We start from the raw sequence: 144,179 nt of genomic DNA, 5'->3' as shown, positions 1-144,179 counted from the left end.
TATATTGGGGCTGCATGCATTCTGGTTTATTATCATAGGGTCTTTTTATGAACTGTGGGTCCACTTCTGCTGATTTGTGTATGTAGTGTTGTGTGTGAGTGCAAGGCTGTGATCACACTGGAATATTGCTTGTGAGTGCTTGGGCTGGGGTCACAATGGATTGTTATTGTAGGGTTACTCTTGAATAGGGTGACCATATTTCTCTATGCCGAATACGGGACACCTGGTAAAATTCTTCATATTCAAGCATTTTCAATGGCAATCAATCAATCAGAATTATGCAGTACAAACATTCAAAATAACATTAAGTTGACTGAGGACCTTGTCATAACTATAAAAGGAAGGGTAACAGCTCTCTGTGTACAGTACTAAAATCCCTCCTGGTCAGAGACTCCAAAATCCTTTTACCTGTAAAGGGTTAAGAAGCTCGGGTAACCTGGCTGACACCTGACCCAGAGGACCAATGAGGGGACAAGATACTTTCAAATCTTGGGGGGGGGAAGGCTTTTGTGTGTGTCCTTTGTTTAAGGGGTTGTTCGCTCTTGGGACTGAGAGGGACCAGACATCAATCCAGGTTCTCCCCATCTTTCTAAACAAGTCTCTCTTATTTCAAAATTGTAAGTAAAAGCCAGGCAAGGCGTCTTAGATTTACTTTGTTTTCTCAACTTGTAAATGTACCTTTTACCAGAGTGCTTATCTTGTTTGCTATACTTTGAATCTAAGACAGAGGGGATTCCTCTGAGCTCTTTAAGTTTGATTACCCTGTAAAGTTATTTTCCATACTGATTTTGCAGAGATGATTTTTACCTTTTGCTTTAATTAAAAGCCTTCTTTTTAAGAACCTGATTGATTTCTCCTTGTTTTAAGATCCAAAGGGGGTTTGGATCTGTATTCACCAGGAGTTGGTGAAAGGAAGGAGGGGGGAAGGGTCAATTTCTCCTTGTTTAAGATCCAAGCAGTTTGGATCTGTATTCACCAGGGAATTGGTGAAAGGTTTCTCAAGGCTTCCCAGGGAGGGAATTCTTAAGATGGTGGCAGCGGACCAGAGCTAAGCTGGTAGATAAGCTTAGCAGTTTTCATGCAGGCCCCTACATTTGTACCCTAAAGTTCAAAGTAGGGATACAGCCTTGACATGGTGGCACAGCGGTGGGATCGTTTTAAACCCAAAAGCCAGTAAGAGATTTTTTTTCCTTCTAGCTGCTTGGAGAGCAGAGCTGAAGGTAGATGCATATCTTATCTCTCCTTGCCTGAAGGCAGAGGTGTTAAGTTTTTTTAACAAGGTCCTTTGTTAAGAGAAGGGTTCAATTAATGAGCAAACAACTGGTAAAGATAATTTACAAGCTGAATTGTGTTTTTTTTCTTTTTTACATCCTCGGAAGTAGCTAGTTAGAAACTCTCTGTTAACTCAGCAGCACTCAGCAGGAGCCTGAGCTAAATACATCCCAGTTTCAGTCAACTGCAGAGGGTGAGACCCAGCACAAGAAAACCAGGAAAATGACTACCAGTGAAGCAGCTAGCAAACTAGAACTGGCCAGACTAGAAGCAGAAGAAAATGAGAAAAAACATCAGAGACTACTTCAAATTAAAAAACTCGAGGAAAAAGCCAAACAGGAGGCCCATGAAAGAGAAGAAAAAGCCAAACAGGAGGCCCATGAAAGAGAGGAGAAAGCCAAAGAGGAGGCCCACAAGAGAGAGATGGAGCTGGAAAAAGCCAAAGAGGAGGCGAGAGAAAAAGAAAGGAAGCATGAACTGGAAGCAGCAAGTGCTAAGCAGGATGCATCAGACCATCCTAACAATTCCTCTCCAAGTACCACTTCCCATCCCAGGAAATTCCCCACCTACAAGGCAGGCGATGATACTGAGGCCTTCTTAGAAAATTTTGAAAGGGCCTGCCTTGGATACAACATCCCTCCAACCCAGTACATGGTAGAGCTGAGGCCGCAGCTCAGTGGACCCTTAGCAGAAGTGGCGGCTGAAATGCCTAAGGAACACATGAACAGTTATGAACTTTTTAAAAACAAGGCCAGACTCAGAATGGGGCTAACACCCGAGCATGCCCGTCGGCGGTTCCGAGCCCTAAGGTGGAAACCAGATGTGTCATTTACCCGGCATGCCTATCACATTGACAAAAATTGTGATGCCTGGGTATCAGGAGCAAATGTTAAATCTTTGGAAGATCTGCTTTCCCTAGTAAAAATGGAGCAGTTTTTAGAGGGTGTTCCTGAGGAAATAGAAAGGTACATCCTAGATGGGAAGCCCAAAACTGTAACCGAGGCGGGGGAGATTGGAGCCAAATGGGTGGAGGTGACAGAAAAGAAAAAAGCTAGTAGCAGTTGGAGCGAATATCAGAAGGGGCAAGCCGAAACAAAACCTTATCACCGGGGACAACCCAAGACCCCACCCACATCCCAAGGGAAACCCCAGACGCCTTCTCACCCCACCACACCAGTCTCCAGCAACCAACATCGCCCCGGTGATACCTTAGCAGGGCGATGTTTTAAATGTAATGAACTGGGGCACATAAAGGCTCACTGCCCCAAGAACCCCAACCGATTACAGTTCATTACACCCCAATCACACCAAAGAACCCCAGACCCAGATGCCTCTCTCATACCCTCGGAGCGAAGGGAAACCTTGAGAGTGGGCGGAAAGAAGGTTATCGCTTGGAGGGACACTGGGGCACAAGTGTCAACTATCCACCAATCCCTAGTGGACCCCAAACTCATCAACCCTGAGGCTACAGTGACAATTCAACCCTTCGTGTCACAGTCTGTAACCTTGCCTACAGCCCAGTTGCATGTCCAGTACAAGGGCTGGTCAGGAATGTGGACTTTTGCAGTCTATGACAATTATCCCATTCCCATGCTGCTGGGGGAAGACTTGGCCAACCATGTGAAGCTAGCCAAGAGGGTGGGAATAGTCACCCGCAGCCAGGCTAAGCAAGCTTTCACCCCCATCCCTGTTCCTGAGCCGTTCACCAGGGCCCCGTCTGTGTTACCGGAGACCCAAAACCAGGTGGTGGAACCGGATCCCCTGCCAACGACTGCAACAGCCGTAGTGGATCCAATCCCAGAGACCCAGCCAAAGCCAGTCCCAGAACCGGAACTGGCAACGCAACCAGCACCAGAACCATTGCCAGCACTGAGTCCAGCGCTTGCAACCCCGTCTACAACTCCAATGCCAGAGGGCACCAGCGAGCCTAAACTGGCGGAAGCAGCAGATAACCCTACCCAAGAGGCTCAGCCAGAGCCTGAAATACCACATAGTGCACCAGCGGACAGCGGTTCACAGTCAATGGAAAAAGCCCCAGCACCTGCATCGCTTCCAGAGGGACCAAGCCCCAGTCCACAGTCCAAGGAGGAACTGATGTCTCCAGCATCAAGGGAACAGTTCCAGGCCGAGCAGGAAGCAGATGACAGCCTTCAAAAAGCTTGGGCAGCGGCACGGAGCACCCCACCGCCTCTCAGCTCTTCTAACCGATCCCGGTTTGTTGTAGAAAAAGGACTTTTATACAAGGAGACTCTTTCTGGTGGGCACCAGGAAGACTGGCATCCTCAAAGACAGCTGGTAGTTCCCACTAAGTATCGGGTAAAACTCTTGAGCTTAGCCCATGATCATCCCAGTGGCCATTCTGGGGTGAACAGAACCAAAGACCGGTTGGGGAAGTCCTTCCACTGGGAGGGAATGGGCAAGGACGTTGCTAATTATGTCCGGTCTTGTGAGGTGTGCCAACGAGTGGGAAAGCCCCAAGACCAGGTTAAAGCCCCTCTCCAGCCACTACCCATAATTGAGGTCCCATTTCAGCGAGTAGCTGTGGATATTCTGGGTCCTTTCCCAAAGAAGACACCCAGAGGAAAGCAGTACGTACTGACTTTCATGGATTTTGCTACCCGATGGCCGGAAGCTGTACCCTTAAGCAACACCAAGACTAAAAGTGTGTGCCAGGCATTAGCAGACATTTTTGCCAGGGTAGGGTGGCCCTCCGACATACTTACAGATTCGGGAACTAATTTCCTGGCAGGGAACATGAAAAACCTGTGGAAAGCTCATGGGGTGAATCACTTGTTGCCACCCCTCATCACCATCAAACCAATGGTCTGGTGGAGAGGTTTAATGGAACTTTGGGGGCCATGATACGTAAATTCGTAAATGAACACTCCAATGATTGGGACCTAGTGTTGCAGCAGTTGCTTTTTGCCTACAGGGCTGTACCACATCCCAGTTTAGGGTTTTCACCATTTGAACTTGTGTATGGCCGCGAGGTTAAGGGGCCATTACAGTTGGTGAAGCAGTAATGGGAGGGGTTTACGCCTTCTCCAGGAACTAACATTCTAGACTTTGTAAGCAACCTACAAAACACCCTCCGACACTCTTTAGCCCTTGCTAAAGAAAACCTAAAGGATGCTCAGGAAGAGCAAAAGGCCTGGTATGATAAACATTCCAGAGAACGGTCCTTCAAAGTAGGAGACCAAGTCATGGTCTTAAAGGCGCTCCAGGCCCATAAAATGGAAGCGTCGTGGGAAGGACCATTCACGGTCCAGGAGCGCCTAGGAGCTGTTAACTATCTCATAGCCTCCCCCACCTCCAACATAAAGCCTAAGGTATACCATGTTAATTCTCTTAAGCCCTTTTATTCTAGAGAATTAAACGTTTGCCAGTTTACAGCCCAGGAAACTGATGACGCGGAGTGGCCTGCAGGTGTCTACTATGAAGGAAAAAGGAATGGTGGCGTGGAAGAGGTGAACCTCTCCACGACCCTGGGACGTCTGCAGCGACAGCAGATAAAGGAGCTGTGCACAAGCTTTGCACCGATTTTCTCAGCCACTCCAGGGCGGACCGAACGGGCATACCACTCCATTGACACAGGTAATGCTCACCCAATTAGAACCCCACCCTACCGGGAGTCACCTCATGCCCAAGCGGCTATACAAAGGGAGATCCAGGACATGCTACAGATGGGTATAATCCGCCCCTCTACCAGTGCATGGGCATCTCCAGTGGTTCTAGTTCCCAAACCAGATGGGGAAATACGCTTTTGCGTGGATTACCGTAAGCTAAATGCTGTAACTCGTCCTGACAACTATCCAATGCCACGCACAGATGAGCTATTGGAAAAATTGGGACATGCCCAATTCATCTCTACTTTAGACTTAACCAAAGGGTACTGGCAAGTACCACTAGATGAACCCGCTAAGGAAAGGTCAGCCTTCGTCACCCAGGCAGGGGTGTATGAATTCAATGTACTCCCTTTCGGGTTGCGAAATGCACCCGCCACCTTCCAAAGACTTGTAGATGGTCTCCTAGCAGGATTGGGAGAATCTGCAGTTGCCTACCTCGATGATGTGGCCATTTTTTCTGATTCATGGACAGAACACCTGGAGCACCTGAAAAAAGTCTTCGAGCGCATCCGGCAGGCAGGACTAACTGTTAAGTCTAAAAAGTGTCAAATAGGCCAAAACAGAGTGACGTACCTGGGGCACCAGGTGGGTCAAGGAACTATAAATCCCCTACAGGCCAAAGTGGATGCTATCCAAAAGTGGCCGGTTCCAAAGTCAAAGAAACAGGTCCAATCCTTCTTAGGCTTGGCTGGATATTATAGGCGATTTGTACCACACTACAGCCAAATCGCCGCCCCGCTGACAGACCTAACCAGAAAGAAACAGCCAAATACAGTTCAGTGGACTGATAAGTGTCAAAAGGCCTTTAACCAGCTTAAGGCAACACTCATGTCTGACCCTGTGCTAAGGGCCCCAGACTTTGACAAACCGTTCCTAGTAACCACAGATGCTTCCGAGCGAGGCGTGGGAGCAGTTTTAATGCAGGAAGGACCAGATCAAGAATTCCATCCTGTCGTGTTTCTCAGCAAGAAACTGTCTGAGAGGGAAAGCCACTGGTCAATCAGCGAAAAGGAATGCTACGCCATTGTGTACGCGCTAGAAAAGCTACGCCCATATGTTTGGGGACGGCGTTTCCAACTACAAACAGACCATGCTGCGCTACAGTGGCTTCATACCGCCAAGGGAAATAACAAAAAACTTCTTCGGTGGAGTTTAGCTCTCCAAGATTTTGATTTTGAAATACAACACATTTCGGGAGCTTCTAACAAAGTGGATGATGCACTCTCCCGGGAAAGTTTCCCAGAGTTAACTGGTTAACAATTGTTTTTGGAATGAAACATATTGTTAGTTTTTATATAATCAGTAGTATGTCTAAAGGTACGTGTGTCTTATTAACTCTGTTTTCTCCTAGAGCTCCAGGAAAGAAATCACAGCCAGTGTGGAACCAAACGTCCAACACTATCTGTGATTTGGGGGGCGTGTCATAACTATAAATGGAAGGGTAACAGCTCTCTGTGTACAGTACTAAAATCCCTCCTGGTCAGAGACTCCAAAATCCTTTTACCTGTAAAGGGTTAAGAAGCTCGGGTAACCTGGCTGACACCTGACCCAGAGGACCAATGAGGGGACAAGATACTTTCAAATCTTGGGGGGGGAAAGGCTTTTGTGTGTGTCCTTTGTTTAAGGGGTTGTTCGCTCTTGGGACTGAGAGGGACCAGACATCAATCCAGGTTCTCCCCATCTTTCTAAACAAGTCTCTCTTATTTCAAAATTGTAAGTAAAAGCCAGGCAAGGCGTCTTAGATTTACTTTGTTTTCTCAACTTGTAAATGTACCTTTTACCAGAGTGCTTATCTTGTTTGCTATACTTTGAACCTAAGACAGAGGGGATTCCTCTGAGCTCTTTAAGTTTGATTACCCTGTAAAGTTATTTTCCATACTGATTTTGCAGAGATGATTTTTACCTTTTGCTTTAATTAAAAGCCTTCTTTTTAAGAACCTGATTGATTTCTCCTTGTTTTAAGATCCAAAGGGGGTTTGGATCTGTATTCACCAGGAGTTGGTGAAAGGAAGGAGGGGGGAAGGGTCAATTTCTCCTTGTTTAAGATCCAAGCAGTTTGGATCTGTATTCACCAGGGAATTGGTGAAAGGTTTCTCAAGGCTTCCCAGGGAGGGAATTCTTAAGATGGTGGCAGCGGACCAGAGCTAAGCTGGTAGATAAGCTTAGCAGTTTTCATGCAGGCCCCTACATTTGTACCCTAAAGTTCAAAGTAGGGATACAGCCTTGACAGACCTGTTAAAAAGAAATACTGCATTATTATAACATTAATAATAGGTAAAAATTATAAGTATATCATTGCTGTGGAATTCTATAGTTCATAGAATCGCAGGAGGTCATCTAGTCCAACCCCCTGCTCAAAGCAAGACCAATCCCCAGACAGATTTTTACCCCAGTTCCCTAAATGGCCCCCTCAAGGATTGAACTATCAACCCTGGATTTAGCAGGCCACTGCTCAAACCACTGAGCTATCCCTCCCAATTAAGTGGTTACTGCTCTGACTTTTATTTTTGGGGGGGGGGTAGGGGCTTGCGGGGCTCAAGTCAGCTCCACATGGCAGGATCTGGGGAGGCAGTGCCACCTCCACCCCCTGATTCACCTCAGCAGGCCACCCAGCTGGTCTTGGTTGCAGGGGGGAGGCACAACCAAAAAATATAACTCAAAGGTGGAGGGGTCAGCTGAAAAAGTTAGAAAATAGCTCAGGGTGCAGGGAGGGGGCAGCTAGGTGCTGTGCGTGGGCAGGTGGGTAGCTCAGGTTGCAGGCAGATGGTACCTAGGGGCTGTGCATGGGCAGGGGCGAGCTCAGGTTACAAGCAGGTGGTACCTAGGGGCTGTGTGCAGGCAGGGGGTAGGTCAGGGTTTAGGAAGGGAGTATCTAGGGGCTGTGTGTGGGCAGGTGGGTTGCTCAGGTTGCAGGCAGGTGGTACCTAGGGGCTGTGTGCGGGAAGGGGGTAGCTCAGGGTGCAGGGAGGGGATAGCTAGGGGCTGTGTGCAGGCAGGGGGTAGCTCAGGGTGCAGGAAGGGAGTAGCTTGGGGCTGTGCGTGGGCAGGCAGTGGCTCAGGGTGCAGGCAGGTGGTAGGGGCTGTGCGTAGGCAGAGGGTAGCTCAGGGTGCAGGGAGAGGGTAGCTAGAGGCTGTGTGCCTGGAGGACGCCCCCGTCATCCCTGTTCCCTCAGGGCTTTGCCAGCCATGGAGTGGGTCCCCCACCCCTGCAGCTCTTACCAGCTGTGTAAGCAAAGTGGGCTGGGAGTTGAGGAGCAGCTTCAACCCCCCGCCCCAGCAGGCGAGGAGAGAACACCACGGCTGCCTGCCCCATGGCACCAGCCAGAGGAGCAGCTGCCCCGCATGCACAGCCTGGATCCAGCTTCCTGCCTCCAACTTGGCGTGGGGGAGAGAAGGAGCTGTGGGGGGTGTGGAGCTGCCCCCTGGACTGCCCTGCACCTGCACTGCCATTTGGGGGGACAACACCCCCGGTACCCACCCAACTCTGCCCATGGGCTCAGGAGGCTTCTCCCACAAGGGGAGCACCGGGGATCCAGGATTCAGCCCTGGCTCTCGGCTTCAGTCCCACCACTCATGGCTTGGGAGGTGGGGGGCAGGGATCGGGGTTTCAGCCCCGCGGCTCCTGCCTTCAGCTCCAGGATCCAGGCTTCAGTGAGGGGGAGGGGATGCCGGGGCTTCAGTGGGGGTTGGCGCTGAGGATGGGGATTCAGCCCAGGTGAGGAGAAGGGGCACCAGGTCTTCAGCCCCATGGCGGGAGCCAGGGATGGAGGCTTCAGCCTGGGGAGGGGGGTGCCGGGGTTTCAGAAACCCTTCTTTCGGGTTCACATTGGGAGGGGTGATACACACCCGTACCAACTTGCACACACACACATCCGTATCCCTCTATCACACAGGGATGCCTCTCCTACATGGGGTCTTGTGTGTTGTAGGAGCAGCAGTGATCTGTATGCTCTATATGACTATGCTCTGTATAACCTGTATGCGCAAAAGGTCTGTTATACTCCCCTCCCCCTTTTTGTCTCCGCTCCCTCTTTGAACACCTGTGAAGTGGCTTTCCCCCTCCCACTCCCTCCTGGAATGCTTGTGGGATGAATGGGCTGGTTGAACAGCTGGAAGATCAGAAGAGCTCCCAGGTAGACAAGGTGTCTGGGACTCTAATTAGGCAGCACTCACACACCCAATGCATGGATGCTGCATGGACACTGCCATCCAGACGTGGCCAAGTCATCTCTAGTCGCAGGCCATGAGGAGCAGGTCTGTAAAAGGGGAAGGGGCCATGTGCTCAGGGGTGCACTCACAAGCTTGTACCTCCCATGGACCGCCTGGCCAGTGGTTCGCCGCGTTGCATTGCATCCTGCCTCAGGGAGACTTACCTTCATTGAACCATCCATCACTGCGCTGTGGGACACTTACCTTGAAGGATCCTGACATCTCCAGTGCCATGCCTGTCCTAGGAGCGTGAGTATGCGAGTGTGAGTGCAACCCCCCTCCTCCTTCTTTTGAGCTTAGCTATCAATATAATAAACGTGCTTCTTTCTGCCAAACTCTGGTGGGTCATTAGTCCTCCCTAAGCTTACTAGCTGGCCCACTTTTGGGTAACAGTGTCTTCCCACCTCTGCACCCGGCCTGAAGACACCACATGCTCACCGCATGCCCGCACTCACCCGCCAGCCAACTGCAAACAGGAAGTGGCTGGGGCTGTGTGGTCTGCTGACTAATCAGCAGGGGGAGCAGAAAATACGGGACAATTTGCCTGTTTTTGAAAAAAGGTGGGACACTTGCAAAAGGGCTTAAATAAGGGACTGTCCTGTTAAAAATGGGACATATGGTCACCCTACTCTTGAATGCTGGGTGTGTTGTTAATAACAACAGTGAAGAGGAAAGAGAATCCCCAGTTGTTTCCATGTGTAAATTGCTGCCTTCCTCAGAGTGAAATCCCCACGTGGGATGAGGCTATCCTATGGGGCAGGGGAGATGATTTCATTGTTGGGGGGAGACCTCCCTGTATTTCTCTGCTTTGTTTCCCCAACTCTGCCCCAGAACAGAAACTCCTTGTCTCCCCTAAAATCATCGCTCAGGGGGTTGTTGTTTTTTTATAAATCCCACTCCTTGGATAAGGGCAGGTCGGTGGGTTTGGGCCTTGCCCCCTAAGGGGCCTCCTTGTTTCTCCTAGACAAGAGAGAGTGAGAAGCTGAAGCCACCTATAGTTGCGGGGAGCAATCCCATTGGGTGCCGCCTCATGCTAGGACCCCCACTCTGTGACATGTGACTGAGGGAAGCGGGGGCAGTCACAGCCGTGGACACCCCCTGAATGTGCTGCTGGAGGAAAGGAGGCCACATCCCATCCCAGAGTCTGTGCCCTGAGCAGAAGCCTGGGCCCTTGAACCCGAGATGTCAGGGAATGTCGGGGAGCAGCAGCCCAGACCCTCAAGGATGCAGCGAGCAGGAGCAGAGGCAGTGAGGTGAGCGCACTGGATTTTTAAATAATTTTTCTATTGGTTTTTACCCCATGTGTGTTTGGCAATGTCAGCACTGGGTTACAATTTTTTTCCCCCAATAATGTTGCGTCTTCTACACAGGGGCTTGTTTATATTGTGGATGTCTTTCTGATGCTGGGGCTGCACATACTGCTTTGTTATTGTAGGGTCTAGGGTGACCAGATGTCCCAATTTTATAAGGATAGTCCCGATTTTTGGGTCTTTTTCTTATATAGGCTCCTATTACCCTGCACCCCCCGTCCCGATTTTTCACACTTGCTGTCTGTAGGGTCAGACACTGGTTCTGCTCACACAATAGTTTGTTTTCATTTCCATGTCTGCTTTCAGATTTGCTCTGGTTATTAACACCTGTATGAAGCACTCAGATGTAATTTGCCCTGGCTTTAGATGTGCAAATTTAGGCACCCAGACAGGAGGGGAACTCATCAAAGCTCACAAGATGAGTCAGTGCCATAGCTGGGAATGGAACCCAGGAATGCACCAAGCCCTGAGCTTTAGCCCCAAGATCCTTCCTCCCACCCTCTGCAATGGAAAGTCTCATGTCTTGTCAGTGCATGGAAGTGACACCTTTGGGCATGGAAGCAAAATATAACTGGGGGCTGGAATCTGGAGCTAGGGTTGCTTTAAAGACATTTGTGTTTTGACAATGGAAAGGAATATACTTTGGTTTTGAGTGAGTTTTAATAAAACAAAACTTGGTTTATAATCTTTAGCCAGTGATGGACTTTTTGGGGTATTGATTGTACAGTTTGTGTCTGATTGCACACCCCAGTGGGTCAGCCAGTTCCCCCAATTTGGGACTGGTTTAGAGCCTGAGTCCCCTGTATTGGAAAGGCTCCATATCCCATTTCATTTCTGGCTGATATTGGAGGGTTGAAACCATGGATGTCTGATCTCTGTTTTTAGCTGAGCCTGTCATGAGATTCCCCGCTGGGTGGGGAGTGTCAGACAGGGGTTAGAACTGAAGGAACAGAACCAGGCAGCGGGAGAGAGAAATTTTCCAGTTGAGAAACCAGCCCTTTCCTAAGGTTGAATTTCAGGAGAAGCCAATGTGGGGGTGGTCACAGAGATGTTACCTGGGTGCTAATCGCAGGGGAGGTGTCTGCTAGACAGTCTGTCTGTCACAGTCAGCTCCATAGGACGGAGAAGTTCATGGAACTCTGATGTAGAGACAAAAACCATGACAAATGTGCACAGTTGCAATTATAGCTTTGGTCAGTAGATGGCATGATTAATGTGTGATTAGAAAAAATATAGAGACAAGGTGGGAGAGGTAATATATTTTATTGAACCCGCACAGGTAAGATGGAGTTTTCCATTGGGATTGGTGTAAAGTGCTATCTAGTGGGTGGGAAGGTGCCTTCACCGGGACAAGCCAGCAGGGGTCAGAGATGAAATATTCCCAGGGCTTTTTTCTTATCTCTGTTCCCCTACTTTAAGAACTGCACGTTGTCTAATAACTCCACAGTGGGACCCTGGCAGCACCACTGACAATCCCAGGTGTGAAATGCAGCCAAGTGCGTATCGCTGAAGACCCTGTATCCAAGGAGACATGTACCCTTCCAGTGGTGGCAAACGGCCCCACACCCACCCACAGATTAGCCCCAGTCACTGTTCTCTGGCCACTCATCCTGTGACTCCCCTGATGGGAACTTTACACTGATCAGAAAATAAACACCAATGAAACTAACAAGAGAAACACAAATAATTAACAGGAGACGGGACCTTTCACTCAGACACTCTGCACTCTCTGATTTAACATTTCTATTGTGGTAGCACCTAGAGACCAACTGGGTCAGAGACCTGTTGTGCTGGGTGCTGTACAAACAGAGCAAATGATAGCCCCTGCCCCAAAGAGCTCATAGTTCAATATCTGAATCCCAAGCATCCACTGGAGACAGAAGAATATCCCAGTACGGTACTGTTGACCAATATATGCTGGCTAGCATCTGTATCTCTCATATTAACAATATGTATGATCCTCACTATATCTATATCTATATAGATATATAGATACAGATATATAGATATATATACATTAGCATGCATTAAGCATAAATAATATTATTAAGCACAAATATTAGAGCAATTGTACAGCTTAAGTTTGCCTACACCTTTATTATAGTCCTGTTCACTTGTGCTAAGTATGCTATCACATCTTGCATTTGCTGAAGTAAGCTTTGGCTTATAAATAGGAAAACTGTCAGGACCAGCACATGTGAATGTTTTATCATAGCAACAGATAGGGAGTTACTTTTACAGGTCTGTATTTGAATGTCAAAGGAAGAGGGCAAGACTTATGATTATTCCAGCCTAGTACAGACCTAGGAGATGCTGTTATGCCCTTTGGTAACGTGTTCAGAACAAAGAAATAAAGGATACATCATAGTACCAGAAAAACAAGGTAGAAAGTTGATTGGTTAAATCTAGTGTCAGATGACATACACAGTATCTTGTACCTCTAAACAGGTAGGGTATAAAGAGGGCTTTAGGGGTGTAGCTTGGGGAGCACACCTTTTGTGTAAGGGGAATGTAACAATGCTGCACAAGATGCTTCCCAGAGACTGGTATCATATTGAACCTTCTCCCCAAACTATATTACTGTTGTCTTAGAGCAATAAACCTGACTAATATTGGTTATTTGGGCACCTGAAAGCATTTCATAACAAACCAGTGTGGTCAAGCCATTGATTTTACAATTTATCCACAGGACAGAATATCAAATCAGAAACAGAGACCTCGTTCCTTAGCTCCTGTCCACCGAGCCTCCGACTGCAATTTCCTGTGACTATAGACGTTACAGCAGCCCCTGGAGACCCCAGCCAAGGTCCGGGCCCCTTTGTGCTGGGTGCTGCACAGACACTAATGGCTTCTGCATGGGAAAATTGACCAGCAGAACTATGCTGGCCTAGCTAAACCACTACAGCTATCCTGGGATAACTCCCCATGGGGACACTCATGCTCCAGTGTATGAGGGGCTTTTTCCAGTTTACCTCAAGGTGAAAATAGTGTAAATTAACCCTGACCAAGGCTCTCTAATTCCAGAATAAGGGTGTCTCCACAGGTGTTTATCCCGAGATAACTGCAGAGATTATTTACAGTATAGTTCTGCTGGTCGATTTTCTTGTGCAGACAAACCCTTAGTGAGAGACAGCCTCCGGATGGAAGAGTTCACAGTCTAAGGGAGAATTTTCAAAAGTACCTGAGGGACTTAGGATAACAAATAGTGGGCACAGATGGGGGAAGGGAGGGGGACTAAAGGAGACTGGATTTGTTACCTGCGCAAAAACTGTTACCGCAGGGGCCTATTCTGCAGCACTGAACAATGGTGTCTCCCCAACACTTGTTCAGAGCTGGTCACTGGCTCTGGTCAGTGGTCACTGGTATCACCCCAGCCCCCTCCTCACACTTCCTCATGCTCACAGTTGGTCAATGGGGATCCCCCATTACTCCCTTCCCCCCCCTGCAGAATGCTGACGCTCCCCCCATGAGTCTTCTCCAGTCCTGCAGGCTGGGGTCCCAGGTCCCATTTTTCCAGCATGAAGGTGATGACAGGTGCAGACATCAGGAGGAGCAAAACCAGGGTGCAGCGAGTGACCCAGATGGTGACGGACAACATGTCTGGCCCTGCAACATGGAAAGGGACATGGTGGTGGCCATGTGCAAAGCAGCGTGTGGGACTGCAGTGCCAGCACTAGACACAGAGCAGCAGCTCTGTAATGGGGACCCCATGTGAGCTCCCAGAGGCCTACATATAATGGGGGAGATCATGCTGCAGGGGGGCATGTTCCCCTGATGCGAGGTTGTTGGGGAGGCTCCTCCTTTCCCCCAGCACAGGGTCACTCTTGCCCCAGTTTGCTCAGGCTGCACCAGGATTCTGTGCAAAGGCCTCACAAGAGCCAGTGACAGACACAGCAGCCCAGGCCCTATCGTCCCTCTCCAGCTGTGTCCTCAGGAGAGAGTGGGTTAGTTTGCTGATACAAATGCTTTGTGGGAAGCTGAGGCAACTAGCCAGGTTGGGGTTATGCTAACGTCGGTTCCTGGGACACGTTTGCAACCTGGGAACCGGGCACCGATGCTGGGCTGAGATTCCTGAACGAGGGGTTTGCCTGCATACTGTTTGTGACACCTCTGTTCCAGGACTGGAGCACAGAGCGTAAATAACTAATTACACTGAGAGACAGACCTTGTGAGCCCAGGTGTGATGTTGCCTCTGGTGCCTCCTGCCAGAGCAACACTAAATACAGTGAGTGAAGAGGAAAGCAATAATTCACTGACTGCTGGTTTAGCAGAGGGGGTCAGTGAACTCCAGATGAAACTCTTTCCCATCAAAAGGGTTTGGGATTCCCCCTTGAAAGACCCATTTTCCTGTCTTGCAAAGATGTTGCCCAGCTCAGCAATGCTGGTTAATGCCTAGGAGAGCTGCAGGGAGAACGCGCTGCATTGGATGAGCTTGTCATCCTGTTGTGTGGTTGTGTGTTTCCTCTACATCCATCGTCATGGCGATCACACCCAGACTGGAGGTTGCCAAACCCATGATCCACCTCTCCCTAAGTAGCGTCCCCAGAATAAAGAAACGCTTCAGAAGCATTTACCTTGTAGGGAGAACCCCCTGCCACCGCTGCTGCTGGAGTCATCACCTAGGCAATAAATACACAAGAGATCAGAGCAGAGCATGGCCCCACTCCAGGCCCATACGCTGCCCTAGCACAACTACACCAGGGGCAATAACTGGCTGGTGGCCGTGCTGCTGAAATGAGCCTGGGGTTAGAGTGGGTCACACACTGAATCTGAGTCAGCAGTGCGAGGTAGTTGTGAAAAGGGCTAATGTTGTATGTAAGACACGGAAGGTCATTGTTCCGCTCTGCTTGGTGCTGGTGAGGCCTCAGCTCTAGTACAGGGTCCAGTTCTGGGTGTGACACTTTAGGAAAGTTGTGGACAAATTGGAGAGAGTCCAGAGGAAAGCAACAAAAGTGATCAAAGGTTTAGAAAACCTGACCTATCAGGAAAGGTTAAAAACACTGGGCATGTTTAGGCTGGAGAAAAGAAGCCTGAGGGAGAACCTGATAACAGTCTTTAAATATGCTCATTTCAGTTATAAACAGGATGGGGATCAATTGTTCTCAGTCCCACTGAAGGTAGGACAAGCAGTAATGGGCTTAAACTGCAGCAAGTGAGGATTAGGTTAGACAGTAGGAAAAGCTTTCTAACTATAGGTCTAGTGAAGCTCTGGAATAGGCTTTCAAGGGAGGTTGTGGAATCCCTGTTATTGGAGGTTTTGAAAACAGATTGGACAAACTCCTATCAGGGATGGTCCAGGATTACTTGGTCCTGCCTCAGTGCAGGGGGCTGGACTTGATGGAATCTTGAGGTCCCTTCCAGCCCGACATTTCTATGATGTCCCTGTCCCCCACCTGCCAGGGCTGAGCCGTCTGAGCTGAGCTGAGTGAAAATCCGGGGGGTTCCCTGTGTCAAATTTTGAACGAAGATGTTTTGTTAGGAATTTTTCATTTCGGATGTTGATGAATTTCAATATTTGGATTTTCAGAGGGTTGTTATTTAACTGTGGTTCTCGCTCTGCCATTCATCCCTCCCCCCTTTGTGTGATGCTGAGTTGCTGGGCAGGGCTGAGCTGGGATATACACACACACATAGACACACATCCCTTACCAGTGAGGCTGAGGTGCTGGGCAGGGCTGAGCTGGGATCTGTTCACCTGGTTGTCACTGTCCTTGATCTCGTACCCACAGGTGTAATTCCTGGAGCTGCCGCCGGACACCACATGGTTATAGTCATAAGTGGTCTTCTCCTCTGAACCCCGCTGGGATGAAACCTCCTCTCCCTGCTTGCAGAAGACGACGCGGGTGGGCAGGTGCTGGGAGAACATGGAGCACTTGAGCAACACGGAGTCCCCTGGCCGGGCAGACGTCTGGTTCAGGAGGAGGGCAGGGGCAGGGAGATCACCTGGGAAGGGAAATGGGTCAGAGCTGTCAGTGGGGCATTGGTGGTGCCCGGCACTGTCAATGGGGCAGGAGGTAAATGGTGGGTGGGTCTGTGCCAGGTCTCAGATGGAGGCTCTGATTCCAGCCCAGCTGGGCAGACTGGGGGACGAGCTCTCTCTGGTGACTGGAAGCTTTAGTCCCTGGGATCATTTGGGTTATGGAAGAGCCTGGAGGCTCCCAGCTTGGTTCCCATTGTCTGGTGCTGTGAACTCTCTTAGAATAAGGGGCCCTAGTGCAGGCACCCCGCTGACCCAGCTGAGGCAGTATGGCCAGGAGAGAGGCGACCCCTCAGCGTGGCCAGCCCATGGCCATTGAGGGCTGTGTAGGCAGGGAACGGCCAACACCTCAGCCTGCCCCAGCAGCCTATGCAGTGAAGGTCACTTGCTGCCGCAGGGAGCTCACCAGCTGACAGCCAAGGAGCTATATCAAGTCCATAACCCCTCTGGCGTCGGCTATAACATCCTCCCTGTCCCTGTACCCCGCCTGTCCCCAGTCCGCAGCTGGCACAGGAGGCACCGGGAGCAATTCCAGGCCCAGGCTAAGGGAAGGCCCTGGAGCAATGGCAGGGAGAGGATCCCCCTTTCCCGGGAATCGCCAGGGCGATGGGACCCAGCTCTGAACTCACAGGAGAATTGCTGCTGTTGCTGGGTAGGTCAATATCTGCCCACCACATTCCCCACCCCAATGGTGCCCTCGGCTGCTGCCTTCCCCACGCAGCCAGCAAAGAAACGGCTCCACCAGCCCCTGCTGGGCTGGGCACAGGGTTGCTGGGCATGGCTTCCTGGCCTGGGTCATACATAGGGTGACCAGACAGCAAGTGTGAAAAACCGGGACAGGGGATGGGGGGTAATAGGAGCCTATATAAGAAAAAGACCCAAAAAGTGGGAAAATCGGGACAGCTGGTCACCCTAGTCATACACGAACTCAGTCTGGGTTATATAATGGTCCCTTTTGTCCATACCCTCTCAAGCGCCACCTGCCCGCCCAGGGCTGACTATTAATGGTGCTGCTAACATTTAAGGATGAGGTGCAGGCTGAGTCCATGTGGGGCATGAGCTCCAGGGGAGAGACCTGCACCCACAAAGGGATGGGAGCGGGTGCCATGGGAAGCTAAATCCCTTGAGGTCAGAGCTGTAGCGTTCTCTGCTTCCCAGGGCCAGTGCCCCGGGGGTGGGACGGGCTGTGGATGTGACTCTCTGACCCGCATCTCACACTGGCCCGGGTCAGAGCAGAGCTGAGAGGTAGCAGGACCTCTCAGCTCTGGGAGAGGTCCTGCTACCTCTCAGCTCTGCTCTGAGGGTCGACCAGGAGATCTGCTCAGCCTGGTCAGATCCCACACAGCCCCGTCTGCCTACCCGTGCCATTTCCGCTGACACCACAGTGAGCAGGGAGCGGCCCAAGGGGTGGTGGCTGGATGCTGTGGAGGGGGAGGGGTAAATGCCATGGGCAGATTTGGCACAGACAGACAGACGGATGGACTCACCGGGAACTGAGCAGATCTCCTGGCTGCTTGGACTCAGCGCTGGGAACAGAAAGGTGCCGTGTGGTTAGTGCTGGAGATAAAATCTCCCCCTTTTCTGAGGTCCCTCTTCAGGGACAAAAACTGCCTTTAATAGGAGAAAATTCCTGATTTGTGTGTTGCTGAAGAAGCAAACCAGGCAGGACGTTAGATCTGGGGCATGGCAGGTTCCTCACACACACAGACCTTGGCTGAGCTGGGACCGCCTTTCCCTTCAGCTCTCTAGAGGGCCAGATCCCCAGCTGGCATAAACCGACATTGATTCCTCTGGAACTACACTGATTTACACCAGTTGGGGATCTGGCCCAATAGCTCTCATACTCAGTGTTGACACTGGTTCCCATTTCTCTCCCACTGAAGAGGATTTGCTGACAGCCTGGGCCAAGGGCTGCTCTTGGTTCTGTTTCCTCCCAACCTGCTACGAATTAGAACTGGATTCCTGCATACTCACCAGGCAGCAAGAGGCACAGACACAGGATCATCAGGGTGGTGGTGGGAACTGATCTGGATGGAAACAGTCCAGCAGCTTCTGTTTCTGATAGAGTCCGGAGGGGACAATCCACAGTCGCTCCCTGCTCCCACCTCCCTCCTCTGCCCTGTCTGACTTCAGCAGAAGGGAAGCTCCTGTCTCTCTCTCTGCTCCGATCTGCCCCCCTCTGCTCCCCCACGTTGGATACTCCAGCCAGCCCCTCTCCCTGCTTACAGGACCCCTGGGGTCTGCAGGGCTCAGGCAGCAGAGATGCTGCAGCCTCTCTCTGACGTGCTCTGTGCTCTGTCTCCTCCTTGGGTCTGATAATCATCATCGTTCCCCATTTCCTGCCTTGTGCCGCCCCCTTTCCGTGCTCCGGCCACAGCGTCTCTATTTAGGGCTGCAAGATTGAAAACCGAAGGGGTCTGGTTTGCTTAGTTGAGTCTAAACATATCACAGAGGAAACAACTCCCATCCCATCTCACTGCCTGGGGACCAAAACAGACTCCAGGCTAAAGACACAGTTTGGCCGGGGTGAAAGGTCACTGGGGGGCCTGGGATGTTGGATGAGGCTGAATCTTTTGCTTCCAGTCACTGGTGAGAAGAACCCAGTTCCCCCAGGGGGTAATTGACCATCTGGGCTTAATAGGAACATAAATGGGGTCTGGCCTCATGCTGGACCCTCTGTACAGGGGTGAATTTCACCCCCAGAGAACACCTACCATGGGTCTGCACTGGTCTCATCCTCCATGTGAGGTCAGAGAGGGGCAGAGCTAAGGAGAGAGCAGGAGCCCGAGCTGAGCTGGGAGCAGAGCCGCACCAACTGGAGCCAGAGAGAACCAGAGAAGCAGCCCAGGGAGCAGATCCATGCTGGGAGGACAGGGCAGCAACCAGGGCCAGAGAGGCCAGAGGAGGTAGCAGCAGAAGTGCTGGGGCTGGAGTTGGGGCTGCAGCTGTCCAGTGGCGGGTGCAGTGAGCAGCTAGGGAGAGCAAGGGGGACCCTTGGGGAGAGGGCCCAGCGCAGGGAGATGCCACCTGTCAAGCGGCCTTGCAGGCCAGACTTGGGAGGGGAATCACAACTCTGATGCGGGGGCTGACACTGGTAAGAAGGATCCTGCCACTTAGAGTCTCAGGGCATGTGGCCACAGCCAGAGCAAGTGTCCAAACCGCAGCATCCCTGCATCACAGCTTGCCCCTGGGCAGGAGCCCCCCAGGAATCCTTGGCCCAGCCTTGTCAAGGTTACGAGGACTCTGCCACACAGGAGAGTGGAAAGGGAGCCCTCGAGGGCAGGGAGGCCTCTGGGTAAAGGGAGTGGGAGCGAGGACTCAGATCCTTTCGCTAGCCAATTCCACCGGGGTAGTGTATACTCCAGGAAAGTTCCCCACAATAGCGGGACCATTCCACCACTTACAGAAAGAAAGTCTTGTGAACAGATGTTAACACCCCTGTGGGATGCCAAACAGCCCAGGACCTCAAGGGAAATCTGTCAGGAGCACAAGGCAGTGCAGTTTTGCTGAGCAACTTTTCATAGTAATTGATGCAGAAGTGGATTGTCCTGGGATGGTGGCTGGGCACATTTCACCACTGGGATGGAGTCAGCTCTGCAGAGCAACTGGACAGGGCTATATGGGGGAGCTCAGATGCTCAGGTGGGGGTCGGAGGAGCAGAGTTTGACGCAACCTGTCATAAGCAGTGCCTAGAAAACACCAGTGTGGAAAAGGGTAAATATTTGTGGCAAGTTTTTTAAAATGATTGTTTCGAAACCTGCAGTGAAAAATATTTCTTTCCATCTCTTGGTGCTAAAATGATAAAAATGGAGGGAGGGGAAACCAAAACCTGAAAACTTTTTAAAAATTCTCTGAAAAAGTGTGTTATTTAAATGTAATTTTTTCTTTTTTCTTTTTAATTTTCTAGTTTTGTTTTTACAACCCCCCCCAAAACAGTTTTAACTTTTCATTTGTAAAAATGGAAACATTTGAAATAATGAAAATGTTTGATAAAATCTCTCACTTAAAAATCTGTCATTTTCAGATGAGAACATTGTGGTGGCTCCGCCCAGAGTGATCCCTGGGCTGTGGGTCAGGCTGAGCTGCTGGCACCCTTGGATGGCAGCCGGGCCCTGCTTGGAGCTCAGACAATGCTGCCCAGAAAGGGCCTGATCCAAAGCCCCTTAGTGTCAATGGAAAGACTCCACTGACTTCACTGGCCTGGGGATCAGGCCGCTGTGTAAGAGGGTCGGTTCTCTTGTGACAGAGAAATGCCTCTGGAGCTTTCACTTGGAGAGACCCCAACCCAGACTGGCCAGAGGAACAAGGAAAGTCTCCACCATGGGCGGGTGAAGGGGAGGTTGATGACGGGATTATAAACAGTTCAAAATGGGATGTGACCCTAGGGTGACCAGACAGCAAGTGTGAAAAATCGTGACAGGGTGTGGGGGGTAATAGGAGCCCATATTAAAAAAAGCCCCAAATATCGGGACTGTCCCTATAAAATCGGGACATCTGGTCACCCTATGTGACTCCCCGACACCACACAGAGCTGCAAATGCAGCTGATAAATGAAACAACAGCATCCGCAGAGTCAGGGCCGGCTCTGGCATTTTTGCTGCCCCAGGCAAAAAAGCCTCCGGGGGGAGGGTGGCGAGCCCTGGCGGGGGCTCCGCTCTCCCCCCCGGTGGCCAGGGGGAGGGCGCCGGGGGAGAGGGCGGCCGGAGCCCTGGGGGGGAGGGCGCCGGGGGGCAGGGCGGCCAGAGCGCCGGGGGGAGGGCGGTGAGCCCGGCCGTGGCCCCGCTCTCCCCGGGGGCCGGAGCGCCGCACCGCCCCCCTCCAGGTGCCGCCCCAAGCACAAGCTTGGTGGGCTGGTGCCTGGAGCCGGCCCTGCGCAGAGTGAGTTCCTCCTGCTGCACAGACCCTGCAGCTGCCTCACTGCACAGACCCTGAAAGGAGCAGAGAGACGGCTCCACACAGGGAAGAAATGACCAGGGCTCCTCTCTATGCTAGTGCTTCAACAGAGACTTGAAAGTACTCAGCTGCACAGAGCCTGCGATAGAGAGAGAGACTGATAGATAGATGGATGGATAGAGAGACAGACAGATAGTCAGTGGATGTATATGGGAGTAGATAGATACAATATTATTTTTAAATACCGTGCTTGGTTTATCTCATCGTTAAGCACAGGGACCAAGACTTTCAAAAATGATTAGTGATTTTGAGGGCCCCATTTAATACACCTTAAAGGAGCTGATTTCCAGTGGGTGGGGATTCAGAACAGTCTGTCTATCACCCCATAAGTTGTCTCACGCTGGGCTCCCAAAATCACTGGCCATTTTGGAAGGTTTGGCCAGAAGTGCTTGTGCTAATTATGCATGTGCCAAATCTGTGTGTGAGACCAGCTGTAGGGGTGCGAGGGGCTGCATCCCCATGGCCCATTCTATCCTTGGCCCTCAGGGGAGACTGCAATCAAGGGTGATCAGTGCCAGTTGTGATGGGGATTTTGTGATAAAACTCCTCTGGCACAACCACACTGCGTGGACGCTGAGCGGCCAGTCCAGTTATCAGCTGCCCCGACAGTCCCTGCGGGGTGAACATTGATCATTTCCTGCTGAGGCAACAGAGGCAGCTGTGTGAAAGCTGTGGGGACCCTGACATGTTCCCAAAGCAGCTGGATTAGACCCAGCACCCACCCATGAAACACACCACCTCTGCTGCTACAGTATTTCATGGGAAGTTATCTGGTATCAGTTAAGGGGTGAATTTATGCCGCTCCAGTTACACCAGTGTAAGTCCCTGTGCACACCCGGGTTCTGATCTGAGAGCCTTTTTCTGGTTTACAATAACTTGTTTTGAAAACAATATTAATTATAACTGCACATTTTTAACAGTGAGGATAATTAACCATGGGAAAAACATACCATAGGCTGTGATGGATTCTCCATTACTGGCAATTTTTAAATCAAGGGTGGATGTTATTCTAAACCAGAAGCTCTAGTTCAAACAGGAATTATTTGGGGACAGTTCTCTGGCCTTTGTTATACAGGGGGTCAGACCAGAAGATCACAGTGGTCCCTTCTGGCTTTAGAATCTATGAATAAACCTGACAAAGGCTCTGATTCCACAATAAGAGTGTCCCCATGGGAGTTACACCAGCAAAGGGATAGCGGTTTCATTATATTGATAAATTTCCCTGTGTATGGAGTAGCCCTGGGATAAACAGCTCTTCCCATCAATGCTCTCTCTCCTTCTACATCCCCTGTCACTGGAGTATCTGAGACTGTCACAGTCACTAATGGGTTTGTCCTTAGACACTCCTGCAGTTCATCCTCCTTTCACAGATGGGGAGACTGAGGCACAGAGAGAGACTAAGTGACTGAGCCCAAGGCACACAGGAGTCTGTAGCTGTGTCAGGGGTTGAACCCAGGGCTCTTGAGCACCAGTCCACTGCCATAGGCACAAGATTGTTCTTCCTCCCCACAGCCCCTGGCCGTCCCAAAAGCCTGGGTGACAATGACCAACTGGGTACCTGCCTAGAAGGCCAATGACCCTGGGCTATTTCATCCAAAGAGGGGAAGAGCCTGGATGAGATGGGACTGGGAAACAGGGAAAACGTCAGAGACACAAGGTGGGAAATCTGCCCCAGGGGATTTAATTGATCTCACAGATAGTCCCACCCCCTGTTGTTTCTGGGCTGGATTTTCCCTCTCTCCCGCCAGCCCAAACCCCAGGGCAGGCAGGGCAGAGTTAGACCCAGCTCCCCAACACTGCAGGGGTTATTAATGGAGCCAGAAGCTGCGGGACTAGAGAGCGATCAGCTGCTGCTCAGAAGAGGGAAGGGAGAGGACAGTTGGTGTCATGAGTAGCGGCTCCTGCTCAGTGACTCTGCACACACAGTCCAGCTGCTCCATGCAGCCGTGTAGGGCGGGAACCGCAGGCTGAGCCGACAGCATCCTGAGCATCTGCAGATCTCCTGTGCAGACTCTCCTTCCCCTGTCCAGCAGTGAGCTCTCCCCAGGCTTGACCCTGAGCTAGCAGCCCAGCGGGATGGGGTTGTATCACATGCTGTGATGTGGGATTGAAGAACCCGCTCACACAATGTTATTTTTGTCCCCACACTTTAACCTGCCTCATTCTCTCTATTTAGTTTGTTCTCATGTGGTTTCCAGGGCAGTTTATTTTCAAAGTCGTACATTTAAAGGCCGGAAAGGACCAATGGGACCATCTAGTCAGAGCGTCTGCACAGCCCAGGTCAGAGAGCCTCCCGCAGAGATCCCTGCATTGAGCTGCTAACTTCTGGCTGAGCTAGAGCCTGTCTTGTAGAAAGAGACGTCCCCTCTCGGTTCAAAGACCCCAAACTGGCTCACATTTCTAAACACTAAGATGGTTGTGGCTGATCAGTACAAGAAGAGACCGGGGGAAGGGAGATGCTGGACTGGGGCAGAGCAACTGGAGATGGGCTCTGAGGTTTAGCTCCAGCTGTGGGTCTTAATCTGATCTCCCCCAGAGTTTGGGGGTGTGAACCTGGGCTTCTGGTTTGAGTTTATTATAGAGACAGCCCCAAAGTCTGGATGTGGGAACTCTCCCTCTGAGCAAAAGTTCAATAGGTGCCAGAGAAAGGGAACAAGATGCTCAATCTGGGATGGCTGAACCACCTAACAATAAATGGGGAAGAGGGACCGTATGGAGCTGTTGGTCTTGACACAGATTTCAGGAAGCTCACTGGAGTGTGCAGATCTGACTGGGAAGCTAGGCCAGGCCACAGACATACCCAGGATAGACTGTAACAAAGGACACTGGGAAGTTTAACACTCCAGAATACAACCCAAGGCAGGGCCCATGTTATATGATAGCTAACTGTACAGCACTGTGGCAGGGCAACAACTCACTATGCAGCAGAGGCTGAGCTACACAGGCACACATGGGCGCAGATGCCCCCTGCCTTGGACTTTACCTCTCCCCCAGCTGCGTTTGGCTGGTGGGGTCACTTTCCTGCTGTCTCCCCGGCCTCCCTGTGTTAGCCTCCCCCCCCCCCGGCAGCCTGCCCCGCCCACCACTTGCTTTGACCCTCTGGAGTTTCCCTTTCTGTTAGTTTGCCTCCCCTGTCCCAGCCTTGCAGTGTTTGCTATTTGCCCTGCCCCAAACTTTGAGTTTTGGTTCGGTTGCCTACCCCACCCTTACCTTTTATAGTTCCCTCCTGTGGTTTGCCTGGCCCCTTTTTCCCCCTGCCCTCCCTCTCTCCCCCCTGTTTAATCCCTCTTACTTGTGCGCCCATGCCCCCTCCATAAACACTTGTGCCCCCACCACTGTTCACAGCCCTCCCAATGAAATCATAGTCCCTCCCCTTCCCAGTGCAGCCGGAGGAGCCGGTACCCCTACCCAGTACCTGTGCCCCCTCCTTTTGCCCCTGCATACCCCACCGCTGGTGCCCTCCTCTCCTGCCTGCAGCCTAGCGGGGAGGAGTGGTTGCTTCTTCCTACTCCCCCCCCCACCCCACAGGTGCCCTCCTTCCCTAAACACAGCCTAACAGGGAGGAGTGATTAGCCCCATTCCCTCTCTCTATATCCCCTGCCCCTTCTGCTGGACCCTCCTCCCCTGCCTGCAGAGCGGGGAGGAGCAGTTGCTTCTTCCCTTTCCCTCGCTCCCCCCTTTAGTTCCCCGCCCACTGGTACCCTCCTTCCCTGAACACAGCTTGACAGGGAGGAGAGGTTAGCCCTGTTCCCTCTCCCCCATCCCTCCTGCTGGTGCCCTCCTCCCCTGCCTGCAGCCTAGCGGGGAGGAGCGGTTGCTTCTTCCCTTTCCCTCGCTCCCCCCTGTAGTTCCCCACCCACTGGTACCCTCCTTCCCTAAACACAGCCTAACAGGGAGGAGTGATTAGCCCCATTCCCTCTCTCTATCTTCCCTGCCCCTTCTGCTGGACCCTCCTCCCCTGCTCCTGCCAGTCCCAACCCCTGCTTTAACCCCCACCCCTACCCCTGCCCCTGATGACCCTGTGGTGTCCCCTTTCTTACCGCCCCTGCCCGCCACAGTGGCTGGCCTCTCTGTCACCCCTAGCCCCGACTCCGCCGCTGCCATGGCCGCCCCATCTACTGGCAAAAAGGGCCAGGGGAATAAAAAGGGAAAAGGCCCCGCCCAGAAAATAAAATCTCCTGCCGGCGAGACTACCCTCCCTGCCGTGGCCCGACACATGCTGCAGCCCCTCCTTCTCCTGCCGTTCCTTCCACCAGCTCTGGGGGCGTTCCATCTCAAGCCCCCAGAGCGTACGCCCAGGTGGCCTGTTAGGGGGCTTATTCCTTCACCCTCTCACTTCCCTGGTCCTTCTCGCATGAACAGAGAGCAACAATACCCGAAGTCCAAAGGCGCAAACAATTCGATGTTTATCGGGGTGAACTTCCAGCAAGCATGAGTCCAGTTTCCTTCCTCAGTGTCCCCCTTCCCAGCTCTGACCCCACAGAGCCGTCCCTGTTCCCATTCCCTGTTCCCATTCCCCCTCACGTTCTGATTGACTGCAAACTATATAGTAAAACTTGAGTTCTGCTTAGCTATACCTTAACCAATCATTTTACTGAAATTTAACTAACCAATCCTAACATATTGTAACATGATTATTTAACCAATTATATCTCACCACCTTAATGGGTTTACACCCAACAAAATTAATTATACAGCAGACAGAAACAATCACAGAATCAGACAGAGATTATACAGACAAACAATAGGGAAGTGAAGACTACAGTGATAGAACAATATAGAAATGAGGATTTTGCATCCCAGCTATTGATAAGTGAGTTCTTGCCAGACTGGATGCTATCCAACTAAGGCCTTGGCTACACTTGCAAGTTACAGCGCTGTAAAGCCTCCCCCAGCGCTGTAACTCACTCCCCGTCCACACTGGCACACCGCTGCAGCTACTCCACATCTCCGAGAGGAATAACAGCTGCAGCGGAGTGGCTACGACTCTCAGGTGTGAGTGTAAACGGCTTGCAGTGCTGTACTAATCACCTTGTCAAGTGGCCAATCCTCTCCATTGTTGTGACCGGCTGCAGGAATGCGGAAGTGCCGGTTTCAAAGCTCGTACCACAGAGAAAAACAAACAGTTTGCAGCTTGCTTTGAGTGAGTGAATGAATGAGCAGGGGGCCGGGAGTTCGGAACTTGCAAAATAGAGAGCTGACATGCTCCAAAAAGCACTCTCTCCCCCCCCCCACCTCCCTGTCACAATCCACCCCACCCCCCCGTTTTGAAAAGCACGTTGCAGCCACATGAATGCTGGGATAGCTGCCCATAATGCACCGCTCCCAACACAGCTGCAAATGTTGCAAGTGTGGCCACACCACTGCGCTGGCAGCTGTCAGTGTGGACAGACTGCAGCGCTTTTCCCTACTCAGCTGTACGAAGACAGGTTTACCTTACAGCGCTGTACAGCTGCAAGTGTAGCCAAGGCCTAAGTTTCCTTTTACATCTTCTAGGGTCTTCCCTTTCTCTGGAGGTGATAGATCGAATCACCTTCCTAACAGCCCAAGTAGCACCTTATTTCAATGTGACTAGTTTGGAATGTGAGGATGTGACCATACACTTCCCATCTTATGGCTGGCCTCTGCTGCTTAGCCGAAGGCCTTAGCCTAAGAACCAGGCCTCAGACTGTCACAGTAAGAGAAAGCCCTTACACCAGCAGACAGTGATTTTGATTCTTTCTTCTATACCTCTATAACTAGTTTAGTGATAAGTGTAAGCAGAGTCAGGATGAGCTCTACCCTGACATCTGGTGGTAAATTGTGGTGAGTTGTGCAAAAGAACTTCAGGGGCTGATCTTGTTTGCATAGGCACACCCACCCGCCTAGCATGAGCCCACAGCAGCCCAAAATGGTCACTTTGGCTGCTGTGGGATTCCCAGTTTATCTGTTATTGGGGCAGGAAGAATAAAGTGTTGTTACCTGGATTATGTGAATCAAGGCCAGTGGAACTGTTGTATGACAGAGGGAATCACCATTAAATAGGAAGCACTCGCTAGACAAGGGGCATGGGCAGAGGTGAAAGTAAGCTGGTATGGTCTAGTATGGTGTACTAGTAAGAGCTGCTATCAACTTGGCCTGGCAGAAGGTCTCCATAAGAATATACCTAAATTCTTAAAGTATAGGCCTTTGCAGCTAGGCCTGAATATCTGTATCCTAACACAGCTACTGCCCCTCCGTATACCATTGTGCTATCCGCCCTGACCGCTGTCTCTAGTACTATCCTTGGCAGCCGGGGCCCCTTCCCCTCGCTGACCAGGAGGTATGGCATCTGCTGCTTCCTGGTGCCTGCCTTGCCCCACATCAAAACATATGTGCTGCTGAGGGTGGTGAGGCTCACGGCCTTCATGACAGCCTCCAAAATGTATGGGAAGGTCATATTCTTCCTGGTGTCAGAGGCTGCCACGCAGGAGGTGGTGGAGAAGGGCCTGGCGGTGGGGGGCGTGTTTGTTCCCTTATAGACTAACAGAGGTATAGGAGCATGAGCTTTCGTGGGTGAATACCCACTTCTTTGGCATGCATCCGAAGAAGTGGGTATTCACCCATGAAAGTTCATGCTCCTATACGTCTGTTAGTCTATAAGGTGCCACAGGACTCTTTGCTGCTTTTACAGATCCAGACTAACACGGCTACCCCTCTGATACTTTGTTCCCTTGGAACTCCTGGAGGACCTGGACGTACGGGTGGTGTTAACCTCCGTCCCGCCCTTCCTTCCCAATGCTGCCCTGTTGCCTGCTCGTGGTGGGCTTCGTGGTGTCCTTCCGGGAGTTCTGGCTGGCCTGGCGGGAGCAGCGGCGCGCCTTTCCCTCGGCAAGGCAGTGGTGGGATGTGGGGAAGGTGCGTGCATGGCTCTTCTGCCACAACTACTCCTGGGACACCAGCCGGTGGAGAGATGCGGTGATAGGGCAGTTGGAGCGGAAGGTCTTACAGCTAGAGAGGCGTCTGGCCTCCGGCCCCGAGGATCCACCCCTCTGCACAGCGTACCGGGAGAAGCAGGAAGCGCTTTGGGCCCTGGAGGACCATCGGGCCCGGGGCGCCTTCGTTCGATCCCGCATCCACCTCCTCCGGGAGATGGATCATGGCTCCTGCTTCTTCTACGCCCAGGAGAAAGAGGGTGGCTAAAAAGCACGTCACCTGCCTCTTGGTGGAGGACGGTGCCCTCCTCACAGTACCGGAGGAGATGCGTGGAAGGGCCAGGGCCTTCTATGCCAGCCTTTTCTCCCCGGATCTGACTGATGCCGAAGCCTGCAGGGTGCCCTGGACCAGACTCCCTACAGTCAGCACGGGTGACAGAGACCTGCTGGAGCTGCCTCTCTCTCTGGCCGAGCTCATGCCCACCAACAAATCCCCAGGTATGGACGGGCTGACCGTGGAGTTCTACCACATGTTCTGGGACGTCCTTGGCCCGGACCTCGTCACTCTCTGGGCCGAGTCCTTGCAAAGCGGGTTCCTCCCTCTCTCGTGCAGGCGAGCCGTGCTTGCCTTATTGCTGAAGAAGGGGGACCTCCATGACTTACAGAATTGGCGTCCTGTCTCGCTCCTCAGCATGGACTATAAGGTTGTAGCAAAGGCCATCTTGCTGTGGCTGGGTTCCGTGCTGGCGGACGTGGTCCATCCTGACCAGACCTACATCGTCCTGGGCCGGACCATATTCCATAACTTGTATTTGGTCCAGGACCTCTTAGAGCTGGGGTGTTGGGATGGTCTGTCGTTTGCCCTCCTGTCCCTACATTCATGGGCTTTCTCCAGGTGCTGTACGCTGACATGGAGTATCTGGTCAGGCTCAACTGGACCCTGACCGAGCCCATCAGCTTCAGGCGGGGAGGACAGCAGGGGTGCCCCCTCTTGGGCAGCTGTATGCTCTGGCGATTGAGCCCTTCCTCTGTCTTCTCCGCCGGAGGATGACAGGGTTGGTGCTTCGGGAGCTGGAGCTGCGGCTGGTCCTGTCGGCATACGCCGACGACATGTTCCTCACGGTACAGGACCCGGGCGACCTGGTGTGGGTGGAGGCCTGCCAGGCCGTTTACTTGGTGGCCTCCTCTGCCCGGGTCAACTGGGTCAAGAGCTCTGGCCTGGTGGTAGGGGACGGGTGGCAGGTGAGCTCCCTCCCACCCGCACTTCAAGCCATCCGGTGGAGCGTGGGTCCGCTGCTCTATCTCGGTGTTTATCTATCCACCATGCATCCTTCTCCACCGGAGAACTGGCAGGATTTGGAGACCAGGGTGAGTGAGTGGCTGCAGAGATGGACAGGACTGCTCCGGTGACTCTCCCTGCGAGGGAGGGCGCTGGTGCTGAACCAGCTAGTCCTGTCCGTGCTCTGGCACTGGCTCAACACCCTGAGCCCGGCCCCGGGGACCCGGGCCAGGCTCCAGAGGATGGCCCTGGAATTCTTCTGGCCAGGACTGCACTGGGTCCCTGCAGGGGTTTTGAGTCTTCCCCTGGAGGAGGGAGGGCAGGGCCTGGTCTGCCTGCGCAGCCAGGTCCATGTCTTCCGTCTCCAGGCCCTGAAGAGACTCCTTTCTGGTGCAGGTAGTCTGGCGTGGAGGACGTTGGCGCACGCCTTCCTCCACCGCCTCTGAGGACTCCGATATGACTGGCAGCTCTTTTTTCTCCACCTGAGGGGTCTTCCAAGAGACCTCTCAGAGCTGCCTGTCTTCTACCAGGACCTCCTCCAGACCTGGAAGCTCTTTTCAGTGACCAGGTTCTTTGTGGCCACCGAGGGGGCGGACCTCCTCGCAGAGCCCCTGCTACACAACCCCGATCTGCGTGTGCAGGTGGCGGAGTCTCCCTCGGTGCGCAGGAGGTTGGTCCTGGCAGAAACCACTAGGGTAGGAGACCTCCTGGACTACGACAGGGGGGACTGGGTGGATCCCCATGTGCTTGGTCGGCGCATGGGGCTCTCCACCCTTCCGACCCCCCTGCACGTACTCCAGGAGGTGGAGGCCACCTTGTCACCCGTTTCTCTCATCTTCCTGCAGCAGGCCCTGCGAGAGGGCGCTCCCTGCCCACCCCTCACCCCGGACCCTCCAGACATTTTTATTTGGCCCCTGTTCCGTGAGCCCCCCCGGCCTCCCTGCTCCCACACCCCGAGCCGTCTGCACATCCTGCAGCTGGTCCAGTTCCAAACTGCACCTAGAGACCAACTGTACACGCTCGTGCTCCACACACTGCATTTCCTCACCCTCGCGTTCCGCCGCGACACCAAATGGCAGGACTATCTTCCACCTAAAGAGGGTGAGGAGCCCCAGTGGGCCAGCCTTTATTCCACCTTGGTCCCACGGTCCACCGGGGACATCGGTTGGCGGCTCCTTCACGGAGCCGTGAGCACATGCGTGTACCTGGTGCGGTTCACACCTGTACCTGAAGCCTGCCCCTTCTGCGGCGTGAGAGAGAACCTAGCGCACAGCTATCTTGAATTTGCCAGGTTGCAGCTCCTCTTCCAGCTCCTCCAGAACGTGCTGTTGAGGTTCTGGCTGCACTTTTCCCCGCACTTGTTCCTTTTTGCACACCCCATCTTTGGCCCCACGAAGTCGCGAGACCTCCTCATCAACCTCCTCCTGGCCCTGGCCAAACTCTCCATCTACACTACTAGGAGGAGGATGTTGGACAAGGGGGTGCTCTGCGACTGTGGGGCCTATTTCCGTTCCTCCCTAGTTTCACGCATCCGGGCAGAGTTCCACTGGGCAGCGTCCACTGGCTCCCTGGACAGCTTTGAGGAGCAGTGGGCATTGTCCGGGGTTCTCTGCTTGGTGTCCCCATCCGGTACCCTCATTTTGAACCTATGACCTTCACCTCAGTTCCTGTTTTTCTCATTAGTTGTCCCACACATTCATTTGGTCCCTGGGTCCAGTGATTTTGTTTATTAACTTTATAGAGATTTCTGAAAAGTACTGTAAAATGTCTTTTTTTTTCTCTGGTGTGCAGAAATTTTTACTTCTTCACTTGCACACTTCTTCACTTCTGCTGGACTGTGAAATTACTAGTTATCTAATTAATAAAGTAATTAATTAGTATTAAGTACTGTATGTCTATGAAAAACCCTGTTACAAACAAATACAAAAACTGACAATACCAAAATATAGATGAACTTTTTCTTTATTATTACATTTAAATAAGAAGTGAATTGGTGAACCAGACTGGTTAAGACAATTTGACTAAAATTAAATAACATTTAAGGTATAGAATTAAAAGGAAAGAAGTTAGTTTTCCCTCCCCCCCCCTTTTTTTTTATAACCGGGCTTTGTGCTTCTCTGTTGGAAGGTTAACAATAGCATTAACCTTCTGCAAAATTCAGAGTTGGAAGAAAACAGCTTGCTTTTTGCTCCTGGAGGTCACAGTCCAGGCAGGTCACATATTTTTTTGTAAAGCAGCTGCCCTGACTACTGGTTTTCAATGGAGTTTTTGAGTACAGCTACAGGGAGCCTATTGAGCATGCCCAAAACTGCTACACCCAGTTTCAAAATTTCTGGGTGTGCAATGCTAACTGCGCATCTGCCTAGCAATAATGCCCCAGACACAACTTATTCCTCTCCTCACTTCGCTCTAGATCTTCTACAGCGATATCTCCCTATTTGGCACTTGGGTTACACTCACAGTCTGATAGCTGAATCCCAAGGCTCCACTGGAGACAAAAGAATACCCAGCTTGGGTACGGAATAGCGAAGCAGGGACTGGGGTTGCCGGGTGTCCTGGTTTTGACTGGAATGTCGGGTCGAAAAGGGGACCTGGCAATGTCCGGTCAGCACTAAAAGCCCGGTTACCAGAGTAACCATGATCAGCCTCCCTGCTGAGAGGGTGGGAAGACCAGCAGCTGCTCAGCTGTTGATGGAGAGCCTCAGCTGCATGGATGGCCAGTGACTCGACTTTTGGGGAAGGCTAGCCCCCGGTTCTTCACCTTGTGCCCGAAGCTTCGCCCCTCCCTCTCCCATTTTGCTCCCCCTCCCTGTCTCTCTCCTCCCCCCACAGGAGACCAGAGCACCCCCACCATGGCCCCCAGCGCCAGGCAGCCCGGGGGAGATGCCCCAGCCCCGGTGTGTCAGGTGGCCAGCCCTGGAGCACCAGGCAGCAGTGCTCCCAGTCCCAGTGCTCTGGGTGGCGCAGTTCAAGCACCAGTTGGGCACTACGGCCCCAGCATCAGCTGACACGAGTCCCTGCAGAAGGCAGGCAGGCCAGTGCCAGCTGGCCTGGACCAGCCAGAGCAGAGCGCTGGGAACTGTAGGAGGGGCCTGGCTCTGGTGCGGAGCATGGGCAGGGCATGCCAGGCAGTTTGGGGAGGCACAGCCGCCCCCTGTCTACGATAACAGCTGCCCATGCTCAGTGGCAGCTACAGGGGGCATCTTGCAACCTGGGGTGGCAGCTCTGCTTAAGTAGGGGGTTGGCCCAGGCCTGGGGAAGGGGAGCACCCACAGGTTTGAACTGGTCCTGCGAGCAGTGTGGGCGAGAGGAGGGCAAGCTCTGAACACACCAAAGAGGCTGCAGAAGGAAGGGAGCAACCCGCTACCTGCGGGCCGTGGATGTCGGGAGAGGGGCTGTTCGAAGAGCAGCTCCTGGTCCCGCTCCATTCGCCCCCCGTCAGCTACAGAGAGGCCTGGGCTTGGTGCACCATGCAGGGCTGCTTCCCCTGAAGGGCCGGGCTGGGCCAGGCTGCCAATCCCGGCTCCACACATGGCATGGGGTGTATGTTTCTAGCCCTCCTGGTTGTGAAGAACACCTGGAAAACCTGACTTCCAAAAGGTCAAACACAAGAAGTCAAATAAAAGCAAACAAAATGCATAATTTAACTCAAGAATTTTTTTTTATATATATCTTGGGATTTTGGGGGTCTCGTGATTTTTGTACACTTTGGGTTGGCAATGGAATCTCTAAACAGAGCTGAGAGGACTTCGGAGCTGAGCTGTCGATATAAAGAGTCAGGGGTAGGAATACAGAGTTTGGGTATTTTTCCCAATTTTATTCAGAAGAAACTTTTTTTCTAAAATGGAAAACAAGTAGCATTTGCCTTAAGAATATTCCAGTGTCCTATATCATTTCGGGTCACTGTGCATTGTCCTGCTGTGACCCTAGAGAAGGTCTCCCACTTTCTTACTGCATGGTCCCTACTGATTGCATGGTTGCTTCTGATTGTTGGAGGGTCTTTGCTGTGGCTGGGCTGTGACGAGTCCTGCATTTCAGCAACTGGAGCATTAATGACATCTGCCCTGCTGTACAGTGATTGCTGCATATGTCGGTGTCTCTTCTCCCTGGGGCGGTGGATGCTTTAAGATAAAACACAGTAATGTTACTTTTCTGCTAAGCCAGCTTAAAACCAGAGAAATGAAGCCAGAAGATGTCCATCTGACAGCACTGCATCAGGAGCAGTTCTAATGGGCATCTGGGCTGGGAAACACCATCGGCTTCACTTCCTACATTAACCTATCTGAGGCATGCAGCTCAGATTCCCTGTCTCCAGCCTTGGTCTGGTCCCTTTTTGCCCCCCAGTTATAAAGAGAGAGCTTTTGGGCAGAGTGCTGGCTGGAAAGAGGCTTGGAGCTGGGATCAAAGAAAGTGCCTCCTGTTGTTTGGTTCCTATTGCGTTCAGGGAAACACGACTTTGTAGATGTTATGTAAATAAATGGGGTTACATCTATGAACATACCTGTCTCTCTCATCACTTTCACCTCTCAATCTACTATGCACAAGACCTAGATTATTGGCTAACTGCTTGGGTCAAAGGAGAACCAATATGTATAATATTGACAGGGTTAAACCAGCTTCGGAATTCACATGAGTCTGTAAGTAGTACCCTGTCCTAGAGTTAATTACTAAAAGTTCTAAGGGATAAATCAGCATTTGTTAGTATAGAATCATAGAAGACTAGGGTTGGAAGAGACCTCAGGAGGTTATCCAGTCCAACCCCCTGCTCAAAGTAGGATCAACCCCAACTAAATCATCCCATCCAGGGCTTTGTCAAGCTGGGCCTTAAAAACCTCTAAGAATGGAGATTCCACCCTCCCTAGGTAAGTCATTCCAGTGCTTCACCACCCTCCTAGTGGAATAGTATTTCCTAATATCCAACCTAGACCTCCCTGATTGCAACTTGAGACCACTGCTTCTTGTTCTGTCATCTGCCACCACTGAGAACATCCGAGCTCCATCCTCTTTGGAACCCCCCTTGAAACCCCCCTCACTCTTCTCTTCTACAGACTAAATAACCCCAATTCCCTCAGCCTCTCCTCATAAGTCATGGGCCCTAGCCCCCTAATCATTTTTGTTTCCCTTTGCTGTACTCTCTCCAATTTGTCCCCATCCCTTCTGTAAAGCGGGGGGGGGGGGGGGGGGGGGGGGGGCTGAAAACTGGACGCAATACTCCAGATGTGGCCTCACCAGTGCTGAATAGAGGGGAATAATCACTTCCCTCGATCTGCTGGCAATGCTACTACTAATGCAGCCCAATATGCTGTTAGCCTTCTTGACAACAAAAACACACTACTGACTTATATCCAGCTTCTCGACCTTTTCTGCAGAACTGCCACTTAGCCAGCTGGTCCCCAGCCTGTAGCAGTGTATGGGATTCTTCCATCCTAAGTGCACTTGTCCTCGTTGAACCTCGTCAGATTTCTTTTGGCCCAATCCTCCAATTTGTCTTGGTCCCTCTGGACCCGATCCCTACCCTCCAGCATATCTCTCCCGCCAGCTTAGTGTCATGCGCGAACTTGCTGAGGGTGCAATCCATCCCATCATCCAGATCATTAGTGCATAAGAACAGCCAAAGTAATTTTAGGAAAATCTCTGGAAAGTGAATGAAACTCCCTCTCTCTGAGATCACTTGAGTTCTTTGCCCCAAACTTTTAGGACACGATCTACATAGTGATGAGACATGGTAATCAAATTTCATACTCTCTGGAATGGGTTTGTGGAGATGTGTGTGAAAATTAGAGCGATGACAGAATGCTAACTTCAACCTTAACTCCGAGGAGACCAGCTATGCCTCCATGATAGCAGCGCACAGCTCTTCCCTTTGTGACAGTGCTTTAAACACTCAATAAAATGTTACATATTAAAAAAAAATAATAATACTAGGACAGAACTTCAGTGACCCAAACTCCTCCCATGGAACTTTAGAGGAGGAGAAATAAAAATCCAGGGTTATTGTTCATTGCCAATATTAGTTGGAGTGTGACCAAATAATTATCATAAGGAAGCAACTGTGGGATAGAAACTCTGTGTTAGCAGCTTTCCCTGCCAGTAACATAGTACCCTGGGTGTGTGCACCACTGCACAGCCGCTGCTAGCAGTGTGAGACTGGGCACGCCCCTCTGACACTTGCATCACATGCAAATCCACTGGGGGAAATCGTGCCCCCATTGAAGTTAATGGGAAACTCCCAGGATTTCACCCCTTTTCTGTCTTCCTTCCCCTTTGGGCGGGAGGCCCGTGGTGGGGGGTTACCAGCAAGTGGTGCTGAGGCTTCACTAATAGGATCCATCTCACTGGAGACAATTCCCACTTGGGTAACATTTCGGAGGTTTTCAAACCTGCCTGGGGATTTAACCGTCCAGTTTTCAGGAGTTTTAATGGGAACTTTGAAACCTTGAACATCTCTGCCTGGGTTGTTTGTTTGATTGCAGAGGCTGGTGGGGAAAAGCCCCTCTATAGCCAGATAGATTTTCAGGACGTCGGCGATTCTCCTATGTCGCTGTGGTGTGGAGTTTGGGAAGGATGCTTTCCTCTTGCCTCGATGCTTGTCTGTGTGTCCGTGGGGGGCAGGACCTGACTTAGGGTGACCAGATGTCCTGATTTTATAGGGACAGTCCCGATTTTTGGGTCTTTTTCTTATATAGGCTCCTATTACCCCCCACCCCGTCCCGATTTTTCACATTTGCTGTCTGGTCACCCTAGCGCCCTGACTGGCCAGGCCAACAGCAGTTATGGGAGGCATCTACCTGCTCCTGTGTGGAGATCGGGGGCAGCAGCAGTGAGACCAGGGTAACAGACACAACCTGAAGACTGGGAATCCTGAGTAAATCCATATTCCAAGCCCAAGGGTCCCTGCCGAGCTGGAACAGGCAAACAGATCGCTCTTTTCTATCACTTCACCTTGTCGTGAATAAAAGTTGAGACTCACCGTGGCGCTTTCCACCCAATTCACGGAGGCATCTGGGGAGAGAATGACAGTTACACAAGGTCACTTGGGTGTAAATACCCTTAAGGGAAGGCACCTCGCTGAGCACGAATTATAACCCCCCAGCTCCCACCTCTCCCCCAGCCAGGGAAGGGCTCCCCCGTGGGCAGCACTGAGCACAATGGAGCCTGATCCTGAGCAGGTTTGCTGGGGGATACCAGAACAGAAGGATTTAATGCGGCTGTTGAAGATGTTCAGTGGAAACTGTCTATCTGGGTTTCCACAGAGCTATTTTGTCACAAACAGAGGTGGCTTTTGGCAGAAAATTTCAACATTTTGTTCAAAAAATGAGTGTCCCCAAATTGAAATATTTTGGTGAAAAGCAGAAATATTCTGATTCAAATACTACCTGGGTGCTGCATGGGACTTGTAGTTCAGTTGCCTCATGCTGATATTCTCTTCTATAGGTTGAACTGGCTGGCTGGACTTCATTTCCCATGATTCACTGCAACCAGGGACTCCCATGATGTACTACTTCCCATCACCAAGAGGGGAGAAAGTGGTGTATCATGGGGGAGTCAGAGAGCCCGGCTCAAAGAGACCAGGAGCATGTGGCATCTGAACTACAGCTCCCATGAGGCACTCTTGCACCCAGCTCCCAGGGAAGGGGTGGAACACTTTCCAATGGGAGCTTTCCCTGGAATGTGTCCTTTCCATGAAGGAAGGTAAGTGGTAGCACTTTGGCTCAGTCCCCTCAGTCATGGCAATACAGGACTGGGGTTTACAGGCAAAGGGTGGGACAAAAGAACCTCAGGGACTCAGGTGCATGAACCCTGGGGCCCCAAGAACTCTTCGTCCTCAATCCACAGGCAGTTTGTTATTGTAACTCTTGGCCAGACAGTCTGATCTGGGATCTGTCCAGTCCCCCCCCACAATTAACACATTTACCCCCCAACCCCTGCCTTTCTCCCTCATGTGCATGTAACCCCGGTAACCCCAATACTCTACAAAAGCTCTTACATTCAATATGATCTTCAGGAGTGTTGCTGGTGTCATGCTGGACTCGTTCCCTGTGGGGAGTAATAAGGACAGGGGGTATTAGTGACACCGCGTGCTCTCTCTCTCACCTTGGTGACACAGTCTGTTTTCAGAGGTCCAGCTGTGAGGAGATTTCTTCCCATGGCTGGTTCTCCGGCTAGAACCTTACATCTCCATTTAGCTCACACTCAGGGGAAAAGCAGCAAGCCCTACGTCTGGGTAATCAGAGAACATGGTGGCTTCACTATTTGTGCAGGGAAAGTCTAATAAAGATGAGACTTGAACATCCTGTTCTACTTCAGCAAAATGGCCAAGAAACTAACTAACCAAAACCCCACTATGTCAGCATGGAGTTAAGATTTGGGGGGAACCGAAAATCCCTGACATCTCAGGACGGAAGTTGAAGAGAACTCGGTCGTTTTCACAAAGTTAGAACTCGGTGACATTTTTCAACCGAATTTTTTTTCATGAATAATAGTTAAACCAAAATCAAATGTTTGGCCAAAACCGTCTTATTTAAGGATATTTTCAATGAAAAAGGCTTAAACAAAATGCTCATTTTGGTTTCTTTTGAATGGACATTTTTGTTTCGTTTTGTTTCACTTTCAATTATTTTGTCAGAAAAAACAGCAATGTTTTTGGTGAAAATTTTTGAACAAAATTGTTTATTTGAAATTTTTTCATTCAAATAAAACTGGAATTTTGGCCCAGGGCTGCTCACAATGTAGAAAGACGGAATGTTCATCATTAAGGCTCAACTCTGCACAGTGTGAAAATGCAGCTTCAGACCCCACTTCTGGCCCAGTCGGCTAACCAGCTCCCACGTCCCAGGGGAGCAGGGTGGGGGTATTTGGGGGCAGAGACTGGTCATATGGAAGGAGGAGGGAGGGAGGGAATATTTGCGGAGAGGCAGCTAAGGAGCCCTATAGGTAGGGGCACAGGATGCAGGCAGGGAACATACACTGCTGAGAGTCGGGGTGAGGGCTCCCAGTACCGTGGGTCTGTGTGTCATGTCCCCTGTATCCCCACCAGTTTTATTGGAAGAGTCAGTGCACTGGGACCCCAGGCTGGACTGGACGCTGGCAGAGTCTGGAAAACACCTCTAGTCTCCCCATGCACCTTTCCCTTTCTGTGTCCAGCTGGTCACCCCATGGACTCTCTGGTCTCCCACCTGGCTCTCTCTGCCCCACCCCCAAGGCTGGCTTCTCCCCCTACCATATTTGGCTGGGCCAGGACCAAGTAATTTCCTGGAGTCCCTGTTGGGGCAATGTGCTGCTGATGAATCAGCTCTGAGCTCTGGGGCTGTGAGGCCGGCATGGGCCAGGCAGGGTTTAGAACAAGTGTATGGCTGCCGTGGCCCTCAGAAGGGCAGCAGCAAGTCCCGGCAGGTTGCAGAAGGTGACTGGGAAGTCGGGGGGAGGGGAGCAGGAGTTTGGGGGAGCCCTGAGTGGCAGATTCTGGCTGCTGAGCAATCGGGGGTGACCCTTAGACACTCTCTGCGGGGCCCCTGCAGAGTCTGTGTGTGTGGATGGTGGGGGAGGGGTCCCTCAGAACCCCCTGACTGGGTGATGGGCAGACAGAGAGCCAGCGGTACTTAGCAGCTCCAAGGAAACTGGGGGCAGCCTGGGGCCCAATGAGCTGGTCCCCCTGAGCCGTGCTGCAGAGGCGACTGGCTCAGAGCCCCCTTGGCACAATGTGTTGTTCACATGGACAGTACGCTCTGAATCCCCATGGGTGTCCCTGCTGCCTGGCTCTCCCCAGCAGGCGGGGGAGTGCTACAGCCGCCCCATGCACAGACCTTCACCGAAATCAGGGCCGCTGTGTGGGAACCCATTGTGGCTGTTTTGGGGGGAATCCGTGTGTGGACACACTGAGCCTGGCACTAAACCAGATGCAGCCGATGGATCTAACGTTGGGTGTTACCCACTGCAGCTGGATGGACTGGAGACCCTTGGTTCCCAGCCAAACCTGGCTACTCCCACACTTGCCCTAGAAAAACAGACCTGGTTCAAGGGAAATGGCTGGATCGGTCCGTGTTACTTTGTGGCTGACCAGCCCCAATACCCCCTGAGTGTGAAGCAGGGTCACTTTCATTCTTTCAAACATCTTGGGGTGATTTTCAAACACACTCACTCTGCTGTCAATAAATGTGATGGGAACACGTCACTTTGGCAAACCCCTTCCTTAAAGTGTCTTCTCCTAACCCCCAGATCCCACCCCAGTCAGGGAGTTCATCCTTCCCTAGCCTTTTCCAAAAATCCTCCAGAACAGACCGAGACCCCCCTGCGTCAGGAGAGCTGAGCTATTCAGCTCCCGGCCCTTCTGTGAGGCAGAGAGAAAGGACCCAGACAGAAAACAAGATGGGAGAGGAAATAATCTCCTCCTACCTTTGTTCCCTTGGTAGAGACGCAACTGGAAGCAGTGAGGCAATGTGATCAGAGATGAGGACACGTTTTCTCGTTGGCAGAGAGAGAGAGAGAGATGGAAACTGAGCGTCACGGCCCAAATTCATCATCATATTGATGCAGAGCCCCATCCCCATGGCCCAGCCCAGCTCTCCCCTCCACCAGTCCCACTGACTGCCCCTGGGAGTGGTGTGGCCAAGTCTGATAATTTTAGTGGCAATGTCATGGCATTTCATGTTCTACGTAAAGCCGCAGGTCTGAGAGTCAGGGGCTTCAGTGAGAATCTCGGCTTTCATTAAAAAAAAAATGTAAATTTATAACCCTCGTATTTTGGGAGAAAACCCTGAAAATGGGACCCCTCAAAGATCAAATCCCCCAGGCAAATACAAAGACCCCACACTGATGACTTGTTGGAAATCCCATGAGTTTTAAGCCAATCTCGAGATTGTTGGGGTGATTCGAGTGCTGTGAAAGCTTGGGGCTGGGGACACTGTGTGAGGAAAGGTTGGCAGGGTAGAGCTGTGTCCAGAGCTCTATTTTTAGAGTTGTTAGATCCTGATTCAGGAAACCACTTACACACGGGCACAGATGTAAGGGCCCTTCCTGACTAGGGGATGCCTTCCTGAACTGCAGCGTTAGTGATCTGCGTGTCGATATTCCATCCAAACACACGCCGCTGTCTGAGTCCTAGATTGTGACGATCTATGGGGCAGGGCCTGTCCCCTTCATTACTGATCTGTGCAGAGCCTGGCACAGTGGAGGCCTGATTCCTTATTGGGGCTCCAGGGCACTACAGTAATATACCTAATAAATAATGTACAGCGCCTAGCACAGTGGGGCTCTGATTCCTGGGGCTCCAGGGTGCTACTTGACTAACAAGAATTTTAGTTATAAGTTAGGGACGCATAGGTTGGAAGTGACGGAGGAGGAGAAGGACCTCGGAGTCCTGGTTGATCGCAGGATGACTATGAGTCGGCAATGCGACGTGGCTGTGAAAAAAGCTAATGCGATCTTGGGATGCGTTAGGCGAGGTATTTCTAGTAGGGACTGGGAGGTGCTGCTTCCGTTATACAAGGCGCTGGTGAGACCTCATTTGGAGTACTGTGTGCAGTTCTGGTCTCCTATGTTTAAAAAGGACGAACTCAAACTGGAACGGGTACAGAGAAGGGCAACTAGGATGATCCGAGGAATGGAAAACCTTTCCTATGAAAGGAGACTCGAGGAGCTCGGTTTGTTTAGCCTAACCAAAAGAAGGCTGAGGGGGGATATGATTGCTCTCTTTAAATATATCAAAGGGATTAATACCAAGGAGGGAGAGGAATTATTTCAGCTCAGTAGTAATGTGGACACGAGAACAAATGGATATAAACTGGCCGTGGGGAAGTTTAGGCTTGAAATTAGACGAAGGTTTCTAACCGTCAGAGGGGTGAAATTTTGGAACAGCCTTCCGAGGGAAACGGTGGGGGCGAAAGACCTCTCTGGCTTCAAGATTAGGCTTGATAAGTTTATGGAGGGAATGGTTTGATGGGATAACGTGATTTTAGTCAATTAGGCATTAACGTGCCATCGCGGGTAAAATGAGGGTCCGGCTGTAGAATCTTGCCTGTATGCTCGGGGTTCTACTGATCGCCATATTTGGGGTCGGGAAGGAATTTTCCTCCAGGGTAGATTGGCAGAGGCCCTGGAGGTTTTTCGCCTTCCTCCGCAGCATAGGGCAGGGGTCGCAGGCTGGAGGATTCTGTTGTGGGTGGGTCAGCTTTTGTGGCCTGCATCATGCGGGAGGTCAGACTAGATGACCATATTGGTCCCTTCTGACCTTAAAGTCTATGAGTCTATGAGTCTATGAGTCTACTGCAATACAAATAATTAATCACAATGATAATCCCTTTCATCATCTCTTTGATCTTTCTCTCCAGCCAACCTCACAAAAACACAATTTCACTGAGTCTTTGATCATCTCTCTTCCCCCATCCCAGCAGACACACTGGGTACAGGGGATCTAAGGGGTTGTCTCTGCAACATCTGTCTGTACATTTGCTGACATTGCTTAGCCTCACTCTCATACCCACCTTTCTTTCCCAGCAGATAAAGCACCACAGCCAGAACCACGATGGCAGGGATTGTAATTCCCAATAGCAGGTTTAGATCCAGCCCTAGGAAAGAATCTCACTGTGAATGGCCTCTCCAAGCAGCCATTGGCTGGCTCAGTCCTGTGGTAACTGAACCCTAATGTCCTCACAGGGCCGCTCCAGGGTTTTTGCCGCCCCAAGCAGCGGGAAAAAAAAAAAGCCGCGATCGCGGTCGGCGGCATCTCCACCGCGCTGCTTTCTTCTTCGGTGGCAATTCGGCAGCGGGTCCTTCCCTCCGAGAGGGACCGAGGGACCCGCCGCCGAATTGCCACCGAAGATCCCGACGTGCCGCCCCTTCCCCTTGGCCGCTCCAAGCACCTGCTTGCTGAGCTGGTGCCTGGAGCCGGCCCTGTGTCCTCATGAAAAAACCCGGGGAGCTCACCCCACAGTTATCTGCAGGGCGACGTTATTCGCTGTTCTTTGTGAGTAAAGCTCATTGAAGTTTTTCCACATTTTGTTTGCCAAACTTTTTTTTTAATCCAAACACAGTTTAACTGAAATCAAAATCTTTCTCCCAAACAGTTCACGTGCATGGGCCTTCTTAGTCTTTCCACAAAAATAATATTGAAATGAAAGAAAAAAATTTGTTTTGTTTTGAATTGACAGTTTTGTTTCATATTGGTTTTCAAAATTTAGAATTGGAAGGAAAATTTCCATTATCTTTGAAACTGAACAAAGCAAAGCTATTTGTGTTTCTGACATTTTTGTCCTGAAAACCCAAAACAAATGAAAATGTCTAGTTCAAAAGAGGCCAATTGAAATTTTTTTGTTGAGTTTCATGAATATTTTTTCATGAAAACATTGACATTTTCCATAACAAGTTTTGAATGAAATAGTTTTGTTCACAATTGTTTGTGGCAATAACTCTGGCTTTCCCGCCAGCTCTAAGGGTGAGCTCCTCAAGGCAGGAAACATCCCTGTGGGAACTGCCCTGCTTCAGGGAAGCATCACTTTTCAGGACAGGGCCCAGGTACAAACTTAACTTCAAACAACAACTTTAGTTCCAGCAATTGGACTGTAGCAGGTGCTTAAAGTTAAGCACCTACATAGGTGCTGTCCTGAAAAGGGATGGTCTTGAGCACACGCTTTCCTGAGTCAAGGCCACAGATCTGTATGGTATGCAGAGATCTCTGCAGAGTTGGTCTACAAATACCCAGTGGAAAAGTTTTTCATCAGAAAATGATGTTTCTTTAAAATCAAAAATTTTGACACGGCTCTTCGGTGTTTCGGAATCTAAATGTTGCTACATTTCTCTTCTTTGCAATATCTGAAATTTTGACTTTTCATCCTGATTCAGGATGGCACATATCTAATTAGTGTCGCTCTGGCAGGAGTCAGTAGGTGGCACTATTACACAAAGTTGGATACGATCTTTTCCTACCCATGGGAGTGCTGCACACAGCCATTGCCAGCATATTGTTAGGTGTTGGTTTGCTGATGCAGACGTTTTGAGGGGAGCTGGGGAAACAACCAGGTTTGAGTTCTGCTATGGTCAGTTCCTGGGGATAGATTGCTGCCTGGGAACTGGGCGCTGGTGCTGGGCTGAAATAAATTCTTTAAACGGGTTTGCCCAAATGCTGTTTGTGACACCTCTGTTCCAGGACTGGAGCACACAGTGTAAATAACTAATTAAATGGAGAGAAAGAAATTGTAAGCCCAGTTGTGATGATGTATCTGGTGCTTCCTTCCAGAACAACAACAAATACAGTGAGTGCAGAGGGAGGAAATAATTCACTGACTGCCGGTTTAGCAGAGGGGGTCAGTGAACTCCAGATGAAACTCTTGCCCATCAGATCCGTTTGGGATTCCCCCTTTGAAAGAGTCATTTTTCTGCCCTGCAAAGATGTTTCCAGACTCAGTAATGCTGGTTAAAGCCTGGGAGAGCTGCAGGGAGAATGCACCGCTTTGGACAAGCCTGTCACCCTGTTGTGTTGCTGTGTTTCCTCTACATCCATTGTCATGGTGATCACATTCAGACTGGGGATTCCCCAGCCCAGGACCCAACTTTCTCTAAATACAGTCCCCAGAATAAAGAAGTGCTTCAGAAGCATTTACCTTTTGGAGCTGAACCCCTATCACTGCCACTGCTGGAGTCATCACATAGGCAATACATACACAAGAGATCAGAGCAGAGCATGGCCCCACTCCAGGCCCATAGGCTGCCCTAGCACAACTACACCATGGGCAATAACTGGCTGGTGGCCGTGCTGCTAGAAGGGGCCTGGGGTTAGATGGATCATATACTGAATCTGAGTCAGCAGTGTGACGTAGTTGTGAAAAGGGCTAACATTGTATGTAAGACATGGAAGGTCATTGTTCTGCTCTATTCGGCACTGGTGAGGCCTCAGCTGGAGTACAGGGTCCAGTTCTGGGTGTGACACTTTAGGAGAGTTGTGGAGAAATTGGAGAGTCCAGAGGAGAGCAACAAAAATGATGAAAGGTTTAGAAAACCTGACCTATCAGGAAAGGCTAAAAACACTGGGTATGTTTTGTCTTGAGAAAAGAAGCCGGAGGGGGGAAACCTGATAACAGTCTCCGAATATGCTCAGGGCTGTTATAAAGAGGATGGGGATCAATTGTTCTCAGTGCCCAGTGAAGGTAGGACAAGAAGCAATGGGCTTAATCTGCAGCAAGGGAGGATTAGGTTAGATAGTAGGAAAAACTTTCTAACTATAGGTTCTGGAATTTCCATCACTGGAGATTTTTAAGAGCAGGTTGGACAAACACCTGTCAGGGATGGTCTAGATTATACTTAGTCCTGCCTTGAGTGCAGGGCACTGGACTAGATGACCTCTTGAGGTCCCTTCCAGTCCTACGATTCTATGGTTCTATAGGGCCAGTGAAGCTCTGGAATAGGCTTCCAAGGGACGTGCGGAATCCATGTCATTGGAGGTTTTTCCTGTCAGGGATGGTCAGGGTTTACTTGGTCCTGCCTCAGTGCAGGGGGTGGACTTCATGACATCTTGAGATCCCTTCCAGCCTGACATTTCTATGATGTTCCCGTGCCCCAGCTGTCTGGGTTAGGTCGTCTGATCTGAGATGAGTGAAAATTGGAGGGCTGGGTTCCTTGTGAAAAATTAGAAATTTTTCATTTCAGATTTTGATGAATTGCAGCATTTGGATTTTCAGGTGTTTATTATTTAATTGTTCTCGGTCTGCCATTCATACTACTGTTTGGTGTGATGCTGAGTTACTGGGCAGGGCTGAACTGGGACACAGACACAGACACACACACACTTACCGGTGACACTTAGGCCCTGGGCAGGGCTGAGCTGGGATCTGGTCACCTGGTTGTTACTGTCCTTGATCTCATACCCACAGGTGTACTTCCCAGAGCTGCCCCCGGACACCACATGGTCATAGTCGTAGATGGCCTTCTCCTTCAAGCCCCTCTGGGACAAAACCTCCTCCCCATCCTTGCAGAAGATGACGCCAGTGACCAGGAACTGGGACAACACAGAGCACTGGAGCTGCACGGAGTCCCCTGGCCGGGCCGACGTCTGGCTCAGGTAGAGGGTGGGGGCAGGGAGAGTGCCTGGGAAGGGGAATGGGTCAGAGCTGTCAGTGGGGCATTGGTGGCGACCAGCCCATTGACTGGGCAGGAGATAAATGGTGGGTGGGTCTGTGCCAGTGCAGAGGCTCTGATTCCAGGGCAGCTGGGCAGACAGGGGGAAGAGGTCTGTCTGGTGACCAGAAGCTTTATTCCCTGGGATCATTTGGGTTATGGAAGAGCCTGGAGGCTCAGCTGGGCTGGGTGCCCATTTTCTACAGCTGTGCAGCTGTGCACCTAGAATAAGGGCAGTATGGCCAGGAGAGAGGCGACCCCTCAGAGAGGCCGGCCCTGGCCATTGGGGGCTTCTAGGGCATGGCCAAAATCTTGGCCTGTCCCCTCAGCCAGGGCGATGGGACCCAGCTTTGAACTCACAGGGGAATTGTTGCTGCCGCTGGGCAGGACATTATCTGCCCAACACCTTCCCTACCCCAGCAGTGCCCCCTGCTGCTCTCTTGCCCACGCAGCCAGCAAAGAAATGGCTCTGCCAGCCCCTGCTGGGTGTGGCTCCCTTCCCTGGGTCATAGGGGAGCTCAGCCTGGGTTATATAATGGTCCCTTCTGGCCGTACCCTCTTGAATGCTGCCTGCCCGCCCAGGGCTGACTATTAACGGTGCTGCTGACATTTAAGAATGAGGTGCAGGCTGAGTCTATATGGGGGATGAGCTATAGGGGAGAGACCTGCGCCCGCAAGGGGAGCCCGTGCGTGGGAAGGTAAATCTCATGAGGTAAGAGCTGTGGTGTTCTCTGCTTCTCAGAGACAGTGCCCCGGGGGTGGGACAGGCTGTGAATGTGACTCTCTTACCCAGATGTCACACTGGCCCCGGGTCAGAGCAGAGCTGAGAGGTAGCAGGACAGGGTGTGGCTGACCAGGAGATCTGGTCAGATCCCACAAAGCCCCATCTGCCTTCCCGTGCCATTTCTGCTGACATCACAGTGACCAGGGAGCAGCCCAATGGGTGGTGGCTGGACGCCTGGACAGGGAGGGGTAAATGCCATGGGCAGATTGGGGACAGACAGACAGACGGACTCACCGGGAACTGAGCAGATCTCCTGGCTGCTGGGACTCAGCGCTGGGAACAGAAAGGTGCCGTGTGGTTAGTGCTGGAGATAAAATCTTCCTCTTTTCTGAGGTCCCTCTTCAGGGACAAAAACTGCATTTAATAGAATAAAAATGCTGATTTCTCTTTTGGTGAAGAAGCAAACCAAGCAGGACATTAGATCTGGGGCATGGCAGGTTCCTCGCACACACAGACCTTGCCTGAGCTGGGAACCGCCTTTCCCTTCAGCTCTCTAGAGGGCCAGATCCTCAGCTGGCGTAAACCAGCATTGACTCCAGCAGAACTATACTGATTTACACCAACTGCAGATCTGGCCCAGCAGCTCTCACACTCAGTGTTTACACTGGTTCCCATTTGTCTCCCACTAAAGAGGATTTGCCGACAGTCTGGGCCAGGGGCTGCTCTCGGTTCTGTTTCCCACCAACCTGCTAGGAATTAGAACCGGATTCCCGCATACTCACCAGTAAGCAAGAGGCACAGAGACAGAGACAGGATCATCAGGGCAGTGGTGGAAACAGATCAGGATGGAAACAGCCCAGCGGCTTCTGCTTCTGATGGGGTTGAGAGGGGACAAACCATAGTCGCTCCCTGCTCCCACCTGCCCCCTCTGCCCTATCTCACTTCAGCAGAAGGGAAGCTCCAGTCTCTCTGCGCCGATCTGCCCCCGTCTGCTTACCAGGGTTGGATGCTCCAGTCAGCCCCTCTCCCTGCTCCCAGGCCCCCTGGGCTCTGCAGGGCTCAGGCAGCAGAGACACTGCAGCTTCTCTGACCTACTCTTTCTCCTTCTTGGGTCTGATATTCATCATCGCTCCCCGTTTTCTGACCCATGGCCACAGCGTCTCTATTTAGGGCTGCAAAACTGAGAACCGAAGGGGCCTGGTTTGCTTATTTGAGACTAAACATATCACTGAGGAAACGCCTCCCATCCCATCTCACTCCCTGGGGACAGGGACAGCCCCCTGGCTAAAGGCACAGCTGGGCCAGGGTGAAAGGTCACTGGGTGATTGGTGGGTGGGGAGCTGGGGTATTGGATAAGCCTGAATCTTTTGCTTCAACCTCCAGTCCCTGGTGAGAAGGACCCAGCTCCCTAGGGGCAAATTCATCCTCTGGGTTTAAGGGACCATAAATGGGGTCTTGGTCTTGTGCTGGACCCTCTGCACAGGGTGAATTTCATCCCCAGAGAACACTGACCATGGGATTGCACTGGCTTCCCCACCTGCTTAGTCTCCACCTACCTCGTCCTACCAGCTCCAGCCACTTCTGCACGACCTGCCCTGACTGCCCCGGCTCCCCATTCTGGGCTGCTGAGGAGTCTGCTGTCCCTGCTGAGAGACCGGCACTAGGTCCCTTCCCCCTATCCTGATTCCCTCTCGAGTCACACCACACTGCTGAGGGGGGAGGGGGACGAGAACACAAGGCAGTTGAGAAAGAGCATCCAGAAGTGAGCTGTGAGGAGCTGGAGTCAGTGTCACTAAGCAAGTGGGGAATCAGGGGAAAAAGCCAAAGAAACATGTGGGATAGAAATGTAAGGGACTGTTGGCCCCTTACTAAATGTTAGTGTGGGTTTTTGGTTGGGTAGCTCCCAGTACCAAGGGGAAGGGTCGATGGAAAATGAGGCCTCTGAGATTGACAGTTCCCAGGAGCAATGGGGAGAGGCCAATGCTCCAGGTCAGCCTGATTGACAGGGCAGGCAGGCTAATGAGGGAGTCAGGAGGCAAGGAGGGATCCTGTCCTCCCTGTAAGCTGGAACTGCCCTGGGTCAGAGTGGGGCAGAGCTAAGGAGAGAGCAGAAGTCCAAGCTGAGCTGGGAGCAGAGCTGCACCAACCGGAACCAGAGAAAAGTAGCTGAGGGGCAGATCCATGCTGAGACGACAACTGCAGCAACCAGAGCCAGAAAGGCCAGAGGAGGTAGAGGAGCACCAGCACTGGGGCTGGGGCTGGGGCTGGGGCAGTCCGGAGCCGGGTGCAGTGAGCAGCTGGAGAGTGTGAGGGGGGACACGTGGGCAGAGGGCCCAGTGCAGGGAGATGCCACCAGTCAAGAGGCCTTGCAGGCTAGACTTGGGGGGAAATCATATAACCCTGATGGGGGTGCTGACGCTGGGGAGAAGGGTCCTGCCACCTAGAGCCTGAGGGCGTGAGGCCACCTCCAGAGCAAGTGTCCGATCCGTGCCATTCCTCCAGCACAGCCAGGGCCTGGGCAGGAGCCCCCCAGGAATCCCAGGCCTAGCCTTGTCGGGCGTTACAAGGACTCTGCCACACAGGAGAGTGGAAGGGGAGTCCTCAAGATCAGGCAGATCTCTGGGTAAAGGAAGTGGGAGCAAGGACTCAGATCCTTTCACTAGCCAATTCCACTGGGGTAGTGAATAACTCAGGAAATTTCCCCACAATAGTGGGACCATTCCTCCACCTACAGAAAGAAAGTCTTGTGAACAGACATTAACACCTCTGCGGGAAGCCAAGTAGCAGAGGGCCCTCAAGGAAAATCTGTCAGGAGCACAAGGCAGAGCAGATTTGCAGAGCAACTTTTCACAGTAATTGATGCAGGAGTGGATTGTCCTGGGATGGTGGCTGGGCCCATTTCACCCCTGGGATGGAGTCAGCTCTGCAGAGCAGCTGGACAGGGGTACGAGGGGGGAGTTCAGATGCTCAGGGGATGGGCAGCATTACTGAGGTGAGGGTCAGAGGAGCAGAGTTTGACGCTACCTGTCATAAGCAGTGCCCAGAAAATGCCAGTGTGGAAAAGGGTAAATATTTGTGGCAAGTATTTTAAAATGTATTTCAAAACCATTTGTGAAAAATATTTTTTTCCATCTGTTGGTGGCAAAATGGTAAAAATGAAGGGAGGAGAAATCAAAACCTGAAAACTTTTTAAAAGTTCCCTGAAAAAGTAGGTTAATTAAATGTAAATTTTTCTTTTTTCTTTTAATTTTCCAGTTTTGTTTTTACACCCCCCCCCCCCAACAGTTTTAACTTTAGAAAAAATGAAAATGTTTGACAAAAACTCTCATTTTCAAAAATCTGTCATTTTTAGATCACAGCATTCTGGTAGCTCTAGCCCAGAGTGATCCCTGGGGCTGTGGTTCAGTCTGAGCTGCTGGATGGCAGCTGGGCCCTGCTTGTAGCTCAGACAATACTGCCCAGAAAGGGCCTGACCCAAAGCCCCTTGGTGTCAATGGAAAGACTCCACTGATTTTACTGGTCTGGGGATCAGGCCCCTGTGGAAGAAGGTCGGTTCTATTGTGACAGAGTGTGATGAAGTGGGAATGTTCATTATGTTTTCTCTGAAAACTGTGTGGCTGCCTCAGTTTCCCCTATGCAGTTCTTAAGTATCTAGGTGGTGGAAGAAGGGGGTGTGATTGTTGCAGAGCCCTAGAGGGCAGATGTGATGCTGTCTGGACAGAGAATGGCCAACACCCTGTCTCCTGGCAACTAATGGCCTGGGCCCCTCCTCTACAAAGGTACCAGCTGAAGGTGTTGTAGAACAAAGAGATCAGGTGACCTCCTGGCCCAGGAAAGGGACAAAGTGAGAGGAGGGGCTGGAGAGTTTCAGTTTGGAGCTGGCTGGGGATGTGGGGGGAGGCGCAGAGATAGTTTGGCCTCCCTGCCCCCCAAGATGGACCTAACTGACGGGGTCCTGTTGTCTGTACCTGCAAGACGTGTCTTGGACTGTGTTCCTGTCATCTAAATAAACCTTCTGTTTTACTGCATGGTGAACCGCAGGAAGCCAGGGGTGCAGGGCCTTGTCTCCCCCAAACTCCATGACACAGAGAAATGGTTCTTCTTGAGCTTTCACTTGGAGTGACCCCAGCCCAGAGCATTTGCAGGAAGAAGAACAGGGGAAGTCTCCACCTTGGGAGGGTGAAGGGGGGGTTGATGACGGGATCATGAACAGTGCAAAATAGGATGTGAAGAGGGGGAACTCACCCCTCGCACCCAGACAGAGCTGCAAACGCAGTTAATAAATAAAGCAAGAGCATCCGCAGAGTGAGTTCCTCCTGCTGCATAGACCCTGCAGCTGCCTCACTGCACAGACCCTGAAAGGAGAAGAGAGACGGGTTCTCCTCTCTATGCTTGTGCTTTAACAGACACTTGAAAGGAATCAGCTGCACAGAGCCTGCAATAGAGAGAGAGCTCGATAGATAGATCGATAGAGAGATTGATGGATAGAGAGACAGACAGGGGATGTATATGGGGATAGATAGATACAATATTATTGTTAAATACCGTGATTGGTTTATCTCATCGTTAAGCACAGGGACCAAGAGTTTCAAAAATGATTAGTGAATTTGGGGGCCCCATTTAAGATACCTTAAAGGGGCTGATTTCCAGCAGGTGGGGGCTCAGTGCTGTCTGTCACCCCATAAGCTATCGCACTTTGGACTCCCAAAACCACTGGCCATTTTGGAAGGTTTGGCCAGAAGTGCTTGTGCCAATTATGCATGTGCCAAATCTGTGTGTGAGACTGTAGGGGTGTGAGGGGCTGCATCCCCACGGCCCATTCTATCCTTGGCCCTCGGGTGAGACTGCAATCAGGGGTGATCAGTGCCAGCTGTGATGGGGATTTTGTGATAAAGCTCCTCTAGCACAACCACACTGCGTGGACGCTGAGTGGTCAGTCCAGTTCTCAGCTGCCCCAACCTTCCCGGCAGGGTGAACATTGATCATTTCCTGCTGAGGCAACAGAGGCAGCTGTGTGAAAGCTGTGGACACCCTGACATGTTCACAAAGCAGTTGGACTTGACCCAGCATCTGCCAATGAAACACAACCCCTGCCGCTATAGCAGGGGTTCTCAAACTGGGGGTCGGGACCCCTCAGGGGGTCACAGGGTTATTACATGGAGGGTTACGAGCTGTCAGCCTCCACCCAAAACTCCGCTTTGCATCCAGCATTTATAATGATGTTAAATACATTTAAAAGTGTTTTTAATTTATAAGGGGGGGTCACACTGACAGGCTTCTGAAAGGGGTCACCAGTACAAAGTTTGAGAACCACTGCGCTATAGTACTTCATGGGAAGTTATCTGGTATCAGCTAAGGGGTGAATTTATACTGCTCCAGTCCCTGTGCACACCTGGGTTCTGGTCTAAGAGAGCCTTTTTCTGATTTATCTTATCTTGTTTTGAAAGCAATATTAACCATAAGCCATACATTTTTAAGTACCAGAGATGGTGATCCAGTGTCTGACCGAGAAAGGGAAGAAGATGCGCAATCTGGGATGGCTGAACTAGCTAACGGTGAATGGGGAAGACGGACCAGATGGATCTGTTGGTCTTGGCAGAGATCATAGAATCATAGAATCATAGAATATCAGGGTTGGAAGGGACCTCAGGAGGTCATCTAGTCCAACCCCCTGCTCAAAGAAGGACCAATTCCCAACTAAATCATCCCAGACAGGGCTTTATCAAGCCGGGCCTTAAAAACCTCCAAGGAAGGAGATTCCACCACCTCCCTAGGTAAAGCATTCCAGTGCTTCACCACCCTCCTAGTGAAATAGTGTTTCCTAATATCCAACCTAGACCTCCCCCACTGCAACTTGAGACCATTGCTCCTTGTTCTGTCATCTGCCACCACTGAGAACAGCCAAGCTCCATCCTCTTTGGAACCCCCCCTCAGGTAGTTGAAAGCAGCTATCAAATCCCCCCTCATTCTTCTCTTCTGGAGACTAAACAATCCCAGTTCCCTCAGCCTCTCCTCATAAGTCATGTGCTCCAGACCCCTAATCATTTTTGTTGCCCTCCACTGGACTCTTTCCAATATTTCCACATCCTTCTTGTAGTGTGGGGCCCAAAACTGAACACAGTACTCCAGATGAGGCCTCACCAATGTCGCATAATGGGGAACGATCATGTCCCTCGATCTGCTGGCAATGCCCCTACTTATACAGCCCAAAATGCCATTAGCCTTCTTGGCAACAAGAGCACACTGTTGACTCATATCCAGCTTCTTGTCCACTGTGACCCCTAGGTCCTTTTCTGCAGTACTGCTACCTAGCCATTCGGTCCCTAGTCTGTAGCAGTGCATAGGATTCTTCCGTCCTAAGTGCAGGACTCTGCACTTGTCCTTGTTGAACCTCATCAGGTTTCTTTTGGCCCAATTCTCCAATTTGTCTAGGTCCCTCTGTATCTGATCCCTACCCTCCAGCGTATCTACCACGCCTCCCAGTTTAGTGTCATCTGCAAACTTGCTGAGAGTGCAGTCCACACCATCCTCCAGATCATTAATAAAGATATTAAACAAAACCGGCACCAGGACCGACCCTTGGGGCACTCCGCTTGAAACCGGCTGCCAACTAGACATGGAGCCATTAATCACTACCTATTGAGCCCAACGATCTAGCCAGCTTTCTATCCACCTTACAGTCCATTCATCCAGCCCATACTTCTTTAACTTGGCGGCAAGAATACTGTGGGAAACTCAGTTCCTGAGTTTTCAGGAAACTCAGTGGAGCGTGCAGATTTGGTGTGTACCGAAGGCCCGACACTGACCGACTGACTGGGAAGCTAGGCCAGGCCACAGACATGCCCAGGATAGACTGTAACAAAGGATATTAGGAAGTTTAACACTGCAGAGTACAACCCATGGCACATTTTCAGGGCAGGGGCCGTGCAATATGATACCTGAATGTACAGCACCAGCACACCAATGGCACTGAGGAAAGACAACATTCAATGACGACTGCACCAGGCCCAGCTGAGAATTTTACCTCAAGATATTTTTTTTTTGGATAGAAAATTAGATTTTGACTAAATGATTTGTTTTATTTTACTTTTTTATTTGTGGAAGTCTCTCCTCTCTTTGAACATTTTTGATTTTTTGTTGGAAAACCAAAAGCTCAACATATTTTGGAAGTGGCCAAAACCTAATATTTCCTGCCCTTGACAGAATAGTAACACACTAGGTATTGGCTAACTAAGTAAGCTCATTCCTGACCTGAGAGGATGGTACAGAGACACACAAATTTTAAAGTAACTCCGTAAATACAGGCTTAAGCGGTGGTAGAGGAACACACCAACCGTTCCTAAAGATAAAGAGGGGATGACAAGATAATGGATAAGGATGTTTGCACTAGCAGGAACAGGGATAAGGGTGGCGATAAGGGTAGTAACTGACAGGATCTAAAGTGGAATACGTGACTTCTTTATATCAGTGTATAAAAGGAGAAGTCATAGGAGAGGCATCTTTGTACTAGTCTAGACACAGCACTCTGGTGTGCTGATTGAACTGGTACCTTGTCGCAGGCATACATGTGTCAGTGGATCTGTAGTTCTTGTACAGCCATTATGACTGTGCTTTGTCAACAATCAACCTGGCCAAGTGCCTTCGCCACTGAACCGAGCCTGTGCTTGTTCTTACAAGTAACATTGAAGTCTGATGAATCAACACACTGCACCATCTGCCAGTGCAGCTGACGTTGGAGCTCTGAAAACAGCAACACTAGCAGCATTAGCAATGCTGCAGCACCAGCAGCACTTAGCTACATGAACAATAGTTGGTAATCGTACAATCATAGACATGTCAGGCTGGAAAGGACCTCAAGATGTCATCAAATCGATCCCTCTGCATGGAGGCAGGATCAAGTAAACCTAGACCATCCCTGACAGGGGGTTTGTCCAACCTGTTCTTAATAACCTCTGACAATGAGGATTCCACAATCTGCCTTGGAAGCCTATTCCAGAAATTAACTATCCTTATCATTAGAAAGTTTTTCGTACTATCAAACCTAAACCTCCATTGCAGCAGATTTAGCCAATTACTTCTTGTACTATCTGCAGTGGGCACTGAGAGCAATTGAGCACTGTCCTCTTTATAACAGCACTACACTGGTATCATGGCTCCCCTCAGTCTTCCTTTCTCAAGACTAAACATGCCCAGTGTTTTTAGCCTTTCCTCCTAGGTCAGGTTTTCTTAACCTTTTTTGTTTCTCTCCTCTGGATTTTCTCTAATTTCTCCACATCTTTCCTAAAGTGTGATACCCAGAATTGTATATAGTCCTCTAGCTCACACCTCACCAGTTCCCAGAAGAATGGGACAATGACCTCCCATATCTCACATATGTGGAAGTTGGGAAAAGCGCAGACATCTTAGTCTTCCAGGAAGAGCAAGAGTCAGGCTAACCCTAACAGCTAATAATGTGAGACTTCCAAGCAGGGCTTGAGTGAGTGGAAAAGAACTGTAAGAGATGCTGTTTTCCCACCTTGTGTTAGATAAGAATGGAACACAGACTGTAGCAGAAATTGCTGAGGAAAGTAAGATATCAGGAAGGAATATGTATAAACAAAATGTTGATCATTACTGTATGTAACAAAAGGTATAAATGCTTGCCCTAATTGTTTATCTTGTGGGAGACCTGCCATTGTGCATTCTCCCCCTTGCAATATTGCTTGAGAATAAACTGTCTCTGACATGTTGCAACCAGCCTCAGAGTGAGGACTCGTTTTTCTCCCACACATATGACACTCCTGTTAATACTTCCCAGAATGACATTAGCCTTTTTTGTAACCGCATCAGATTGTTGACTCACATTCAGTTTGTGATCCACTGTGATGCTCTTGGTACCCCTTGAACCCAGGAATGCAGAGAACAAGAGATTGGCAATCCAGCACCTTAACCAGTCATTTTATCAGCCAAATGGCCCCTTTACTACCAGCTGTCCCTTGGTTAGCCAAGGCCAGGCACCCAAGCCAGGGTAGAGCAGACATAGCATGGGAGGCCTGCAAGCAGACCAGTGATGTAGAGGCTTCATGCTTGATTCTCATTATTGTAAGCAAGGTTTGAGTCCTACCTAGTGTCACAAGTGCTGCAGCACCCAATTTGTGGGGAGCTTTTAGTGTTCTTTTGGTGACTGTACGGCTTCGCTGGGTGAAGAGGTACAGAAGACCAACCCAGCGGCTGCCTCCACAAAATGAAGAAGTGATGGCCCACAACCAACAGGAACAGTAGGGCACAACAGATTAGTAGTCTAGGGGCCTTAACCACTCAGCCATCCTGCATGATATGGCTATGGGCTTGGTATGCCTGCAGGCCAGCTTATATTTCCTTGTCTGCATTCACTTGGGTGCATGATCCTATTTGATGAAATAACAGCTCATGTGAAAGAGGCCCCATCGGGTGAAGCAGTGGCTGAGGAGTTAAGGCTGATCCTTTGTATTTGTCATCGGTGGGTTTGAATCCCACCTATGGTGATAGCCAGCCTTTCCTTTGGCAGTGGTGGACACTGGCTCTTGCTTCTTGAGGACATCGCTACCCCAGCATGTCTTACCATAAAAATAAAAATGGTTGTAGCCGTGTAGGTCCCAGAATAGCAGAGCTGTGTAACTCAAAAGCATCTTTCTCACCAGCAGAAGTTGGTCCAATAGAAGGTTTGACCTCACTCGCCTTGTCTGGCTAATAAAAACCAGACACACCCAACAAACCAGGGGCCCCAGCAGTCCCTGGGCCCGCTGGACTCCAGGCCGGCTCACAAAGGTGGGAATTTTTCCTGGTGCCTCTCCAGCGCTGGCGCCTCAGCAGGCAGAGCCTGTCTGTTCCCCGCGCTTGCTCGGGCGTCTGGCCGCGGCTGAGCAATACCAGCGTAACCCCCGTGTTTGCATTTCAGGGCGCGGTGACGTCACTAGGGGAGCAAACAGTCAGAGGCTACTTGGGCCCTTTGCTCTGTGGGCTGGAGACTTGCTGTAGCCTGGCGGGGCCCTGCTGGGATGGGCCAAACCCTCCAGCCCTGGGTGCGGCGAGCTCGGGGGATGGGCCGGAGCCGCCTGCAGCTACTTGGGAAACTCCTGTGGGGGGAGGGGCCTGGTGAGCAGAGTCAGCGACGGGACCATCTGGGGGGGGGGGGGAGCCAACTATCACTTGGGGCGGATGGGGGGAGCCCAACTGTCACCTGAGGAGGGCGATGGGAGCAGGAGGGGAGATCAAAATATCAGCTATGGGAAGACCTCAATAGGCTGGAGGTGGGGTCAGGAAAAGCCCTCAGATAAGAGGGGGCCAGTGGGATGGATGGAGGAGACGGGGTTGGGCAGGGGGAGGGGAGGGTAGAAATGGGGATGGGGAGGAGAAGGGAAGGGGGTGCAGATGGGGGAGGAGGACAGGGGATAGAAACAGGATGGGGGAGGGGAGGAGAAGGGAAGGGGAGGAGAACAGGGGATGGAAAGAGGATCTGGGATGGGAGAGGAGCAGGATAGAAATGGGGCTGGGGAGGTGAGGGCCCAGGGGAGCTGCCCTTTTTGTCTCTGGGCACCCAGGGGTCTCCCTCACATGCAAGACATAATTAATGACCCCAACTTTCTGATCTGCCCCCATCGTGGGGCAGGGATCCACTGACAGGGAGGGGCGGTTGTTGCAGGAGATCCCTTATGTCACATGGAATATGCTGGGACCCCAAGTGACAGAGGCCAGGGGAAGCCGTACAGCAGAGACACCCCCCACACACACCCCACGTTGCCTTCAGCGGAGGTGACCCCGCTCCCCCCCTCCCTGAGGCTAAAGGGCGAGTCTCGGAGCCAAGGGGTTGCTCCGGGATCAGTGTCTGGGGGTTTCATCCATTTCCAATGGGTGTATTTTGAAGGTGTCAGTGGTGGGTTTATAGACATTTGTGATGCCGCTGTGACTGTGTGTTATTGGAGGGTCACTTGTGGGTGGAGCTGGGCGATGAATTGATGTTTCAGGCCGGCAGCAACCTGAAAACTCAGAGCAGGTATTTGGGTCGGTTCCAAACATGTTTGGAATTTACCAGTAAATCAGGAAAGTCTGCTTTGGGTCGTAGAAAATGTTTCATTCAGGGCAGCTTCCTAAAAGTGCCTCCCCATCCCAACCTTTGCCCCGGGGTTGATACACTTGTCTGGGATGTGGGAGATCCACATTTGCAACCCTGCTTTGGAGCAGGGTCTTGAACTCAGCGTGAGCATCATAACGCCCATGTCACAGGCCACTCTGGGCTGGGCTGCTCTCAGGTGGAGGCTGTTCCACTTTGCATAACTACTTAAATATGAATTGGGGCATACAGCCAGTGAGTGAGAACGACTCTCCAGGCTGGGGATTGAGGGACTCAGATGGGCGGTAGGAGCTATGGATTCAAATCTCTGAATGAGAAGAGAGTAGATTTTAGTCAGCATCTTCTTCCTCCTGAGTGCCTTAATGACTAGGCTGGAGAGTCGTTCTCCTGCTCTTTGGCCCAAGAAATAGCAAATTTTTAGCTGCTATTTAGGGATTATACACACACTTTTGAAGCTGGCCTGAACAACGTATTAAAAACCTTTGTCCAGAAAATCATGTCCAATTTTTGTGAATAGTCTTGGGTTGCCCAAAACAGCATTTTTCGGCAAGTAAACTATTCGTCCAGAAATTTTTGCCTAGCTCTGCTTGTGAGAACACAAACTGGTTTGTTTGGGGTCATTGCTGAGTGCCAGGACTGCACACAAAGTTGTTTGAAAGTTTGACTGCTGGAGTTGCATTTTGATTTATTTTTGTAGGTACATCCATGAGCACTGGGACACGCTCCATATGGGATTGTTATTGCAGGGTTCTCCATAAGTATGAGGTTACTTGTGTTGTGGCTGCTGGCTTACTGGTTTGTTATCTAAAGGTCTTTTTGAGAGCTGTGGGGTCACTCCTGCTGGTTTGTTTTTGCAGTGTTGCTTGTGAGTGCAGGGGCTGCGATCACGCTGGTTTGTTGTTGTAGGGTTGATTGTAAATTCTCAGGCTGCAGTCACACTTGATTGTTATTGTAGGGCTGCTCATGAATGCTGGGTTTGTGGTTAGCAATAACAGTGAAGTGGAATGAGAATTCCTAGTTATTTCCATGTGTAATTTGCCACGCTGGTCAGAGAGAAACCCCTATGTGTGGTGAGGCTGTCGATGGGGCAGGGGAGGTGACTTCACTGTTTGGGGGAGATCTCCCCATATTTCTCTGCTTTGTTTCCTCAACTCTGCCCTGGAGCAAAAACTCCTTATCTCCCCCAAAGTCATCCCTAAAGGGGGTTGGTTTCTTTTAGAAACCCTACTGCTGGGATAAGGGCAGGTCTGTGGGTTTAGGCCAGGGGTGGGCAAACTTTTTGGCCCTAGGGCCACATTGGCATTGTGAAACAGTACGGAGGGCCGGGTAGGGAAGGCTGTGCCTCCCCAAACAGCCTGGCCCCTGCCCCCTCCCACTTCCTGCCCCTGACTGCCTCATGGCGGGCCATGAACACTCACAAAATTAACAATTCAGAGATATTCAAATAAACTCTATTTAATAAAGATACATTTTAGTGGAAATAAACATAAAACCTTACTTATTATTATAAATATACCATCATAACAACGTATTGCAATAATTAAACCAAACTTAACCCCTTTCCACAGCCTATTTGATTAATGTGAATAATGCAGCTGGTCACCCTTTTTTTACAATGGCATCAAAGTCCGGTGTCATTCTTGTGGTGGAAATCCGCAATAACGAGCTGAGATGCTGATCAGTTAACTGGGATCTGTAGCGAGATTTGTTGTAATTCAGCAGGAAAATGTATGTTTGCACACATAAGTGGAGGCAAACAAAACAAGGATTTTCTGTGTCACCTTGTGAATATTTGGGAACTTTGTTTCACTCAAGGAGGCATAAAGCCCCCGGCCCCACTCTCCCAGTTGGAGTGCAGCTAACCCTTGGCCTCGCTCCCCCGGCCGGAGCGCTGGGCAGAGCGCAGCAAGCCCCTGACCCGCTATCCTGTCCAGAGTGCGGCTAGCCCGCGGCCCCATTCCCCCGGCCAGAGCGCGGAAAGCCCCCAGCCCCGCTACCCTGTTCGGAGCGTGGCAAGCCCGTGGACCCACTCCCCCGGCCAGAGCGCGGAAAGCCCCCAGCCCCGCTATCCTGTCCGGAGTGCAGCAAGCCCGTGGCCCCGCTCCCCCGGCTGGAGCACGGAAAGCCAGTGGCTGCACTCCCCTGGCAGAAACGCGGCAAGACCGCGGTCCCGGTCTCCCGCCCAGAGCGCAGCATGCCCGGTGGCCTGGCTCCCCCGGCTGGAAGGCGGCAAATCCCGCGGCCCCCGCTCCCCCTGGTTTAGGCCCTGCCACCTTAGGCATTCCCCTTTTTCCTCTACAGCAGAGCGACTGAGAAGCTGAAGCCAGGCATAGCTGGGATGAGGAATCCTAGTGAGTGCCCCTCATGTCAGGACCCCCCAACATTGTAACATGTGACTGAAGGGAGTGGGGTCGGTGGCAGTCACAGCAATAGACACACACACACTGCTGGAGGAAAGCAGGCCATGTCCCATCCCTGTGTCTGCCCTGGAGGAGAAGCAGAAGCCCTTGAACATGAAATGTCAGGGGATGCCTGGGATCTGCGGCCCAGACCCCTGACAATGCAGCGAGCAGGAGCAGAGGCAGCGAGATGAGCGCACTGGATTATTAAATCATTTTTCTATTGGTTTTTACCCAGTGTGTGTTTGGCAATTAGGGTGACCACCTTTGAAATGCAAAAAATCTGGCACCCATCACCCCAGAAAGCAAAGCTGCTACAATCCCAACCTCCAATCCCAAGGCAACTCCGCAAGTCACCCACTTCAACAGCCACTTACAGTATTTAGGGAGAGAACACATATTCCTGGGCCGCCAGCTGCCCTGAGTTGGCCTGACCCCTGGGCCGCCAGTTGGTCCATACACCGGCACAACTCCCGGGTCTCCGAACAGTCCCAGACACCCCTGGCCACCGGCCGGCTTGAGCCGCTGGCCGATCGAGCCCTGAGCTCTTGGCTGCTGGCCCGAGCTGAGCCCCCGTCGGCTTCAGAGGAGAGGGGGTGTGGGCCTGGGGCATTGGGGCAGAGCGTGGGTGGAGCCATGGCCTGGGTTAGGGGATGCTTAGCCTCCCCTGGCCTATTATACCCACCACCCATGCTTTAGACCCACATAAAAGAAACCCGACAGAATAAATTATTTTTCTGTCAACTGGCAAATCCATAAAAAAAAAAAAATGGCCAGGCCAGTCAAATCCCAGCCAGGTGGTAACCCTATTGGCAACGGCAGCACTATTTTAAATTTATTTTTCAATAATGTTGCTTCTTCTGTACACTGATTGTTTAATGTGTGGTTTTCTTTTGGGTGCTGCACATGTTGCTTTGTTATTGTAGGGTCAGACACTAGGTCTGTGCACACACTGGCTTGTTGTCATTTCCATGTTTGCACTGGTTTTTAACACCCTTGTGAAGCACACAGATATTACTTGCCCTGGATTTAGAGGGGGAAACTGAGGCACACAGACAGGTGGGGACTTACCAAAGCTCACACAGTGAGTCAGCAACACAGCTATGAATAGAACCCAGGAATCCACCAAGCCCTGAGCACTAGCTCCAAGCACTTTCTTCCCACCCTCTGCAATGGGAAGTCTCATGTCTTGTCAGTGCATGGAACTGACACCATTGGCCATGGAAGCAAAACATAACCAGAGGCTGGACTTTTTTTAGAGTGGTAGCCGTGTTAGGCTGTATCAGCAAAAAGAACGAGGAGTACTTGTGGCACCTTAGAGACTAACACATTTATTTGAGCATATACCTTCACTCTCCATTTCCAACAGTTGACAAGAAGGTGTGAGTAACTGTAGGGGGAAAAAAATTAGCATGGGTATAACGATGCTGGTCTCAGTGGGACCCAGCTGAGAGTGCCAATTCTGGACAAATTGCTTAAAGCAGGGCAGTTACAGCCCAAGGCTGAGGTTTTTCCACCTCTAAGGCAAACCAAACCATCCATCCAGACAGAGAGGACTTTGGTTTTACCCCACTGGCTAACCACAAGTCACACAAGCACTTCCCTTAGACACTCCAGTTTCCCAGTATCACCACCAGTGCCACACGTTATGGGGAGAAATGGTTATGAAAACCAATGCCGCAGTAAAAGAAAAAGGGATCTCTCGATCCCAAAGGACCAAGCCCCAGACCCAGGGCAATATACAAATCAGATCTTACCCACAAATCACGCTGTTGCCAAGCCTACAGAATCTAAAATGGAGTCTGGAGTCACATGGGAAAGTCCCTGCATACTTTGCTGAGTTACAAGGCGTATTTGCCTTCTCTCAATGGGTCAATTGTATAGCCGATGGTCCTTAATGGGCAATCAAGTGGGCTATGCAGAGCTGACACCAACATGTCTGGGGTGTCACCTGGAAGCACAGCATATTTTTGAAATACAGACAGTATAGAGCCAATACTTCTAACCTAAATACAAAAATGATATATCCATAAAGATAGCATAATCATAACCAGCAAACCATAACCTTGTCTTAGACACCTTATTTGACCTCCTTTATACCAGATTTGGTGCCACTACAGGACCTTGATAGCAACAATGATCTATATGGTCCCAGATTATATCAATAACATCACAATGGGAAAACAGTTTTACTTTGTGTAATGACCCATCCACTCCCAGTCTTTATTCAAGCCTAATTTAATGGTGTCTAGTTTGCAAATTAATTCCAATTCTGCAGTTTCTCATTGGAGTGTGTTTTTGAAGTTTTTTTGTTGGAGTACTGCGACTTTGAGATCTGTAATTGAGTGACCAGCGAGGCTGAAGTGTTCTCTGACTGGTTTTTGAATGTTATAATTCTTGACGTCTGGTTTGTGTCCATTTATTCTTTTGCGTAGTGCATCTGATGAAGTGGGCTGTAGCCCACGAAAGCTTATGCTCAAATACATTTGTTAGTCTCTAAGGTGCCACAAATACTCCTGTTCTTTTTGCAGATACAGACTAACACGGCTGCTACTCTGAAACCTGTCATTGGTAGATGTGCAGGTGAACGAGCCCCTGATAGTGTGACTGATGTGATTAGGTCCTGTGATGGTGTCCCCATATCTATCTGTCCATATATCTATTCAGGGGACACCATCATAGAACCTAATCACATCAGCCATACCATCAGAGGCTCGTTCACCTGCACATCTACTAATGTGATATATGCCATCATGTGCCAGCAATGCCCCTCTGCCATGTACATTGGCCAAACCGGACAGTCAAGAATAAATGGACACAAATCAGACGTCAAGAATTATAACATTCAAAAACCAGTCGAAGAACACTTCAACCTCGCTGGTCACTCAATTACAGATCTCAAAGTCGCAATTTGAGCAGGGGGTTGGACTAGATGACCTCCTGAGGTCCCTTCCAACCCTGATATTCTATGATTCTATGAATACTCCAACAAAAAAACTTCAAAAACACACTCCAATGAGAAACTGCCGAATTGGAATTAATTTGCAAACTAGACACCATTACATTAGGCTTGAATAAAGACTGGGAGTGGATGGGTCATTACATGCTAACTTTTCCCCCCTACAGTTACTCACACTTTCTTGTCAACTGTTGGAAATGGGCCATCCTGATTATCACTATAGACGTTTTTTTTTTCTTCTGCTGATAATAGCTCACCAAACAGCTCACCTTAATTAATTACCCTTGTTACAGTTGGTATGGCAACACCCATTTTTTTATGTTCTCTGTGTATATATGTTTTCCTACTGTATATTCCATTGCAGGAATCCGATGAAGTGGGTTTTAGCCCACGAAAGCTTATGCCCAAATAAATTTGTTAGTCTCTAAGGTGCCGTAAGAGACTTTGTTTATTAACTTTATAGAGCTTTCTGAAAAGCACTGTAAAATATCTTTTTTTCCTCTTGTGTGCAGAATTTTTTACTTGGACTTCATGCACACTTCTTCACCTCTGCTGGACTGTGAAATTACTTAGTTACCTAATTAATAAAGTAATTAATTAGTATTAAGTACTGTATATCTATGAAAAACCCTGTTACAAACAAATACAAAAATTGACAATACCAAAATATAGATGAACTTTTTCTTTATTATTACATTTAAATAAGAAGTGACTTGGTGAACCAGACTGGTTAAGACAATTTGACTAAAATTAAATAACATTTAAGGTATAGAATTAAAAGGAAAGACGTTAGTTTTCCCTCCCTTTTTTATAACAGGGTGTCCTAACTATAAAGGGAAGGGTAATAACCCTCCTGTGTACGGTACTATAAAATCCCTCCTAGCCAGAGACTCCAAAATCCTTTTACCTGTAAAGGGTTAAGAAGCTCAGGTAACCTGGCTGACACCTGACCCAAAGGACCAATAAGGGGACAAGATACTTTCAAATCTTGGGGAGGGGGAAGGCTTTTGTTTGTGCTCTTTGTTTTGGTGGGTGTTCGCTCTTGGGACTAAGAGGGTCCGGACATCAGTCCATGCTCTCCAAATCTTTCTGAACAAGTCTGTCATATTTCAGATTTGTAAGTAACAGCCAGGCAAGGCGTGTTAGTTTTATCTTTGTTTTCTCAACTTGTAAATGTTCCTTTGCTAGAGGGAGGTTTATCCCTTTTTGCTGTAACTTTGAACCTAAGGCTAGAGGAGGTTCCTCTGGGCTCTTTGAATCTGATTACCCTGTAAAGTTATTTTCCATCCTGATTTTACAGAGATGATTTTTTACCTTTTTCTTTAATTAAAATTATTCTTTTAAGATTGATTTTTCCTTGTTTTAAGATCCAAGGGAATTGGATCTGGACTCACCAGGAATTGGTGGGGGAAAAGAGGGGGGATAGTTAAATTCTCCTTGTTTTAAGATCCAAGGATTTGGATCGGTGTTCACCAGGGAATTGATGGAGGAGTCCCTCAAGGCTACCCAGGGAAGGATTATAGTACTTGGAATGGAAAGATTTTTGGGGGGGAGACTGAGTTTCCCAAATGACTCAAACTATTTGGGTGATGGCAGCATATTGATCTAAGCTGGTAAATAAGCTTAGGGGGCTTTTATGCGGGTCCCCACATCTGTACCCTTGAGTTCAGAGTGGGGAAGGAACCCTGAAACAGGGCTTTGTGCTTCCCTGCTGGAAAGTTAACAATAGCACTAACCTTCTGCAAAATTCAGAGTTACAAGAAAGCAGCTTGATTTTTGCTCCTGGAACTGAGCTTCTCCCAGCCCATGCAGGTCACATGTGTTTCTGTAAAGCAGCTGCCCTGACTACTGGCTTCAATGGAGTTTATGAGTCCAGTTACAGGGAGCCTATTGAGCATGCTCAAAACTGCTACACCCAGTTTCAAAACTTGGGGGTGTGCAATGCTAATTGTGCATCTGCCTAGCAATAGTGCCCCAGACAAAACGTATTCCTCTCACCCTTTGCTCTAGATCTTTTACAGAGTTATCTCCCTATTTGGCACGTGGGTTACACTCATAGTCTGACAGCTGAATCCCAAGGCTCCACTGGAGACAGAAGAATACCCAGCTAGGGTATGGAATATCGAAGCAGGGACTGGGGTTCAGGGCCGGCTCAGACTTTTTTGCCACCCCAAGCGGTGAAGGAGGGAGGGGAAAAAAGCTGCGATCGGTGGCACTTAGGCGGCAGCTCAACCGCGCCGCTTCATTCCTCGGTGGCAATTCAGTCGCAGGTTCTTCAGTCCAAGAGGGACTGAGGGACCCGCCGCCAAATTGCCGCCGAAAACCCAGACATGCCGCCCCTTCCCATTGGCCGCCCCAAGTACCTGCTTCGTTCACTGGTGCCTGGAGCCGGCCCTGCTGGGGTTGCCGGGTGTCCTGTTTTTGACTGGAATGTCCGGTCAGCACTAAAAGTCTGGTTACCAGAGTAACCGTGATCAGCCTCCCTGCCGAGAGAGCAGGAAGACCAGCAGCTGCTCAGCTGTTGATGGAAAGCCTCAGCTGCGTGGGTGGCCAGTGACCCAGCTTTTGGGGAGGCTAGCCCCCGGTTCCCCCCACCTTGTGCCTAAAGCCTCGCCCCTCCTCCTCCTCTTCTCCCCCCTCTCCCACAGGAGTCCAGAGCACCCCCACCATGGCCCCTCTCCCCAGCACCATAAGGCCAGGGGGCGATGCCCCAGCCCCGGTCTGCTGGGTGGCCGGCCGGCATGGCTGCATCACCACCAGCCCTGGTGTGCTGGGTAGCCAGCCCGGAGCGCCAGGTGGCAGCACCCCCAGTCCCAGTGCACTGGGCGGTGCAGTCCAAGCTCCCGATGGGCACCACGGCCCCAGCACCAGCTGCCCCAAGTCCCTGCAGAAGGCAAGCAGGCCAGCCCCAGCTGGCCTGGGCCAGCCAGGGCAGAGCGCTGGGAACTGTAGGAGGGGCCTGGCCCTGGGGCGGAGCATGGGTGGGGCATGCTAGGCTGTTTGGGGAGGCACAGCCTCCCCCTGCTTATGATAACTGCTGCCCATGCTCAGTGGTGGCTACAGGGGGCATTTCGCAGCCCGGGGCGGCAGCTCCGCTTAACTAGTGGGTCGGCCCAGGGCTGGGGAAGGGGAGTGCCCACAGGTTTGCACTGATCCTGCAAGCAGAGCGGGTGAGAGAAGGGAAAGCTCCGAGCACACCAAAGAGGCTGCGGAAGGAAGGGGGCAAAATGCTACCTGCGGGGCATGGATGTCGGAAGATGGCTGTTCGAAGAGCAGCTCCTGGCGCCGCTCCATTCGCCCCCTGTTGGCTGCAGAGCGGTCTGGGCTCGGTGCGCCACGCAGGGCCTGTTCCCCTGAAGGGCCGGGCTAGGCCAAGCTGCCAGTCTTGGCTCCCCACATGGCATTATCACTGCCCAGGAATGAGCCTGGTTGCTCCCTGGCGCCGCTCCCTGGGAACTAGAGCGCCCGCTCACTCTGGGTGGCAGAAGTTGGCAGGCTCCAGCGCTTTGCAGCCAGCCGTCCCAGCTGCAGCCTAGGTAGCCCAGAAGCTGGGGCCCCAGGAGCCCTTCACTGTGGGGTGCAGAGGAACCAAGCGCAGAGGCTCAGTAAACCTCTCTGGAGAAGTGGGGAAACCCCGGAACCAATATTTCTGTGTAAATTTTCTGGAGCCAGCCCAGGTGAGCGAGTCACAGCTGCCGTGTGTGTGTGTATGTGTGGCTATAAACAATGGGGCAAGTTCCCCAGATGGAAGTGAGCAGCCCCCTGCCCTCACTTCCACAGACCCAGACTGGCAGAGGACTAACTGGGCGTGTTTGGGACCGTCCCTTGCCTTGGTGTTGGGGGCCTGGAGGAACTGGAGTCAGGACTCCTGGGCTCTCTCCCTGGCTCTGGAAGAAGTGTTGGGGGGTAGTGGTTAGAGCAGGGGGGGCTGGGAGCCAGGACACCTGGGTTCCATCCTCTGCTCTGGGTGGGGAGTATAGGCTCATGCGTTAGAGCATGGGGGTCTGGAGGTCAGGACTCCTGGGCTCTAGTCCCAGCTTGTCCACAGATTTTTCTGTGACTTGAATGAGTGGCTTATGGAGAGAGAATCTCCTGTCCCCTCCAGGTAACTGGTAGGGTGGGGGGAATGTGGCGGTCCCTGGCCGGGCAGGCAGGAAAAGAAGAGTAGGGGAGGAGGCAGAGCAGGGGTGTCCAGTTTTCAGAAATTGGAAAGTTGGCAACCCTAGCAGGGACAAGTATCAGGGGGTAGCCGTGTTAGACTGTATCCACAAAAACAACAAGGAATCCGGTGGCACCTTAAAGACTAACAGATTTATGTGGGCATAAGCTTTTGTGGGTAAAATGCATCTGAAGAAGTGAGGTTTTTTACCCATGAAAGCTTATGCCCAAATAAATCTGTTAGTCTTTAAGATGCCACTGGACTCCTTGTTGTTTTTCTAATAGGGACAGAAACCTTGTTCCTTGGCTCTTTGTCCAGCGCTTGTTGCCTGAGCCCAGACTGCATTTTGCTGTTATTATTTATATAAAAGCATCCACTAGAGACCGCAGCGAAGGTCAGGGCCCCTTTGCGCTGGGTGCTGCAGACAGTAAGGGCTGGTCTGCATGGGGAATTTGACCAGCAGAACTATAGTCATCTAACTAACCCACTACAGCTAACCAGGGATAACTCCCCGTGGGGACACTCTTATTCCAGTGTACGAGGGGTTTTGTCCAGTTTAGCTTATGTCACTTTGAAAATGGTGTAAACTAACCCTGCCCAAGGCTCTCTCATTCCGCAATAAGAGTGTCCCCAAGGGGAGTTAGCCCAGGATAACTGCAGTGATTCAATTACACTATTGTAGTTCTGCTGGTCCATTTCCCTGTGCAGATGAACCCTTAGTGAGAGACAGCCCCTGCCAGGAAGAGTTCCCAATCTAAGCGAGGATTTTCAAAAGCACCTTGGGGATTTAGGAGCACAAGGCATTCGGCACAGAGCACAATCACGCACTTCTGCTCCTAAATCCCAGAGGGACTTTGAAAATTGTCCCCTTAGACAAGACAGAATTATTGTCCCCATTTCACAGATGGGGAGCTGTGGTCCAGGGAGAGGAAGTGACAGGCCCAAGGATTCTGCAGCAGAGCTGGGACTTGAATCTCAGTCTCCCAGGAGTTCCACCCTGGTGCCTTAAGCATGAGCCCAGCCTTTCCCCCTAATCATACAGTGTCTCTGGAAGGAGGGATTATTTGTAGTGAAGGAAGGAGCTGGGCTGGGCTGTCTGGCTGGGACAGTTCATGGCAGGGCTAAGAACTGACAGAGCTCAGTGTGTCCCTGGCCTGGCTGGGAGTGAATAGAGGTCTGTAGGCTCAGGGCAAAGTGACTGACAGTGTCCCTAACGAGCTGGAGGAGTTATCTAGGCTTATTGTGCAGCTCAATGGTATCTCCCCAGGCCCCCTCCACTCTCCCACTCACAGTTTAGTTCATGTTGGAAGTGAGTTTAGCACCAGTTGAATTAAGGCTTTAATTCTGAGTAAGAGTGTCCACACAGGACTTTAATGCAGTTTAATTAACCCACTTTAAATTCATACTTTTAGTTAATTCAGATTAATTTTCCTGAGCAGCCCTATAAGTTTTTATCTTTAAGGCTCCAACACCAGGAGGCAAATACAAAGAATCCAATACTGATCATTTCTAAAAGCCTCTTGTTTTTTAAGCCAATCTCATGATTTGGGTGGCCTGACTTGTGATTTTTGAGCGCTAGGGGTGGCAAAGCTAAAGAAAAGCCAGCTGAGAGGGAGGAAGGAGGTGGGTTATCGTCTGCATAAACCTGAAGCAGAAGAGCAAAAAGAAGATGATGCTTCCCCCCCCTACAATTCAATTAATTAATTACCTGAAAGTTGAAAGCTGCCCTGAGTCGCTATGGAAAGGTGTCAGGAAGCTCAAAGCCCTGCAGAAAAGTGCTTCTCTGGATAGTTAAACACACTCACAATGGTTCAAAGAGCTTGAACTAGCAACACAAAACAAAGGTACAAGAGGGAAAGAATGATTCCCAAATCCACCAGTGTCTGCAGCATGATCCAGAGACATCACTCAGGTGTGATTGTACAAGCAGCAGGGTCTCTGTCGCTCATTTGAAAGCTCACAACATGGCCAGATTTTCCAGAGTTCGTCTCTCAATTAGGCACCTAAATGCAGTGGCTAGATTTTCCAAAGCACCCAGGACCCAGTAGCTGTCAATCATTGTTCTCAAATGAGAGTTTTTATCAGCTGCTGGGTGCTGGCACTTACAGAAACCTGGCTGTCAGTCTACAATTCCTGCCAAACATCAGCTCAAACCCAGACACCAAAGTGATGTAATTGCTTCATGCAGTAACTGCTTTCCAGGGAGCCAAATACTGGCATGATGTTCTCTTGCAACCACATGGCTGCACTCTCTGGATGAGGCCAACAAACAGTTTCACCAAGCCATAGCTTGTGACTAATACTTTTTGCTTGACATCTATATTTCATCACATCCCTACAAACCCGCATGACATTAAACAGACCTGCAAATTCAAAGTTGACCCTGATGCTGTTGTCAGTTCTCATGATTTCACAGCACATCTCATAATATTTGCCATTTTTCTTAAAGCCCCACTCCTGAGGTGCTGGGATTATGTGAGAATCTTGGGTTTTGTTGAAATGTGTACATTTCTAGCCCTCCTGGTTGTGAAGAACACCTGGAAAACCTGACCTCCAAAAGGTCAAACACCAGAAGTCCAATAAAAGCAAACAAAATGTATAATTAAAAAAAAAAAACCACCTTATGAATTCTTGAGTTAATCTTGGGATTTGGGGGGGGGGGGGGGGGTCATGATTTTTGGATACTTTGGGTTGGCAATGGAATCACTAAACAGAGCTGAGAGGACTCGGGAGCTGAGTTGTCCATATAAAGAGTCCGGGGGTAGAAATATAGGGTTTGGGTATTTTTCCCAATGTTATTCATAAGAAACTTTTTTTTCTAATAGGAAAACAAGTAGCATTTGCCCTAAGAATATTCTAGTGTCCTACAGCACTTCGGGTCACTGTGCATTGTCTAGCTGTGGCCCCAGAGAAGGTCTCTCACTTTCTTACTGCACGCCCCCTACAGTTGCTTCTGATTTCGGGAGGGTCTTTGATGTGGCTGGGCTGTGACGAGTCCTGCATTTCAGCAACTGGAGCATTAATGACATCTGCCCCGCTGCAGAGTGATCGCTGCATATGTCGGCGTCTCTTCAATCTGGGGCTGTGGATGCTTTAAGATAAACACAGTAATGTTATTTTTTTGCTAAGCCAGTTTAAAACCAGAGAAATGAAGCCAGAAAATGTCCATCTGACAACACTGCTTTATGTACCTCAAGAGCAGTTCTAATGGGCATCTAGACTGGGAAACACCATCAACCTCACTTCCTACATTAACCTCTCTGAGGCATGCAGCTCAGATTTCCCCCTCCCCAGCCTCAGTCTGACCCTTTATTGCCCCCAGTTAGAAAGAGAGAGCTTTTGGGCAGAGTGCTGGCTGGAAAGCGACTTGGAGATGGGATCAAAGAAAGTGTCTCCTGTTGTTTGGTTCCTGTTGCATTCAAGGAAACACTATTTTGTAGATATTATGTAAATAAATGGGGTTGCATCTATGAACATACCTGTGTCTGTCATCACTTTCACCTCTCAATCTTACACAAGACCTAGATCAGGGGTCGGCAACCTTTCAGAAATGGTGTGCCAAGTCTTCATTTATTCACTCTAATTTAAGGTTTCGCGTGCCAGTAATACATTTTAACGTTTTTAGAAGGTCTCTTTCTATAAATCTATAATATATAACTAAACTATTGTTGTATGTAAAGTAAATAAGGTTTTAAAAATGTTTAAGAAGCTTAATTTAAAATTAAATTAAAATGCAGAGCACTCTGGACCGGTGGCCAGGACCCCAGCAGTGTGAGTGCCACTGAAAATCAGCTTGCGTGCCGCGTTCGGCACGCGGGCCATAGGTTGCCTACCCCTGACCTAGATTATTGGCTACATATTGGGTCAAAGGAGTAAATCCATGTTCCAAGCCCACGGGTCACTGCCGAGCTGGAACAGACAAATGAATCACTCTTTTCTATCACTTCACTTTGTCATTAATAAAAGCTGAGACTCACCCTGGCGCTTCCCACCCAATTCACGGAGGCATCTGGGGAGAGAATGACAGTTACACATTGTCACTTGGGTGTAAATGCCCTTAAGGGAAGGCTCCTTGCTAAGCACAAATTATAACCCACCCGGCTACCACCTCTCCCCCAGCCAGGGCAGGGCTCCCCCGTGGGCAGCACCGAGCACAATTGAGCCTGTTCCTGATCAGGGTCGCTAGGGGATACCGGAGCAGAAGGATTTAATGCGGCTGTTGAAGTGTTCAGTGGAAACTGTCTGTTTGGGTTTCCGCAGACCTATTTTGTCACAAACAGAGGTGGGTTTTGGCAGAAAATTTCAACATTTTGTTCAAAAAATGAGTGCCCCAAACCTGAAATATTTTGGCCAAAAGCTGAAATATTCTGATTCAAATACCACCTGGGTGCCACGTGGGACTTTTAGTTCAGTTGCCTCATGCTGATATTCTCCTCTATAGGTTGAGCTGGTTGGCTGGACTTCATCTCCCATGATACACTACAACCAGGGTCCCTTCTCCAAGAGAGGAGAAAGTGGTGCATCATGGGAGAGCATGAGACACCTGAACTACAGCTCCCATGAGGCACACTTGCACCCAGGTCCCAGGGAAGGGGCTGGAACACTTTCCACTGGGAGCTTTCCCTGGGTTGTGTCCTTTCCATGAAGGACGGTAAGTGGTAGCACTTTGGCTCAGTCCCCTAAGCCATGGCAATACAGGACTGGGGTTTACAGACAAAGGGTGTTACAAAGGAACCTCAGGGACTCAGATGCATGAACCCTGGGGCCCCAAGAACTCTCTGTCCTCATCCACTTTGATCACAGGCAGTTTGTTCTTGTAACTCTTGGCCAAACAGTCTGATCTGGGATCTGTCCAGCCCCCACCGATTAACACATTTATCCCCAACCCTCACCTTTCTCCCTCATGTGCATGTGACCCCGGTAACCCCAATACTCTACAAAAGCTCTTACATTCAATATGATCTTCAGGAGTGTTGCTGGTGTCACGCTGGACTCGTTCCCTGTGGGGAGTAATAAGGACAGGGGGTATCAGTGATGCCATGTGCTCTCTATGTGTCACCTTGGTGACACTGAGTCTGTTTTCAGAGATCCAGCTGTGAGGAGATTTCTTCCCATGGCTGGTTCTCTGGCTAGGACCTTACATCTCCATTCAGCTCACACTCAGGGGAAAGGCAGCAGGCCCTACGTCTGGGTAATCAGGGAACATTGCGGCTTCACTATTTATGCAGGGAAAGTCTAATAAAGATGAGACTTGAACATCCTGTTCTACTTCAGCAAAATGGCCAGGAAACCAACTAACTAAAACCCCACTAGGTCAGCACGGAATTAAGCTTGGGAGGGAAACCGAAAATCCCTGACATCTCAGGACAGAAGTTGAAGAGAACTCGGTCGTTTTCACAAAGTTAGAACTGGGTGACATTTTTCAACAGAATTTTTTTTCATGAATAATAGTTTAACCAAAATCAAATGTTTGCTCATTTTGTTTTCTTTTGAATGGACATTTTTATTTTGTTTTGTTTCACTTTAAATTATTTTGTCAGAAAAAAAACTTTTTTTTTTTGGTGAAAATTTTTGAACAAAATTGTTTATTTGATTTTTTTTCATTCAAATAAAACTGGAATTTTGGCCCAGGGCTGCTCACAATGTAGAAATACTGAATGTTCATGGTTGAAGCTCAACTCTGCACACTGTGAAAATGCAGCTTCAGAGCCCCACTTCTGGCCTAGTCTGCTATCCAGCTCCCACCTCCCAGGAGGGCAGGGTGGGGGTGTTTTGGGACAGAGACTGGTCATATGGCAGGAGGAGGGAGGGAGGGAATATTTGGGCCCCAGGCTGCCCCAAGTTTCATTTGAGCTGCTAAGTACCGCTGGCTCGCTGTCTGCCCACCACCCAGTCGGGGGGGTTGAGGGACCCCCCTGACTGGGTAGTGGCAGCTAAGGAGCCCTATAGGTGGGGGCGAAGAATGCAGGCAGGGAACATACACTGCTGAGCGTCGGGGTGAGGGCTCCCAGTACCAAAGGTCATGTGCCCCCCACCAGTTTTATTGGCAGAGTCGCTGCACTGGGAATCCAGGCTGGGCTGGGCACTGGCAGAGCCTGGAAACTGCTCTTAGTCTCCCCATGTGCCTTTCCCTCTCTGTGTCCAGCTGGTCACTCCATGGACTCCCTGGACTCCCACCTGGCTCTCTCTGTCCCACCCTCAGGGCTGGCTTCTCTCACTATCATATCCAGCTGGGCCAGGACCATGTAGATTTCCTGGAGTCCCTCTCAGGGCAATGTGCAGCTGATGAATCAGCTCTGAGCTCTGGTGCTGTGAGGCTGGCATGGGCCAGGCAGGGTTTAGAACAAGCGTATGGGCCCTGTGGCCCTCAGAAGGGCAGCAGCAGGCCTGGCGGGCTGCAGAAGGTCTGGGAAGTCAGAGGGGGAGGGGAGCAGGAGTCTGGGAGAGCCCTGAGTGGCAAATGCTGGCTGCAGAGCAATGGGGAGCGACACTTAGACACTCTCTGCAGGGCCCCTGGAGAGTCTCTGTATGTTGCGGGTTGGGGAGGGTTCCCTCAAAACCCCCTGACTGGGTGATGGGCAGACAGAGAGCCAGCTGCACTTAACAGCTCCAATGAAACTGAGGGCACCGTAGGGCCCAATGAGCTGGTCCTCCTGGGGCGTGCTGCAGAGGCGACTGGCTCAGAGCCCCTTCTGCACAACATGTTGTTCACATGGACAGCACGCTCTGAATCCTCATGGGCGTCCCTGCTGCCCGGCTCTCCCCAGCAGGTGGAGGAGCGCTACAGCCGTCCCGTGAACAGACCTGCACTGAAATCACAGCTGCTGTGAGGGCACCCACTGTGGCACTAAACCAGCTGCATCCGATGGAGCTAACATTGGGTGTTACCCACTGCAGCTGGATGGACTGGAGACCCTTGGTTCCCAGCCAGGCCTGGCCACTCCCAGCCCTGTCCCAGAAGAACAGACCCCGTTCTAGGGAACTGGCTGGGTCGGTCGGTGTCGCTTTGTGGCCGACCAGCCCCAACACCCCCTGAGTGTGAAGCAGGGTCATTTTCATTCTTTCACACACCCAAGGGTGATTTTCAAACACACTCACTCTGCTGCCAGTGAATTTGATGGGAACACGTCACTTTGGCAAACCCCTTCCTTAAAGTGTCTTCTCCTAACCCCCAGATCCCATCCTGACCAGGGAGTTCATCCTTCCCTGGCCTTTTCAGAAATTCCTCCAGAACAGACTGAGACCCCCCTGCATCAGGAGAGCTGAGCTACTCAGCTGCCATCCCTTCCGTGAGGCAGAGAGGAGGGACCCAGAAAGAAAATGAGATGGGAGAGGGAATTATCTCCTCCTACCTTTGATCCCTTGGTAGAGACGCAACTGGAAGCAGTGAGACAATGTGATCAGAGACGAGGACATGTTTTCTCATGGGCAGAGAGAGAGAGACAGAGAGAGAGAGAGAGAGAGAGGGAAACTGAGTGACAGGGCCCAAATTTATCATCATATTGACTCGGAGCCCCATCCCATGGCCCAGCCCAGCGCTCTCCTCCACCAGCCCCACTAACTGCCCCTGGGAGCAGTGTGGCCAAGTCTGATGATTTTAGTTGCAATCTCATGGCAATTCATGTTCTACGTAAAGCCCCAGGTCTGAGAGTCAGGGCCTTCAGTGAGAATCTCAGCTTTCATAAAAAATAAAAAGTGTAAATTTATAATCTGTGTGTTTGGGGAGAAAAGCCTGAAAATGTGACCTGAGAGACCCCTCAAAGATCAAATCCCCCAGGCAAACACAAAGACCTCACACTGGTGACTTGTTGGAAATCCCATGAGTTTAAGCCAATCTCGAGATTGTTGGGGTGACTCGAGTGCTGTGAAACCTTGGGGCTGGGGACACTGTGTGAGGAAAGGTTGGCAGGGCAGAGCTGTGTCCAGAGCTCTATTTTCAGAGTTGTTAGATCCTGATTCACAAAAGCACTTACACATGGGCACAGGTGTAAGGGCCCTTCTGACTAGTGGATGCCTTCCTGAACTGCAGCGTTAGCTACCTGCATGTCGATATTCCATCCAGACACACGCCGCTGTCTGAGTCCTAGATTGTGACGATCTATGGGGCAGGGCCTGTCCCCTTCATTACTGATCTGTGCAGTCCTGGCACAGTGGAGTCCTGATTCCTGATTGGAGCTCCAGGACACTACAGTAACATATCTAATAAATAATGGACAGCACCTAGCACAGTGGGGCTCTGATCCCTGGGGCTCCAGGGTGCTACTGCAATAGAAATAATATAATCACAATGATAATCCCTTTCATCATCTCTTTGATTTTTCTCTCCAGCCAGCCTCCCAAAAACACAATTTCACTGTGTCTTTGATGATCTCTCTCAGGGGATCGTCTCTGCCACATCTGTCTGTACATTTGCTGACACTGCTTGGCCTCACTGTCATACCCACCTTTCTTTCCCAGAAGATAAAGCACCACAGCCAGAACCATGACAGCAGGGATTGTAATTCCCAACAGGAGCTTTATATCCAGCCCTAGGAAAGAACCTCGATGTGAATGGCCTCTCCAAGCAGCCACCAGCAAGTCCCCACTAGCTGGACCTGGCTGAGTCCTGTGGTAACTGACCCCTAATGTCCTCATGAGCATACCTGGAAGCTCATCCCGTTATAACTCAGCAACGTTATTCTTTGTGAGTAAAGCTCACTGAAGTTTTTCCACATTTGGTTTGCCAAACTTTTTTTTAATCCAAACATGGTTTAACTGAAACCAAAATCTTTCTCCCAAAGTATTCACTAGCAAGGGTCTTCTTAATCTTTCCACAAAAATAATTTTGAAATGAAAGAAAACATTTTGTTTTGTTTTGAATTGACAGTTTTGTTTCATATTGGTTTTCAAACTCCAGAAATGGAAGGAAAATGTCTGTTAGCTTTGAAACTGAACGAAGCAAAGCTATTAGTGTTTCTGATATTTTTGTCGCATTTTCGTTCTGAAAACCCAAAACAAATGAAAATGTCTAGTTCAAATGAGGCCAAATGAAATTTTTTTGTTGAGTGTCATGAATATTTTTTCATTAAAACTTTGAAATTTTCCATAACAAGTTCTGAATAAAATAGTTTTGTTCACAATTGTTTGTGGAAATAAACCTGGATTTCCCCCCAGCTCTAAGGGTGAGCTCCTCAAGGCAGGAAACATGCCTGTGGGATCTGCCCTGTTTCAGGGAAGCATCACTATTCAGGACAGCGCCCACGTACAAACTTAACTTCAAACAACCATTTTAGTTCCAGCAATGGGACTGTAGCAGGTGCTTAATGTTAAGCACATACATAGGAGCTGTCCTGAATAGGGATGGTCTTGAGCACATGCTTGAGAGCTTTCCTGAATCAAGACCACAGATCCGTATGGCATGCGCAGAGATCTGTGCAGAGCCAGTCTACAAATACCCAGTGGAAGAGTTTTCCATCAGAAAATGCTATTTCTTTAAAATCAAAACCTTTTAACACGGCTCTTCGGTGTTTCAGAATCGAAATGTCGCTAGATTTCTGTTCCTTGCAATATCTGAAATTTTGACTATTCATCCTGATTTAGGATGAAAATAAAATGTGAAAAGTCAGAATTTCTCGCAGGATACAAATGCCATTTCCCCTCAAGTTATGGAGGCAATATATAATTAGTGTCTCTCTGGAAGGGGTCAGTAGGTGGCGATGTTACACAAAGTCTGACACCATCTTTTCCTAGCCCTGGGAGGGGTGCACACAGCCATTGCCGGCATATTGTTAGGTGTTGGTTTGCTGATTAAGAGGCTTTGGGGGCAACTGGGGAAACAGCCAGGTTTGAGCTCTGCTATGGTCAGTTTCTGTGGCTCAGTTGCTGCCTGGGAACTGGGCACTGGTGTTGGGCTGAAATAAATTCCTGAAACGGGTTTGCCCACATGCTGTGTGTGACACCTTTGTTCCAGGACTGGAGCACAGAGCATAAATAACTAATTACATGGACAGAATTACAGTACTTGTGAGACCACGTGTGATGATGCATCTGGTGCCTCCTTCCAGAACAACAACAAACACAGCGAGTGGAAAGGGAGGAAATAGTTCACTGACTGCCGGTTTAGCAGAGGGGGACAGTGAACTCCAGAGGAAACTTTTGTCCATCAGAAGGGTTTGGGATTCCCCCTTTGAAAGAGCCATTTTCCTGCCCTGTAAAGATGTTTCCAGGCTCAGTAATGCTGGATAAAGCCTGGGAGAGCTGCAGGGAGAATGCACTGCATTGGACTAGCCTGTCACCCTCTTCTGTTGTTGTGTTTCCTCTACAGACATTGTCATGGCAATCACACTCAGACCGGAGGTTGCCCAGCCCAGGACCCACCTTTCCCTAAATAGAGTCCCCAGAATAAAGAAACACTTCAGGAGCATTTACCTTGGGAGGAGGAACCCCCGGCACTGCTGCTGTCGGAGTCATCACCTAGGCAATAAATACACAAGAGCCATCATCACGGCGATCACACTCAGACTGGGGGTTGCCCAGCCCAGGACCCACTTTTCCTTAAATACAGTCTCCAGAATAAAGAAACACTTCAGAAGCATTTACCTTGTGGGGGGGAACCCCCGACACCACCGCTGCTGGAGTCATCACCTAGGCAATAAATACACAAGAGATCAGAGCAGAGCATGGCCCCACTCCAGGCCCATACGCTGCCCTAGCACAACTACACCATGGGCAATAACTGGCTGGTGGCCGTGCTGCTGAAAGGGGCCTGGGGTTAGAGTGGATCAGAAACTGAATATGAGTCAGCAGTGCAAGGTAGTTGTAAAAAGGGCTAACGTTGTATGTAAGACATGGGAGGTCATTGTTCCGCTCTGCTCAGCACTGGTGAGGCCTCAGCTGGAGTACAGAGTCCAGTTCTGGGAGTGACACTTTAGGAAAGTTGTGTAGAAATTGGAGAGTCCAGAGAAGAGCAACAAAAATGATGAAAGATTTAGAAAACCTGACCTAGGAGGAAAGGTTAAAAACACTGGGCATGTTTTGTCTTGAGAAAAGAAGCCTGAGGGGGGAACCTGATAACAGTCTCTAAATATGATCAGGGTTAGGGTTAGGATGGTGATCAATTGTTCTCAGTCCCACTGAAGATAGAAAAAGAAGTAACAGGCTTAATCTGCAGCAAGGGAGGATTAGGTTAGATGGTAGGAAAAGCTTTCTAACTACAGGTTGTGGAATCTCCATCACTGGAGATTTTTAAGAGCAGGTTAGACAAACACCTGTCAGGAATGATCTAGATAATACTTAGTCCTGCCATGAGCGCAGGGCACAGCACTAGATGATCTCTCGAGGTCCCTTCCAGTCCTACGGTTCTATGATTCTATCGGGCTAGTGAAACTCTGGAATAGCCTTCCAGGGGCGGTTGTGGAATCCCTGTCATTGGAGGTTTTTGAAAACAGATTGGACAAACTCCTATCAGGGATGGTCCAGCTTTACTTGGTCCTGCCTCAGTGCAGGGGTTGGACTTGATGGAATCTTGAGGTCCCTTCAAGCCCAACATTTCTATAATGTCCCTGACCCCACGTGCCAGCACTCTGAGCTGAGATGAGTGAAAATCAGGGGGGTTCCCTCTGTCAAATTTTGAACAAAGATGTTTTGTTAGAAATTTTTTGTTTCAGTTGTTGATGAATGTGGATTTTCAGAGGTTTATTATTTAATTTTGTTTCTCACTCTGCCATTCATCCTTCTCCCCACTCCGCCATTTGTGTGATGCTGAGTTGCTGGGCAGGGCTGAGCTGGGACACAGACACAGACACACACACACACATAGACACACATCCCTTACCAGTGAGGCTGAGGTGCTGGGCAGGGCTGAGCTGGGATCTGTTCACCTGGTTGTCACTGTCCTTGATCTCGTACCCACAGGTGTAATTCCTGGAGCTGCCGCCGGACACCACATGGTTATAGTCGTAAGTGGTCTTCTCCTCTGAACCCCGCTGGGATGAAACCTCCTCTCCCTGCTTGCAGAAGACGACGCGGGTGGGCAGGTGCTGGGAGAACATGGAGCACTTGAGCCACACGGAGTCCCCTGGCTGGGCAGACGTCTGGCTCAGGTAGAGGGTGGGGGCAGGGAGAGCACCTGGGAAGGGGAATGGGTCAGAGCTGTCAGTGGGGCGTTGGTGGTGCCCAGCGCTGTCAGTGGGGCAGGAGGTAAATCACAGGTGGGTCTGTACCATGTCTCAGATGGAGGCTCTGATTCCAGCCCAGCTGTGGAGGCAGGGTCACGAGCTCTCTCTTGTGACCGGAAGCTTTATTAAGTGGGATTATTTGGGTTGCTGAAGAGTCGGAGGTTCAGCTGGACTGAGCTCCCATTGTCGGGTGCTGCTCATTCAGCTGTAACAAGGGGCCCCAGCTGGGGCAGTATGGCTGGGAGAGAGGCGACAACTCAGCGTGGCAGGCCCCTGGCCATTGAGGGCTGTCTAGGGCCTGGCCAACATCTTGGTCTGCCCCCACAGCCCATGTAGTGAAGGCCAGTCTCTGCCCCAAGGAGCTCAGCAGCCGACAGCCAAGGAGCTGTGTACAGAGCCTAACCCCTCTGGCGTCTGCTCTAACATCCTCCCTGTCCTTGTGACCCTCCCACCCCCCAGGCCCCAGCTGGCAGCGGAAGGCACAGGAGGCAATTCCAGGCCCAGGCAAAGGGAAGGTCCTGCAGCAGCGGCAGGGACCAGATCACTCTTTCCCGGGAATTGCCAAGGCGATGGGGCTCAACTCTGAATTCGCAGGGGAATTGTTGCTGCCGCTGGGTAGGTCAATATCTACCCACCACCTTCCCCACCCCAGCAGTGCCCCCTGATGCTGCCTTGGCCACCCAGCCAGCAAAGAAACGGCTCCACCATCCCCTGCTGGGCTGGGCACAGAGTTGCTGGGTGCAGCTCCCTTGCTTGGGTCATACGGGAGCTCAGCCTGGGTTATATAATGGTCCTTCTGGCCGTACCCTCTCGAATGCTGCCTGCCCACCCACGGCTGGCATTTAAGAACGAGGTGCAGGCTGAGTCTACATGAGGGCTGAGCTCCAGGGGAGAGACCTGTCACTGGGAGGGGCTGAGAGCCGGTGCAGTGAGAAACTAAATCATTTGAGGTCAGACTGGCGTCCTCTGCTTCCCAGGGCCAGTGTCCCGGGGTGGGATGGGCTGTGGACGTGGCGCTCTCACCTACCTGTCACACTGGCCCTGGGTCAGAGCAGAGCTGAGAGGCAGCAGGACTGGGAGGGGTCGGTCGGATCCCTGCTCAGATCCCACACAGCCCATCTGCCCCCGTGCCATTGTCGCTGGCACTGCAGTGAAGTGGGAGCATCCCAAGAAGTGATGGCTGGACAACTGGAGATGGAGGGGTAAATGCCATGGGCAGATTGGGGACAGACAAACAGACGGACTCACTGGGAGCTGAGCAGATCTCCTGGCTGCTGGGACTCAGCGCTGGGAACAGAAAGGTGCCGTGTGGTTAGTGCTGGAGATAAAATCTCCCCCTTTTCTAAGGTCCCTCTTGAGGGACAAAAACTGCCTTAATAGATATGGAAATACATTCCTGATTTCTGTGTTGGTGAAGAAGCAACCCAGGCAGGATGTTAGATCTGGGGCATGGCAGATTCCTCGCGCACACAGACCTTGGCTGAGCTGGGACCGCCTTTCCCGTCAGCTCTCTAGAGGGTCAGATCCTCACACTCAGTGTTTACACTGGTTCCCATTTCTGTCCCACTAAAGAGGATTTCCTGACAATCTGAAATCAGTTCTGTTTCCTCCCAGCCTGCAACCAAATTAGCACAAGATTCCCACATACTCACCAGGCAGCAAGAGGCACAGAGACAGGATCATCACGGTGGTGGCGGGAACAGATCAGGATGGAAACAGCCCAGCGGCTTCTGCTTTTGATGGGGTCAGGTGGGGACAAACCACAGTCACTCCCTGCTCCCACCTTTCCCCTCTGCCCTGTCTGACTTCAGCAGAAGGGAAGCTCCGGTCTCTCTCTCTGCTCCAATCTACCTCGTCTGCTCCCCAGGGTTGGATTCTCCAGACAGCCCCTCTCCCTGCTCCCAGGACCCCTGGGGTCTGTAGGGCTCAGGCAGCAGAAACGCCACAGCCTCTGTCTGACCTGCTCTGTCCCCTCCTCAGGTCTGATATTCATCACCTCTTCCCATTTCCTGCCCCACACCGCCACCCTTCCCCATCCTGGCCACAGCGTCTCTATTTAGGGCTGCAAGATTGAGAACCGAAGGGGCCTGGTTTGCTTGTTTGAGTCTAAACATATCACTGAGGAAACACCTCCCGTCCCATCTCACTGCCTGGGGACCAAGACAGCCCCCCGGCTAAAGGCACAGCTGGGCCAGGGTGAAAGGTCACTGGGTGATTGGGGGGCCTGGGATGTTGGATGAGACTGAACCTTTTGCTTTCACCCTGGTCTCCAGTCCCTGGTGAGAAGGACCCAGCACCTCTAGGGAGAAATTAATTCCCTGGGCTTAAGAGGGACATAAATGACACCTGGGTCTTGTCCTGGTGCACAGGGGTGATTTCCCCCCCCCCCCCCCCCAGAGAACAGCAACCAATGGACTGCACTGGCTTCCCCACCTTCTTAGTCTCCACCTGCCCCATCCTCCACACCCAGCTCCAGCCACTTCTTCCCATCCTGCCCTGACTGCCCCCGCTCCCCATTCTGAGTTCCTGAGGAATCTGCTGTCCCTGCTGAGAGATTGATACAGGACACTGCCAGGTGGGGAAGAATACAAGACAGTTGAGAAAGAGCATCCAGAAATGACTTCTGAGCAAGTAGGGAACCCGAATCAGTGTGACTAAGGAAGTGGAGGAACCCGGGCAAAAGGTCAAAGAAACATGTGGGAAGGAAAGTCTTGTGAATAGACGTTAACACCTGTGTGGGAAGACAAACAGCAGAATTCCCCAAGGGAAATGTGTCAGGAGCACAAGGCAGAGCAGTTTTGCAGAGCAACTTTGCAGAGTAATTGATGCAGAAGTGGATTGTCCTGGGTTGGTGGCTGGGCCCATTTCACCACTGGGATGGAGTCAGCTCTGCAGAGCAACTGGACAGGGGATGTTCAGGTGAACTCAAATGCTCAGGTGAGGGTCAGAGGAGCACAGTTTAAGACTCCCTGTTACAAGCAGTGCCCAGAAGACGACAGAGTGAAAAATGGTAAATATTTGTTGCAATTTATAAAAAAAATTATTGTTAAAAAACCTTATGTGAAAAAAATTGTTTCCCCATTTCCCCCACTCTCTTAGTGGAAAAATAGTAAAAAAAAAACCTGAAAACTTGTTAAAAATTATCTGAAAAAGTGTTTTTTTAATGTACATTTTCATTTTATCTTTTAATTTTCCAGTTTTGTTTTTACAACCCCCCCCAAAAAAAACAGTTTTAATTTTTTTCTTTGTAAAAATAGAAACTTTGACAAAAACTCTCACTTTGAAAACTCTGTCCCTTTTAGATCAGAACATTTTGGCGGCTCTACCCAGAGTGATCCCCGGGGCTGTGGGTCAGGCTGAGCTGCTGGCACCCTTGGATGGCAGCCGGGCCCTGCTTGTAGCTCAGACAATGCTGCCCAGAAAGGGCCTGATCCAAAGCCCTTGGTGTCAATGGAAAGACTCCACTGACTTCACTGGCCTTGGTCAAACATGAATTAGTTGGGTGCAGTTCTCTGACCTACATTATATAGGAGGTCTGACTATGTGATCACAGTGGTCCCTTCTGGCCTTAGAATCTATGAATAAACCTGACAAAGGGTCTTATTCCACAATAAGAGTGTCTCCCTGGGAGTTACACCAGCAAAGCTAGAGTGGTTTAATTATAGTGGTCAAATTTCCTGTCTATAGAGAAGTCCTGGGATAAATAGCTCTTCCCATCAATGCTCTGCCTCTCCTTCTACATCCCCTGTCACTGGAGTATCTGAGCCCCTCACAGTCATTAATGAGGTTTATCCTCATAGACTCCTGAGAGGTAGGGAAGTTCATTGTCATTTCACAGGTAGAGAGACTGAGGCACAGAGAGAGACTAAATGACTGAGCCCAGGGCACACGGGAGTCTACAGTTGGGTTAGGGGTTGAAACCTGGGATGTTGAGCACCAGTCCACTGCCCTTGTCACAAGATTGTCCTTCCTCCCCACAGCCCACAGCCCTCCCAAAAGCCTGGGTGACAATGACCAACCTGGTACTTGCCTAGAAGGCCAATGACCCTGGGCTATTTCACCCAAAGAGGGGAAGAGCCTGGATGTGATGGGACTGGGAAGGAGGCAAAAGATAGAGACACAAGCTGGGAAATCTGCCGGAGGAGATTTAATTGATCTCACAGAGTTTCCCACCCCCTATGCCTACTGAGCTAGATTCTGCCTCCCTCCACTGGCCCAAACCCCAGGGCAGCCTGGGCAGAATTAGATCCATCTCCCCAGCCCTGCAGGGGATATTGATGTAGCCAGATACTGCAGGACTAGAGAGCGACCGGCTGCTGCTCAGAAGAGAAAAGGGAGAGGAGAGTTGGTTCCGTGAGCAACAGCTCCTGCTCAGTGACTCCCTGCAAACCCAGTCCAGCTGCTCCATGCAGCAGCGCTGGGAGGGAACCAGAGGATGAGCTGACAGTGTCCTGAGCATCTGCAGAGTCTCCTGTACAGACACCTCTTCCCCTGCCGAGCAGTGAGCTCTCCCCAGCCTGACCCTGAGCTAGCAGCTCAGTGAGGCGGCGGTGTATCACACGCTGTGATGTGGGATTGAATAACCCGCTCACGCAATGTTATTTTTGTCCTCACACATTAACCTGCCTCATTCACGCTCTCTCTGTTCTCATGTGGTTTCCAGGGCAGTTTATTTTCATAGTCGTACATTTAAAGGCCGGAAAGGACCAATGGAACCATCTAGTCTGAGCAGCTGCACAGCCCAGGCCAGAGATCCTCCCCCAGGGATCCCTACATTGAGCTGCTAACTTCTGGCTGAGCTAGAGCCTGTCGTGTAGAAAATGACATCCCATCTCAGTTTAAAGACTCCAAACCGGCTCCCATTTCTAAACACTAAGGTGACTGTGGCTGATCAGTGAAAGAAGAGACCAGGGATAAGGGAGATGCTGGACTTGGACAGAGCAATTGGAGATGGGCCCTGAAGTTCAGCAGCAGCTGTGAGTCCTAATCTGACCTTCTCCAGAGTTTGGGGGTGTGGACTTGGGGTTTCGGTTTGGGCCTATGATAGAGACAGTCCCAGGCCACATAGCTAGGATCTAAACTCCCCCAAAGCCTGAATGTGGGGACTCTCCCTCTGAGACCAAAAGTGCAGTAGGTACCAGAGATGATGATTCAGAGTCAGACTGAAGAGGGGAAGAAGATTCTTTTTCTGGGGTGACTGAGCCACCTAACGGTGAATGGTCAAGAGGGACGAGGTGGAGCTGTTGGTCTTGACATAGCTCAGTGGAGCGTCCAGATCTGGTGCGCACCCAAGGCCTGATACTGACAGACTGACTGAGCAGGTAGGCCCAGGCCACAGACATACCCAGGATCTTTAGCAAGGATGCTGGGAGGTTTTAACACTCCAGTTCAGAGAATAAACCATGGCAGATTGTCAGGGAAGGGCCCGTGCTGTATGATACCTGACAGTACAGCAACATGAAACTAATGGCACTGAGGAAACAACATTATCACAATGATGATTGCGCCAGGGCCGGCTGAGAATTTGACATGAATACATTTTCAATAGAAAGCTAGATTTGTGACTAATTTTTTTTTGATTTTGCTTATTTATTTATTTCTTGAGTCTCTGCTTTCTTTGAAAATTTAGATTTCTCGTTGGAGTACCAAGAGCCCCAAAATATTTGTTTTCAGCTGAAAATGTCCAATTTTCTGTTGCCAAAACTGATATTTCCCCTCATTTTTCAGGTTTTCAATTTTGATGGTGAAAAATTTAATTTTATTGCTTAAAATTTCAAGGGAAATTCATCTGAATTTTCCACAGCGAACAAAATTCCAATTTACGTCCCGCCCCCGTGTGCACCATGTTTAAGCCTTCACTGGTTGCAGGTGGAATCTGGTAATGCTCTGTTCTTACCTATGACTTCCCTATGATCGCCCTAGAGGTTAGTGGATATTAGCCTGAAGGACTGTATGAACAATGTGGGAATGTTGGGAATCATGGAATCATGGAAATATTGGATTGGAAGGGACCTCAAGAAGTCATCAAGTCCAGCCCCCTGCAGCGAGGCAGGACAGAGTAAACCTAGACCATTCTTGACAGGGGGCTTGTCCAACCTGTTCTTAATAACCTTCGACAATGGGGATTCCACAACCTCCCTTGGAAACTATTCCAGAGCTTAACTTCCCTTATTGTTAGAAAATGTTTCCTGCGATCTAACCTAAACCTCCTTTACTGCAGATTAAACCCATTAGTTCTTGTCCTACCATCAGTGGGCACTGAGAACATCTGATCACCATTCTCTTCATAACAGTCCTTAACATATTTGAAGACGGTTCCCCCTCAGTCTTCTTTTCTCAAGACTAAAAATGCCCAGGATTTAATCTTTCCTCCTAGGTCAGTTTTTTTCACCCTTGATCATTTTTGTTGCTCTCCTCTGGACTTTCTCCAATTAGTCCACATCGTTCCTAAAATGTGACACCCAGAATTGGACACAGTCCTCCAGCTCAGACCTCACCAGTTCCCAGGAGAGCAGGACAATGACCTTCCATGTTTTACATATGACACTCCTGTTAATAAACCATAAAGTGACATTAGCCTTTTTCGCAACTGCATCAAATTGTTGACTCATAGTCAATTTGTGATCCACCCCCGTGACCCCCAGATCCTTTCCAGCAGTACTGCCACCTATCTAGTTATTCCCCATTTTGTAGTTGTGCATTATATTTTTCTTTTCTAAGTGATGTATTTTGCACTTTTGTTCATGGACTTTATTCTCATTTCATTTCATTTCATTCTCCAATTTGTCAAGGCATTTTCAATTCTAATCCTGTCCTCCAGAGTGCTTGTAACCCCTCCCTGCTTGGTGTCATCTGCAACTTTTGTAAACATACTTTCCACTCCATTATTCAAGTCATTGATGGTAACATTGAATAGTATTACACCCAGGACAGACCTCTGCGGGACCTCACTAGATATACCCTCCCCGCTTGACAGACAATCACCGATAACTACTCTTTGAGTACTGTCTTTCAACCAGCTGTGAACCCACCTTAAAATATTTTCATCTATGTCACATTTCCCTAGTCTGTTCATCAGAATGCCATGTGGAATTGTGTCAAAAGTCTTACTAAAATCCAGATGTATCACATCTACTGTTTCCCTGTTATCCACTAGGCCAGTAATTCTGTCAGAGAAGGAAAATTAGGTTGGTTTGGCAAGATTGCTTCTTGACAAATCCATGTTGGCTATTCCTTATAACCCTGTTAGCCTCCAGATACGTATCAACTGATAGTTTAATAATTTGTTCCAGTATCTTTCCAGCTTTCTAAGTTAGGTTGACTGGTCTATAATTCCCTGGGTCGTGTGGGGAGAGCCCAACTGTCACCTGTGAGGGAGGATGTCACTAGGCTGGGGGGTGAGGGGTGTCAGAAAAAGCCCTCGGATAAGAGGGGGCCAGTGGGATGGATGGAGGGGACGGCGGTTGGGCAGAGGGAAGGGAGGGTAGAAATGGGGATGGGGAGGAGAAGGGAAGGGGGTTCAGATGGGGGAGGAGGACAGGGGATAGAAACAGGATGGAGGTGGGGAGAGGAGCAGGATAGAAACAGGGCGGTGGGAGCCCAGACAGGGCCCAGGGGAATTGCCCTTTTTGTCCCTGGGTGACTGCGGGTCTTCCCCCCCCCCACACACACATAATTAATGCCCCCGTCTTTCCCAGCTGTCCCTGTCGTGGGGCAGGGATCCACTGACATGGAAAGGGGCAGCTCTTGTCAGGTGATCCCTCATGTCACATGGGATATGCTGGGACCTCAAGGGACCCTAAGAGGCCAGGGGAAGCCACTGGGAGCTGTACGGCAGAGACCCCTCCTCACCCACACCCCACTCTCCCTTCAGAGGAGGTGACCCACACCCGAAGGCTGTAGGGCACATCCTGGAGCTGAGCAGCTGCGCCGGGGTCAGTGTCTGGGGGTTTCATCCATTTCTGATGGGTGTATTTTGCAGACGTTGGTGCTGGGTTTACAGGCTTCTGCGAAGTCGCTCCATCTGTGTGTTATTGCAGGTCACTTGTGGGTGGAGCTGGGTGAATAACTAATATTTGGTCTTGTAGCAAACTGAAAACTCTGAGCAGGTATTTGGGTCAGTTCTGAACAGTTTTGGAATTTGTCAATAAATTAGGAAAGTCTGTTTCAGGTAGTAGAAAACTTTTTACTCAGGGCAGCTTCCTAACAATGTCTGCCCATCCCAACCTTTCTCCTGGGGTGAGGGAACTTGCCTGGGATGTGGGAGACCCATATTTGAAACCCCATTTTGGAGCAGAGTCTTGAACTTAGCATGAACATCCTCACCCCCAGGGCTGAGGCCATTCTGGGCTGGGCTGCTCTCCTGTGGAGGCTGTTCCACTTTGCATAACTACTTAAATATTAATAGGACCAAAGAGCAAGCAGGAATGATTTTATAGACTGGGGATTGAGGAGCTCACCTGGGCAGTAGGAGCTATGGATTCAAATCCCTCCTCTGAATGAGGAAGAGAGAAGATTTGAGTCAGCGTCTCCTACCTCCTGAGTGCCTTAATCCCCAGGCTGGAGAGTCATTCTCATGCTCTTTGACCCAAGGAAGAGCAAATTGTTAGCTGCTGTGATGGGTTGGATCACAGAAACCCCCTTGGGAACTGCCAACTGATGTGCTGGGACTACCTCTAAGCCCGTTTTCCCTGCCAGCTTGACACTTCAGAACCCTGCCTGGTTGTGCCAGACACGCTAACCTGCTACAAACACAGATCCAGGCCTGAACCACGTCCCACACAAGCTGCAGGCTTGACTGAAAACAGCTTAAGAAGTGTTCCTGTCTCCAACACTCGGATGCCTAGCTCCCAATGGGGTCCAAACCCCAAATAAATCTGTTTTAAGCTTTATACAGGGTAAACTCAGAAATTGTTCATCCTCTATAACATTGATGGAGAGATATGCACAGCTGTTTGCCTCCCCCCCCCCCCCCCATCCCCGGTATCAATACATGCTCTGGGTTAATTAATAAGTAAAAATGATTTTATTAAATACAAAAAGTAGGATTTAAGTGGTTCCAAGTAATAACAAACAGAACAAAGTGAATTACCAAGCAAAATAAAATAAAACACACAAGTCTAAACCTAATACAGTACAGTAAGAAAACTGAATACAGATAGAACCTCACCCTCAGATGTTTCAATAAGCTTCTATCACAGACTGGATGGCTTCCTAGGCTGGGCACAATCCTTTCCCTTGGTACAGCCCTTGTTCCAGCTCAGATGGTAGCAAGGAGATTTCTCATGATTGCAGCCCCCTTTGTTCTGTTCCACCCCTTTATATATCTTTTGCACAAGGCGGGAATCCTTTATCCCTCTCTGGGTTCCCACCCCTCCTTCTCAATGGAAAAGCACCAGGTTAAAGATGGATTCCAGTTCAGGTGACATGGTCACATGTCACTGTAAGACTCCAAGCCTTCATTCCTCTCAGCCTGACTCACAGGAAGGCCTGCAAGCAAACAGAGCCATTCACAGTCAATTGTCCTGGTTGATGGGAGCCATCAGGATTGCAAACCAACATCAATGGCCCACACTTTGCATAACTACAATAGGACCTCAGGGTTATATTTCATATTTCTAGTTTCAGATACAAGAGTGATACATTTAGACAAATAGGATGACCACACTGAGTAGATTATAAGCTTTGTAATGATACCTTACAAGAGACCTTTTGCATGAAGCATATTCCAGTTACATTAGATTCACACTCATTAGCATATTTTCATAAAATCATATAGAGTACAACGTCACAGCTGCTATTTAGGGGTCAAACACAGACTTCTGAAGCGGCCTGAACAACATATTAAAAACCTTTGTCCAGCGAAAACTAATCAGATCAAATTCATGAATAGTTTTGCATTGGCCAAAATTGCATTGTTCGGTGAGTAAAGTATTTGTCCAGAAATTTTTGCCCAGCTCTACTTGTGAGAACACAAACAGTTTGTTGCTGTAGGGTTGTTTGCAAGGGTCAGGACTGCCCACAAAGTGTTTTTTTTCCAAGGTTTGTGACTACTGGGGTTCCATTTTAATGTATTTTTGCAGGTTCAGCCATGAGCACTCCTGGGATACTTTCTACGTGAGATTGTTATTGTAGGGTTGTCAATAAGTACTGAGGCTACTCATATGTTGGGACTGCAGGCACACTGGTTTGTTAACATTGGGTCTTTTTGTGAGCTCTGGGAACCACTTCTGCTGCTTAGTTATTGTAGGGTTGCTTGTGAGGGCTGGGGTCGCACTGTATTGTTATTGTAGGGTTGCTCATGAATGTTTGGATTGTTGTTAATAATAACAGTGAAGTGAAATGAGAATCCCCAGTTGTTTCCATGTGTAAATTGCTGCCTTGTTCAGGATGGAACTCCCAAGTGGGGTGAGGCTGTTCAAAGGGGCAGAGTAGGTGACTTCACTGTTGGGGGGAGACGTCCCTTTATTTCCAGAACAGAAACTCCTTGTCTCCCTCAAATTCATCCCTCAGGGGGTTGACTTTATATATATATATATATATATATATATATATATATATATATAAACCCCACAGTTGGGATAAGGTGCAGTCTGTGGGTTTGGGCCCTGCCCCCCTGAAGGCCCCCCCCCCGTTTCTCCTAGAGCAGAGTGAGTGAGAAGCTGAAGCCACCTATGGTGGGGGAGGGAGCAATCCCATTGGTTGTCCCCTCACGTCAGGATTCCCACACTGTGACATGTGACCGAGCGGAGCAGGGGCAGTGGCCGTCACATCATTGGACACACCCTGAATGTGCTGTTGGAGAAAAGGAGGCCGCACCCCATCCCAGAGTCTGTGCCCTGAGCAGAAGCCTGGGCCCTTGAACTAGAGATGTCAGGGAATTCTTGGGAGTGGCGATCTAGACCCATGAGCGGGAGCAGAGGCAGCGAGCTGAGCAGACTGGATTTTTAAATAATTTTTCTATTGGTTTTACACTTGGTGTGTTTGGCAATGTCAGTGCTGGTTTATGAGATACTTTATTTTATTTTTTGCAATAATGTTGCTTCTTTTGTACACTGGCTTGTTTATATTGTGGTGTCTTTTGGATGCTGGGGTTGTACATGCTGCTTTGTTATTGTAGGGTCAGACACTGGGTCTGTGCACACACTGGTGTGGTGTCATTTTCATGTCTGCTTTCAGATTTGCCCTGGTTGCTAACACCCATATGGTATTTGTCCTGGCTTTAGAAGGGCAAACTGAGGCACCCAGACAGGAGGGAACTTACCAAAGCTCACACGGTGAGTTAGTGCCACAGCTGGGAATGGGACCCAGGAATCCACCAAGCACTGGTTGTTAGTCCCAAGATCTTTCTTCCTAACATCTGCAATGGGAAGTCTCATGACTTGTCAGTGCACAGAACTGACACTGTTGGCCATGGAAGAAAAACATAGCCAGGGTCTGGAATCGGTCTGGATTATGGTGCAGTGGTAGTTACACCATAGCTAGGGTTGTTTTAAAGACATTTGTGTTTTGACAATGGAAGGGATGATGCATATACTGTGGTTTTGAGTGAGATTTAATTAAACAAAACCTGGGTTACAATCTTTAGTCAGTGATGGACTGTTTGGTGTACTGATTGTACAATTTGTGTCTTGTTCCATATCCCATTGGGCCATCCAGTTCCCCCAACCTGGGACTGATTCAGAGCCTGAATCCCCTCTACTAGAAAGGCTCCATATCCCATTTCATTTTTGGCTGACACTGGAGAGTTGAAGCCCTGGCTCCCTGATCTCTGTTTTTAGCTGAAGCTGGCATGAGATTACCCCCTGGGTGTGGGGTGTCAGGATGGGGTCAGAACTGAGGGGAACAGAATCAGAGAGAGGGAGAGAGAAATTTTTCTGTTGAGAAATGAGCCTTTTCCTAATGCTGAATTTCAGGAGAAGCTGTTGTGGGGGTGGCCACAGGGATGTTATGCGGGTGTTAATGGCAGGGGAGGTGTCTGCTAGACAGTCTGTCTGCTACTGTCAGCTCCTCATGATGGAGAAGTTCATGAAACCCTGGTATAGAGACAAAAACCATGACAAATTTTCACAGTTGCAATTATAGCTTTGGTCAGTAGATGGCGGCATTAATGGGTGACCAAAAAAACTAGTGAACCAAAGTGGGGAGAGGTAATATATTTTATTGGACCAACATAGCTAAGATGGAGTTTTCCATTGGGACTGCTGCAAAATGCCATCTAGTGGATGGGAAGGTGCCTTCACCGGGACAAAGTTGCAGGGGTCAGAGATGAAATATTTCCAGGGGTTTCTTGTTATCTCTGCTTCCCTACTTTAAGAACTGCACGTTGTCTATAAACCCCACAGTGGAGACCTGGCAGCACCATTGACACTCCCAGGTGTGAAATGCAGCCAAGTGCGTATCGCTGAAGACCCTATATAGACGTGAGACATCCAAGGAGACATGAGCTATTCCAGTGGTGGGAAACGCCCCCACAACCACCCACAGATTAGCCCCCGTCACTGTTCTCTGGCCTGTCATCCTGTGACTCCCCTGATGGGAATTTTACACTGATCTGAAAATAGAAACCAAGGAAACTAACAAGAGAAACCCAAATAATTAACAGGAGATGGGACCTTTCACTCAGACACTCTGCACTCTCTGCTTTAACATTTCCATTGTGGTAGCACCTAGAGACCAGCTGGGCGCTGTACAAAGAGAGCAAATGACAGCCCCTGCCCCCAAAAGCTCACAGTCTAATATCTGAATCCCAAGCATCCACTGGAGACAGAAGAATACCCCAGTAGGGTACTGTTGACCAATATATGCTGGCTAGCATCTGTATCTCTCATATTAATAACATGTATTATCCTCACCATATTGTGATGAAGTGGGACTGTTCTTAAAGTTTCCTCTGAATACTGTGTGTGTGCCTTAGTTTTCCCTATGCATTTTTTAAGTCTTTAGGTGGTGGGGAAAGGCCAGTGTGCATAAATTACTGACACTTTGTTTTCCTGGCAACAAATGGCCAGGGCCCCTTTTCCCCCTGCAAGTAAATAGCTAAAGGTGAACAAAGAGATCAGGTGACCTCCTGGCCCAGGAAAGAGACAAAGCCGAGAGAAGGAGGGGCTGGAGGGGGTTGGAGTTTGGAGCTAGTTGGGGACTGGAAGGGAGGGCAGACAGGGGTTTGCCTCGCTGGGCCCCAGAATGGACGCAGCGGAGGGGTCCCGTTCGCTGGACCTACAAGCTCTGTTTTAGACCGTGTTCCTGTCGTCTAATAAACCTCTGTTTTACTGGCTGGCTGAGAGTCACGTCTGACTGCGAAGTGGGGGGTGCAGAACCCTTTGGCTTCCCCAGGACCCCTCCTGGGCGGACTCGCTGTAAGAAGCGCACGGAGGGGCATATGCTGAATGCTCCCAGGAGAGACCCAGGAGGTAAAGCCGTGTGAGCTTCTTGCCCTGAAGACAGTCTGCTCCGAGGGAGAGGAGGCTCCCCAAAGTCCTGACTGGCTTTGTGGGGAGCAGTTCCAGAGCATCGTCCGGGGACTCCGTGACACATATATATATGCATTAAGCACAAATAGTATTAAGCACAAATATTAGAGCAATTATATAGCCTAAGTTGACCTACACCTTTATTATAGTCCTGTTCACTTGTGCTAAGTATCCGATCACATCTTGCATTTGCTGAAGGAAGCTTTGGCTTATAAATAGGAAAACTGTCAGGACCAGGACATGTGAGTGTTTTATCATAGCAACAGGTAGGGAGTTACTCTTACAGGTCTGTATTCAAATGTCAAAGGAAGAGAACAAGACATATGATTATTCCAGCCTAGTACAGACCTAGGTGTTGCCGTCACGCCCTTAAAGAAATAAGGGGTACACCATGGTACCAGAAAAACTTGGGGAGCACACCTTTTGTGTAAGGGGAATGTAACAACGCTGCACAAGAGGGCTTCCCAGAGACTGGTATCGTATTGAACCTTTTCCCTATGTTTTATTATTGTTGTCTTAGAGCAATAAACCTGACCGATATTGGTTATTTGGGCTCCTGAATACATTTCATAATGAACCGAAGTGTGGTCAAGCCACTGACTTTACAATTTATCCACAGGACAGAATATCAAATCAGAAACAGAGACCTCATTCCTTAGCTCCTGTCCACCGAGCCCCTTTCTGCAGTTTCCTGTGACTATATATGTTACAGCAGCACCTGGAGACACCAGCCAAGGTCAGGCCCCTTTGCACTGGGTGCTGCACAGACACTAACACTTCTGCATGGGAAATTGACCAGCAGAACTATGCTGCCTAGCTAAACCACTACAGCTATCCCAGGATAACTCCCGGTGGAGACACTCTGACTCCAGTGTATGAGGGTTTTTTTCCAGTTTACCTCATGGTGAAAATGGTGTAAATTAACCCTGACCAAGGCACTCTAATTCCAGAATAAGGATGTCCCCACAGGGGCTTATCCCGAGATAACTGCAGTGATTATTTAGAGTATAGTTCTGCTGGTCAATTTCCTTGTGCAGACAAACCCTTAGTGAGAGACAGGCCCCCGCCAGAAGAGTTCACAGTCTAAGGGAGAATTTTCAAAAGCACCAGAGGGACGTAGGAGCACAAGGCAATGGGCACAGAGCATGATCATGCATTTTTGCCCCTAAATCCCTTAGGGGTTTTGAAAATTCTCCCCTGAGACAAGGCAGAATTATTGTCCCCATTTCACAGATGGGGAGCTGAGGCCCAGGGCGAGGAAGTGACAGGCCCAAGGATTCTGTAGCAGAGCTGGGAATTGAACCTTAAACTTCTAGAAGTGCTACCTTGCTGCCTTAACCATTAGCTCATCCTCCTCCTCTAAATTTCCAGCCCCTCTGCAGGAGGGATTATTTGTACAGAAGGAAGGAACTGGTCTGGGCTGTCTGGCTGGGATAGTTCATGGCAGGACTAAGATCTAACAGAGCTTGGCATGGCCCTGGCCTGGCTGGGAGTGAGCCGAGGTCTGCAGGCTGCAGGGCAGACGGTTGCCAATGCCAGGTGCCCAGTTATTCTCTGGAATGTCTGGTCTAAAAGGGGACCTAGCAGTGTCCAGTCAGGTGTACTGACCGACCCTGAAGGTCCAGTTACTGGGAGAGGGGGCGAAGTGCCAGGTCATCAACCCACACCAGTCCCTGCTTAGCCGGGGCTGCCTACGACCTGCAGGCAGGCCCTGCATCAAGCTGCTGCAGCTCCCAGCCCAGTCCCGGAGCAGAGGGAGCCCAGCGGGGCAGGGGACAGGAGACGATCCAGAGATGAGGAATGGGGGGGAGAACAGAGAGTCATTCGGAGAAGAAGGAGAGGAGCAAGGCGGGAGCAGGGCCTGGGAAGAGGCAGAGAAGGGGCAGGGCCTTGGGGGAAGAAGCAGGCAGGGGCAAGGCTTCGGGGGTCCGGTTTTCAGCCAATAGAAAGTTGGCAACCCTAATCAGTGACTGCGAAGGAAACTCCTCTAGCCTCCTTCAGTCCCCCTCCCTTCCCCCATCAGTCTGTTACCACCGGGGCCTATTGTGCACCACTGACCAATGGTGTCTCCCCAACACTCCGCTCAGAGCTGGTCACTAGTATCTCCCCAGTCCCCTCCTCACCCTCCCTCCTGCTCACAGCTGGTCAATGGGGATCCCCCATTGCCTCCCCCCACAAAACGCTGACGCTCCCCCCACAAGTCTCGCCCAGCCCTGCAGGCTGGGGTAGGGCCCATTTCTCCAGCATGAAGGTGATGACGGGCGCTGACACCAGGAGGAGCAGGACCAGGACACAGCGGGCGGCCCAGACGGCAGGGGACATGGCCGGCCCTGGAAATGGAAAGGGATCCGGTGACGTCTGAAAAGCAGCGTGTGGGACTGCAGTGCCAGTACTGGACACGGAGCAACTGCGGTGTAACAGGGACTCCATGTGAGGTCCCGGAGGCCTAGACCTAAGGGGGGATCAGGCTGCAGAGGGGCACGTTCCCCCGACAGGAGGCCTAAGTGATGGAGGCTGTTGCGGCGGCTCCTCCCTTTGCCCAGAACAGCGCTGAGGGGTTGGAGGAGCAGGGAACAGCTCAAGTTTGCTCAGGCTGCACCGGGACTCAGTGCAAAGGCCTCACAAGAGCCAGCGACAGACGCAACATCCCAGACCCTATCGCCCCTCTCCAGTGTGGCTGGCAGTTCACCATGGGGACAACCCCGCCCTGGGCAGAGGGGCAGCAGGAGGCCTTGGCACCAGCTGCAGCAAGGGAAATTTAGGTTAGATGTTGGGAAAAACCTTCTAGTGATAAGTATCGTTAATCACTGGAACAGCTTCCAAGGCAGGTTGTGGACTCCCCGTCTTCAAAGGTTTTTAAAAACAGGTTGGACAAACCCCTGTCAGGGATGGTCTAGGTTTAGTTGGCCCTGCCTCAGCGAAGGGGGTTGGGCTTCATGACTTCTTGAGGTCCCTTCCAGTGAGACCTTCCTATGATGTCCCCATCCCCCACCTGCCTGGGCTGGGCCGTCTGAGCTGAGAGGGGTGAAAATGGGGGGTGGAAGGTTCCCTGTGTCAAATTTAGAACAAAGATGTCATGTGAGAAATTTTTCATTTCAGATTTTGAAATCTGATGAATTTTAGTGTTTGGATTTTCAGGGGCTTGTTATTTAATTGTCTGTTCACCCCCCTTTCCCATGATGCTGAGTTGCTGGGCAGCACTGAGACGGGATACGGACACACACACACACACCCATATATGCGCCTTACCGGTGACACTGAGGCACTGGGCAGGGCTGAGCTGGGATCTGGTCACCTGGTTCTTGCTGTCCTTGATCTCGTACCTGCAGGAGTAATTCCCAGAGCTGCCCCCAGACACGACATGGTCAAAGTTGTAGGTGAGGTTCCCCAATGAATTCCTCTGGGATGAAACCTCCTCCCCGTCCTTAAAGAAGATGATGCGGGTGGCTCGTGCCCAGGAGAACACGGAGCACTGGACTCGCACAGAGTCCCCCGGCCGGGCGGACGTCTGGCTCAGGTAGAGGGTGGGGGCAGGGAGAGCACCTGGCAAGGGGAATGGGTCAGAGCAGTCAGTGGGGCGTTGGTGCTGCCCAGCGTTGTTGGTGGGGCAGGAGGTGAACAGCGGGTGGGTCTGTGCCACGTCTGGATTGGAGGCTCTGATTCCGGCCCAGCTGGGCAGACGGGGGAACGGGCTCTCTCCAGTGCCCAGGAGCTTTATTTCCCGGGATCATTGGGGTTGCGTAAGAGCCTAAGGGCTCTGCCGGGCTGGGCTCCTATTGGCTGGCGCTGTGCACTGTCTGAGAATAGGGGGCCGTGAGTGGGCACCCCACTGACCCAGCTGGGGCAGTATGGCCAGAGAGAGGCGACCCCTCAGCGAGGGTGGACACTGGCCATTCAGAGCCGTCTAGGGCCTGGCCAACACCTTGGCCTGCCGGCGCAGCCCATGCAGTGATGGCCAGTCGCTGCGCCAGGGAGCTCACCAGGCAACAGCCACGGAACTGTATCCAGAGCCTAACCCCTCCGGTGTCTGCTCTACCATCCTCCTTGTCCCTCTGTCCCTCCCACCCCCCAGGCCCCAAGCTGGCACAGGGGGCACCAGGTGTAATTCCAGGCCCAGGCTAAGGGAAGGCCCTGGAGCAGTGGCAGGGAGCGGATCCCCCTTTTCTGGGAATCGCCAGGGCAATGGGACCCAGCTCTGAACTTGCAGGGCAATTGCTGCTGCCACTGGGTAGGTCAATATCTGCCCACCACCTTCCCCATCCCAACAATGCCCCCTACTGCTGCCTTGGCTGGCAGCATCCTCTTCCCCTGCTGCTCAGACAGCCAGCAAAGAACTGTGGCCATGACCAAAAGCCACATCCCGGCTCCACCAACCCCTGCTGGAGTGGACACAGGGTCGCTGGGCGCGGATCCCTGGCCCGGGTCATATGGGAGCTCAGCCTGGGTGATCTAATGGTCCCTTTTGGCCATTCCCTCTCGAAAGCACTCATCCTTGCTCTGCCATTCACACCCCCACTCACCTTCCTGGGGTGCTGAGTTGCTGGGCAGGGCTGAGCTGGGATATGGTCACACACACACAAACACACACACTGGCCTTACCGGTGCCGATGAGGTGCTGGGGAGGGCTGAGCTGGGACCTGATCACCTGGTTGTCACTGTCCTTGATCTCGTACCCGCAGGAGTAATTCCCGGAGCTGCCCCCGGATACGGTCATAGTCGTAGGTGAGTTTTCCCAATAAGCCCCTCTGGGACCAAACCTCCTCCAGCTCCCTGAGAAGCTGGTGTTAATCAGTCCAGGCTCCTGGGGTTGCTCGAGAGGTACATAAGAGGCTCCTCCTCTTCTCTCTTCCTGCAGCTCCTGCTGCTTTCTGTTATTCCCTCTCCCCTTTTCTCCTGCCTACCTCTTATGTCTCTTGTGCCCTCCTTCCTGCAGCACAGCGCTCCACCATCTCTGTGCATCTAGAGCAGCGACAATACATATGCACCAGCAGCAGACACAATTTTCTACGCTCTGGGTCCTTGTGGTGCCCCCCCACAGTCTGGCACCTGAGGCAGCCGCCTCAGTTCACCTCATGGTAAGGCCAGCCCTGCCCAGGAAGTAACCCTGAGAGGACAGGTAGGGGGCAGGGTGCTTCCTTTGCTGCCTGGGGAAAGTGAAAGTGTTTTTGGAGTCAGCAGCAGGAGGGGAGCTGCCTCTGTCCCCTCGCCCAGCAAGAAAAACCTGTGCTGCTCTTACTGAGCTTGTGCCTGCATCATCGTTCCAGGCCCTCTGCCTGCTTTGGCCACCCCACCAAGCAGGAGACCCACAGTCCTGCCACACTGGGGAGAGCGCTGGGATCAGCCGCTAGCAGGGAAGGAAAATGGCAGATGACAGCAGGGAAGAGGGAGACATGCAGCAGGGAGCCCCAGGAGTGTGTTGCCGGCACAGAAGCCCGAGGACAGCAACAGCGGGGTTCGTTGCCCGGCGTGCTTCGCGTCAATAAACATACCGGGGTGGAGAAACAATCAAAGTTTATTTGAGATTTCAAAGTAGTGCAAGGAGATAGGCAAGTCTCAAATCAAGCACACTAGCAAAAAACAGTTTCTCTCTTCTTATACTTTTCACAACTAAGCCCCCCCTCTCTCCCCCTCTACCACCCCCCCTCTATCACCCCCCCTCTACTCCCTCTCCCCTCTCTACCGAAGGCATGTTTATACATTTAAGCCGTTAAATCATTCTGGGGCTATAAATCTAGCTTGTTAGTAACATTCCTCTAAACAGTTATTTGGTTCTGTTTACCCTTAGTTTATTACCCCTTCTCCAGCTAAAAACATGCAAACCGCATCATTATCGCTTGGTACCTGGTATGAGGGGGGGGTTGTAATTGGTAACTGGCTATTTACACATTCCAATTCCTGTCGTTGGCTCTTGAGGCCGATTAGTGTTAAACATGGAAGGACAGAGTTTAAACATGGAAGAACTTTGGTTCATATATATAGGCTTAATGACGTCAACAAGTGGGAGGACCAAAATGTCCAATTTTTGTGCCTGAACCATTTCCAGGAGCTGAGGGTGATTGGAGCGCCTAGATAGAGCTAAATCAAATTAAATCCACTTTAATTCTGATTAAGAGCATCCACATAGGGGTTTAACTAGTCCACTTAAACCCCCAGAGCTTCTCAGCTTCTGATCAGGGTCAGCTGAAAATTTTACATCAACATTTTTTTTATAGAATATTAGGTTTTTGACTAAAGAAGTGTGTGTGTGTGTATAAAGTGTCTGATTTCCTTGGACATTTTCAAATGTTCGTCGAAAATCCTTCCCCCCCCGCAATATTTTTTGGAAGTTTTCAGCTGAAAATCCCCCCCACACACACACACACTTTTCAGGTTTTCAGTTTTTTAATTAAAAGTTACAATTTTTGTGTTGAAAGTGTAAATGGAAATTCATCTCGGGGGGGGAGGGGGGGGGAAATCATCTACCTGCCCCAGAGTCTTCACTGGTGAAATCTGCCATCCTCCCTCCTGCTCTTTGTTCTACATGAGGCCCCTGTGACCTCCTAGGGGTTAATGGGCATTGGCCTGATGGGCTGGGAGAGCTGTTCCCCTCTGGCTGGGAGGATGCTGTGATCCCCAGTGACACTTTGGAGGAGCCTTGAACTTCTGTTCTGGATCACACACGCCCAGAACAGCACAGCCAGCCAGTATAAACCAGGCTGTGACACTAGAGGAGCTGGATTAGTTTCCATGTGTAACCCCTGCCCCACTAGCCCAGCATGACTGTCTGGGCTCCTGTAGTGAGGAGAACAGGAAATAGGTTTCTGAGGTAGTTATGTTACCCAGGTTTCTTTCAACCCAAAGCTCTTGGTAACTTTTACTCTGTGCGAGGTGGTGTCAGAAAATAAATCAGGGGAGACACGGCCATCTGACCGATAGATGGCTGGCACAAACAGGACAACACAAGAGTGCTTTCACTTAAAGCTAAACTTTACCAGTCTCAAGCACTTACACACATCCACAACAAGATTAGTAAAACACCCCCAACCCTTGATAATTACTGAAGCTGAGTGTGGCTCTCGAGTGGCACAGTGGCAGCACGTCTGCCGGTGGGGAACACAAGATGCATCCAGAGGGAGAGACTGGTCCTGAAGAGTCCCCCCATCTCAAGCTTTTCCCCCTTATTTATACATTAGTAATACAATGACATGTCCCTTAAAGAAAACTTGTCAAGCAAACAGTTACAATGGGAAGCAAGAGGCTCCTTCTGATTATTGATTAACCAGGTGTGGGTCTTTCCAGAGTTTGCAGCTTTGAGACCCCAATAGACATTCCTGAGGGTACATCCTGCTCTTTTAAAATGCATGTATCAACAACTTTAACACAATTCTTATCAAGAAGGACGCGGGGTCAAGCTGCCCTTTCTGAGGCACCCAAAATTCCCCCTCCCCTCCTGACTTGGTCAAGCTGAGATTGCTGAATGGCCAATTTACAGCTTGCTGACTAGGTTGCTTTTTAACAATAAGCCATAGTGGTTTGAGGCACTTTACTGGTTTGCCAAAGTCTCCCCGTACAGTTACAGACAAAAAGCTAGCAGCTCTCTGTCTTTAGCCAGGTGGTAGTGACCCCTGCATTTTGCTCTATAGGGCCTAGGTCCAATCCCAGCATCCCACCCAACCAGGGTTACCCAAATGATAAGCAAATAAGAAGTGTTAACAGAGCTTATTCCATAGCTCGAGTAGCAGAGGTCTGTGCTGTCTGGAGCATTGAAGATGCTGGGTTCAAACCTATTGATGATCCCAGTAGGAGCACAGATACACTTGGTCACAATCACAACACTGCCTCCTTAAACGTCATTGGTGCCGTTCTACCCTGCGCCTCCTGTCCCACATTCAAGCCCCTTGCATTACTTTGCACTGAATCTTAGACCCCTGAACTGCTGTTTTCTGTGCATGGGACAGGGGGCAGCTTGGGCTAGGGTGACGGGATGGGAGTGTGGAGCAGCTCCATGGGCAGGGGAGTATCAGCATTCAGGGCTGACCTGCAAAGGGCCTCCCAAGCGATGCACAGGAGGCCCATCGCTGTATGAGCTCCTCACTGCTCACCGTGTCTCCGCAGGTAACCGAACACCTGCCCTGGGTCCTGGCCAGATCACACCTCTGCTGCACTACACAGGTTAATATGTGACAGGCGCCCTGGTGCTTTCACTTTCCAATTCCCTTTCACTTTCCAATTCACAGACTGTTCATCAGAGTTCACAAACAGCTCTGTGACCCATTTCCCCGTCTGCCCCAGAACATTCATTCAGTTCCTTGGGCACTCTGTGTGATGCCGGGACCCAAGGCTAACTGCATGGCATCACCTGGAACACGCTGAATTGTTAAGGTAGGTCCCTCCCCGTTATTACCCCCTTTCCTTCACTCTCAGGGGTGCTCACACTCTTGCCCCCTGGAGCATGTCCGCCCTGCCATGGCCTGTTCCTGTAAATGGAAGATGTCTCCCTGGTTGTTATTATTACATGTATTACAGTAGCACCTAGAGGCCCCAGCTGAAATCTGGGCCCCCATTGTGCCAGATGCTGCACAGACCCTGACTGAGATGAGGGTCCCATTGTGCCAGGTGCTGCACATACAAACTTTGAGAGACCGTCCCTGCCCCAAAGAGCTCTGTCTGGCAAGAGCTTTGTCAGTGTGCTGGGCTCAGACCCTTTCAAGTTTTGTCTTCATGGGACATTACGTAGTGTTAGAACATGTGTTAACCCAGCACAGGACTCTGAATGCACAGGGCTGGTCTGTGCTGGAGGGATGTGTGGTGTTAGATAACGTATTAACTGTCAGACCTAGTAGTTCATCAAGCCCTCAGCTCACACTCTGCCAAGAATGGCAACCTTGAATATCGACCTGTCGTCGCGAGCATCTCCACGCTTTCTCCCACTCTGCCACCACGCATGGGAACAGCTCCCCATTAATGTTCACAAAGCCACCACCTTCCCCTCCTCAAAATCCCTCCTTGTAGCCTACATCTGCCATGGGGTCTATTGAGAGCTGCCCTCTGGCACTGGCTAGGCTAGCAGCCAGCTGGGACTCTGTTTCCCTGCTGCGCTCCCTCTTCTGTCTTGTTATCTCGTCCTCCCAACCCATCACCACTGAGGGGTTTGTCTGTTTCACCCCCTGGCTGCGTCCTGACATTTAGAATCAGACGGTGAGTACTCTGGGGCAGGGACTCTCATTGTTCCATGTCTATACAGCACTGGTACAGCAGGGCCCTGACCCAATTGGGATTCCTTGTCAATACCATAATGCAAATCATAGACAACAGCAATAACTAGCCTGGTGTGACAGCACTGTGCTGAACATGGTTTTTCTCCTGGTGTGGAAAAGGACGGCTGTGGTCAGCATTGTGTCAGCTGGCCACGGTGACCCCTGGGAGTCACTCTAGTGTTGTTATTGTGGGGGCACCTGGGGCCCAGACCTGGAGCAAGGGGCCCAGTGTGCTGGGCGCTGCACAGACACAGAACAGAGACAGTCTCTGCCCCAAAGAGCTCACAGCCCAAGGGTAAGACTCTAGGGTTATCCACGACCAGCTGACACCATGTTACAAATGACATGTCATGTCTACACTGAGGCTGAAGTCTTGTCTCTGTAGAGACCAATGGAACACTCCCATTGATTTCAGTAAGGCCAGGATTTCACCCTGAGTGGTTAGTTGCCCTGCGCACAGAGGCCACAAGGGCCCTGGCTGGGCTACACTCATCTGGGGAGAGCTGGATTTGCTGATCAGAAGCCGGGAAGCTCTGGGGGTTGCTGTGTGTTGGTTTCTATTTGGGTCTGGAGCTCACAGACTGTTCATCTGCAGGGGACTCCAACTGTGCTGGCTGGTGGGTAACATCTTCATAACCACTCAAGTGATTTAGGAGCTTTGGGCTGGAGTCATAGCTTTGCAGAGCCTGACTCCCAGGTGCCCTGTCACCTAGTGGACTTCACAGCCCCGAGTTGGCATGCAGGCTCCTCATACAATGTCTAGGCAGAGCTGGTCACCTACAAAAGGGCCCCTCAGAAGCCAGCACACTGAGCAGGCAGCTGCCTAAGCCAGCCAATGAAATGCAGAGGAAATGGGGCAGGGCTTAGATTCCAGATACACAAAGGGATTTAGGCACCTCAATCCCATTGATCTGGGCCTTAGGTGCCTGACTGACTGGCTGGAGGGAGGTGCCTCCCTCCACTTGGGATTCACAGCAGTAAAACCTCACCTGGAGTTAGGCATCTAGACCCAGTCAGCCCTTCCTTGTACAGAGCCAGAGAGAAACCTCATCCCCTGCATGACAGCCAATAGCCCAGGGCTCAGGGCACGCATAGTCAAATTCCTGCTCCAATCACTATTTATTCAATTTGGACCAACTCCAGTAGGAGAGACTCACCCCACAGACGGTTACTAGAGGACTCACCTGGAAGGTGCAAGACCTGGGGTCAAATCCCTGCCCCAAATCAGACAGGAAATCAGACTTCATTCTCCCACAGCCCAGGTGAGTGCTCCAGCCAAAGACTCTTGGGTATTCTGGCCACATGCCCACATCCCTCAACTGCCCCCAGCTGTCTTTAGTGCAGGGTCTGAACTGGTAGGCACTGTCAGAGCAGTTAACCCTGAATCTATCTATGTCCCTTTGTGGATCTGACCCTTAACTCCTGTTGAAAGCCAATGGGACTTAGGTACTTTTTCAGTATTTTACCCTGTGTTATTAGGCTGAACAAGAGCCCTGTAAACAAGCTGGAAACTAGCGTTTCCATGAAATGTTTCATGAAAAACGTTTTTAATGAAAAATGGTTTTCAAAAGTATAGGAACATTTACACAGAAAAACTTCATTTCATTTGAAAATTTTCATTAAAATGATTCACAACAAAAAAAATGTTCATTTTGATTCCAGTCTAGTGGAATCTAAATGAAGAATGTTAGGCTTTTAAGGAGGAAAAAACGAAGAAGTTAACTTTTAAAAAATTCATTTTGATTCCAGGTTTCAGAGTAGTAGCCGTGTTAGTCTGTATCCGCAAAAAGAACAGGAGTACTTGTGGCACCTTAGAGACTAACAAATTTATTAGAGCATAAGCTTTCGTGGGCTACAACCCACTTCTTCGGATGCATATAGAGTGGAACATATATAGAGGAGATTATATATACACACATACAGAGAGCATGAACAGGTGGGAGGTGTCTTACCAACTCTGAGAGGCCAATTAGGTAAGGGAAAAAAACTTTTGAAGTGATTTGTGTCCAATCATCATAGGACCTAATCACATCAGCCATACCATCAGGGGCTCGTTCACCTGCACATCTACCAATGTGATATATGCCATCATGTGCCAGCAATGCCCCTCTGCCATGTACATTGGCCAAACCGAACAGTCTCTACGCAAAAGAATTAATGGACACAAATCTGACATCAGGAATCATAATACTCAAAAACCAGTGGGAGAACACTTTAACCTGTCTGGCCATTCAATGACAGACCTGCGGGTGGCTATCTTACAACAGAAAAACTTCAAAAACAGACTCCAACGAGAGACTGCTGAGCTGGAATTGATATGCAAACTAGACACAATCAACTCAGGATTGAACAAGGACTGGGAATGGCTGAGCCATTACAAACATTGAATCTCTCCCCCCTTGTAAGTATTCTCACACTTCTTATCAACTGTCTGTACTGGACTATCTTGATTATCACTTCAAAAGTTTTTTTCTCTTACCTAATTGGCCTCTCAGAGTTGGTAAGACACCTCCCACCTGTTCATGCTCTCTGTATGTGTGTATATATATCTCCTCTATATATGTTCCACTCTATATGCATCCGAAGAAGTGGGTTGTAGCCCACGAAAGCTTATGCTCTAATAAATTTGTTAGTCTCTAAGGTGCCACAAGTACTCCTGTTCTTATTTTGATTCCATTTGATTTTAATTGAATTTCCAATCTATTTGAAACCATTATTGCTTTGTTTGCAGTCATTTTGTCAGAATATTGGAAGATTTCAGGCAAATTTTTGAATGAAAAGAAAATTTTCCTCAAATAAAAAAAAATCTTCATTTTCACCAGCCTCCCAGAATGCTCAGCCCTGCCTGGCCTTGGCTCACCCCGCCTCCCCCCCTCCGCCCCCGCCCCCGCCCCCAGCTCACCTCCTCTCCCTGAAGCTGAAGAACATCCAGGTCACCAACAAAGGGAAATATGCCTGACAGGTTGATGTCTCAGTCTGGCCTGGAGAAGCCTACATTGAACTGGACGTGACAGGTCAGTGAAACAGCTTCTTGGTTTACACCAAGGTAATCATGCATCTTCTACTGTCTCAAAATGGGAGACTGGGAGAGGCCAAAGCCATCCCAGGGCCAACTACAGTGAAGTCAGTAGGATTGTAACAGGGGTGATCTGGGAGCTGGGTGTCCCAGTGATTTAAGCAGCAGGGTTATTTACTGAGTCAAATCCCCACGGGAAATGACTCAGTAAATGAGGCCAGACCTGCCACAGAACATGAATAAATGTGTCACTCATTCCTGAGGGTCTGTTCTACAGCTGGGGCCTGAATCAAGTGAAATCTGGCAGGTGATTTCACCTCTCTCTTAAATTATTCCATCTCTGAAAGAAACCCCCCACAGAGCCGCCCACTGGGGCAGGGGGTGGAGGGGTGAGTTTGTCCCAGCCCCCTGTTTGAGTGGGCCGCCAAAGCATGTGGTGTTGCGCACTTGTGCACAGGGTCGCAATGCCTCTCCCATTTGGCCCGGCCTCCCCTCCCTCATTATAGGGCGGGCGACTAGGTCCAGTCATGTTGTGACCTCACCTGTGGGGTTGCTGCGCTGCTCACTCAGGTTTGGCCCAGCTGTCCCTCCATCATGAGTGATGGCTGCACCAAACCAGACTGACACTGCTAGCCTGCACACCACTTCACACAGCCTGGAGTCAGGATCCAGGCTCAGCCCCATGGGACAAGAACCAGCAGTAATGTGGGGTGGGCTCACTCTCCAAACCCCACCACCACTGGGGCCTCCCCTCAGGGTGTCTTTGCCCCCTGGGTAATTTCTTTGGAATGGGGAGTGGCTCAAATTCAGATTTAGTTCCAGGCCCCAAAAAATCTCTGTGCAGCCCTGCCCCCTCCTTACGCCATCTACTTGAAGGCTGCTATCAAATCCCCCCTCACTCTTTTCTTCTCCAGACTAACTAACCCCAGTTTCCTCAGCCTCTCCTTGTAAGTCATGTGCCTCAGCACCCTAATTGTTTTTGTTGCTTTCCACTGGACTCTCTCCAATTTGTCCACATCCTTTCTGTAGTGGGGGGACCAAAACTGCACACAATACTTGAGGTGTGGCCTCACCAAGCTGAATAGAGAGGGAATAATCACTTCCCTCAATCTGCTGCCAATGCTCCTACTAATACAGCCCAATATGTCATTAGCCTTCTTGGCAACAAGGGCACACTGCTGACTCATATCCAGCTTCTCGTCCACTGTAACCCCTAGATCCTTTTCTGCAGAACTGCTGCTTAGCCAGTCAGTCTGCAGCCTGTAGCAGTGCACGGGGTTCTTCCTTCCTAAGTGCAGAACTCTGCACTTGTCCTTGTTGAACCTCATCAGATTTATTTTGGCCCAAACCTCCAATTTGTCTAGGCCCAAACTGGCTCTTGGTGTTTCTCTTCACAGTGTTCAACACACTAAGGGATGGAGGCAGTGGTGACAGGTCCAGGGGCCAAGTTACATGTCTGAGGTTGGGTCTAACTGGTTCTGAGTGGGTCAAAGGGCATCTAGCTGGTGTCACTGCCGTGGCTAGGGTGGGGAGGAGTGGTAAAAATTTCCCATCAGAACTTCTGTTTCTGACAAACAATATCTGTGTAATAACAAGATTTTGTTAGAAAACAAAAATGTTTCATTTTTCAGGTGAAATGTTCAGGTTTTGTTTTTCAGAAAAAAAAGGGAGGAGATTGGGGTTTTTCATTTTTTTTTCAATTAAACTTGAAATTTTCTGCTGAAAAAGCCTCCAAACCAGAACTATTTTCCAATCAGCTGTATGGATGGACCCTGAATGAGGATGTAAGTTACAGAGGGATCATTTAAAGGTTCATTGTGCTATTAGACCTATTGTTGTTATTTTTATTACCATAGCGCTTACATGGGGATCACTGCAGGAGCTGGACGTATCTCCTGACCCTGAATTAACTTTGTAGCTGTACCCAGGCTGTGTTCACCTAAACTCCCTGGGGCGTGTGGTTCAAGTGCTTGTCTCTGACATGGCCAGTTTCTTAGGCTTTTGGAACCTACATTCAACCTTTCTGACCAAGGACAAGGAGGATTTTAAAGACATTTTTCTGACTTTGTGTTATTGAATTGGTGCAAAGAACTGCACATCAGTAGTTCCGAGGAGGAAACTGCCTTTTGTTTGTCACACTGGCAGGTGGTCCGTTTATTTCATTCTTCCCCATTCCAGAGATGATGGCCCTGATTCTGTGCAAGCTGAATTTTCCAAGCTGAAAGCCAGTTGTGTCTCCTTCTGGCACACAAAGACCTTCCCAGGGTGGTTCTCTCCTGTGTTTGATGGAGTCCTTCTATTGGGTTTTGGTCTGGGGTTAATTTCCCCACTGAAGATCCAGTTTTGCATCTGCTACAGATTTGGGGCCAGATTTTAAAGGTATTTAGGTGCCGTGTGGGGTGTTCAAAAGCACCGGGGTGCCTAAAACCCACTGAAATCGGCCTTTGGTCTAAGGCTGGGCTCAGTCATTATGGCCCAGATCCCGCCCTGTTGAGCTCCAGGCCAGCAGCACAGAGCACCTCTAAAGCCAGCAGATCTGGCCACTGGAGGGTTCCATCTCTCTAGTGGAAACTGCATGATGCAGAGCCACCTTAGCAGCCCTTGTGCCACCACTTCCCAATAGTTGGTGCAAGGGCTGTGACCGGAGAAGGGGAGAGGCTGGGGCTACTTTATGCCCTGGGGATCCCCAGTTACTGAAATGTCCCCTTTGAGCTAATAGCAGCCAGCACAACTTACAGCAGCCCCCACGCTGCTCTAAATTGTATCAAGATGGCCCCAGGATTGGGGGATCACATAGGTGGCTTAACACCCCCTTGGCAAGTCGCCTTCCTGAATCACACACATCACTCTTGCCCCCAGCTCATGATCTGGGCCTATCGCTCTAAAAATTATAGATCTGAGTCTGCTCTGACTTCCATGGGTGTAAATCAGGAAAAACAAAATGAAAGTGAAGGATTTATGGCTGTTTTGCCTCACCACAGCAGCTGGGACATACTGGCCCGTTGCTTTTATAGGCAAATGAGTTCAAACTGATTGTTATATTTCACTCTGCAGAGGAAACAGTTAAAGGGTTATAGGCTAATCGGCATCTTGTTAGCACATCAGTGCTGTCTAATTAGGAATCTAATTAACCTAATCTCTTAACATAGAAAAAAGGTTAAAAAATAACTAAAGAATTCATATGTTCAAAATAAGTGGGAAAACATGTTTATAACTTTTTTTTCTCTTGGGAACCTTTTTTCATAGTGGAAGGATCAGTTGCATGATTAAAAAATAATAATTTCAAAAATAAAATGCATGTGCCAGACTCTACTATGAATAACCCATGACCTGAGCGTGAATTCATTGGCTCACGGTCAGGGATTTTCCAACAAAATATTTTTTTTCCCATCAGAAAATTCTGATTAATCAGACCCAAAACTTTTTATGGGAAAGGGCTGATTCTGGAGGAAAAATAATTGGAATTTTTTTTCAGGGTACATGTGTCCCAGAGTAACCACCTGGTCATGGCACTTGTATGGGAGGGGACCCAGATCCAAAGCAGTCAGAGCAAGGTCTTGAACCCCACCTTGAGGGTATTAGCTATTGTGCGGTGCATCTGTCTCATTTTTCATGGAACATTTTGAAAGGGCTCAGTTTCACCCCATTGTGGAACAAATTACAAAATCCCACATTTTTTTTGGTGCACTGCTTGGGTATTTGTAGGCAATAGCATGCAATGTTCATTTTCAGATCATATTCAGGTCATACACTAATAGGCCAATGGATGCATATATCATGTTTGTGGGAATGATTCCAATCTTTCCTTTATTTTCCCCCCCATTCATGTGTGGAATGAATTTTGTTATGTGCACCAATATCGAGGTAATGTGCAGATGTGAGCCACCAGTAGAAACAAAAAACCTAGATATAGTTTATATTATAAAAAGTTAACATAGGCATAACACACTCACCTGTGCCAGCCAGGACAGATTAGGCCTTTTAGAACTCACTACTCAAATAATTAAATTTAAGCGTAAGAGAGAAATAAAATTATGAAATGCACAGACCAGTCAAAAAACTAAAATAACAGCACTTTGCTGTTTGAAATAATAAAATTACAGAGAATATATGTGCATTGCAGGAAGTACCAAGAAGTAACAACAACACCACAAGTATGTGTTGGGAGGTGAGTGTAAAAGAGACAGTGTGAGTGTGAAAAAGACAGAGTGAGAGACGGATTGTATGTGTGTGTGTGTGTGTGAGAGAGAGACAGACAGACAGACAGTGTGTGTGTATGAATGTGAGAGAGACTGTGTATATGTGTGTGTGTGTGTGTGTGTGTGTGTGTGTGTGTGTGAGAGAGAGAGAGAGAGAGAGACAGACAGACAGACAGACAGACAGAGACACACAGAGGCAGTGTGTGAGACACAAAGACAGAGTGTGTGTGTGCTGGCTACTGGGGAACTGCATGAGAGACCATGAGCTGTCCCTACGCATAGTGGCACTCACCAGTCTGAAGGCTCCTTCAGACCACAGCAGCTGCCAGCAGCTCCATCTAACTACAGAGCCCTGTCCCCCTCCCCTGCTCTGCGGAGATGGTGGGAGAGAGGCGGGGGGAGTGGACACCCTGACATCAGTGCCCGCCCCGCTCTGCACAGCCAGCAGGAGGGTCCCGGGAGCAGCTGGCCAGGGGCTCCAAGGCAGAGGGCAGGAGCAGTGCAGCAGCAGACCAGCAGGGCGAGGGGCAACTAAACACAAATTTCCGGATATGCACGGCTCTGCTAATCAAAGTGCGCGGGACTTGATTGACTCTTGTGCAGCCATGCAGACGTGTGGCTTAGAGGGAACACTGATTATAACTCTCTGAAAACGAATAATAAAAACAGAGGCCGAGAGGAGTTAATGCAACACTGACCTTGACTTGTTTGTAGAAATCATCAAATATCTTTAGGACAACATCCTCCCACTGTTTGAACAAAGGTTAGACACGAGGAAGCAGAGGCAGAGCGGTGCTGGGATGGAGGATTCCACCCAGCAGAGACAGGTGCTGCAATTCTGTGACATCTTTTGTGAAAGTGATGAAGAGTTTAGGGATGAGGAAGATCATAATTAGTTCCAAGGCTGCAGCTGCTAAATCTGCCTTTCCGAGGAAAAAATACACCCTGTGAATCTGGGAGCCAGCCCCATGTAGATGGGATTAAGGCTAGAAAAAATAGGATAATCTGGAAACAAATGCATAGAAAACCCCAGGAGTCTCTGATCAAATAATGGGGGAAAGTGAAGACATCCCTAGTCCTGCTTTGAATTGGGCCAGAATTCTTAGTACACTCAGGCTGCTTCACAGTGCACCAGTGTCCCAAAGCAGCTGTAATCAACTGGCCAGCTAAACTGGGTGCACAGCTGTTCGTCATCACAGAATGGTGCAAAGCAACCAAACAGTACTGGTGAATCTGCCCGTGGTACTGTAGAAAAACATGGCATGATGGTGGCTTTTCCCTAGATTTGGGAGGTGTTTTATGGGAGCCCTTTACATTGTTGAGCTGAGTTTGGGCTCTTTTAAGAAGTTAGTTTCTTTGTACTTTGCTTGTGAAAAGAAACACACTACCTTAGACCAGCTTTTTTCAACTGTGTAACCCCATTAAACCCAATGGGTTTGTACAAGAGGCACTAAGGGCTGGTCTACACTGGGGATTTACATTGGCAAAGCTGTGTCTCTCAAGGGGTGTGAAAATCCACACCCCCTGGGAGCTGTGGCTATACTGACCTAACCACCCTCAGTGTAGACAGTGCTACGTCAATGGAAGAATTCTTCCGTCAACCTAGTGACCGCCTTTTGGGGAGGTGCATTATCTGCTATGCCAATGGGAGAACCCCTCCTGCCAGCAAGGTAGAGTCTACACTGTAGCACCACAGTGGCACCACTCCAGCCCTGCAGCTTCACTGTTCCAAAATGTAGACATTCCCTAAAGATGTGAATTAAAAGTGGATTAGCTAAACTGCATTAAACCCGTGTGGACACTCTTGTTAAGGGTAGGTCTACATTTAAAACACTGACAGGTTGGAGCTATGTCACCGGGAGAAGCTCTCCCATCGACGTAGCACTGTCTAAAAAGGGATGTTAAGGTCATTATAACTACCTGGCTCAAGGGTATGGAATTTTCACACCTGTGTGACATAGTTGGACAGACATAGGTCTGTTGTGTAGACCAGACCTCAGAATTAAATCAGTTTAGCTTAATTCACTTTGAGTGAATTCCCAGAAGAATTCTATCTTGGTGGGAAGCGTCAGGAAGATTGGACAACTTTATGGGGGAGGTGGGTGTGTAAAAATTGTGTCTATAGTGGAAATCTATCTTCAGTCTAAATTTTGTTCCAGCCACTGCAACTTCATAATACAGCATAATATCATCCCAAAATATGGTTATTAGTGAGATATCCATGTTATCTATCTTTTATTATAGAGGAAAATGCTGAAATTAGCAATGAGATTCTTGTTATTTTGCCTCCGAGGTGAAGCTGCCAATAAGGAAAGTGTTAGAGAGGATGGATGGTGTTCTCTTGTTTTTAACATCTGCATCAAATTCCCCAGAAACACTGTGCTAGTCTCATAGACTCATAGACTCATAGACTTTAAGGTCAGAAGGGACCAATATGGTCATCTAGTCTGACCTCCCGCATGATGCAGGCCACAAAAGCTGACCCACCCACAACAGAATCTTCCAGCCTGCGACCCCTGCCCTATGCTGCGGAGGAAGGCGAAAAACCTCCAGGGCCTCTGCCAATCTACCCTGGAGGAAAATTCCTTCCCGACCCCAAATATGGCGATCAGCAGAACCCCGAGCATACAGGCAAGATTCTACAGCCGGACCCTCATTTTACCCGCGATGGCGCGTTAATGCCTAATTGACTAAAATCACGTTATCCCTTCAAACCATTCCCTCCATAAACTTATCAAGCCTAATCTTGAAGCCAGAAAGGTCTTTCGCCCCCACCGTTTCCCTCGGAAGGCTGTTCCAAAATTTCACCCCTCTGACGGTTAGAAACCTTCTTCTAATTTCAAGCCTAAACTTCCCCACGGCCAGTTTATATCCATTTGTTCTCGTGTCCACATTACTACTGAGCTGAAATAATTCCTCTCCCTCCTTGGTATTAATCCCTTTGATATATTTAAAGAGAGCAATCATATCCCCCCTCAGCCTTCTTTTGGTTAGGCTAAACAAACCGAGCTCCTCGAGTCTCCTTTCATAGGAAAGGTTTTCCATTCCTCGGATCATCCTAGTGGCCCTTCTCTGTACCCGTTCCAGTTTGAGTTCATCCTTTTTAAACATAGGAGACCAGAACTGCACACAGTACTCCAAATGAGGTCTCACCAGCGCCTTGTATAACGGAAGCAGCACCTCCCTGTCCCTACTAGAAATACCTCGCCTAACGCATCCCAAAATCGCATTAGCTTTTTTCACAGCCACGTCACATTGCCGACTCATAGTCATCCTGCGATCAACCAGGACTCCGAGGTCCTTCTCCTCCTCCGTCACTTCCAACCTATGCGTCCCTAACTTATAACTAAAATTTTTATTAGTCATCCCTAAATGCATCACCTTACACTTCTCACTATTAAATCTCATCCTATTATTGTTACTCCAATTTACAAGGTCATCCAAGTCTCCCTGCAGAATATCCCGATCCTTCTCCGAATTGGCAATACCTCCCAACTTTGTGTCATCCGCAAACTTTATCAGCCCACTCCTACATTCGGTTCCGAGGTCAGTAACGAATAGATTGAATAAAATCGGACCCAAAACCGAACCTTGAGGAACCCCACTGGTGACCTCCGTCCAACCCGACAGTTCACCTTTCAGTACTACCCGCTGCAGTCTCCCCTTTAACCAGTTCTTTATCCACCTCTGGAATTTCATATCGATCCCCATCTTTTCCAATTTAACCAATAATTCCTCGTGCGGCACAGTATCAAACGCTTTACTAAAATCGAGGTAAATTAGATCCACCGCATTTCCTTTATCTAGAAGGTCTGTTACTTTCTCAAAGAAGGAGATCAAGTTGGTTTGGCACGATCTGCCTTTCGTAAACCCATGTTGTAATTTGTCCCAATTGCCATTCACCTCAAGGTCCTTAATTACTTTTTCCTTCAAAATTTTTTCCAAGACCTTGCATAGTACAGAAGTTAAACTAACAGGCCTGTAGTTACCCGGGTCACTTTTTTTCCCCTTCTTAAAAATAGGAACCACATTAGCTATTTTCCAGTCCATCGGTACCACCCCCGAGTTTACAGATTTATTAAAAATTATCGCCAAGGGGCTTGCAATTTCTCGCGCCAGCTCCTTCAATATTCTAGGATGGTGATCATCCGGTCCGCCCGATTTAGTCCCATTTAGCTGGTCAAGTTTGGCTTCCACCTCTGACACTGTAATTGCAATCGCCCCTCCTTTATTCCCCTCTGTCTCGCTCCCTCTATTCCTAAGCCCTTCATTAGCCTTATTAAACACCGACGCAAAATATTCATTTAGATATTGTGCCATGCCTAGATTATCCTTAATCTCCACTCCATTTACATGCTTCAGCGGTCCCACTTCCTCTTTCTTTGTTTTCTTCCTATTTATATGGCTATAAAACCTCTTACTATTGGATTTAATTCCCCTCGCGAGGTCCAACTCTACACGGCTTTTGGCCTTTCTCACCGCATCCCTACATGCTCTGACCTCAATAAGGTAGGTTTCCTTGCCGATCTGTCCCCTCTTCCATTCTTTGTACGCTTTCTGTTTTTTCTTAATCGCCCCTTTGAGACGCCCGCTCATCCAGCTAGGTCTAATTCTCCTGCCTACTAATCGTTTCCCCTTTCTCGGGATCCAGGCCTCGGACAGCTCGTGCAACTTCAGCTTGAAATAATCCCAGGCCTCATCTGCCTTTAGCTCTCTAAGTATGTTAGCCCAATCCACTTCCCTAAGTAGTTGCCTTAATTTATTAAAGTTGGCCTTTTTGAAATCGTAAACCTTAGTCACAGTTTTATTTCTGTTAATCCTTCCATTTAGTTTAAACCGAATTAGCTCATGGTCACTCGAGCCAAGGTTGTCCCCTACTACCATTTCCTCAACTAGGTCCTCACTACTCACCAGCACCAAATCTAGTCAAATCTTGTATTGGACAAAAGTCACAAGCAAAAAACACATAAGAAATTAAAACATTTTATTGCAAAACATGTAATGAAGACAGCATGACAATGTACATTTAAAAAACACACAGCTTTTTTCATCAAAATACATTCATGAAAACCTTGATTTCAGTTACATCAGTATAAAATCAGCATCAGTGTCATGTTGTATTTATTCCTCTTTAGTTGAACAAATTCTCATTGTTGTTTCTTTGTGTGAATTTTTAAAGAATGGATAAACCTCTCCTGAGAATGAACAATCATGAAATGTGAACAACACAGACATGTCAGTTACATTGAAAAAAGTCACCTGCCTGTCTTGGCAACTAAGGTAAACTCCAATTTTCTTGGGCTTTTTCTGCACTGGGACCCGGGTCCATGGATCTGTTTTTGCCCAATAATCTCTCCCACTCAGACCCAGAGCCCAGAATCCCTCTTTAGGGGACAGGGAAAGTTTTCCTTTTCTCTGTATTGATTTTCGGGCCACCCCTAGGTCCCAGTCAGTGCTCCTCGCAACCTCCACCTCCCAGTAGTGTTTTCCAGAGGAGAATCCTTCAGAGCCCAACACACAGACGGTCGAATCGAACCTCTCTGAATTTGGTGGAACTTGTTGAGGTTGCGCTTCATGTGTAAAGCTCTTCTCATCCCCAGAAATGGAGAGGTTGGGGTGAGCTGTGACTCCATGAAGGGTGATGTCATCTATAGGAAGAGAGTTTTCTTTTTGAGAACCACTCCTATAATACCAGTATAAACTGGAATAGGAGTGAAATATAAACTATGAGCCTTCTCCTGCCACCTCTCCTCATGCAAAGCTCCCACTGATTTCAATGGGAGTTTTGCCTGAGTAAGGATTGCAGGACTTGACTAGTGCTGCACACTTGCCAATTCAATGTTGCATTGAACTATTTCGGAAACGAGACTTTGTGATATTTACACAAAAATAAAAGTGATCCAGAATTGTTTATTACATTAGTACTCAAATTGGGCCAGATTTGAGAGCTGTGTCTAGTATTATGGGATGTTTTGTGTGGGACGAATGGCAAAAATACGTTTCCTGTGACAGCTAACTATGATGAGAAGTTCATCATAAAATACAGAATTGGATTATGAAGAACTCAAACATTGGTCATGTCAACATACCCCTATTACCATCATTGTAAAATAAATACAATGTGCATAAATAATAACACATTATAATTATTCATTAAAATAAAGTTTTACCTAATAATTAGACCTGGAATCAGGACACCTAGGTTCTGTTCCCAGCTCTGCTGCTCTGTGACTTTGGTCAGGTCACATAAGCTCTCTGATAGTTGGTTTACTTCTCAGTAAGCTCAATATAGTGCCAACTTAATCAGGTGCTTTATAATTGTTTGTAAAGAGCTCTGAGATGATCAGTATAAAACTGCTGTAACAAGCAAATTATTATCTGCATTATCTTCACTGTCAGATAACCATCACTGAGTCCTTCCTCGCCTCAGCATCATTTTAATTTTCTCTCACTATAATTATTATAATAAGCAACATCACAGTCAGTCTCCGTTATCACCAGAGCCAATGATCCCACCACTGTCTTCATCATGGTGCCCTCATAAACCTCATCGACTCGCTCCTGACCATGCCTGTCACCATTGCAGTCCCCTTCGTCGTCCCACAACCATTGCATTGTGATTCTCATTGCAGTCCCCATTCCTGCCACCACATCATCTGTGCCTTCACTGTGGCTGAAATCCCAAAGTTCCTCCTTAGGCACGTCTGAAAACCCTGCTCCAAGTAAACACTGAGGCCCGGTCCTCAAAGGTATTTAGGTGCCTAACTCCCATTGGGATCATTACCTTGGAGGAGTGGGGCTGAAATGAGTTGGGAGCGCAGGTCTGTCAGAGGGTAGTTGGCCTTCCCCTGACAGGCTCCACAAGGGGGCATGAGGAAGCTCAGGTTCACCTGGGAGTAGTTACCTCACTGAGTAACTGGGGGAAGGGAATTACGCAGGGAAGAACTGGGTATTGATAAAATGTTAAGGGCCTCAGTGAAGGAGGAGCTCCTGGGGAGAAAGGCAGCAGCCAGAGACGCAGAGGAATTGCAGAGCCAGGATCCCTCCAGCACACTGGGGAGAAGCTGCTTGAGAAGCCAACATGCCAGAGAGAGAGAAGCAGAGAAAGAAGCAGGGGAAGCCTCCAGAGCAGGAGCAGTAGGAGGTAGCTCAGGGAGCTGAAAGGGAGAGAGAAGGACTGGTTCTGGCTATTCCAAACAAGGACCATTAGATGGAACCCAGTGGAGTGGATGGGCCCAGGTTCCCCTACCTACTCCAGCCAAGGAATTTGGAGAAGAAGGCTCCAAAACACAGAGATCTGGGGCTCTCTACCCCACTCGAGTCAAGGAACTTCCAACTCCCCATGATCCTGAAGGGGACAGAGACTATTAAGGACCCAGCTAAAGGGCTAGACAATGAACTTGACCAATACAGAATTGAGGGTGGAGGCATAAGGGGGATGGAGTCAGGTGGTGTATCTCCATCCTGCCACAGTGGGTGCTAACAGATATAGGCCCCATGTACAAGGCCCCATTGAGTTGCAATGATATTTGTGCTCTGAAATCACTTAGATGTTTTGGAATATCACACCATCAGTCGTCACTCAGGGAAATCTCTCACTGGGGCTGATTCTGAACTGACTGTTGTAATTCAGGAGTAACTCCATGCAAGTCAGTGGAATTACAATGGTGTGAAATTAATGTAAAGTCAGAATCAGAGTGGCGAACAGCGGAGGCTAACAGAGGGAGTTTGCCTGGGATCTGTCAGAGAGGAGGTACGCTAAGTGCTGCATTGGGGGGCTGTGTTGGTGAGTATCTGAGTGTCTGTTGGAGGTATGCTAAGTGCTGCATTAGGGGGGCTGTGTTGGTGAGTATCTGAGTGTCTGTTGCAGGGGACAGTTTGTCAGTTTGACCGTGTGCTTGATTGTTTGATTGTTTGTTTGAACAGTGTGAATTGGGAGTGCTTTGTTCCAGGTGGGCCTTGAGTGGGCCTGACTGGTATAAAAAGGCAGTCAGCAGCGAACCAGCTGAGCGGCGAACAGCGGAGGCTAACAGAGGGAGTTTGCCTGGGAGATTGCCTGCGGAGAGCCCACTGAGCCTTACATCTCACGGGCTTCTGTGAGTTGCTACAACAGCTGAGGAAGGTCTTAGAAGGAAGGTAGCATGGAAGGTGAGCGTTCAGTTGTTGTAACCTGCACAGGTTGTGCCATGTTTGTTTTTCTTCCACAGGACAGAAATGACTTTGTCTGTACAAAGTGCAAGCTGGTCTCCATATTGGAAAAGAAGGTTCGAGGTCTGGAGCAACAAGTATCGACCCTGCGTTGCATAAGAGAAAATGAAGATTTCCTGGACAGACGTCAGGATATGCTTCTACAGGCACAACGTTCTGAAGAATCGGAGCAGGTTGCGCAGAGGGGACTGAGGGAAGGTGTAGAAAATTGGCAGCATGTGACCTCCAGAAGAAGACAGAGGAGCGTCCATGTACCAGCAATGGAGATACAGGTGAGCAACCGTTTTCATGTTCTCTCCACAGGTACCAATGCGGACAGTGGAGTAAATGATACATCTGCGGGAAGGGAGCAGAAGGAGACTCCACTGTTTGGAAGGCATGAGATACACTGTCCTAGGGATGGGGGTTCCACGACCACTGCTCCCAAGAAGAGGAGGAGGGTGGTGGTGGTCAGGGACTCCCTCCTCAGGGGGACTGAGTCATCTATCTGCCGCCCCGACCGAGAAAACCGAGAGGTCTGCTGCTTGCCAGGAGCTAGGATTCGAGATGTGACGGAGAGACTGCCGAGACTCATCAAGCCCTCGGACCGCTACCCCTTCCTGCTTCTCCACATGGGCACCAATGATACTGCCAAGAATGACCTTGAGCGGATCACTGCAGACTACGTGGCTCTGGGAAGAAGGATAAAAGAGTTTGAGGCGCAAGTGGTATTCTCGTCCATCCTCCCTGTGCAGGGAAAAGGCCTGGGTAGAGACCGTCGAATTGTAGAAGTCAACGAATGGCTAAGCAGGTGGTGTCGGAGAGAAGGCTTTGGATTCTTTGACAATGGGATGGTGTTCCAAGAAGGAGGAGTGCTAGGCAGAGACGGGCTCCACCTAACGAAGAGAGGGAAGAGCATCTTCGGAAGCAGGCTGGCTAACCTAGTGAGGAGGGCTTTAAACTAGGTTCACCGGGGGAAGGAGACCAAAGCCCTGAGGTAAGTGGGGAAATGGGATCCTGGGAGGAAGCACGAGCAGGAGAGTTCAAGAGGGGAGGACTCCTGTCTCAGACTGAGAAAGCGGGACAATCAGCGAGTTATCTAAAGTGCCTATACACAAATGCAAGAAGCCTGGGAAACAAGCAGGGAGAACTGGAAGTCCTGGCACAGTCAAGGAACTATGATGTCATTGGAATAACAGAGACTTGGTGGGATAACTCACATGACTGGAGTACTGTCATGGATGGATATAAACTGTTCAGGAAGGACAGGCAGGGCAGAAAAGGTGGGGGTGTTGCATTGTATGTAAGAGAGGAGTATGACTGCTCAGAGCTCTGGTATGAAACCGCAGAAAAACCTGAGAGTCTCTGGATTAAGTTTAGAAGTGTGAACAACAAGGGTGATGTTGTGGTGGGAGTCTGCTATAGACCACCAGACCAGGGGGATGAGGTGGACGAGGCTTTCTTCCGGCAACTAGCAGAAGTTACTAGATCGCAGGCCCTGGTTCTCATGGGAGACTTTAATCACCCTGATATCTGCTGGGAGAGCAATACAGCAGTGCACAGACAATCCAGGAAGTTTCTAGAAAGTGTAGGGGACAATTTCCTGGTGCAAGTGCTGGAGGAACCAACTAGGGGCAGAGCTTTTCTAGACCTGCTGCTCACAAACCGGGAAGAATTAGTAGGGGAAGCAAAAGTGGATGGGAACCTGGGAGGCAGTGACCATGAGATGGTCGAGTTCAGGATCCTGACACAAGGAAGAAAGGAGAGCAGCAGAATATGGACCCTGGACTTCAGAAAAGCAGACTTTGATTCCCTCAGGGAACTGATGGGCAGGATCCCCTGGGAGAATAACATGAAGGGGGAAAGGAGTCCAGGAGAGCTGGCTGTATTTTAGAGAATCGTTATTGAGGTTGCAGGAAAAAACCATCCCAATGTGTAGAAAGAACAGTAAATATGGCAGGCGACCAGCTTGGCTAAACAGTGAAATCCTTGCTGACCTTAAACGCAAAAAAGTGGCTTACAGGAAGTGGAAGATGGGACAAATGACCAGGGAGGAGTATAAAAATATTGATCAGGCATGCAAGAGTGAAATCAGGAAGGCCAAATCACACTTGGAGTTGCAGCTAGCAAGAGATGTGAAGAGTAACAAGAAGGGCTTCTTCAGGTACGTTAGCAACAAGAAGAAAGTCAAGGAAAGTGTGGGCCCCTTACTGAATGAGGAAGGCAAACTAGTAACAGAGGATGTGAAAAAAGCTAATGTACTCAATGATTTTTTTGCCTCTGTCTTCACGAACAAGGTCAGCTCCCAGACTGCTGCACTGGGCAGCACAGTATGGGGAGAAGGTGACCAGCCCTCTGTGGAGAAAGAAGTGGTTTGGTACTATTTAGAAAAACTGGACGAGCACAAGTCCATGGCGCCGGATGCGCTGCATCCGAGGGTGCTAAAGGAGTTGGCGGATGTGATTGCAGAGCCATTGGCCATTATCTTTGAAAACTCATGGCGATCGGGGGAGGTCCCGGATGACTGGAAAAAGGCTAATGTAGTGCCCATCTTTAAAAAAGGGAAGAAGGAGGATCCGGGGAACTACAGGCCAGTCAGCCTCACCTCAGTCCCTGGAAAAATCATGGAGCAGGTCCTCAAGGAATCAATTCTGAAGCACTTAGAGGAGAGGAAAGTGATCAGGAACAGTCAGCATGGATTCACCAAGGGCAAGTCATGCCTGACTAACCTAATTGCCTTCTATGAGGAGATAACTGGGTCTGTGGATGAGGGGAAAGCAGTGGATGTGTTATTCCTTGACTTTAGCAAAGCTTTTGATACGGTCTCCCACAGTATTCTTGCCAGCAAGTTAAAGAAGTATGGATTGGATGAATGGACTATAAGGTGGATAGAAAGCTGGCTAGATCGTCGGGCTCAACGGGTAGTGATCAACGGCTCCATGTCTAGTTGGCAGCCGGTTTCAAGTGGAGTGCCCCAGGGGTCGGTCCTGGGGCTGGTTTTGTTCAATATCTTCATTAATGATCTGGAGGATGGCGTGGACTGCACTCTCAGCAAGTTTGCAGATGACACTAAACTGGGAGGAGTGGTAGATACACTGGAGGGTAGGGACAGGATACAGAGGGACCTAGACAAATTAGAGGATTGGGCCAAAAGAAACCTGATGAGGTTCAACAAGGACAAGTGCAGTGTCCTGCACTTAGGATGGAAGAATCTCATGTACTGTTACAGACTAGGGACCGAATGGCTAGGAAGCAGTTCTGCAGAAAAGGACCTAGGGGTTATAGCGGACGAGAAGCTGGATATGAGTCAACAGTGTGCCCTTGTTGCCAAGAAGGCTAACTACATTCTGGGATGTATAAGTAGGGGCATTGCCAGCAGATCGAGGGACGTGATCGTTCCCCTCTATTCGACATTGGTGAGGCCTCATCTGGAGTACTGTGTCCAGTTTTGGACCCCACACTACAAGAAGGATGTGGAGAAATTGGAAAGAGTCCAGCGGAGAGCAACAAAAATGATTAGGGGGCTGGAGCACATGAGTTATGAGGAGAGGCTGAGGGAACTGGGATTGTTTAGTCTACAGAAGAGAAGAATGAGGGGGGATTTGATAGCTGCTTTCAACTACCTGAAAGGGGGTTCCAAAGAGGATGGATCTAGACTGTTCTCAGTGGTACCAGATGATAGAACAAGGAGTAATGGTCTCAAGTTGCAGTTGGGGAGGTTTAGGTTGGATATTAGGAAAAACTTTTTCACTAGGAGGGTGGTGAAGCACTGGAATGGGTTACCTAGGGAGGTGGTGGAATCTCCTTCCTTAGAGGTTTTTAAGGTCAGGCTTGACAAAGCCCTGGCTGGGATGATTTAGTTGGGAATTGGTCCTGCTTTGAGCAGGGGGTTGGACTAGATGACCTCCTGAGGTCCCTTCCAACCCTGATATTCTATGATTCTATGATCAGGCCTTGAAATTAGATTAGGAGCTGGGAAGAACCTTAGGAGCTGTGTCTCTGATAAGAACAGGTTGTGTTTCTAGTTTGATTATAGTATCAAACCTGCTGATTTCTTTAATAATAGAATAGATTTTAATGTATTGAGGTTCTCACACTGCATCTATCACCATAGTATCAGCACCTCTATCCATGTGCTGTGTATTCTCTTACCTGAATTGTTCCGAGCCCTTCTCCATTCTGAAACGAAAGTAAGAAAACAACAGACATTGAATTAAGAGAGGCATTGACTGTAAATTTCCTCCCTCCAGCAGCAGAGAAGTGCCAGACTGAGGGCAAGTGAGGATGCCAAAAGCATTAGTGGGTGATTCCTTTTGCTAGAGTTAATATAGACAAAAATGGCATGTGAATGGTCATACTCTCTCTCTCTCTGTCACACACATGTGGGCTGTTCTGAGCTAAGATTAGAAACCAGGGCAGGAGTCCTGATGTGTCTGAGATCTGCTCTAACTGTCTTGAACCTCCAGTCAATGAGTCACCTCCCCATGTTACCTGCTCTCATTGGCCTTGACCTAACTCCCTCTTACACGTTCCCCTCTCACTCGAACAAAAAATGAACCTTCCCGTCCACACACAAAGTGTTGCCAACTACCAGAGGCTGTATTCACAGCAATCCAGCTCCTACTAGGCAGGACATAGAAGGACAATTCCCTCCAATGTGTGTCTACATTGCAGCTGGGAGGTGTAATACGCAGCATGGGTAGACATATATGTGCCAACTCTGTTTGAGCTAGTGCACTAAAAATGGCAGAATGACCACGCTGGCTAGGGTTAGCCACATCAGTCCAAACCAACTGACCCCTGGGTACGTGTTCAGGCATCTAGTCTGAGCTGCTACTTGACTCACTGCACTTACACTGCTATTTTTAGTATGCTAGCTCGAGCAGAGCGGGCAGATGTCTGTCTGCTTGCACTGGGAATTACTGCTGTGCAGACATATTTTAAATCAGTGACACTCCAGCTGTGGCTACTGAGGTGTTTTGGACCCCATATTTAGCTCTCAAGAAGACAGTGGGTCTGTCCCACCCCTCAGGCTGAGACAGACAACAGGGATCAGGCCACATCTCCCGTGCTGCCTGGTATGTGTGAGCAGTGTGGGGAGCTGCAATGTGTCTGCCTGGAGCACCTGTATTCCCTGCTATGTATGGGGAAGAACATGGACTGTCAGGATCCCCTTCTTCGTCAGGAGCAGCCAGGGAGATGGAAGAGAGACAGGAGAATTGGCCCCTCTCTCCAAATTTCCAAGCAATGGGAGTGGGGACACTAGCAAGGGCGGATCTAGGTCTTCACTCACCTAATTCCTTCTTCATTTCATCTGAAAAAAAAATTATTACAACCTTTTAAACTCTTGTTCAGTGTTTCCCTTGGTACCATGCATCAAATATTACCCAGTAAATGAATTAAATTGTTCAAAATCCATGATGACTTAAATTTAAAAAGAGCTAGAGAAATTTATAGCCAGAGAGCTGGAAGAATTTACTGTGATGACGGTTTATGGTTTGGATGATTAATCTCACAGATCTTTATGTGGAATGGGGAAAAGTGTGGAGTTCAAGGGGCTTTGAGATTCAGGTAAGGGACTGCAGCTCTGCAGAGCTGGCTGACCCTTCTTCCACATAGAGAGGAATCTTGGATGCTCTGCAGAGGATACGGGTGCCCCATTTTTTTCATAGAATCATAGAATATCAGTGTTGGAACAGAGCTCGGGAGGTCATCTAGTCCAACCCCCTGCTCAAAGCAGGACCAATTCCCAACTAAATCATCCCAGCCAGGGCTTTGTCAAGCCTGACCTTAAAAACCTCTAAGGAAGGAGATTCCACCACCTCCCTAGGTAACCCATTCCAGTGTTTCACCACTCTCCTAGTGAAAAAGTTCTTCCTAATATCCAACCTAAACCTCTCCCTATCCCCGTGCTGAAAATATTCTGTTTCATCACCAGTACCAATGATGTTGATGGCATCCACATTGGCCCCAATGCTGAAATAGATGAAGGGCCTGGAATAGCAGATGTCTGCATGGCCTCAGTTTAAAAAATTTTATTAAGATGATGTTAAAAAAAAAGTGAACAGAGTTTGAGCCTAGAAGTTTCTGGTTATCAGGGAATAACGTACAGATTATTGAGGGTGCAAAGTTTGGTTTAAGATCCGGTGGCATAAGGAATACATAATCTGCAATATCCCTGATTGTGGGTAAAAGGTTGATGCGTGAAAGTACAGGCATTGAGATATGAGGGTATGAAGTTCATAGAGTGGCTATGTTCTGGTGTGGAGTATAATGAGTGGATATGATGATGAGGTTGGATTGACCCTCATTTGGTGAGATTTAATGTTCAGGGAGTGTATGGTTCCAGTTCATATCATCCAATGGAGAAGGTCACTTGGTCCCTTTCTCGTAGTGGGAGAATTATGTCACTCTGGCCCACGCCTCCTGGTACTGTCGGTGGCCGGTGATGTGCTCGATGTAGATGTCCCTGGACCATCGGATGGTGTCTGAGACAATGAGGCGCCGCATGAGCCATGCGTAGCGTCGACCGATCCTGCAGGGGTCCCAGGCGCCCAGGGCTCTGACAATCAGGGTGTCCATCTGCACCTCATAGGCCTTCGCTCTCAGGGTGTCAGCCAGGGGGGCGTACTTTTCCAGCTTATGAGCTCGGGCTTTGCAAAATGCCGGGGTCCTGTTCTCAAAGGAGACCGTGACATCAATGAGGATGATCTTTTTCTGGGCCTCGTCGGAGACGACCACGTCAGGTCGTAGCTGGCTGTCGGTACCGGGGAGGGTGCAGTTCACGGAGATCTCCCCCAGGCGTGGCGCGATGGCTTTCACCAGGCGGTTCTGGATGGCGTTGTGGCGCAGCTGACAGGCTCTGGAGTGGGGTTTGCGGCTGCACAGGACGTGGGGCAGGGTCTTGTTGGAGTAGCCGCACTTCCTGCAACGCTTGTCTCGGTTCCCGTGGCGGACGGCTTCGTTGAGCTGGACGCAGTTGAGTCGGGCACAGTGGATGAACCGCCAGTCGGCGAAACGGGTGAAGCCGCCCCCGGCGAGGAAGTGGTTGTTGGCGTCCCACTTGTTGGTCAGCTCAAAGGCTTTACCCTGGTCTGGTTTACGCTTCAGGGTTTCCACGTACATCGAGTGGATGGCGGCCTTCAGAGTCCTCTCCAGCAAGCCTCTGGCGCTCGGGATGACAATGGTGTTGTCGTCGGACCTGATGTGAGGTACCCGGACTCCCAGCTCCTGGCACTCCTCGCACCACTCCCAGCAGCAGCCGATGCGCTTCCCTAGGCGACACGTGGCATAGCGAGTGTGGGACCACAGTGAAGCGATGTTGCGCCTGTCCCGTCCGAATTCCCCATCCAGGGAGATGCTCAGGAAGGTGGCGATGTCTTGGTTGGAGGGGGCTCTGCTGATCCACTTCTCTGTCGCATCTCGCAGGGCATTCACCACGATGTTCCTTATTGTGGCATCAGGACATGTCAGCAGGCGGAAGGCATGGGTGATCACCGCGACGTCACACAGGTCACCCATGCGGGGGAGGTTGGCACTGCCGTGCCTGTTGGCAATGTAGACCAGCTCGTTGCTGGCTCTCTGGGGAAGGAACAGCCATTTCTTCACCAGCTTCCGGATGATCTTGTCTGCCTTGTTGAGGGTCACCTTCGCCACAGCGGATACCCTTAGGGTGAAAGAGATGCGTGGGATCAGGAAGGTATTCAGGGCATTTATCTTCTGCCATGGTGCCAGTAGGGAGGCATCAATCTTGGCGGCGTCCTGCAAGATCTCCTGGATGGTGTCCTTGGGTGTCTGCCGGACATGGAAACCTGTTGGCATGCCCAGGTGCTGTTATGCCTGCCCCTCTGCCAGGGGGATGATGGGCTCACCCTGGATCTGGAACCCCGTTGCCTGCACCGAGTCCCTTTTGCTGCCGTCAATGTGCAGAGTTGCGCACTTCTTTGCATTGAAGCGGAGCCCCATCCAGTCAGTAGCTCAGCTGGTGGCATCTAGCATACCTTGGAGGCTCTCTGGGTCATCCGCAGTCAGGACCAGATGATCCGCGTAGGCCAGAATGCTGATTTTCTTGCCATGCAGGTTCAAGCCGGTCGGGCCGCTGAACATGGCTCGGATGAGTGGTTCCATGGCCAGGTTGAAGATGATGGGGCTAAGGGGGCATCCTTGTTTCACGCCGCAGTGGATGGGGATGGAGTCCGTCTCTCCGTCCGTGGCACGGATGGTGGTGGTGCAGTCCTTGTAGAGGTCCTGGAGGATCTGGATGAAGGTTTCTGGCATCCCGAACTCTCCCAGGTTGGCAAAGATGCGATGGTGGGGTATGGACCCAAAGGCGTTGGTCAGGTCAAGCCATGCTGCTGGGCACTGCCTCTTGAACATCCTGGCCTCCTGGATGGCCGTGTGAAGGAGGAAGTTGTGCTCGTAGCATCCCTCAGACACAACACTAGCAACTCGATCCTGCCACACTCCCTATCCAGATCTTTTTCATTCAATGGATATGTTCAGTTCCTGTAGCACGTGGATGTTTTTTCTCACATGCCCGACTGCCCTTGAACCCCTGCCCGTCTGACTTTCTTTGCAAAGTAGTGGTGAGGTCTCAGCTCGATGACATACCACAATTCAAGACCCCCCACTTCCATTATCCACAAGGCATGCAATGATTGTGTCCCTTCTGCAGTTGACGTTGTTGCAAGTGTAAGCAGAGTCAGGATGAGCTCTACCCTGACATCTGGTGGTGAATTGAGGTGAGTTGTGGAAAAGAACTTCAGGGGCTGATCTTGTTTGCATAGGCACACCCACCCCGCCGAGCCTGAGCCCACAGCAGGCCAAACGGTCACTTTGACTGCTGTGGGATCCCCAGTTTCTCTGTTATTGGGGCAGGAAGAATAAAGTGGTGTTACCCTGTTTAAGTGAATCAAGGGCAGTAGAACTGTACTTGGCATTTTATGATGGAGGGTCTCACCATCAACTAAGCAGCACTCGCTAGACAAGGGACATGGGTTCCAAAACCTACTGAATGAAGAGAAGTTGGGGACAGATATTTATGCCTGATAGCATGGGTCCCTTTTGAGGGCATGAAATGCTACTTGCACTGCTTTCTCTCTATTGTAGACTATCAGAGCTAATTTTAATTCTATTAGGAGTCTGGTTACACTTTAGGCCAGTAGTGCATTAGCACTGGAGCTCCCCCTACTACAAGCTGAATTCACTAAAAAGCTGAAATCATTGACTGCTGTATTAAGTAGGGGGGGGGGGGGCTGAAGATATACGGCTGAGCAGCAGGTAGAGTGGTGCAGTTGGTGGGACGGCTGGTGGAGTGGAGAGGCTCATGGTGAAGGCTACAGCAGAACCTCATGGGGAGGTGGAGAAGTTGGCCTTTGACTATGTAAGGTGCCCCTTAACACCCCTTAACATTTTCACACAGGCTGGGAGGTAAAACTCTGCAGATAAACTTTTGAACTCTGAGGCTTCACTGAGCAGGGATGGAGACTTTGGGTTGTTGGACTTTTGGGTGATTTTTTGGTTGCTGGACTTAAGACCCTGAGGGGAAAAGGACACTGACAAACTTACTTGGGGGGGGGACCCTTTTGCTCATGGTGTTGCTCTGTGTTACGAATCCTGCTTCTGGTGTTTCCCCAACATAATACCGCATTGTTTCCCTCCTTTATTAAAAGGATTTTGCTACATTCAGACTCCGTAAAGGCGAAAGGGGAAGTATTGCCTCTTAGAGACGCCGGGGGTGTGTGATATGTAATTGTCCCAGGTCTCTGGGTGGGGGCACGAGCCGGTTTTGCATTACGTTATTGAAACGGAACCCCTAGATACTGAACCTGGCCCTTGTTGCTGCCAACTCAGACGGGCAGAAGGGTTACACAAGAAATACAGGGCACACAAAGTTTGGTTAGTTGACTGTAAGAATTCATTAAAAGAGGCAAACTCACCCATTTGCTCCTGGGGTTCCTCTGCAAAAGAACAATGGGGAGGAGAAAAAAAACAGTTCAGTGTATGTCCATTGACTTATTCATTGAATAGGGTGAATGAGATCTTTTCTTTGTTGATTAGAATAAATATTGGCCATGGGTAGTGAGCTAGCTATTCAATCCGTGGAATAGACCATTCCAATCCCGTTATGTAGTATATAGAGGACATTATATCCTTGCTTTAATCAATTTAAGAAGAAGCTTCATGGCCACAAGTAATGAGCAAACGGTGAATATGACACACTAAGCTCCTCAGCAAAAATGGGATCAGCTATGAAACAAGCAGTAACACCATTTACATCCTGAGCTGAATTCCATTTGCTTATTTCAATGCAGAGTCCTTTCAATGTGCGCATTGTCTTTCATGGTGTGTCTCTGCAAGAGTGTTATGGTTCTTGGAGAATACAAAAAAGTAGTGGGTGAGTCTAGTTACATTTCAACAATGTATGAGCAGCACTGCTCAGAACCACCAAGTGCTCATATACGTTATTGACAAAATTAGCCAAGTAATCTGCTCTATCAAAAACAGGAGTAGAGCACACGGAAGAAAAAGGCCACAGACTTACTTATTGTCTTTTCCAATTCTCCTAAAAAAGAAAAAAAATATTTAAAGATAACAATAGCACCTTTTGTAATAATATGGCCAAGAACAAAGATGACTAATAGTTAAAATATCAAAAGCTGTTTATTGGAGAATAGCTGCGAGGGATCAAGTGACACAATGAACATCATGGTGTCTAAGGCTGGAAGGAAGCATTCTCATCATCTATAACATGGTCCAGAGAACTTCCCCCAAACAATTCATGTTTGCATTAGAGCAGTACCTTGAGAAAAAATTTCCAGTGATGGAAGATTCACCACAACCCCCTGTAAATTGTTAGAAAGGCTAATCACCATCACTCTCAAGAATTTATATCTAATTTCTAGTCTGACTTTCCTAGTTTCATTTTCTAGCCATTGGATTTTGCTAGACCATTCTCTGCTAGACTAAAGAGCCCATTATCACATATATGTTCTCTATCTACATAAGTCTAGAGTGTAATCAAGTCACCCCTTTTCTTTGGTGAACTAAACAGATTGAGCCCTTTGAGTCTATCAGTATAGCAGATGTTATCTAATACTTTAATCATTCTAGCGCTGTTCTCTGAACCCTCTCCAGTTTGATAACTTCTTTCTTCAGTTGGGGATACCAGAACTGCACTCAGTATTACAGCAACAGAGCCAAATACAGAGCTAATATAACCGGTGTAGTCCTAATTAAGATCACCATCATACCCTCTGGTTTGGGGTCTAGCGAACACTTTCCTACTGAAGGGCTTGTGTGAGCTCCAGTGAATGGGGTACAGTTTTTCTGAGACAGAAATTGCACTCACCAGCAGACACGATCAATCAGCTCCTCCCCCTCCACCCTAGTGTCCCCCGCCCGCCACTGATCAGCTCTTCTGCAGAGGGCAGGAGGCGCTGGCGGGGAGTAGCCAAGGAAGGAAGAGGCGGAATGAGGGCGGGGCACTCTTGGGAGGGGGAGAACACTGCAGGGAGAGGGAGAGCGGGCAAGAGTGGGGCCTTGAGGGAAGGGGTATAATAGGGGCAGGGCGTGGGGCAGAGAGGTGGTCAAATACCCGTGAGGAAATCAAAAAGTTGGCACCTGTGCCTACGCTGCCCCCACGTTATTTCGTAACTGAATCGAACCTTAACAATGTCTCAGTTCCTGCTCTATAAAAACAGGAAAGCCGGGTGAGGTCTAATAACTCAATGATTTTCCTTTTCATTCTAAAAGACTCCTACACAGCAGTAGAGCACATGGAAGAAAAAGGACACAGACTTACTCATTCTCTTTTCCAAATCTCCTAAAAAAGAAAAAAAAATTAAATATAACAATTGCACCTTTTGTAATAATATGGCCAAGAACAAAGATAACTAATAGTTAAAATATCAAAAGCTGTATTTATTGGAGAAGAGCTGCGAAGGATCAAGTGACACAAATAACTTCATGGTATTTAAGTCTGGAAGGAAGCACTCTCATCATGTATAACATGGTCCAGAGAACTTCCCGCAAACAATTCATGTTTGCATTAGAACAATACCTTGAGAAAAAATTTCCAGTGATGGAGGATGCACCACAAGCCCTCGTAAATGGTAATAATGGCTAATCACCCTCACTCTTAAAAATGTATACATTATTTTTAGTCTGACTTTCATAGTTTCAGTTTCCAACCACTGGATTTTGCTAGACCATTCTCTCCTAAATTAAAGAACCCATTATCACATATATGTTCTCTATCTACATACGTGAAGAGTGTAATCAAGTCACCCCTTTTCTTTGGTGAGCTGAAAAATTGAGCTCTTTGAGTCTATAACTATAACACATGTTATCTAATCCTTTAATCATTCTGGTGCTCTTGTATGAACCCTCTCCAGTTTGACAACTTCTTTCTTCAGTTAGGGACACCTAACTGAAGAAAGTTAGACTCTACTGAGATGCTTTTGCTTCTTTCTTTTTCTTTTTTTTCATCCAAAATTTTTTTCCCCCACCTGAAATAGACACATTCCCATGGAAAGTTTCTGCTAACACCTTCCTCGCATTGTGAATACACCGGACCAGAAGACAGAGTATCTAGGTTCTATTTCCTGCTCTAGCACACATTCCTGTTTCAATATTAGCACTTTGCAGGGAAATTGTCAAAGAGACTTCTGCAGTTGATATTGTTGGAACCAATAATGGCACACATAGTTTGGTCAGTGAATTGTAATTATTGAGTAAAATAGTCAAACTCACCCTTTTCCTCCTGGAGTTTTTCTGCAAAAGAACAATGGGGAGGAGAAGAAAACAGTTCAGTGTATGTCCATTGACATATGAATTGAAGAGGGTGAATCAAATCGTTTCTTTGTTGATTAGGATAAATATTGGCCATAGGTAGTGAGCTAGCTATTCAATCCGTGGGCTAGCCCCATTCCTGGCCTGCTACGTAGTAGATAGAGAAGGTTATATTCTTGCATTAATACGTTTAAGAAGAAGCTTAATGGCCAGAAGTAATTAGGAAAAGGTGAATATGAAACACTACGCTCCTCTGCTCATATGGGATCTGCTATGAAAGGAGCAGTAACACCATTTACATCAGGTGCTGTATTCCATTTGCTTATTTCAACGCAGAGTCCTTTCAATGTGTACATTGCCTTTTGTAATGTGTCTCTGCAAGAGTGTTATGGTTCTTGGAGAATACAAACATATAGTGGGTGAGTCTATTTAAATTTCAACAATGTATGAGCAGCACTGCTAAGAACCAGCAAGTGCTCCTATACGTTATTGACAAAATTAGCCAAGTAATCTGCTCTATCAAAAACAGACTAACTTATTGTCTTTTCCAATTCTCCTAAAAAAGAAGAATTTGTCTCTGTTGCTGGAATACTGAGTGCAGTTCCAGTGTCCGCAACTGAAGAAATTCTACTCTGAGTTTCCTAGTTTCAGTTTCCAGCCATTGGATTTTGCTAGACTAAAGAGCCCATTATCACAAATATGTTCTCTAGCTACATACGTGAAGAGTGTAATCAAGTCACCGCGTTTCTTTGGTGAGCTAAATAGTTTTAGCTCTTTGAGTCTATCACTAGAACACATAATATCTAATCCTTTAATCATTCTGGTGCTCTTCTATGAACCCTCTCCAGTTTGACAACTTCTTTCTGCAGTTGGGGACACCGGAACTGCACTCAATATTCCAGCAACAGAGCCAAATACTGAGCTAATATTACTCCTAGAGTCCTAATTAAGATCATCCCCATGCCCTCTGGTTTGGGGCCTAACGAACTCTTTCCTACTGAAGGGCTTGTGTGAGTTCCAGTGAAAGGGGTACACTTTTTCTGAGACAGAAATTGCACTCACAGGCAGGCCTCACCAATGAGCTCCTCCCCCTCCACCACAGCGCCTCCTGCCAAACACTGATCAGCTCTTCTGCCGAGCAGAAGGCGCTTGGGGGGGGGAGGATATGAGGAAGGAAGAGATGGAATGAGGGTGGGGCACTCTTGGGAGGGGGGGAACAGGGCAGCAAGAGGCACAGTTAGAGCGGGCAAGGGTGGGGCCTTAAGGGAAGGGGGTTATGAAAGGCAGGGCCTCGGGCAGAAAGGTTGTCCAGCGTCCCCAAGCAAATCAAAAAGTTGGTGCCTGTGCCTACATTATCCCCACATGATTCGGTCACTGAATCGAAACTTAACAATGTCTCCTTCCTTTTGAAGTGAAAAATCAGAATATTCCTTTTCAATTTCAGAGGAAATGGAAACTGTTGACTCTACTGAGATGCTTTTGCTTGTTTCTTGTTTTCTTTTTCATCCAGAAAGTTTTTTTCCACCTGAAATGGACACATTCCCATGGAAAGTTTCTGCCAACACCTTCCTCTCATAGTGAATACACCGGACCAGAAGACAGAGTATCTAGGTTCTATTTCTTGCTCTAGCACACATTCCTGTGTCAATATTAGCCCTTCTTTGCAGGGAAATTGTCCAAGAGCCTACACTGGGTGCTCTGCACAGGATGTGGTTTCCCAGTTTGGGGGAAGCTCTTTGGGGAGGACAATTCTCCCTCCACCCCGGAGGCACAGGGTGGAGTGTCTGCATGGCCTCAGTTACTATAAGGTCAGGCACAGCACTAGCAACTCGGTCCTGCCACACTCCACAGCCAGAGCTTTTTCACTGAATGGATATGTTCAGTTCCTGTAGCGCATGGATGTTTTTCCTATCATACCCGATTGCCCTTGAACCCCTGCCCCTCTGACTTTCTTTGCAAAGTGAGGTCTCAGCTCGATGACATACCACGATTCCAGAGTAATCTACACAGACCCTCCACTTCCCATATCCACGGGGCATGCAATGATAGAGTCCCTTCTGCAGTTGATATTGTTGGAACCAATCATGGCACATATTTGGTCAGTCAATTGTAATTATTGAGTAAAGTAGGCAAACTCACCCTTTTCCTCCTGGAGTTTTTCTGCAAAAGAACAATGGGGAGGAGAAGAAAACAGTTCAGTGTATGTCCATTGACATATGAATTGAAGAGGGTGAATCAGATCATTTCTTTGTTGATTAGCATAAATATTGGCCATAGGTAGTGAACTAGCTATTCAATCTGTGGGCTAGCCCCATTCCTGGCCTGATACGTAGTAGATAGAGAAGGTTATATTCTTGCATTAATACATTTAAGAAGAAGCTTCATGGCCACAAGGAATTAGCAAAAGGTGAATTTGACACACTACGCTCCTCTGCTAATATGGGATCTGCTATGAAAGGAGCAGTAACACCATTTACATCCTGAGCTGAATTCCATTTGCTTATTTCAATGCAGAGTCCTTTCAATGTGTGTATTGTCTTTCATAGTGTGTCTCTGCAACGGTGTTATGGTTCGTGGAGAATACAAACAAGTAGTGGTTGAGTCTATTTAAATTTCAACAATGTGTGAGCAGCACTGCTCAGAACCAGCAAGTGCTCATATACGCTACTGACAAAATTAACCAAGTAATCAGCTCTATCAAAAAGAAGAAACAGGCCACAGACTTACTTCTTGTATTTTCCAATTCTCCTAAAAAAGAAAAAATATATATATTTAAAGATAACAATAGCACCTTTTGTAAGAATATGGCCAAGAACAAAGATAACTAATAGTTAAAATATCAAAAGCTGTACTTATTGGAAAATAGCTGTGAGTGAGCAAGTGTCACAATGAACATCATACTTTCTAAGGCCGGAAGGAAACACTCTCATCATCTATAACACGGGCCAGAGAACTTCCCCTAAGCAATTCATGTTTGCATTAGAGCATTAGAGCAGTACCCTGAGAAAAAATTCCAGTGATGGAGGATGCACCACAACCCCCTGTAAATTGTTAGAAAGGCTAATCACGATCACTCTTAAAAATGTATACCTTATTTCTAGTTTGACTTTCCTTGTTTCAGTTTCCACCCGTTGGATTTGGCAAGACTAAAGAGCCCATTATCACATATATGTTCTCTATCTACATACGTGAAGAGTGTAATCAAGTCACCCCTTTGCTTTGGTGAGCTAAACAGATTGAGCTCTTTGAGTCTCTCTCTATAACACATATTATCTAATCCTTTAATCATTCTGGTGCTCTTCTATGAACCCTCTCCAGTTTGACAACTTCTTTCTTCAGTTGGGGACACCGGAACTGCACTCAGTATTCCAGCAACAGAGCCAAATACTGAGCTAATATAGTCTCTCAAAAATTTATACCTAATTTCTACTCTAACTTTTCTAGTTTTATTTTCCAGCCATTGGATTTTGCTAGACCGGGGGTAGGCAACCTTTCAGAAGTGGTGTGCTGAGTCTTCATTTATTCACTTTAATTTAAGGTTTCGCGTGCGGTAATACATGTTAACATTTTTAGAAGGTCTCTCTCTATAGTCTATATTATATAACTAAACTATTGTTATATGTAAAGTAAACAAGGTTTTCAAAATGTTTAAGAAGCTTCCTTTAACATTAAATTAAAATGCTGATCTTACGCCACCAGCCTGTTCAGCCCGCTTCCAGCCTGGGGTTCTGTTCACCTAGGCCTGCAGCAGGCTGAGCGGGGCGACTCGAGGTCAGGGCAGAGGGCTGGGGTGTGTGTGGAGGTGCAGGGCAGAAGGCTGGATGTTGGGGGGAGGTCAGGGCAGAGGGCTGGGGTGTGTGTGGGGGTGCAGGGCAGAAGGCTGGGTGTTGGGGGCGACTCGAGGTCAGGGCAGAGGGGTGGGGTGTGTGTGGAGGTGCAGGGCAGAAGGCTGGGTGTTGGGAGAGACTCGAGGTCAGGGCAGAGGACTGGGGGTGTGTGGAGTTGTAGTGCAGAAGGCTGGGTGTGGAGTTGGGTGCAGGGCACAGGACTGGTGCGGGTGTTGAGTTGCAGGGCAGAAGGCTGGGTGTTTGGGGGCGGTCAGGGCAGAGGGCTGGGGTGTGTGTGGAAGTGCAGGGCAGAAGGCTGGGTGTTGTGGGGAGGTCAGGGCAGAGGGCTGTAGGGTGTGTGGGGGTGCAGGGCAGATGGCTGGGCGTTGGGGCGACCTGAGGTAAGGGCAGAGGGCTGTGGGTGTGTGGAGGTGCAGGGCAAAAGGCTGGGTGTGTGTGGGGAGGATTAGGGCAGAGGGATGGGGAGTGTGTGGAGGTGCAGGGCACAAGGCTCTGTGGGGGGGTTCAGGGCAGAGGGCTGGGGGGGTGTGGCGGTGCAGGGCAGATGGCTCGGTTTTGGAGCGACTCGAGGTCAGGGTAGAGGGCTGGGGTGTGTGTGGAAGTGCAGGGCAGAAGGCTGGGTGTTGGGGGGAGGTCAGGGCAGAGAGCTGGATGGTGTGTGTCGGTGCAGGGCAGATGGCTTGGAGTTGGAGCGACTCGAGGTCAGGGTAGAGGGCTGGGGTGTGTGTGGAAGTGCAGGGCAGAAGGCTGGGTGTTGGGGGGAGGTCAGGCCACAGGGCTGTAGGGTGTGTGGGGCTGCAGGGCAGATGGCTGGATGTTGGGGGCGACCTGAGGTCAGGGCAGAGGGCTGGGGGTGTGTGGAGGTGCAGGGCAGAAGACTGGGTCTTGGGGGGAGGTCAGGGCAGAGGGCTGGATGGTGTGTGGGGGTGCAGGGCAGATGGATTGGTGTTGGGGGCGACTCGAGGTCAGAGCAGAGGGCTGGGGGTGTGTGGAGGTGCAGGGCAGAAGGCTGGGTGTTGCGGGGAGACTTGAGGTCAGGGCAGAGGACTGGGGGTGTATGGAGGTGTAGGGCAGAAGGCTGGGTGTGGGGGTTGGTGCAGGGCACAGGGCTGGGGGGGGTGTGGAGTTGCAGGGCAGAAGGCTGGGTGTTTGGGGGAGGTCAGGGCAGAGGGCTGGGCTGTGTGGGGGTGCAGGGCAGAAGGCTGGATGTGTGTGGGGAGGATCAGGGGAGAGGGATGGGGAGTGTGTGGAGGTGCAGGGCACAAGGCTCTGTGGGGGGGTTCAGGGCAGAGGGCTGGGGGGTGTGGAGGTGCAGGGCAGAAGTATGGGTGTTGGGGGAAGGTCAGGGCAGAGGGCTGGATGGTGTGTGGGTGTACAGGGCAGATGGCTTGGTGTTGGGGTGACTCGAGGTCTGGGCAGAGGGCTGGGGATGTGGAGGTGTAGGGCAGAAGGCTGGGTGTGTGTGGGGAGGATCAGGGCAGAGGACTGGGGTGTGTGTGGAGGTGGAGGGCACAAGGCTGGGTGTGGGGGGGTTAAGTGCAGAGAGCTGGGGGTGTGTGGAGGTGTAGGGCAGAGGTCTGGGGAGGTGTGGAGGTGCAGGGGAGAGGGCTGGGTGTTGGGGGGAGGATCAGGGCAGAGAGCTGGGGTGTGTGTGGAGGTGCAGGGCAGAAGTCTGGGTGTTGGGGGGAGGTCAGGGCAGGCGGCTGGGGGTTGTGGTGGTTCAGGGCACAAGGCTGGGTGTGTGTGTGGGGGGGTTCAGGGCAGAGAGCTGGGGGTGTGTGGAGGTGCAGGGCAGAGGACTGGGAAGGTGTGGAGGTGCAGGGCAGAGGGCTGGGTGTTGCGGGGAGGTCAGGGTAGAGGGCTGGGGTGTGTGTGGAAGTGCAGGGCAGAAGGCTGGGTGTGTGGGGGCAGGATCAGGGCAGAGGGCTGGGGTGTGTGTGGAGGTGCAGGGTAGAAGGCTGGGTGTTGGGGGGAGGATCAGGGTAGAGGGCTGTGCTTTGTGTGGAGGTGCAGGGCAGAGGGCTGGGTGATGGGGAAGGTCAGGGGAGAGGTCTGGGGGAGTTTGGGGGTGCAGGCCAGAAGGCTGGGTGTTGGTGAGAGGTCAGGGCAGAGGGCTGGAGCGTGTGTGGGGGGTGCAGGGCAGAAGGCTGGGTGTGGGGGTGTGCAGGGCAGAGGGCTGGCTGTGTGTGGAGTTGCAGGGCAGAAGGCTGGGTGTTGGGGGAGGTCAGGGCACAGGTCTCGGAGGTGTGGAGGTGCAGGGCAGAAGGCTGGGTGTTGGGGGCGACTCGAGTTCAGGGCAGAGGGTCAGGGAGTATGGGGGGTGCAGGGCAGAAGGCTGGGCGTGTGGGGTTTCAGGGCAGAAGGCTGGGTGTGTGTTGGGGTGGGGGGGTTCAGGGCAGAGGGGTGGGGGTGCAGGGCAGAAGGGAGGGTGTTGGAGGCGACTCGAGGTCAGGGCAGAGGGCTGGAGGGGGTGTGGAGGGTGCAGGGAAGAAGGCTGGGTGTTGGGGGGAGGTCAGGCCACAGGGCTGTAGGGTGTGTGGGGGTGCAGGCCAGATGGCTGGGTGTTGGGGGCGACCTGAGGTCAGGGCAGAGGGCTGGGGTTGTGTGGAGGTGCAGGGCAGAAGGCTGTGTGTGTGGGGGCAGGATCAGGGCAGAGGGTTGGGGTGTGTGTGGAGGTGCAGGGCAGAAGACTGGGTCTTGTGGGGAGGTCAGGGCAGAGGGCTGGATGGTGTGTGGGTGTACAGGGCAGATGGCTTGGTGTTGCGGGGAGACTCGAGGTCAGGGCAGAGGGCTGGGGGGAGTATGGAGGTGTAGGGCAGAAGGCTGGGTGTTTGGGGGAGGTCAGGGCAGAGGGCTGGGGTGTGTGGGGGTGCAGGGCAGATGGCTGGGTGTTGGGGGCGACCTGAGGTCAGGGCAGAGGGCTGTGGGTGTGTGGAGATGCAGGGCAGAAGGCTGGATGTGTGTGGGGAGGATCAGGGCAGAGAGCTGGGGTGTGTGTGGAGGTGCAGGGCAGAAGTCTGGGTGTTGGGGGGAGGTCAGGGCAGGCGGCTGGGGGTTGTGGTGGTTCAGGGCACAAGGCTGGGTGTGTGTGTGGGGGGGTTCAGGGCAGAGAGCTGGGGGTGTGTGGAGGTGCAGGGCAGAGGACTGGGAAGGTGTGGAGGTGCAGGGCAGAGGGCTGGGTGTTGCGGGGAGGTCAGGGTAGAGGGCTGGGGTGTGTGTGGAAGTGCAGGGCAGAAGGCTGGGTGTGTGGGGGCAGGATCAGGGCAGAGGGCTGGGGTGTGTGTGGAGGTGCAGGGTAGAAGGCTGGGTGTTGGGGGGAGGATCAGGGTAGAGGGCTGTGCTTTGTGTGGAGGTGCAGGGCAGAGGGCTGGGTGATGGGGAAGGTCAGGGGAGAGGTCTGGGGGAGTTTGGGGGTGCAGGCCAGAAGGCTGGGTGTTGGTGAGAGGTCAGGGCAGAGGGCTGGAGCGTGTGTGGGGGGTGCAGGGCAGAAGGCTGGGTGTGGGGGTGTGCAGGGCAGAGGGCTGGCTGTGTGTGGAGTTGCAGGGCAGAAGGCTGGGTGTTGGGGGAGGTCAGGGCACAGGTCTCGGAGGTGTGGAGGTGCAGGGCAGAAGGCTGGGTGTTGGGGGCGACTCGAGTTCAGGGCAGAGGGTCAGGGAGTATGGGGGGTGCAGGGCAGAAGGCTGGGCGTGTGGGGTTTCAGGGCAGAAGGCTGGGTGTGTGTTGGGGTGGGGGGGTTCAGGGCAGAGGGGTGGGGGTGCAGGGCAGAAGGGAGGGTGTTGGAGGCGACTCGAGGTCAGGGCAGAGGGCTGGAGGGGGTGTGGAGGGTGCAGGGAAGAAGGCTGGGTGTTGGGGGGAGGTCAGGCCACAGGGCTGTAGGGTGTGTGGGGGTGCAGGCCAGATGGCTGGGTGTTGGGGGCGACCTGAGGTCAGGGCAGAGGGCTGGGGTTGTGTGGAGGTGCAGGGCAGAAGGCTGTGTGTGTGGGGGCAGGATCAGGGCAGAGGGTTGGGGTGTGTGTGGAGGTGCAGGGCAGAAGACTGGGTCTTGTGGGGAGGTCAGGGCAGAGGGCTGGATGGTGTGTGGGTGTACAGGGCAGATGGCTTGGTGTTGCGGGGAGACTCGAGGTCAGGGCAGAGGGCTGGGGGGAGTATGGAGGTGTAGGGCAGAAGGCTGGGTGTTTGGGGGAGGTCAGGGCAGAGGGCTGGGGTGTGTGGGGGTGCAGGGCAGATGGCTGGGTGTTGGGGGCGACCTGAGGTCAGGGCAGAGGGCTGTGGGTGTGTGGAGATGCAGGGCAGAAGGCTGGATGTGTGTGGGGAGGATCAGGGGAGAGGGATGGGGAGTGTGTGGAGGTGCAGGGCAGAAGTATGGGTGTTGGGGAAAAGTCAGGGCAGAGGGCTGGATGGTGTGTGGGTGTACAGGGCAGATGGCTTGGTGTTGGGGTGACTCGAGGTCTGGGCAGAGGGCTGGGGATGTGGAGGTGTAGGGCAGAAGGCTGGGTGTGTGTGGGGAGGATCAGGGCAGAGGACTGGGGTGTGTGTGGAGGTGGAGGGCACAAGGCTGGGTGTGAGGGGGTTCAGTGCAGAGAGCTGGGGATGTGTGGAGGTGTAGGGGAGAGGGCTGGGTGATGGGGGAGGGCAGGGCAGAGGGCTGGTTGTGTGTGTGGATGCAGGGCAGAAGGCTGGGTGTTGGGGGGATGTCAGGGCAGAGGGCTGGGGGTTGTGGTGGTTCAGGGCACAAGGGTGGGTGTGTGTGGGGGGGTTCAGGGCAGAGAGCTGGGGGTGTGTGGAGGTGCAGGGCAGAGGACTGGGAAGGTGTGGAGGTGCAGGGCAGAGGGCTGGGTGTTGCGGGGAGGTCAGGGTAGAGGGCTGGGGTGTGTGTGGAAGTGCAGGGCAGAAGGCTGGGTGTGTGGGGGCAGGATCAGGGCAGAGGGCTGGGGTGTGTGTGGAGGTGCAGGGTAGAAGGCTGGGTGTTGGGGGGAGGATCAGGGTAGAGGGCTGTGCTTTGTGTGGAGGTGCAGGGCAGAGGGCTGGGTGATGGGAAAGGTCAGGGGAGAGGTCTGGGGGAGTTTGGGGGTGCAGGCCAGAAGGCTGGGTGTTGGGGAGAGGTCAGGGCAGAGGGCTGGAGCGTGTGTGGGGGGTGCAGGGCAGAAGGCTGTGTGGGGGGGGGGTGCAGGGCAGAGGGCTGGCTGTGTGTGGAGTTGCAGGACAGAAGACTGGGTGTTGGGGGAGGTCAGGGCACAGGTCTCGGAGGTGTGGAGGTGCAGGGCAGAAGGCTGGCTGTTGGGGGCGACTTGAGTTCAGGGCAGAGGGTCAGGGAGTATGGGGGGTGAAGGGCAGAAGGCTGGGTGTGTGTTGGGGTGGGGGGGTTCAGGGCAGAGGGGTGGGGGTGCAGGGCAGAAGGGAGGGTGTTGGAGGCGATTCGAGGTCAGGGCAGAGGGCTAGAGGGGGTGTGGAGGGTGCAGGGCAGAAGGCTGGGTGTTGGGGCGACTCGAGGTCAGGGCAGAGGGCTGGACGGGGTGTAGGGGGTGAAGGGCAGAAGGCTGGATGTTGAGGAGAGGTCAGGGCAGAGGGCTGGAGGGGATGTGGGGGGTGCAGGGCAGAGGGCTGGGGGGCTCGGCTCGTGGGGGTGCTCCCAGTCCCCTTCCATGAGCTGCTCAGGGCAGGGGGCTGGGAGGGATATGCCCTGTTCCACCTCCTTCCCCAAGGCCCGTCCCTACCTCTCCCTGCCTCCTCTACGGAGCAGCGAGCACGCTGCTGCTCGGCTCGGCTCTGCTCCGCTTCCCCTCTCAAGGGAGGTCACCAGCAGGGAGAGGGAGGGGAGGGGCTGGAATGCACCACATTGTGGGAAGAAGCGGGGGAGGGGAGAAGCTTGCCTGCCGCAGGACCAAGCTTCTGCCTCCTGCCCCCACAGGGGAGAGCTGTGGGCGGGGGGGCTGAGTGGGGCTGGGAGCCGGAACCTCCCCACACAGCTCTCCCCTGCAGGGGCAGGAGGCAGAAGCTTGGTCCTGCGGCAGCCAAGCTTCCCTCCTCCCCCTTCTTCCCCCAGAGTGGCGCTTTACGGCCCCTCCGCCCGTCGTCCTCCTCTCACCGGGCAGGCAGCATGCCACTCAGAATCGGCACGCGTGCCGTGTTTGGCACACGTGCTGTAGGTGGCCGACCCCTGTGCTAGACCAGTCTCTGCTAGACTAAAGAGCCCATTATCACATATATGGTCTTTACCTACATACGTGTAGAGTGAAATCAAGTCACCCCTTTTCTTTGGTGAGCTGAAAAATTGAGCTCTTTGAGTGTATCACTATAACACAAGTTATCTAATCCTTTAATCATTTTGGTGCTCTTCTATGAACCCTCTCCAGTTTGACAACTTCTTTCTTCAGTTGGGGACACTGGAACTGCACTCGGTATTCCAGCAACAGAGCCAAATACAGAGCTAATATAACCGTTGTAGTCCTAATTAAGATGACCATCATAGCCTCTGGTTTGGGGCCTAGCAAACACTTTCCTACTGAAGGGCTTGTGTGAGCTCCCGTGAACGGGGGACAGTTTTTCTGAGAGAGAAATTGCATTCACAGGCAGGCCCCATCAATCATCTCCTCCCCCTCCACACTAGCATCTCCTGCCCATCACTGCTCAGCTCTTCTGCAGAGGGCAGGAGGCTCTGGGGGGGGAGGAGCTAAGGAAGGAAGAGGTGGAACAAGGGCAGGGCCCCCTTGCGAGAGGGGGTGGAGCAGGGCGAGCAGAGGAAGAGTGAGAGCGGGAACAGGTGGGGGAGGGGTGGGGCCTTGAGGGAAGGGGGTATAGTAGGGGGAGGGCCTGGGGCAGAGTGGTGGTCAAGTACCCACAAGGAAATCAGAAAGTTGACACCTGTGCCTACACTGCCCCCACATTATTTCGTAACTTAATCGAACCTTAAAAATGTCTCCTTTATTTTGAGGTGAAAAATCAGAATATTCCTTTTTATTATGTAGGAAATAGAAACTTTTGACTCTACTGAGATACTTGTGTTTCTTTCTTGTTCTTTTTTTATTCTAAACTGTATTTTTTCTCCTGAAATAAACATATTCCTATGGAAAGTTTCTGCCAACACCTTGCTCTCATATTGAATACACTGGACCAGAAGACAGAATATCTAGGTTGTATTTCCTGCTCTAACAAACATTCCTGTGTGACTATCAGCACTTCCTTTGCAGGGAAATTGTCAAAGAGCCTACACTGGGTGCTCTGCACAGGATGTGGGTTACCAGTTTGGGGGAAGCTCTTGGGGAAAGACACTTCTCCCTCCATCCCTGAGGCACAGGGCGGAGTGTCTGCATGGCCTCAGTTACAACAATGTCAGGCACAGCACTGGCAACTCGGTCCTGCCACACTCCCAATCCAGATCTTTTTCATTCAATGGATATGTTCAGTTCCTGTAGCGCGTGGATGTTTTTTCTCACATGCCCGACTGCCCTTGAACCCCTGCCCCTCTGACTTTCTTTGAAAAGTGCTGATGAGGTCTCAGCTTGATGACATACCACGATTCAATAGTAATATAAACAGACCTCCACTTTCCAGATCCACGGGGCATGCAATGAGAGTGTCCCTACTGCCGTTAAAGTTGTTGCAACCAATACAGGGCACACAAAGTTTAGTTAGTTGACTGTAAGTATTCATTAAAATAGGCAAACTCACCCATTTGCTCATGGGGTTCCTCTGCAAAAGAAAAATGAGGAGGAGAAGAAAACAGTTCAGTGTATGTCCATTGACTTATGAATTGAAGAAGGTGAATGAGATCCTTTCTTTGTTGATTAGCATAAATATTGGCCATGGGTAGTGAACTAGCTATTTAATCCATGGGTAGCCCCATTCCTATCCCACTACGTGGTAGATAGAGGAGATTATATTCTTGCTTCAATCAATTTAAGAAGAAGCTTCATGGCCACAAGTAATTAGCAAAAGGTACATATGAATCACTAGGCTCCTCTGCTAATATGGGATCTGCTATGAAAGGAGCAGTAACACCATTTACATCATGTGCTGCATTCCATTTGCTTATTGCAATGCAGAGTCCTTTCAATGTGTACATTGCCTTTTGTAATGTGTCTCTGCAAGAGTGTTATAGTTCGTGGAGAATACAAACAAGTAGTGGTTGAGTCTATTTAAATTTCAACAATGTGTGAGCAGCCCTGCTCAGAACCAGCAAGTGCTCATATACGTTACTGACAAAATTAGCCAAGTAATCAGCTCTATCAAAAAACAGGAGTAGAGCACACGGAAGGACAAGGACACAGACTTACTTATTGTCTTTTCCAATTCTCCTAAAAAAGAAAAAAAATTAAAGATAACAATAGCACCTTTTGTAATAATATGGCCAAGAACAAAGATAACTAATAGTTAAAATATCAAAAGCTGTACTTATTGGAAAATAGCTGTGAGGCATCATGTGACACAAAGAAGATCATGGTGTCTAAGGCTGGAAGGAAGCACTCTCATCATCTATAACATGGTCCAGAGAACTTCCCCCAAACAATTCATGTTTGCAGTAGAGCAGTACATTCAGAAAATATTGCCAGTGATGAGAAGATTCACCACAATCCCCTGTAAATTGTTAGAAAGGCTAATGACAATCACTCTCAAAAATTTATACCTAATTTCTAGTCTGACTTTCCTTTTTTCATTTTCCAGCCATTGGATTTTGTTAGACCATTCTCTGCTGCAGCTAGACTAAAGAGCCCATTATCACATATATGGTCTCTACACTACATACGTGTAGAGTGGAATCAAGTCACCCCTTTTCTTTGGTGAGCTAAACAGATTGAGCTCTTTGAGTCTATCAGTATAACATATGTTATCTAATCCTTTAATCATTCTAGTTCTCTTCTCTGAACCTTCTCCAGTTTGACAACGGCTTTCTTCAGTTGGGGATACCAGAACTGCACTCAGTATTCCAGCAACAGAGCCAAATACAGAGCTAATATAACCGTTGTAGTCCTAATTAAGATCACCATCACACCCTCTGGTTTGGGGCCTAGCGAACACTTTCCTACTGAAGGGCTTGTGTGAGCTGCCGTGAACGGGGTACAGTTTTTCTGAGACAGAAATTCCACTCACCAGCAGACACGAACAATCAGCTCCTCCATCTCCACCCTAGTGTCCCCTGCCCGCCACTGATCAGTTCTTCTGCAGAGGGCAGGAGGCGCTGGAGGGGAGTAGCCAAGGAAGGAAGAGGCGGAATGAGGGCGGGGCACTCTTGGGAGGGGGAGAACAGTGCAGGAAGAGGGAGAGTGAGAGTGAGAGCAGGCAAGGATGGGTCCTTGAGGGAAGGGGTATAATAGGGGTAGGGCGTGGGGCAGAGAGGTGGTCAAGTATCCGTGAGGAAATCAAAAAGTTGGCACCTGTGCCTACCACTGCCCCCACCTTATTTCTTAACTGAATCGAACCTTAACAATGTCTCAGTTCCTGCTCTATCAAAACAGGAAAGCCCGGTTAGGTCTAATAACTCAATGATTTTTCTTTTCATTCTACAAGACTTCTACACAGCAGTAGAGCACATGAAAGAAAAAGGACACAGACTTACTCATTCTCTTTTCCAAGTCTCCTAAAAAAGAAAAAAAAAATAAAGATAACAATAGCACCTTTTGTACGTATATGGCCAAGAACAAAGATAACTAATAGTTAAAATATCAAAAGCTGTACTTATTGGAAAATAGCTGTGAGGCATCATGTGACACAAAGAAGATCATGGTGTCTAAGGCTGGAAGGAAGCACTCTCATCATCTATAACATGGTCCAGAGAACTTCCCCCAAACAATTCATGTTTGCAGTAGAGCAGTACATTCAGAAAATATTGCCAGTGATGAGAAGATTCACCACAATCCCCTGTAAATTGTTAGAAAGGCTAATGACAATCACTCTCAAAAATTTATACCTAATTTCTAGTCTGACTTTCCTTTTTTCATTTTCCAGCCATTGGATTTTGTTAGACCATTCTCTGCTGCAGCTAGACTAAAGAGCCCATTATCACATATATGGTCTCTACCTACATACGTGTAGAGTGGAATCAAGTCACCCCTTTTCTTTGGTGAGCTAAACAGATTGAGCTCTTTGAGTCTATCAGTATAACATATGTTATCTAATCCTTTAATCATTCTAGTTCTCTTCTCTGAACCTTCTCCAGTTTGACAACGGCTTTCTTCAGTTGGGGATACCAGAACTGCACTCAGTATTCCAGCAACAGAGCCAAATACAGAGCTAATATAACCGTTGTAGTCCTAATTAAGATCACCATCACACCCTCTGGTTTGGGGCCTAGCGAACACTTTCCTACTGAAGGGCTTGTGTGAGC

The sequence above is a fragment of the Emys orbicularis genome, chromosome 21 (genome assembly GCF_028017835.1).
Source record: "Emys orbicularis isolate rEmyOrb1 chromosome 21, rEmyOrb1.hap1, whole genome shotgun sequence".
NCBI lineage: Eukaryota > Metazoa > Chordata > Testudines > Emydidae > Emys > Emys orbicularis.
Note: the sequence above shows the minus strand (reverse complement) of the source record.